We start from the raw sequence: 143378 nt of genomic DNA, 5'->3' as shown, positions 1-143378 counted from the left end.
TCTCAAACACTGGATCACCACGGAAGTCTGGGATCTACCCCTTGATTCAAGATTCATAAACAAGGAGCTTTAAATCCAGGGAGGGAGTCAGATAATGAAATAGAAAATTACCTGACTATGTGATAAGTGATGTTATTATAGTATGGTGGAGAGGGGAGCAACTGGTACAAAGGAGGCTGTGGCCAGTTCTGTCGAAGGGCCAGGTGTCAGGAAAAGTATCAAGAGGAGCTGATGCCTGAACTGAGTCCCAAAATATGGGGAGGAGTTGTCAGGCAGATAGTGAGAAAAGGCATCCCTGGCAGTGGGCACAGCATGAGCAAAATCACAAAGGGGTGAAACAGCCTGGAGTTTGAACTTAATTCCATAAGGCAGTGGGAGCCTTTGAAAGATTCTGAGCTGGGGAATGGCTTCATCAACCTTCCTTTTTTTTTTTTTCTTTTCTTTTGACCACGCCATGCAGCATGCGGAATCTTAGTTCCCCAATCAGGGATCGAACCCATGCCCCCTATAATGGAAGTAGAGTCTTAACCACTGGATTGCCAGGGAAACCCCAACCTTGCATTTTAGAATGATCACTCTGGCTGGCAGTAGTGTAAGAAACACCACGAGGGAAGAGAGACTACACAAGAGGGTCAGATGGGAAACAATTAGAGCGGCCAAAGAGCTTAAGGAACATTGCCATTTATTTATCTATTTTTGGCTCCGACTGGGTCTTTGTTGCTGCATGCGGGCTTTCTCTAGCTTCAGCGAGCAAGGGCTGCTCTCTCCTTGTGTGGGCTTCTCGTTGCGGTGGCTTCTCCTGTTGTAGAGCACAAGCTCTGGGCCTTGGGCTTCAGTAATTCCATACCAAGGTCACAGGTGCGAGGCCTTGCACCAAGGCCACAGAAGTGGAGCCCAGAACCAAGGTCACCTCTGGAATTGACTGGCCCCATTGTAACTGTTGCAAAAAGCCCCCTGATCTTTACCAGCCAGCTTCCTGACCCCACGAATAGAGAAAGTGTTAGTTGCTCAGTCGTGTCTGACTCTTTGTGACCCCACAGACTGTAGCCCACCAGGCTCCTCTGCCCATGGGATTTTCCAGGCAAGAATGCTGGAGCGGGTTGCCATGCCCTCTTCCAGGGGTCCTTCCCAACCCAGGGATTGAACCCAGGTCTCCTGCATGACAGGCAGATTCTTTACCATCTGAGCCACTACCAGAGTATTCTGACCCCATATTAGGCAAAAATGCCTACCCTGGGTGTACTCACCCTGTAGTGTCCTAACCCATCACCCAGTGCCCCCCTTCCAACAGGAATTTTCTTTGTCTTGAGGCTATAAGAATTGGCTACCAGCCCACAAAAGTGTGGCTCTGCCTTGAGCCCGCCCACTTTTCTAACAGTGTCCTGTGGACTCTCCTGGTCTGTCAGGAGGTCAGCCCAGTGAGCTTGCAGCACTCTCATTATCTCTGCTCTTTATTCTTAATAAACTCACTCCTCTCTGAAATACTGTGTCTGGAAATACTTTTCCTAGCTGCCCTCAGACTGCCACGACAGTTGCATTGTGTGGGCTCTAGAACGAGGGCTCACTAGTTGTGGTGCAGGCACTTAGCTGTCCCGTGGCATGTGGGATCTTCTGGGACCTGGGATCGAACCCATGTCCCCTGCGTGGGCAGGCGGATTCTCAACAACTAGAACAACAGGGAAGTCCTTAATCTGTTCTTTTAATCTGTTTTATTTTTATGTTGCATTTTAAGCACGCCATCATGTCACAAATTTTTCATGCAAATAATTACAATAGCTTCAGAATAATCCACCAAGTAGATGATCCTAACCATTTGCTAGTTGGTGGACTTTTGAGTTGCTTCTGTAATTTTTTCTCAATATAAAATGATCATTATGATAAACATCTTTGCACACATGGCCTTTTCTGAATTTCAGATTCATCCTTTAGAAGAGGTTTCTAGGAGTGAAATGATTAGGTCAAGGTAAAGAAGGGTCTACAACTAGAAACAATGGTGCCAGTTGTCCTCCCATTTTTGGGATATTCCATCAGCCATTAGCTCTACCTCACAACAGTAATAGAGAGCGATACTCTTTAAAAAAAAAAAAAAAGGAAGATTTTAACCTGTACTGAAACCCTTTATCAACTGAGGAACATTTTAGCTCATCCAACCTGTTTCTCTGCTGCTGTTTCTCTTTTGAACAGCAGATGGCAGGATAATCCCACAACAGGTGGTCATGACAATTTAATTGCAAGAAGAAAATTGCTTCTTTTCCCACATGTATTTCTTTCCCGAGATAAACAGCATGTAGGGCATCTGCCTCTTTATTGGAAGTAAGATATGTAAGAAGGTGGGTTTCAGCAAGGAATATAAGGTAGTCAACGTAAATTCTGAGCCTTAGGTTATTACACTCTGTGCAAAAACAAATTTCTCAGAAAGAAGCAAATGGAGGTTGAAAGCCGATTGTTAAAATTCCACATATTCTAGATTTCCCCAGTTAATAATCATAAAAAGTTTATAGCCAGAAAGTCACAGAGGCCCTTCTGTTGTAATTGTTAGAGCTTAGAGTCAGTGGGAACACCCTTCTCACCCAAGGGATTTTAAAAGCCAATCCCACCCCCTCCCCACAACCCTTTCCCCTAGCACTCATTTCCCATCTCTTCACAAAATTGCCAGGGTAATTGACTCTTAGATGAGATGAGTTTGACTTTCTACCCTGATTTTGTAACAGAAGTTCTTTTGGTGAGGTTCTTTGTTTGAAAATGCACAATAAAAATGGCTTTAGAATGACTTCAGAGGACTCTTTCTTTTTCTGGTGCCAACAACAGATTCCAAAGCAGCTATTATTCGAGGTGGGTGATAGGATCCCTTGAGACTGTTTAAGTATCGGTTTTCAAAGTGCTTAGGAACCTGAAATGTCCTGTATGGTATATTTGCAGGTGCATAATTGGCCAAGTGCTCCAGGGGTTATAAAGACTGCCTTCCTGTAGCTGGAATAGACAGATTTAGCCTCTTACTGAAACTGAAGGCTGCAATGGCGATAACAAATCTGATTCTAACTCTCCCATGTCACTGCTGCCCAAAGGTGCCTTTGTCTCCCAGGAGAAAGAGGTTGGAGGTAAGTGAATGGCCCTTCACCAGAGCCGTGTAGAAAACACTGCGAAGAAAAACTTTTGTCCTGAGAGAGCACGTTTAGGGCTATTGCCTGTGAAGCAAACTTGCTTTGTTTACAGCCAACCTGCCTGAATGCAAATACTGTGAGGTGACTGGAACTGTGGAGAGGCAAACTGCTTTAAAAGCAGGCTTTCAGTGGGAAACTTTAAGCATACAATGGCTTTTGTTTTTGTTTAGACATAATTCTCCAACCTGGCTTTTTTATTGCACTAACCGAAATAAATTTGGATAAACTTAAAGGGTTGCCTTGATGTCAGAAGAAAATGGATATTGTCTCTCCTGCACGCATTTGAATGGTCGTACATAATCCTAGCTACATCCAGATAAGAATACACCTCCTCCCATAGAAAGCTTTTCTGGAACAGAATATCACCGAGAGTGTTCACTTTGGGGCTTGATGGTCCTAGCCTGTCTTACCAAAACTTTTAAAGAGTTTGCCCGCTCCTTCACTCTTCCACTGCAGTTAATACTTAGTGTACTTAGTGGTGTTCTGAACTCCTTTTATTCCTCAAGGCTCCCTAGCATTTGATGAGACCTGTGCAGCAGGAGCTTTCATCATACCAAATCCAGGGTGGTGTTTAGTGGAGAAGGGGCCAGGAAAGGGGGTGGGGGAGAAGCCCGTGCTTTTTACTAAATCACTGGGAAACTAGTGGGCTCTTTTTCAGATTAAATATCTTTAAATATCAGGATCTCCGGTTATGAAGGCATGGGTGAAATTGCTTCTCTCAGTCAAACCTGAGGTGGAGGATGTAGGTGTCACATTCAAATCAGAGAGGTGCCTCTCAACAGGAAAGATTTAATCAGCTCTCCTTCCCAGGATCAGCTGCCAGGTTTGAACATTTACTTGTCTGTGTTCCAGGCAGGAGACACTGCTAATTATGGGAGCAATTCCCATGGATACAGAGAAGAATTGTCTGAGCTGAGGAGTCAAAGCTCAGATCAGGATGGGGCTAAGAGGAAAAAATACCCCCAACATTCTCAGGGAAATTCCAGAGTTGTCAAGGGACATGCCTCCTCAGCAAGAATGCCCCTATATCTGGCATTTGATGATTTGGAAACATCCTTTCCCTCACTTTCCTAACTCATGTGTTAAGAATCCCTTTGTTTGAGAAATGGAATTTAAAAAGTGGTTTCTTTCATTCAAACATTACGTGATAAAATTATCTGGAAAAGAAACCTGGGCTCCACCAGGAGTGATTTTCGTAAATGACCGTACCTGAAAAGAGGCAGACTTGGCCATCAGGGCAGCCAAAATGGCACAAGCATTTGGAATCTGTTGCCTTATCCTTGGCAAAGACACCACCGGATCCTTTCTGCTGTGTGTAAAGTAAGCTGTGGCAAAACTTACCTATCTTGTGATATAAAACCTAGACTCACAAGTGAGCCGAATTTATATTCTGCCCCTCTTCTTTCTCCATTATGCAGAGCACCTGCTCCTTGTCCCTCCCCCACTCCTCCAGCTGTCTGTCTGTCTCATTTGTGTCAATTAAGGATTCAATACTGCTTGATTTAATTGAATGACTTTCCCTGTATAGAATCCCAACCACAGATAGGGACCAGCTATCACTCCCATTGCCCAGAATAAAAAACTCAAAAAAGCCAAAGCATGTGTGTCTTAAAAGAGTAACGTATGTGTAATATACATGTTAAATAAATATGTCATAAAATATTTTAAAAAAGAAACAAAGAAAAGAGGAAGATACTCACTAAGCCTTGACATGAACCAGAGAAGGCAATGGGGGCAAGACTGGGCTCCTGGACACACCCAGTTATATCACTGGTAGTCTGCCAACTGGTAGTCAGCACTGCATAAACCAAGACCATTTGACACTCAATTTAGTTAAAGCTTTCAGAAATTGTTGAGTCTTGTTTTAAGTTGTGCTAGGTCTTCGTTGCTGCGCTCGAGCTTTCTTTAGTTGAGGTGAGCAGGGGCTCCTCTTTGTTGCAGGGCTGGCTTTCCCACCCCTGTGGCTCCTCTTGTTGCAAAGCCTTGACTCTAGGCTCGCTGGCTTGGTAGTTGTGGTGCATGGGCTTAGTTGCCCAGAGGAGTGTCAAATCTTCCTGGACCAGGAATCGAATCTGTGTCTCCTGCATTGGCAGGTGGATTCTTTACCACTGAGCCACTAGGGAAGTCCAGAAGCTGTTCTTAAGGCTTCGAAACCAAAGAATCAACTGGAAGAAATAAACCTCTGCTTGACTTTCTAGTTTACAAAGTGCTTTCCCATCCTCAGGAGAACAATTTTGTCTTTCTGTTCATTCAGTCATTGATCAAATAGGCTCTGTTCTTTAGTCATCTGCCTCTATTCATTGAGCCAGGCAGTGTTCTAGGAGCTGAAATCTGTGTTCTAAGAATAGAGAATAAAATCCCTGTCCTCATGGAACTTATATTTTGACGGGCGGGGGGAAGCAAACAAGAAATAAGTAAACCTACAGTCTACCTCATGGTGCTCAGGGTTATGGAGAATCAGACAGTAGGGTTAAGGGAGATGAGGCTTATTGTTTGGGTAGAGTTATCCATTTTACAAAGGGTGACAGAAAGGGCCCCCTAAGCTAAGACATAAAAAAATGGAGGACACTTTACAAACATTAGGGAGAGGAGAATTCCTGGCAGAAAGAACAGCAAACGTAAAGGTCTTGAGACAAGAGTTTCCTTGTTGAAGGAGACTAGTGTAGCTGAATAGAGTGAGCTAGGGAGAGCTTTAGGAGCTAGGCCAGGCAAGCGGGAATGCAGGGGGCAGAATTGTAGGGTCTTGGAAGTCATTGAAGACTTTTATTTGAGTGGCATGGGAAGTCACTGGAGGAATGATTTATGTTTTATGATATGACTTATGTTTTTGAAGGTTTATTCTGGCTGCTGTGCAGAAAAAAAAAAAAGATAGGAGAGCAAGGACAGAAGCCGGGAGAATAGTTTGGAGGCAGTTGCAGGAATCTAGGCGAAAAACACGGAGAAGGCAATGGCACCCTACTCCAGTATTCTTGCCTGGAAAATGCCATGGGCGGAGGAGCCTGGTAGGCTACAGTCTATGGGGTCTCGAAGAGTCGGAAACGACTGAGTGACTTCCCTTTCACTTTTCACTTTCATGCATTGGAGAAGGAAATGGCAACCCACTCCAGTGTTCTTGCTTGGAGAATCCCAGGGGCGGGGGAGCCTGGTGGGCTGCTGTCTATGGGGTCGCACGGAGTCAGACACGACTGATGTGACTTAGCAGCAGCAGCAGCAGGCAAAAAACAATGGAGTCTCAGATTAGGACAGCAGCAGCAGAGATGCTGACAAGTCGTTAGATTTTAGAGGTAAAACGTACCAGGATTTGCTGATGGCTATAAGAGGGGAGGGGTATATGAGAAATAGAGAAGGGTCAAAGATACTGTGGATATTTGGCCTGAGTTAGATAACCTGGTGGGATGAACAGAGAGACCTTGAATCATGCTGCTGCTGCTGCTAAGTCGCTTCAGTCGCTTCAGTCGTGTCCGACTCCGTGCGACTGGCAGCCCACCTGGCTCCCCTGTCCCTGGGATTCTCCAGGCAAGAATACTGGAATGGGTTGCCATTTCCTCCTCCAATGCATGAAAATGAAAAGTGAAAGTGAAGTCACTCAGTCGGGTCCGACTCTAGCAACCTCATGGACTGCAGCCTACCAGGCTCCTCCGTCCATGAGATTTTCCAGGCAAGAGTACTGGAGTGGGGTGCCATTGCCTTCTCCGCCTTGAATCATAGGTGAGACTAAATTGCAAACCACAGCTTTGGTCTAATATTGATATAATCTTGGGCAAGTCAGTGAATCTCTCTGAGCATCAGTTTCTTAATCAGTAAGAAAGTGATAATGATATAATACCTCACTCACAGGTCTATTAGGGCTTCCCCAGTGGTTCAGTGGTAAAGAATCCACCTGCAATGCAGAAGACAAGAGGAGATACCAGTTTGATCCCTGGGTCGGGAAGATCCCCTGAAGAAGGAAATGTCAACACATTCTAGTATTTTTGCCTGGAAAATCCCATGGTCAGAGGAGACTGGCAGGCTACAGCCCAAGGTTCACAAAGAGTTGGATACAACTGAAGCAATTTAGCGCCTGCGTGCATGCGTGCTCACACACACACACACACACACACACGGACAAGTCTATGGTGAAAACTGAATGGGATGTTAAAATGCTGAGAAGAGTACCTAATACAGAGATACTCCATAAATGCCAGTTGAATATGGGAGTAAATAATGTCTTTTGAAATATTATTGATCTGGGGTCTTCTCAATTCTTGTCATTAACTTATCGCCCTCCACAGGCTCCACTATATTTTGAATAAAAAAAAAAAAATCTTTCCAAAACCAAGAAGATCCATCATGATCTGGCCTCAACTACCTGTCCAACCCACCAGCCACATCGACCTTCTGTTCAGCTGCTAAGAAAACTTAACAATTTTCTGGTTTCAGAACTATCACACACTCTTCTCTCTGCCTGCAATGGCCCTCACCCAAGTGGCTGGTGCGTTCTCATCCTACAAGAAACTTACCTTCCTCAGAGCGACCTTTCCTGACCATCAACTTCAAAAAAAGGCTCCCACCATTATTCTTCCTTTCAGCGTTTGTTCTGGGACTTCCTTGGCAGTCCAGTGATTAGGACTCAGTGCTTTAACTGAGTCCTGGTTCAATCCCTGGTTGGAAACTAAGATCCTTACTTGTTGAGGGCCCCCCACCAAAAAAGAGGGTTGTCCTTTACATTCCGAAAAGTTAATCACAATTTATAATTGTTGTCACCTAATTATTGTCTGTCTCTTCTTCTAGACTGTATGTTCCATGAAAGAAGGGACCACCAAGTATATACACAGTTCCTGGTATAATCTTGGCTCATAATAGGCTCTCGATAAATGTTTGCTGGAAAGCGTGGTGACAGAAGATTCTCACTGGTATTCTGCTGCTGTTCTTTAAAAAATAAAAAGCCTCATTTTTTCTGCCTTTTGCATAGTTCTCTACTGCATTTCACTGGGAAGTGGGAACACTTTACTTTGTTGAATCAGAAAAGCCCTTGAAAACAAAACAAAGAGAAAAAAGAAAGAAAAGCCCTTGACTTTTCTTTTGTGTATACTACGCTGGGCTTAACATTTATGTACAGTACTAACACTGATTTTTTTTTTTTTTCTGTGCTCACTTCTCAAGGTTATACTCGTCTTTAGAGGCAAGTGACAAAAGAATAGACCTTAAAAAAAGGAAAAATAAAAAAGAATAGACCTAAGTTTCAGATCATCTAAGAATCCTCACTTTTATCCATCCAAAGTACTTGAATAGGCAAAGAGTGGGGAGGGAATTCCAAGGAAGGAATTCCAAGGAAGGGGAACTGTCAGCAAGAGCATGTAGCATTGCTGTTTGGAAGAAAATTAGGAAACATGCATAGTTTCTGTCTCTAAATTTTGGTAATTAGGGCAGTAATGTCAAAGATCAGATGGACTATCTAAGGTTGAATGAGCTGGCAATATTCCCTCATCTATTTTCTAAAAGAATTTGTGGAAGATAGATCTTACTTCTTCCTTAAATGTTTGATAGAATTTTCCAGTGAACCATCTGGGTCTAGAGCTTTCTTTAAGAAAGATATTTATTAACAAATTTGATTTCTTTAAGAGATATAGGGCAATTTGCATTTTCTACTTCATCTTGTGTCAATTTTAGTAAGCTGTGTTACAGGTAATATCTTGAATGCTAAACTGAATCTTATTTTCTTAATGAACTGTATTTGGGAGTCACTAAAGTTTTTTATGCAAAAGAGTAAAATTTGGGAAGTAAAAGTTTGGGGAAAAGGTCAGAGAAAGGGGAGAAACTGACAGTAGACTTGTACATAGACGTGAGAAATAAGTGACAAGGGTCCTGATTGGGTGGTTTGGGGAATAAGGGGAAAGAACCTGAGCAATAAGTGACAAGGGTCCTGATTGGGTGGTTTTGGAAATAAGGGGAAAGAACCAAATTCCAGTAATATAACCACTTCTTTATCTATCTCTTTTTGCCTGAACTGGGTATTGATAAATTTTAGAACTTAATGGAACATTGTGCTGCTTCTAGCATCTACTCTGCCCTAGATGGAAAGCATTCCTTGTACCAGAGCCCACTGTAGAAAGGTATAATGTTTCTGCTGTGATTTAGACTTCCAGCCTCTAAGACTTAGGCCTTAGGAACTGATGCCAGTTTTAAGTTTAACTTCACAACTAGCTTTTCCAATATACTGTTGTTATTTCTCTTTTTTATTTGACAGATGTGGTTTCACAGGGCATCTAGAGGTTGCTTAAATTCTGTAAGTAAGTACTATGCTGTAGCTATTTTCCTAATTTGGGAACTGAAATGGCAGCTATGATAGAGGGAAGAAACATGGGATTTAGAGTCAAAAGACCTGAGTTTTAACACTGTGGGACCTATGACAAGGCACCTAGTTTCTCTGGATCTTAGCACCCTTATGTGTATACTGAACATAATGCCAGTTTTGCACATATCACAATTTGTTCCGAGAACCAAATGAGGAACTGTTTTTCATCTTTTAAAAACAAGCAATCTATTTAATTTCGATGTCTAATTGTTTATGTGAGTAATGTTTTTTTAAGTAATTAATTAATATAAATGGGATCTCTCAGCTCAAAATTACAAAAAACTTTGTTGGTTTGTTTGGTTTTAGGATGGTCTTCCATGCCTTTAAGTGATTACGGTAGTACTGTTAAGCTTTCAGAAATTTCTTTTTTTTTTTTTTTGCTTTTCAATAGAAAATCTTCAACTAAGCCTTAGAAGACTTCACAGATGAGGACTGAATAACTTTCAAGGGGGAAGTTATTGTGCATTTAGCAAAGGCACTAGTGTTTGATCAGACTTTGCAAGACCTAACTCTTAACCTATAATCTTAGAGGTATTAAACCAGTTATTGGGAATTTTCTTTTTGCAGATATCTACATGGCTTGGAGAAGGCAATGGCAACCTACTCCAGTACTCTTGCCTGGACAATCCCATGAATGGAGGAGCCTGGTGGGCTGCAGTCCATGGAGTCGCTAAGAGTTGGACACGACTGAGCGTCTTCACTTTCACTTTTCACTTTCATGCATTGGAGAAGGAAACGGCAACCCACTCCAGTGTTCTTGCCTGGAGAATCCCAGGGACAGGGGAGCCTGGTGGGCTGCCGTCTATGGGGTCGCACAGAGTCAGACACGACTAAAGCGACTTAGCAGCAGCAGCAGCAGCACATGTCTTGCTTCCTCACTTCCTTTAGGTCTTTACTCCAGTGATATCCTCTCAGAACTTTCTTGTCCATTCAGTTTAAAATTTAAAGTTTCCCCCAGCACTTCTCATTTCCATTCTCTGCTTAATTTGTTCTCCACAGCATTCATCATTTAATGTATAACATGATTATTTATTTAGTTTATATGTTGCCCTTCACAAACCCTGTTCATGAATTTGAGCAAACTCCAGGAGATAGTGGAGGACAGAGGAGCCTGGCATGCTGCAGGCCATGGAGTCACAAAGAGTGAGACACAACTTGGCAACTGAACAACAACCTCCATGAATTTTATCTGTTTATTGTTGTATCTCGAGAAAATAGGACAGTCCTTGGGACATAATAGGCACCCAATAAATATTTGTTGGATGAATAAAAGAAGACTTCAAGGGTTTTCTCTTTTGCATTTAATAGAGTAAGAATGTGAAAAATCCAGAAGATGCTCTTTTGACAAAACAGTAATGGGACTCTGACTCAGATGCGTCTTCTAACACCATCCACAGCAGACGATCATGTCCACATTTAAACTGTTTTCAGCTCTGGGAAAAACAATTGTAAACTTCTATGGTCACTGTTTACTTTATTGAAAATTGTAGAATTCAGGAAGAAGCAGAGGGGCGCCCAGGGGGTCATCTTTCTAAGAAAATGCTCACCCAAATCTTGGGCTCTGGCAGTTTGCCTGTCAAGTAAGTTTAGGAATCATTAAGATAATCTCCTCCTCTTACTTCCAGAGGATTCCCTCTGAAATACTAGTATCCCAGGGGGATCACAGCTTAATCCTTCATCATTTAACACTTGAGTTGGATTTAGTATATGGGGTGAGGACTGAGGAGGAAGATACATTTTACCAATTTTGTAGTTGTGCCTGGAGTGTTTTTTCACATACGAAAGTCCCGTTGCCCCTAAATATTACTTTACAGATAAATACTATAGATTGTAACTGATTGAACAGAATGGGAAATGAAGATGGGAATGTTTCTAATCAGCTACAATTCCATGAATTCAATCAACCCAATCTCTATAATTGTAATTACAAAGAGATCATAAGGTGGAGAGATTTGAATTCCAAATATACCAAACTGAAGCCAGCAAAGGTAAACCAGATTCTCTGCCTCCAAACCTGTGCCCTGAGGTATACATTTGGTAGTGGGAGTGCCCATCAATTAGGTCATCGTGTGATAAAAATAACTGCATATATTGTAGTTTATACCCAGATGTTCATAGTCAAGTTGAGTGACTCCTATGTCATGTGCTGTGAGCAGTGATCTCTAACTACAGTCAAGGGCTGACTAACATACAGACTTCCGGGTCTCATTGGAGACCTAACAAAACAGAAAGTCAGGGAGGGTACAACTTGATAATTTGTGTTTGTAAATAAGCACTGATGACTATCATGGATGGCCATGTTGGGATACCAAGGAAGTAAATGATATGGGCCCTGGCTTTTGGAACTTTACAGTTTACTTGGAAAATTAGAACTGAGATAAGAAATAAGTGAATATGGTTTCATCAGAGTGGTTAACATGTGGTACTTTAAATAAACATGTGGTACTTTATATAAACGTTACCAATGTGAAGACAGAGGGGAGAAGTTAGTGGTGGGGAAGATTGAATGGGGGAAGTAAAACCTTGGTGGGCCTTGAGGTTTGAACAGGATTTAAATAAAGGGGAGAGGAGCATGTAGGAGAAATATCAGTAGGGAATTGAACAAAGGTTTTGAACTGTGGTGTTGGAGAAGACTCTAGAGAGTCCCTTGGACTGCAAAGAGATCCAATTAGTCCATTCTAAAGGAGATCAGCCCTGAGTGTTCTTTGGAAGGAATGATGCTAATGCTGAAACTCCAGTACTTCGGCCACCTCATGCGAAGAGTTGACTCATTGGAAAAGACTCTGATGCTGGGAGGGATTGGAGGCAGGAGGAAAAGGGGACGACAGAGGATGAGATGGCTGGACGGCATCACCAACTCCATGGACATGAGTTTGAGTGAACTCCAGGAGATGGTGATGGACAGGGAGGCCTGGCGTGCTGCGATTCATGGGGTCACAAAGTTGGACACGACTGAGTGACTGATCTGATCTGATCAAAGGCAGGAACATAGCAATGTGTCTTCAGAACATTGAGGCTGGCCAAATTAGGAAATGCACTATGAGGAAGAGTTAGAAATAGGGATTGATGGGTAGGTGAGATCGGATTGTAGAAAGTCTTGGATGTCAGGCAGAAGAGTTTAACTTCCCTGAGATGGAAAAACTGGGAGTAAAAATCAAACCGCCAGCTGAGCAAAATCCACTCTGAGTTGCAGAAAGGGAATGGGTTCTGGTGGATATTCCCTCTCTGCCTCTTAATTCTAAGATTCTTTCCAGCAAGGGCAAGCTTTCAGAGGAATCTGGGAAACTTGTGTCTTTCATCTCACCCAACCCTCTAATACAAATCTTTTCAATCTCTGATATAAATTTGCCTCTTCCTTTTGAAATCAGCCAGAAAGTTCCCAGGGAACCTGAAAGCCACTTTACAATTTAAAGCAATCCTTACTTCTAACGCTAGAAGCCCATCTGGGTCTGTCTGTAACCCTAAATTCTGAACATATATTGGTCTGGAAATTCCCCGTAACTCAGGAAGCATTTTACCTACCCCGAGTATGAATGTTTTGCTCCCAATTCTCCTGGTGAAAAGAGGTGTGAACTGTGATCCTATAGAAAACCATTGTGAAGATAGGAGGGCACAGGCGGTATGGTATGTACCTAAGAAGGTAAGCTTTCTTCTCCCTTTGTGTTTCTTTGCTCACTACTGAAAGAGAAGTTTCAGAAGGCAAGCCAGAGAGCCAAGCTCCTGGGTGACTGAGGATTTTCTGGTTTCAAATTAAACAGAAAACTAAATTAGCAAATTAATTGTTGGATGTGTTTTCCTGGGCCCTTCATCAGCTGCTGCAGGACCAGTAGCCAATCAAAGAAGACTTTTGGCTACTCTGAAGAGGGGGCAGGGTTCAGAATCAGGTTCTGCTAGCTACCAAGTGTCAGACATGTTAATTTTAAATTACTTTTGTACAGCTTGGTGTCAAAATGATTAAAGCATGAAGAGAAAAACAGAACCAAAGGAGAGAGAAGGAAATCATTTACCTTGTATTTGGAGCAAGGACACTTGCAATTCCATTTCAGCTGACTTTCTCCTGTAAGTTACACAAATTGTAAGTTTTATGCCCTTTAGTGACCACCTAAGATGGGACGGTTATGCAGTGGTCGTGGCTCTTCATTCCCTTTGTATAATATCACTATCTCTACATGGCAGAATCTGTATCACAGATATTAATATGGTCACACTTTTTTCCCTGCTTCCCCAATAAAATTTATTCTGTTAATATATTAGGCACTCTGTGTCAGGCATTGTCCTAACTATATTTTACATGTAATTATATAACCCTCAACAACAATGCCATGAGGTGGATGTTATTATTATTTCCATTCTACAGAGAAGAAAACTATGGCTTAGAAAGGTAAAGTCATTTGCTCTAGTTGCTCCTCTAGCAGAGGCAGAGCTGAGTTTCTAGTCCTAGTTTTGCCCTACTCCACAGCAGTCTTGTCTCCTTTCCATTTTCCCCTTTTGGTAGGAGGAAAAAGAATCTAAATAAGTCTGATTGCTAAGACAGCTTCATTGAACCTTTTAACGGTCATGTATGTTTATTTGTTTGAAGATGTAGCTGAGATGAGCCTTATTCTCCATGAAATAGCCTCATCTTTACCATACTGCTTTCCTGGGGTAAGCAAGTAACCAGCTCGCTGGTGGGCTTGTCTTTGTTTCTGTCTCCAGCTTTCCCAGTCAGTTTCATGGGCTTCATGACACATTTTGCTCAAAATGAGCCGTCTCATCGGACTCTTGCATGTGAAATTTAAGGCTGACCTAGCTGCTATTGTTTTTCAACCATCAACACAAAGCTGTACTGCTTGATTTCTCTCATCTGCCAGATTTTATTAATTTTACTTTATCCACCCTTCCTACAGTCACCCCACATTATCTTACTGCATTGACTGCAGTGTAATGCTACAATTCAATTTTAAGATCCTGGCGGTATAGAATTCACCATCCTGCTCCCTGGGTGTTACTAAATAAGTTTTAGTTGCACCAAAATCTCCTAAAGGTGCCAACTGATACCCAAGCCACCATTCAGGATAGTATTGATAATGCTAAAGAAGTGATCTATAAACACAACTCTTAAATAGTCGCCCACTGATAAATTTAGAAATCCTGGCTCTTAGAACTTCAGGGATGTTATTATCAGCTGACTTTTAGTGAGTGCTTTCACATCACTATGTGCTAAGTGTTTTTCAACAAACTACTGAAGTATGTAATATTGTTTTCCCCCTTTTTTACAGTGACCAGGTGAATGGCAGCAAGGATGAAAGGCACCTCAATACTACATGGTCCAGCCTCCACATATATTTTGAATACTTCTAGTGATGGATGTGGAGCTTGTTACATTCTAAGACAATCTATTTCATATTTGCGTGACTTCTTCCATATTCTGAGCTAGTGTGTGTCTCTAAAGCTCCTAAATCATCAGTTTTAGAATCTTAGAGCCTCTCAGGACAAGTCTTAATTCTTTTTTTCACACAATAGCTCTTCAGGTATTTCAAGATGGCTCTACCATCACTTATGAATTCTTCAACTCTTCCTACTAAGCCTGGATTTCAAGTCTCCTCACCATCTTGGTTGGTTGCTCTCTTTATTACATTCCTTTAAAAGTGAGCACGTTACCTAGATGAGGTCTAACATAGAATGAAGTGGAGCTCTCTCCTTGTTCCAGATGCTGTATTTCTATTAATCCAGCCTAAAATTGTATTTAATTCATCTGAAGCCCCACTTGCTGAAAAAAACCAACCTGACACCCCGCCACCCTTCTTTGTTCTGTACTTGATTTTCACGTTTATGCTCCTTTTCTAGTTCTCTTGTAACACATGCACACGATTCAATTCTTTTCTGCATGACCTTGATCCTCATTCTTTGCTCTGTCAGACTGATCTCTCCCTGTGCACATATGTTACATTTATTTTCTCTCAGCTTCTATCACCTTATCTCTTCCCACTTCATCTCCTGGTTTCTACCTATTTCAACATCAGAGAATCCAAATCACTTTTAACCATCTTGCTTCTTTCTGAATCTGGTGAGGTTGGATGTGTCTGTCCCGGTTAACATTTACAATGCATATGCTGACAGTTTGAGGCTAGCTTCCAGGAGAGTAATCTGATTTGGGAATGCTTTTCCTAAGCAGATCTCAACAGATTTCACTTTACTGGAGTTCCAGAGGAAAAAGCATAACCCTAGACTTGGTCATACAGGGGACATTCTGAAGACAAAAGATGGTGAATTAATGAATGATGACTTTTCATTTTATGGACAGTCAAACTGACAACCAGCTTGGGTGATGAGAAGCACAATGGAAACAGTCTGGGTTTAAAACCTAGTTCTGTAGGTTCCAGCCTGGGTTGTGCCAGTTACTTAACTTCTTTGTCTCAATTTCATCCTCTGTAAAATAATAGCAACAATTGTACCCACTTCTCATAGGCCTGCAGTAAGGAGTTAGTTCATATGAAGAGCTTAGAAGTGCCTATCTCACACATAGTAAAGGACAAATATTATTATTCCTGGAAAATAAAGGTAGAACAGAAAAGAGATTATTCCTCCTAGGTACTTAGGTTTTCTGCGTCCATCTTTACAAACCTTAATTCACTGAGCCTTAGTATTGAGGTTTTGGCTTTATAAGGAAGCAGACACTCAGAAAGAAGCTCAAGAGTCATTTGTGAATGAATGCCCTTCAATCTGGGGCTGGGGAGAAGCAGGGTAGAATTGTTATTTAAGAGAGAGTAAAGGCTAGAAGAATTATAATCTATCAGGCAGAAGATCTGGCATGCCCTCTTCCTTTTTTCCCGGTTGAAACAAACCAACCAACCTACTTTCAAAAATGAGTAAATGTAGATCTCATCAAGGGCTGTGGAGCTACAGATCTTCCAAAGAATTAAATGGTTTATAATGGTCAACTTTTTGTGTTTTTAAAATCTCTGGATTAAAAAAAAAATGAACACACGACTTCCTGCCCACCCCTCCCCCCAACCCCCCTTTTTAGTCTTGGTCATATAGCAGTTTAGCACAGAATTCTACAAAAAGTCAAAGGTTCCACAGAAAGTTACGTTTGGTCATGTTGTATGGTCTACAGTGTAGACTACACTAACAGAAGAAATTAGTTTAGTTTGTGTCAAATCATGTTAAAATACAACATTAAATAAATGCAAAGAGCCCAGAACAAAGAAAGTGATTAAGCTGGTTTAACTGCATTCAACCCACTATGCTAAATCCCCGTAGGGGGCTCTAGATAAACAACAAATTTAGTTTCTTGGCCTAAATCCTTTTCTTCAAAGAAGAAATTTTTCTTGTGAGTATCTCTGATAAATTTGTTTTCATCTTCTTCATTTCTTAGTCTCTAGGGAAGCTAGGGTGAAAAGAATCTATCTGATTGGGCTGCATTTTTGGAAGAGATGTACTGTGAAGAATGGAATAGAAAGCGATGGGTTACACAGCTAAAGAGGCGTTGGAGGAACTGAGGCATGGGTGAAGTGTGATTGTTCAGCCCCAGAAAAAGGCCAGCTAGTGACACCCGGAATAGGATTTTATCAGGCAGTGAATCAAGTAAGGCTGCGAGGGAGATAATAAGGTGTAATTATAGCAGTGCTGTTAGTGCCTGTTCATGGGGTCTGGCAGCAATTTGGTTGAACACCCCTCATTTTGAGAAATTTGTAATTTGGCAGTAAGAATTCTTGCCTTAAAATTTGGCACAAACCTTCACAGTTTAATATTGCAAAATCTGGGAAATGTTGAAATGTGGCTGCTATTCTAATTGAACTTTTTCAAGCTTTTTCGAATTGGTTTTTTTCCTGTTGGATTCAGAAACAAACGCCTCTCTTTCAAAAAGTTCACTAAGGTTTTTTTAAACCACAAACTCCTGTACGCTTACAAGCAGATGTACTGCTGTAATAAATTCTCATGACTTTAAATCTTTGTGTACATACAGAGGGGGGAAAAAGCTTTCACTTGAAAAACCCGAGTTCCTTCTGTTAGTAGCCCTTTAAAAATTCCCCACAATCAGTATTTTGTTTAATTTCCTTTGAGTCAGAGCGGTGCAACGTGGTGTTGCTCTTGGTTTTATGAACCGACTGCTTCCCCGAAGCTTATTCCCCGTTGTTTTAAAGTAGAAGGGAGGTCACCGGGCTGTAGTGAAATGTGGCCAACTCCGCCTGGGACCAAGCTGGCCCAACGGGCTTCTCTAAAGTAACTGGAAGTTTTCTGACAGGAAACCGGTCAGTTCTTATAAGCGTCGGCTCGGGTTCCCACGGCCCCGGCAGCTGCAGCTCCCCCGACGCCCCTCTCGGGGCCGGGCAGGAGCGCGGGGTGCGGGGCGCTGTGGGCGGCAGGGGGCAGCAGCGGGAACCCGTTGTTCTCCAGACAGGGGGTGGGGCGGGAAGCTGCCCCCCCACCCCGTTTCCGTGCCCCGCGCTCTCCCCTCCCCCTCTCGCGCCTTGCCTAGCCTTGCCTTCCCTCCCCTGCCCGCGGGGAGGAGGGCGGGGGTGCGGAGCCCTCCCCCGGGACAGGGGGCGTGTGCGTCCCCTCCGCTCCCCTCCCCCCGGCCGGGCTCTCCTGGCTCCCCGAGGCGGGAGTTTCCAGGAAGAGCTCAGAGCGCGGTCGCACCACCGAGCGCACGGAGACGTCAAGTAGTCCCTGAGAGCGACCTGATTCAGAGAATTCTAGCTGCCAGATGCTGTCGGGAGTTGGAACTCCGAAAAGATTGGGAACAGCCCTCTGGCCTGGGGAGCTCTGGGAAAGAGGTCGGAGGTCCCACTTTCCATTCCTGGAGAAATATGTGTAGTGGAGGCGGAACGAGTTCCGGCGGAGGGCTCGGACGCGCCGGGTGGAGTGAAGCGCCGCGCGGTCGAAGCGCTCACAGAGTTAAAGTGGGCGGGAAAACCCGGAGCGGACTCTCCCTGACACGCCTAGGACCTCCCTCCCCACTCTTCTTGGGGGAGGGGAACGAAAAAAGAAGAGGCAGAAACGTGTTCCCTTTCTCTGCTTCCTAAATGCCTAGTGAAGAAACAAGTGGCGACTCGCCACTTCGAGAAATGCGCTGCAGGACCTTCAGGTCCCGGCGGGGAGGGATCGTGTGGCTCCTCCTCCAGTAACGTCCGCACCGTCGGCGCTGGGCGCGCGGTCAGAAACCCAGGCCCGAGACCTGGAGGAGCTAGGCGCGCGCATGCGTGCGGTGGGCACGCGCTTCCCGCCCCTTTCTTGAGCGCGTTCTCTTCCCCCCTCCCCCCGCGTTCCTCAGCCGCCACCTCAGAGCTTCCCCCCGCACCCAGCCCTCTCTTTTCGGGGGAGGTGGCCCATCTTGCCCGTCGACTGACTAACCCCTTCACCCCAGCTTCGCCCCGCCTCCCCTGAGCTTCGGTACGAACTCTGCAGCTAGGGCTCAGCTTTCACATTCCCGCCTCCGCCTTCTATCTCCCCTCCCAACCCTTAAGCACTTCCTGCAAACTACCCTGTTCTTGCTCCTTTCGGCGCCGCCTCCTCCCAGCCCTAACTGGATGGCTGCGTTCATGTTGGTGGGGCTCTGGGTAGTACCTTGTATTCCTCCTGCAGGCGATGGCTGCTCCATTTTACAGATGAGGAAGTTAAAGTCCAGAGCTCCGACGAGCTGGACTCTAAAGGCTCCTTGTTGTTGTACAGTCGCTAAGTCGTGTACGACTCTCTGACCCGGTGGCCCGTAGCACGTCAGGCTGCTAAGTCGTTTAACTATCTCCGGAGTTTTCTCAAACTCCTATCCATTGAGTGGGTGACGCTCTCTAACTACCTGACAGAATGTGGTCCGGTGGAGGAGGGAATGGCAAACCACGCCAGTATTCTTGCCAGGAGACTCCCATGTACAGTATGAAAAGGCTCCTTTTGAGTTGTCCCCAAAAGCAAACACTGTAACTGGCTTTGGAAAGAGAAACCCTTGACTTGCTACAATTTAAGCAACCTTGGAAAGCCAGTCCCAGTCTTTTGGCACCCTCAATCCTTCAGGCCAAACCATCGAGCCCAGTTGGCAAACACCATAGAAACAATTTATCCCAAATCAACTATGTAGCGACCTCTAAATTAGAAAAAGAGTCAATTGGTGACTTTAGAGGTTATGTATAGGCTATTTATTCAATGTGAAGTCGTTTTTAAAAGCACTGTGTAATATTTTCTCTTAGATGTTGTAATTCTCGTATTCCTTCCCCAATTTGAGATCATGTTTTTGGTTTTGAAAACATTTTGACATAATTTGTCTCCCAGTAACAACAACAACAACAAACTTTTCCTTTTTGTTAGTATCAGTGTTAATCGCACAGTCACGTCCGACTGTTTGCAACCCCGTGGACTGTAGCCCAGGCTCCTCTAGTTCATGGGATTCTCCAGGCGAGAATACTGGAGTGCGTTCCCATTTCCTCCGCCAGGGGATCTTCCGCACCCAGGGACTGAACCTGGGTCTCCTGTATTTCAGGCAGTGTTTACCTTCTTAGACACCACAGAACCGCTTTGTTAGTATGGTTGATTATTATTCCTAAATTCCACACCTTAATCCCTAAAGTCAATTCTTCCCTGGGCTTCAGCTCCAGTTAAAAGTTATCTCCAGTAGGTGAGAGGTTTGCAAAAGACGTCATAGAGAATCTTGAGGCACTGCGTCTCTAAACTTTTTGCGTATCACAAACTTTAAAGCTGTAAGTGGAAATTAAAGGAAAAGACTTGTGTAATTTTATGTATATCAAGAGATTCATTATTTCAGATTCAAATGTTTTGAGATTCTCATTCCAAGCATTGTAAATATGGGTCTGTTTTGTTTTGTTAATTTATTTTCTTTATTGGCTATGCTGGGTCTTCCTTGCTGGTGGCTTTCTCTAGTTGCTGCATGCAGGAGCTACTCTTTGTTGACATGTGCAGACTTATTGTGGTGGCTTCTCTTGTTTCAGAGCACAGAATTTAGGTGCTTGGGCTTCAGTAGTTGCAGCACACGGGCTCAGTAGTTGTGGTGCATGAGCTAAGTTGCTCTGTGGTGTGTGGGATCTTCTTGGACTGGGGATGGAATACATGTACCCTGCATTGGCCCCCTGCATTGGCAGGCAGATTCTTGTCCATTGAGCCACCAGAAAAGTCACTGGTGGGACTTTCTTTTAAATGACTGTTTTATCACTATTTCCTTCTATTGCAAGTATTTCTAAATTACTTATTGGACTGATGTCTTCTAAGCATAATGATGGTCTGAAGAACCAGTCCAGATTGTTTCAAGGCAGTTTTTTAAGTTGACTGAATGTTGCATGATAAACTTTCTGAACATTTGTTCAGTAAATAAATGTTTTCTATGCGTAAAGCACTGTATTAGGTCTTTTGTGAGAGATAAAGTTGACAAGCTAGGGAGGGCTGTTCTTAAGAAGCAATGTAAGTGGAGATAAAATTCTCTACCATAGGCTCAAATCAGTAAAAATTCGTTGTTATTTCTAGGTTGATTTTTTTTTTTTTTAATCACTTAAGTTATATTGATTTGAGGTTTCCAAGAAATTTCCCCCATGTTCATGTGCAGTTCTCAGGTTCTGGAGAGCCAAGAAGCATTTAAATAGAAAAGATCAGGAGTGGGCAGTGATTTAATGGGAATATGAATAACGATAGTTCAATATTGAAAAATGAGATTATAGGAATGGTAGGAAAGAAAAATGCAAGTGTAAGAATATCCAGGTCTCCAGATTTTAAATTGTGAAGAAAGCTAGGAAGGCCTTAGGAATTATATGCTGTTTAATTTTGCATGAGTGTTCATAAATGTAGCTTTTATTTCAGGAAAGATAAAACAGTGTTGTACTTAAGCACATGATTATGGACACAGATTTGGTGAAGATTTTTTTAATTTTTTTTTTTGGCCTCACTATGCAGCATGCAGGATCTTAGTTCCCCAACCAAGGATCGAACCATGCTCCCTCAGTGGAAGCACAGAGTCCTAACCACTGAACCAGGGAATTCTCTGATGGGGAGTTTTAAGGAATACCAGTGGTAGAGAAGAAAAATCTAGTTTGCAGTGGAATTCAAACTTTGGAAATCAAATCCTTTTATTTAGGTTGCTGCTGCTGCTGCTGCTAAGTCGCATCAGTCGTGTCCGACTCTGTGCGACCCCATAGACGGCAGCCCACCAGGCTCCCCTGTCCCTGGGATTCTCCAGGCAAGAACACTGGAGTGGGTTGCCGTTTCCTTCTCCAATGCATGAAAGTGAAAGTGAAGTTGCTCAGTGGTGTCCGACTCTTTGCGACCCCATGGACTGCAGCCTACCAGGCTCCTCTGTCCATGGGATTTTCCAGGCAAGAGTATTTAGGTTAGACAGAGTCAAAACTCTTACCTACCCCACCGCCAAAGAAAATCAATTGCAGTTGAGATTAAACATATAACTTAAATCTAAATACTTTTAGATCAATTAAGGATGCATTGCATTTGAACTTTATTATTCAAATTTACATTTCTACAGTGATTTTATAAGCTTTAGCTTTAGTCTGCTACTCTGAATGTTTCTGCTGGACTCCTGCTTCCAGTTACTGCAACTTTGCTGTTAACGTTCTGGTTTGCGGACTGATACCTTTCATAGGGGTGGTGCTATATTATAGTGTAACTAGGTTTTCAGCTCAATTCTATTCTACTTCTAACAGATTCAGAAGTTAAATTGTAAGAACCCCAAGAACATAGTCTTTCATGAGTAAAATGAAGAAATTACACGTGAAAATGTATTCAGTTCAGTTCAGTCACTCAGTCGTGTTCTACTCTTTGTGACCCCATGAACCGCAGCACACGAGGCCTCCCTGTCCATCACCAACTCCCGAAGTCCACCCAAACCCATGTCCATTGAGTGGGTGATGCCATCCCACCATCTCATCCTCTGTAGTTCCCATTCTCTTCCTGCCCTCAATCTTTCCCAGCATCAGGGTCTTTTCCAATGAGTCAGCTCTTCACATCAGGTGGCCAAAGTATTGGAGTTTCAGCTTCAGCATCAGTCCTTCCAATGAACACCCAGGACTGATCTCCTTTAGGATGGACTGGTTGGATCTGCTTGCAGTCCAAGGGACTCTCAAGAGTCTTCTCCAACACCACAGTTCAAAAGCATCAATTCTTGGGCGCTCAGCTTTCTTTCCAGTCCAACTCTCACATCCATACATGACCAATGGAAAAACCATAGCCTTGACTAGACAGACCTTTGTTGGCAAAGTAATGTCTCTGCTTTTGAATATGCTATCTAGGTTGGTCATAACTTTCCTTCCAAGGAGTAAGCGTCTTTTCATTTCATGGCTGTAATCATCATCTGCAGTGATTCTGGAGCCCAGAAAAATAAAGTCTGACACTGTTTCCACTGTTTCCCCATCTATTTGCCATGAAGTGATGGGACCAGATGCCATGATCTTAGTTTTCTAAATGTTGAGCTTTAAGCCAACTTTTTCACTCTCCTTTTTCACTTTCATCAAGAGGCTCTTTAGTTCTTTACTTTTCATTAAATCTGGGGATAATTTTCTGAACTCTCATGTGTACTGGAGGAGGGCATGGCAACCCACTCCAGCGTTCTTTCCTGGAGAATCCCATGGACAGAGGAGCCTGGTGGGCTACAGTCCAGAGGGTCACAAAGAGTCGGACATGACTGAAGCAAGTTAGTGTGTGCGCACTCGCACACACACACACACACACGCAACTGTGCCCCATAGACATTAGAGTCAGACTGCTGTGGTTTATTCTCACTGAACTGGGAGATCAGTGGCACCATCTGATTTCCTAAGGGAAAATCACGTTGTAGACTAAAACCTATAGAAAAATTGACACAGTCATCAGCATTATCATAAAGGAATTCAGGTTTTGTTTTTCCCTTTATTGTCAACCTCTGGGTCATATAGCATACATGGATCCTCACTTGCATCCAACTTGGAAGTCATAAGGCTTCCATTTATTTAGTCATTTTATGAGCCATAGTTTGAATAGATACCTAGTAAATCTTTTTATCATCAAGCTTTCTAAAGATGATTGTTCTGGTCACTGCCTCTGACTGTTCTATTTGGGATCCTGGTAAGTCATTCCTCTTATTTGGGCTTCAGTTTCTCTATCTAGAATCTTGCTGAACCCATGACCAGCCCCAGGTCATACAGTGGGTCATTTCTTTGCCTCAGTGCTGCAGAGCTCTGGATTTTTAAAGTAATTTCTTCTTTTACTTGAAATCTGAGTCATTTAGCTTTTATACATTGATGAAAGAACTTTTACATTGAGGGATTGAAATTTTGGGCTTAAAAAATGATGTTATGTTAAGGCAAGGCCTTAGAGTGGTAGAGGAACAAAAAGACTATTCCAAGGATTCTTAACCTGGCATCCAGGATAGAATACATTGGGTCCTGAATGTGGACTGGGGAAAATCACATCTTTATTTTCACTAATTCATAATTGAAATTTAACATTTCTTTTTAGTCTGAATGAAACAAAACCACAGCAGTATTAGCAGTACTGTACTTGTGACAGTCAGTGATAGAAATCACAGGTAATTTCATAACAACACTGCAGTTGCTGCAGACATGCTGATACAGTTTGTATTCATTACTAGGAGATCTTGTTATTTAATGTGTTAATAAAGAAATACATTCATTACTGTATCATACATTTTTAAAATTTGGGGGACTTCTCTTGCAGTCTAATGGTTAAGACTTCAGACTTCCAATGGAGGGGACATGGGTTTGATCCCTGGTTGGGGAATTAAGATCCCACAAGCTACCAAAAAAGTTTTGATAATTATTCAGTATAATAGGTTTCCTCTGTAAACCTATGTAATATCCTCTATAGTTATTTTATGCATTTAAAAGCATTATTCTGAGAAAGGATCTATAGGTTTTTCCACACTGCTAAAGGAGTTCTTGGTATAATGAAAGATTAAGAACTTCTGCTTTAATCAAAAATAAATACTGTTAGTAGTAGGGTTTTTTTGTTTGTTTGTTTTTCTTTTCAACTTATTTATTTTTTAATTGAAGGATAATTGCTTTACAGAATTTTGTTGGTTTCTGCCAAACATCAAATAGTGGGTTTTAAACCATTGAATAAAATAAGAATCCATGAGTCCACACTGATATAAATAAGTAAATGAATCATTACATAAATGTAGCAAAAGTGAAAGTTTTTCTTTCAGTGGTTTGACAATGAATAAATATGAATGCTAAAACCAGTGAGTGAAAGTTTGTTGAGTAGCAGGATATTTACAAGGCAAAGTATCTTTCCATAAATTATTTAATAGTTACAAAGAAAGTGGAGGAACCTCATTAACACCACATTAGCCAAGTCATCAAACCTACATCTCTGATATTGGAACAAATTGACTGCATGTACCTCTTAATAAGCACTGAGGACACAATATCACCTCCGTGGTAATCCTGCCAAAATGCACAAACTGAATCTAATCATGAGGAAATGTCAGACAAACCCAAATTGAGGGCCATTTTACAAAATAACTGGCCTGTACTCTTCAAAAATGTCAAGGTCAGGAAACAAAAAGAAAGGCTGAGGAACTGATCCATCCAGATTAAAACAGACAAAAGAGACAAAAGAGACATGACATGTAAATGCAGTGTATGACCCTTAGATTTAATCCCAAACCTGGGAAAAAAAAATAGCCTCTACATAATGTTTTTAGGACAATTGACAAAATTGTCCATGGACTGTAAATTAGATAATAGTATTGTATTAGCATTAAATGTTCTCATTTTTATACACACGCACTGGTTACATAAGAGAATGACTTTGTTCCTAATAAATAACACACTTATGTATTTAGGGGTAAAAGTGTGTATTTCTAAGTCTCAAATGGTTTAGTAAAAAATACATGTATTTATAAGTCTATATGTAAAGAGAGAATAATACAGTAAATGGAAAAAATAGAAATAATTTAAAATTTTGGATAAAGGACTTAAGGGAGTTCCTTCTACTATACTTGAAATTTTTCTGCAAGTTTGAAATTACATTGCTTTATAACAATTGTCCCACCCTCACTTTGAAGATGAAAACTGAGATTTTGGAAGAAGACTGCTCAAGGTCACATAATAAGTTAGTGATAGAGTTAGGGCCCAACTCAGATATCCAGATGTCAGTCCTCTTTTTACACCCACTTAATTGTTTGGTATTTGTGTTGGATGACAAAGGTTGAACCACCCCTTTTTTACTTCTCTTTTTAGTTTCTTGGTTCCTTAGAGCTAGTTCCTTCTACTAGAGAACCAAAGTAACATAACTAAATGCTTCTTTCAGTTCCTTCATGATTAGGCAAGGATCAATCTGAAGTTTTTGAGCTGGGTTATCTCTCCTCTTGTAGGTTTAATATCTTTATTATTGCCAACTATTTTCTGTACATGGTAGGCTTCTTTTATGTGGTATTATTTTAATCCCCCTCCTCCATAGAGTGATGGTGTTTTATTGTTTAAACTTCTTTCCATAGGCCACTCCATTTCAAGGTCTCTTTAATATTGATGGTGGTGGTTTAGTTGCTAAGCTGTGTCTGACTCTTGCAACCCTGTAGACTGTAGTCCACCAGGCTTCTCTGTCCTTGGGCTTTTCCAGGCGAGAATACCAAAGTGGGTTGCCATTTCCTTCTCCAAGGGATCTTCCTGACTCAAGGAACCCATCTCCTGCATTGCAGGTGGATTCTTTACCAACTGAGCCACCAGGGAAGCCCTCTTTAAATCATGTGTTTTCATTTCTGTTGTTCTAAGACTCAGTTTCCTTAATTGGTGGAGAATTAAGACAATATGATGAAAAAAAGGGGAATATGTAGCATTCAGAATTATAAAATACAGAGATTAACCACAATTATAGACAGTGGGGGCCATTTACTAGTCTTACTAGTTATTGAGTAAATCAGCTTTATCAAAAAATTAAGAAATCAGATCTATCATTTTCCATGTGACTCAGTGTAAATCAGCTATTTGTCATCAGTTTGGGAATGCCTTGTCTCCAAGTGAGATAATGGAAAATATCAATTAACAAATGTCAACAATTTCATATGGCTCAACCTGATGGCAAGTGTATTATTAAGAGAGTGATGTGTTTTCCCTTCTCTTAGGGAACTGGTAGAAAAATGGAGATAGTTCATGTGGTATCTGCTCTTGAATCTTTAACTTCTCACTTACTTTTCCTACCCTGGCTGTCCCTCTGTCTTGTCACTCTCTGTGAGACTCCTGCTAGTCTTCAGGTTCCTCCAGATTTCCATCTTGGCTTATATTAGTTTCTGCCACCTGGGGTCCATCCAGCAGTTCATAGAGTTGAAATATCAGAAGCAGTTGGTTCAGTCTCCTTATACTTGAGATGAGGAAACAGAGCTAATATCATAAAGCTGATACCTCAGAAGTATCGCATGAATGCAATATCCTGACTCCCAAGTGGTCTTTCTATCTCAGTATCCATCTTCTACCACGTTCTACCTTATATTTTCTACAGCCCAATTTTTGGATGTAGGCCTGTCAATCTCTCCCTCAGTTTCTCCTCCTCTTATCTTTTTCTTAGCTCTCAATTCTTGTCAGTCACCTGGATCTTCTTTATTTCCTGGTTTTTGCCTTTTTATCATTTAAGAGAAACTTTAGCTTGTGCATTCTATCTTTCTCTTTCCATTTTTACCATTGATGAATGGTGAAAAAATAATTGTATTTTCTTGATTTTTAGTTCCTGGAGTGATACCATGGGGAGTAACTGGGACAGTTTTAAGATAATGAAAGATATCCTTTTGTATTTGTGTGTCTAATGTGTATTATTTTATACTTATGAAATATTTTGAAAGTAATTTAAGAAAAACTGTGGTTGATAATACCTGTCTTTACAATAAAAATTACCATAGCCCAATGAAACAATCAAAAGGACTTAGAATATTTTTTTTAATGAATGTGTGATGTTTTGTTAAGTTTCACAGAGTAGAGTTTGAATTGCCTTTTGATTCTGCTGAAAATGTACCCTACCTTTTTTCCTAAAATATTGAATTCTTTATTTGAAAAGACCTTTGGGAATCATGTTCAAGGAAACAGAGTAAAATATCAAGAAAAAATTATTTAGTATGAGGGAAGTAGAAGACTTTAGGGTAAGAATAAGACTTTGGGTCCTAAGAATACTGTAGCAATTTTTAAAGAGCAGAGCAGACTCAATTGCTTTCTTATAATTCATATATTTTTAAGACAGTTCAGCTAGAGACTCAGCCAATAAGTAGAAAAACTTGGGAGTTAATGTACCTTAATACTCCTGGTACCTTAAGGAGTATCTCAGGTTTTTCTCTACCTTTAAAGACTTAGTTGTAGATAAGAAGTACGCTGTGAACACATTATTTATCCAGCATCTGCATCTTACAGCTCAGAAATTTGGTTTTGTGTACTTTACCTACTTTGGGACAAATTGGCCTTCTATTGGTAGGTATGGGCTTCCCTTGTGGCTCAGCTGGTAAAGGATTCACCTGCAATGCGGGAGACCTGGATTCGATCCCTGGGTTGGGAAGATTCCCTGGAGAAGGGAATGGCTACCCACTTCAGTATTCTGGACTGGAGAATTCCATGGACTATCCATGGGGTCACAAAGAGTCAGACACGACTAAGTGACTCACTTTTCATTGATAGGTATGCCTTATGTGAGATACTGTTTCATCCTAGAGACTGGATAAGCACTGACTGTTAGATGTAAGACATCAATGGACGCTTTACTCTCTTTTGTAAAAAACATTTTTATTTATTAGTTTTTGGCTGTGCTGAGTCTGTGTTGCTGTGAGGGCTTCTCGTTGCAGTGGCTTCTCTTGTTGCAGAGCATGGGCTCTAGGACACATGGGCTTCAGTAGTTGCAGCACCGGGGCTCAGTAGTTGTGGCTCCTGGGCTCTAGAGAGTATAAGGTCAGTAGTTGTGGTGCATGAGCTTAGTTGCTCCACAGCATGTGGGATCTTCCTGGACCAGGGATTGAACCAGAGTCTCCTGTGGTGGCAGGCAGATTCTTTATCACTGAGCCACCAGGGAAGCCCTGGAAGCTTTACTCTTAGAGAGGTGGGTGTTTACATTTTCTTCCTTCTGCCTTGTAGCTTTTCTAGAAATGATCTTTGGGTTTCTTTTATTAGTTAATCTCCTACTCCCACCCCCAAGCCATCTTTTTATGTGTAAACTAGAGTACATCATGAGAAACGCTGGGCTGAAAGAAGCACAAGCTGGAATCAAGATTGCTGGGAGAAATATCAATAACCTCAGATATGCAGATGACACCACCCTTATGGCAGAAAGTACAGAGGAACTAGAGCCTCTTGATGAAAGTGAAAGAGGAGAGTGAAAAAGTTGGCTTAAAGCTCAACATTCAGAAAACTAGGATCATGGCATCTGGTCCCATCACTTCATGAGAAATAGACGGGGAAACAGTAGAAACAGTATCAGACTTTATTTTTTGGGCTCCAAAACCACTGCAGATAGTGATTGCAGCCATGTAATGAAAAGACGCTTACTCCTTGGAAGGAAAGTTATGACCAACCTAGATAGCATATTCAAAACAGAGACATTACTTTGCCATCAAAGGTCCGCCTAGTCAAGGCTATGGTTTTTCCAGTGGTCATGTGTGGATGTGAGAGTTGGACTGTGAAGAAGGCTGAGTGACGAAGAATTGATGCTTTTGAACTGTGGTGTTGGAGAAGACTCTTGAGAGTCCCTTGGACTGCAAGGAGATCCAACCAGTCCACCCTAAAGGAGATCAGTCCTGGGTGTTCATTGGAAGGACTGATGCTAAAGCTGAAACTCCAATACTTTGGTCTCCTCATGAGAAGAGTTGACTCATTGGAAAAGACTCTGATGCTGGGAGGGATTGGGGGCAGGAGGAGAAGGGGACGACAGAGGATGAGATGGCTGGATAGCATCACCGACTCGATGGACATGAGTTTGAGTAAACTCTGGGAGTTGGTGATGGACAGGGAGGCCTGGAGTGCTGTGATTCATGGGGTCTCAAAGAGTCAGACACGACTGAGCGACTGAACTGACTGACTGACTGAAGTCTTTGTTGAAAGCAATTTATGTCAAAGGTGTACAGTTTTCTTTGGAAAATAAAGATGGATATGTATCAGTGGTCTCTTCCTTTCATTGGCCTGTTATTTATATATTTGGAAAAACATAGAAGAGAAAGACCTCTTAATCTGGAGCTAAGGGAGTTACCATCGATAATTGTGAGTGAATTTTAGAGACTTAATGATTCTGTCTTAATAAAGTAACAACTCTAATTCTCTTATTTTATCCCTACAAACTTGCGGAGTTTTCTCCAACTATCAATTGTTCATATTGGATAGCCAGAACTGAAAAAATGTAGATTGATTTCAGGGTGTATTCACAATTATATAGTGAAGCTGAATGTGACACACACATTACCAAGTTTCTTATCAAATATGAAAGAGTCACTTTATCAAATATAAATCACTGTATCAAATATATTTTCAAATATAAAAGAATCATGCTTATTATTCATGCCTCTGTTCTGCAAGTATTTCCTATAAATACAGCGGCCAATACATTAAAAAGATTTCTCACTTTGGCCTTTTTTTATTAATAATTTTTTTTTTAGAAAGGCTAAAGTGAGAAAATTTTTTCTTTTATTTGTTGAATTTGCTCCAGGACTCCAGAAAAAAGGGTGTTACTGATAAACTTTAAAGTGACTCACCACTGACTACCCTTTCAGATTTCTTCTTGACTGAAGAGCTTAGTTGACGAGCTTGACTTAAAACCTACATCCATTCTACTTGGTCAGTACTTATCAATCTCTTAAAATGTGTTTCAAATGCTCTTCTCTTCATAAAAATGTCCTAATAAGATGGCCAAGATGCTCTTGTTCTTCTCATCTAGTCATCCGTTAACACACAAAACATATCAGTGTTTCCCAAGCCAGCCAATTGCTTGAGATATTAGTAGGTGTTCCAGGTGAAATACATTTAATAAACACTGTATATTATATCCCTTACTTGGAGATGATTCATGTTATGAATAATTATGAATGAATATTAAAGTCTCTGAGAACATCTTCAGTAAAAGAAATCTGCTTAATTTTGTTTAGCCCATTGTACTCTGTAAATACTTTATGACTTGCAAGTTGTAATTCAAATGTTACTTTTCACATAAAGGCTTTCATGACTCCCACAGGCAGCAGCCAGTGTATCTACCACTGAATTCACATAGCTTGAAGTTATACTATAAAAGTGCTGTAAAAATTTAGTTTCTGTTAATACTATGATGTAATCTTTGGATTGTTAGCTTAAAGCTCATTCAAACTTAATTAAGGGAATTTACTAGTTATCAACCAATAAACCAAAGTTTGGTTCTCAGTGTTGAGGCTCAGTGATGTTACTAAAGACCTAGTTTTTTTTCTATTTCTTTTTCTAAAATATTTGATTTTCCAAAGTTTCCTCTTTCATAATCTCAGTATGGATGTAGCAGTTTCTAAGAGGGCTGCATGTGCTTCCTTCATCTCTAGTGGGAAGGGGACATCTCTTACAGAAGCTCCTTCAGAATAACAAGGAAGCATCTTTCCCAGAAGCCCCAGCAAAGGTTTTTCATATCTCATCGGCCTGAATCGAGATCACTTGCCCATCACTGAACTGATCAATGTCCATGGAGATAGCATGTGCTATGCTTAAGCCAAATAGTGTCTATCCTGGTTTTGAGTGTGAAGCTTCCTTTAGTGATTATACATAAGAGAATATGGGCACTCTTTCTAAGGAGAAGGAGGAGTAAGTGCTGGGCAGTCAAAGCCAGTAAAAATCCATTAAATGATGCTTAACACATTCCATTACTTCTCTATTAAGTTATACCTAATTAGTATAATCATTCTGTATTAACTTTGTTCACACAAAAACTTGTACAGAAATGTTCATAGTATCAATATTCAAATAGCCAAAAAATAGAAAAAACCCAAGTGTCTGTTAGCTAATGAATGGATCAACAAATGTGGTATATCCATACAGTGGGATGATATTCAGAAATAAAAAAGAATGAAGTACCAGTACTTGCTATAACATGGATAAAACTTGAAAACATGCTAAGTTTAAGAAGCCAATCACAAAAGGCAACATAATGTATGGTTCCATTTATATGAAATGTCTAGAATTAGCAGAACCATAGGAACAGAAAGTAGATTAATGGCCACCAGAGACTAGAGGAAGGGGAAAAGGGAAATGGTTGTTAATAGGTGCAAGATTTCCTTTGGGGATGATGACAATGTTCTGGAATTGGTGACTGCAGCCATGAAATTAAAAGACGCTGACTCCTTGAAAGGAAAGTTATGACCAACCTAGATAGCATATTCAAAAGCAGAGACATTACTTTGCCAACAAAGGTTTGTCTAGTCAAAGCTATGGTTTTTCCTATGGTCATGTATGGATGTGAGAGTTGGACTGTGAAGAAGGCTGAGTGCTGAAGAATTGATGCTTTTGAACTGTGGTGTTGGAGAAGACTCTTGAGAGTCCCTTGGACTGCAAGGAGATCCAACCAGTCCATTCTGAAGGAGATCAGCCCTGGGATTTCTTTGAAAGGAATGAGGCTAAAGCTGAAACTCCAGTACTTTGGCCACCTCATGCGAATAGTTGACTCATTGGAAAAGACTCTGATGCTGGGAGGGATTGGGGGCAGGAAGGGAAGGGGACAACAGAGGATGAGATGGCTGAATGGCATCACTGACTCAATGGACATGAGTCTGAGTGAACTCCGGGAGTTGGTGATGGACAGGGAGGCCTGGTGTGCTGCGATTCATGGGGTCGCAAAGAGTCGGACACGACTGGGCGACTGAACTGAACTGAACTGAATTGAATGCTTGAACAACTTTGTGAATATATTCAAAAGCACCAAATTACACAGTTTACATTTAAAGTGTCAATTTTTATGGTATGTGAATTATATACATTAAAAATATGTTTTCATATATACCTTAAATTTAGGAGCTCATTTTCCTATTTGTATTTTCAATGACCACCCACTACCAATCCCAGTGTCTTACACATAGCAGGTACTCAAAAAATATTTGAATCGTGATTCAATCGCTTAGTTGCTCTGACTCCTTGTGACCCCATAGACTGTAGCACACCAGATTTCCCTGTCCTTCACCATCTCCCGGAGCTTGTTCAAACTCGTGTCCATTGAATTGGTGATGTCATCCAACCATTTTATCCTCTGTCATCCCCTCTCCTACCTTCAATCTTTCCCAGCATTAGGGTCATTTGCAATGAGTTGGCTCTTCGCATCAGGTGGCCACAGTATTGGAGGTTCAGCTTTAGCATCAGTTCTTCCAATGAATATTCAAGGTTGATTTCCTTTAGGGATTGGCTGGTTTGGTCTCTGGGGTCCAAGGGACCCTCAAGAGTCTTCTCCAACACCACAGTTTGAAAGCATCAATTCTTCGGTACTCAGCCTTCTTTATGGTCCAACTCTCACATCCATACATAACTACTAGAAAAACCATAGCTTTGACTATACAGACCTTTGTCAGCAAAGTGATGTCTCTGCTTTTTAATATGCTGTCTAGGTGTGTCATAGTTTTTCTTCCAAGGAGCAAGTGTCTTTTAATCACCATCCACAGTGATTTTGGAGCCCAAGAAAATAAAGTCGGTCACTGTTTCTGTTGTTTCCCCATCTATATGCCATGAAGTGATGGGACTGGATGCCATAATTCTAGTTTTTAGAATGTTGAGTTTTAAGCCAGCTTTTTCATTCTCCTCTTTCACCTTCATCAAGATGCTCTTTAGCTCCTCTTCACTTTCTGCCATAAGAGTGGTGTTATTTGCATATCTGAGATTATTGCTATTTCTCCTGGCAATCTAGATTCTGGCTTGTGATTCATCCAGCCTGGCATTTCATATGATGTACTCTGCATATAAGTTAAATAAGTGGGGTGACAATATACAGCCTTGACATTCTCCTTTCCCAATTTGGAACCAGTCAGTTGTTCCATGTCCGGTTCTAACTGTTGCTTCTTGACCTGCATACAGGTTTCTCAGGAGACAGGTAAGGTGGTCTGGTATTCCCATCTCTTTAAGAATTTTCCAGTTTGTTGTGATCCACACAGTAAAAGGCTTTAGGGTAGTCAATAAGGCAGAAGTAGATGTTTTTGTGGAATTTTTTGCTTTTCTATGATCCAGTGGATGTTGGTGATTTGATCTCTGGTTCCTCTGCCTTTTCTAAATTCAGCTTGTACATCTGGAAGTTCTCAGTTCATGTACTATTGAAGCCTAGCTTGGAGGATTTTGAGCATTACCTTGCTAGCATGTGAAATGAGTGCAATTGTGCAGTAGGTTGAACATTCTTTGGCATTTCCCTTCTTTGGGATTGGAATGAAAACTGACCCTGAATGAGTGGAAAACTAAATTGAAATAACTGATTTTATTTTTGTCTTTAGGCTCCAGAAAGTTGCTTAGTTCTCTCCTTAAGTTAGCAATGCAGTTAGCATGAGTGCAGATCAATAACCTCACAATGAACAAGTATATTGTATTCAAAGATTTTTCTTCACTTTTGTTGCTTTACTTTGTGATTTGTCACCTTTAACAGATACTTTTTGGTTAAATACCATTACAGAATTGAGCTGCTTAGTCCATGTTCTCTTCACTTCCACAGTATTTATTTTCCTGATTTACTTGTAAAAATTGCTTTCAATAACTTTCAGCTTTGAGAGCAGAGAGTTTAACTGGGTCACTGAATTTGTTTTGTCTGAATATGGCTTATAATATTTATATTATTTTTAAAAATTATTGCCTTGAGTTTGTTTCCTCCTCAGAGAGCTTTACTCATATTAGCACCATTCAAGTTAATCGTCTTTGTACTTGACTCCATAAAGGTGGAATGTGGAGGAACCCATATGTACAGGTGGAATTATTTCTTCAGATCATGAATCTGAAGACAGGGAATATCACAAACAAATTTATTTCCAAGGTTCTTTCTGGTTTTACTTAAACTGGCTGCTCTACCTTTTCTGTCTCATCCCCATTTATGTGATATATGGAGCCTGTTTATCTCTGCCATTTAGAAGCATTAGTTTTCATAGCTCTTTCATCTTGAGGGTTCAGTGGGGGATATCAGCCAGCAGATTTTGCTGGTTTTGAAGTAAGATTTCCAAGAAGCATTCTGAAATAACTGTCCTTCTACCTGTGAATACTGCTTTGCTTTTAAACACTGACAGACCCATGGCCAGTAAATGTCTTTTTTTTTTTTTTTCTTATTTAGCTAGAGAAGTACACTTTTATCATTTTCTCCAAATTTCTTTTTTTTTTTTTTACAAATTTCAATTCTATATAAAAATGGAAAAAATAGTACAACATCCATGCCATCATTTAAATTTATGAATTGATAACATTAATATTTTGTCTTATTTGCTAAGATGTGTATATATGTATATATCTTAAAAATATATACATCCATACCTTAAAAAATATGATTTTATGATCCTTTCAGAAGTAAGTTGCACACTGTAGACATCATGGCATTTTCTTAGTTTTATTTTATTTCTTAAGTTCATTTATTTGGCTGTGTCACATCCTAGCTGCGGCTCACAGCTCGCAGGCTCAGTAGCTGCGGCGCACAGGTTTAGTTGCCCCACAACATGTGGGATCTTAGTTTCTAGACTAAGGGGCACACCTGCAATCCCCTGCATCGGAAGGCAGATTTTTAACCACTGAACCACCAGGAAACTCGAGCATTTTTCATTTCTTTAGTTCCCTTTATTCTAGAACAATTCCCCACCCTTTTTTTTTTTTTTTTTACTTCATGACATTGCCATTTTTGGAGAGGTAAGGTCTCAATTGGATTAATCAGATTATTTCTTTATGATTAAAGTTAAACATTTTCGGCAAAAGTATTACATAAGTAGCCAGTGTTCTTTAAGAATCAGTGTGCTCAAGACGTGATCAGCACTTGCCCCAAGCCTGTTTTCCTTCCTAACTCTTCTTCCATAGCCATTAGTTCATTCACAAGCATTTACTGAAACAGCCTGGTCTACTCTGTCTTTTCTTTAGTCCTTCCCCAACTTAATTTTTTTTTCCTTCTGTATACAGAAATAAAATTATTGGAGTGGAGAAGGTTAGATTCTTGAACATAATAGACTGAAAATTCCCATGCAGACCTTAGGAAATTATATTAAAGCCATCATTTCACTAATGATTCTGAGGCCTGGAAGCCACAACTATTGAAATGAAGGCTTTCAAAAGATCAAAGAAGTGGCTCAAGTTATCAGTACCTATGGAATACCAGAAGTTTCACACTGTTATTAAATAAGCATATTTTAGGGGAAAAAAAAAACTAGTTAATCTACTTGATGATTCAATTTTTGGGTAAAATTTTATTATTTTTATTTTGTTTCTTCTTTGGTCTTGGGCTACAGATACTTTTCTAAACACAGTAGATGTCTTCTCATTAGAGTTGAAGCAACTTTTAATGATATTTTTTTCTTTCCTCCTTCCTGCTTTGTATAATTGGTCATACTTCAACCTCTCTTTTTATTCCTCCTCAAAGAGCTACTATTAGTGTTCTGTGTGTTTTCTTCCTACTCTCTTCTTCTTGGGGAATATGGTTGAATGATGAAGATGGTTTCTTGATGAAGATGAAGGTGATTGGTGCTTGAAAGCCTGTTTGGCCTCCCTGTCCTCCTTATCTTTCTTAAAAATATCTGCCAAAGATTGGTCCTTAGTTCTCAAAACATTTTGCCATTTCTCCCTTGGAGTGAAATTGGTTGCATTGGTTGATACGGGAATCCCTGAGGAATGCTCTGAATTTGTAGTAATTGCTTAGATTCCTCATTCTTTAATTTTCATAGAAGACATAGAATCCAAAGACACATAAGTGAAAAAATAATTCCTATCTTGAAGGATAGAAAAATTGCTCTGAAAAGGTTCTGCACATTACAAAGAGCATACCGACGAAGGAATGTCTGTCTTTGCACTTTTGTTTATTTTTTTTTCTTGTTTTTGAGATGAGGCAACAATCTGTTGTTCAGTCACTAAGACTCTGCAATCCCATGAATTATAGCACACCAGGCTTCCTTGTCCTTCACTATCTCCCTCAGTTTTCTCAAACTCATGTCCATCGAGTCGGTGATGCCATCCAGCCATCTCATCCTCTGTCCTCCCCTTCTCCTCCTGCCTTCAATCTCCCAGCATCAGGGTCTTTTCCAATGAGTCAGTTCTTCGCATCAGGTGGCCAAAGTATTGGAGCTTCAGTTTCAGCATATTCCAATGAATATTCATGGTTGATTTCCTTCAGGATTGACTGGTTGATCTCCTTGCTGTCCAAGGGACTGTTGAGATACTTGAAAAGAAATGGTAGTTTGTTTACTAGAATAGGAGGGGATGAAATCCTGACTAAGGGATAGCATATGAAAAAGCACAGGAATGTAACATAAGAGCATATATTTAGAGAACAGTAAATAATCCTCTTTGGAGGAAAATATCATCATTTTTTGGGGGGGTTGCTGCATAGCATGTGGAGTCTTAATTCCCCTGTGCTACACTGCTGTGCTTAGTTGATCAGTCATGTCCAACTCTTTGTGATTCCCATAGACTGTACCCCGCCAGGCTCTTCTGTCCATGGAGATTCTCCATGCAAGAGTACTGGAATGGGTTGCCATGCCCTCCTCCAGGGGATCTTCTCAACCCCAGGATTGAACTTAGGTATCCCAAATTGCAGGTGGATTCTCTACCATCTGAGCCGCCAGTTCAGTTCAGTTCAGTTCAGTCACCCAGTCATGTCCGACTCTTTGCGACCCCATGAATCGCAGCACGCCAGGCCTCTCTGTCCATCACCAACTCCTGGAGTTCACTCAGACTCACGTCCATCGAGTCAGTGATGCCATCCAACCATCTCATCCTCCGTTGTTCCCTTCTCCTCCTGCCCCCAATCCCTCCCAGCATGAGTCTTTTCCAATGAGTCAACTGTTCGCATGAGGTGGCCAAAGTACTGGAGTTTCAGCTTTAGCCTCATTCCTTCCAAAGAAATCCCAGGACTGATCTCCTTTAGGATGGACTGGTTGGATCTCCTTGCAGTCCAAGGGACTCTCAAGAGTCTTCTCCAACACCACAGTTCAAAAGCATCAATTCTTGGGCGCTCAGCTTTCTTCACAGTCCAACTCTCACATCCATACATGACAACTGGAAAAACCATAGCCTCATCTAGACGGACCTTTGTTGGCAAAGTAATATCTCTGCTTTTGAATATGCTATCTAGGTTGGACATAACTTTTCTTCCAAGGAGTAAGCGTCTTTTTTTTTTTTTTTTCCAAGGAGTAAGCGTCTTTTAATTTCATGGCTGCAGTCACCATCTGCAGTGATTTTGGAGCCCCAAAAAATAAAGTCTGACACTGTTTCCACTGTTTCCCCATCTATTTCCCATGAAGTGATGGGACCAGATGCCATGATCTTCGTTTTCTGAATGTTGAGTTTTAAGCCAACTTTTTCACTCTCTTCTTTCACCTTCATCAAGAGGTTTTTTAGTTCCTCTTCACTTTCTGCCATAAGGGTGGTGTCATCTGCATATCTGAGGTTATTGATATTTCTCCCAGCAATCTTGATTCCAGCTTGTGCTTCTTCCAACCCAGCGTTTCTCATGATGTACTCTGCATAGAAGTTAAATAAGCAGGGTGACAATATACAGCCTTGACGTACTCCTTTTCCTATTTGGAACCAGTCTGTTGTTCCATGTCCAGTTCTAACTGTTGCTTCCTGACCTACATACAAATTTCTCAAGAGGCAGGTCAGGTGGTCTGGTATTCCCATCTCTTTCATAATTTTCCACAGTTGATTGTGATCCACACAGTCAAAGGCTTTGGCATAGTCAATAAAGCAGAAATAGATGTTTTTCTGGAACTCTCTTGCTTTTTCCATGATCCAGCGGATGTTGGCAATTTGACCTCTGGTTCCTCTGCCTTTTCTAAAACCAGCTTGAACATCTGGAAGTTCATGGTTCACATATTGCTGAAGCCTGGCTTGGACAATTTTGAGCATTACTTTACTAGCATGTGCTGCTGCTGCTAAGTTGCTTCAGTCGTGTCCGACTCTGTGCGACCCCATAGACGGCAGCCCACTAGGCCCCGCCGTCCCTGGGATTCTCCAGGCAAGAACACTGGAGTGGGTTGCCATTTCCTTCTCCAATGCATGAAAGTGAAAAGTGAAAGTGAAGTTGCTCAGTCATGTCCGACTCTTAGCGACCCCATGGACTGCAGCCTACCAGGCTCCGCTGTCCGTGGGATTTTCCAGGCAAGAGTACTGGAGTGGGGTGTGAGATGAGTGCAATTGTGCGGTAGTTTGAGCATTCTTTGGCATTGCCTTTCTTTGGGATTGGAATGAAAACTGACCTTTTCCAGTCTTGTGGCCACTGCTGAGTTTTCCAAATTTGCTGGCATGTTGAGTGCAGCACTTTCACAGCATCATCTTTCAGGATTTGAAATAGCTCAACTGGAATTCCATCACCTCCACTAGCTTTGTTCAGGGAAGCCCCTTAATTCCCCTGAAGTGAAGTGAAAGTCACTCAGTCATGTCTGCCTCTTTGTGACCCTGTGGACTATACAGTCCATGGAATTCTCTAAGCCAGAATACTGGAGTGGATTGCCATTTCCTTCTCCAGGGGATCTTCCCAACTGAGGGATCGAACCTAAGTCTCTCACATTGCAGGCAGATTCTTTACCAGCTGAGCCACAAGAGAAGCCCCTTAATTCCTCTATCAGGGATTAAATCTGTGCCCCTGGCCAATGCCCCCTACAGTAGAAGCATGGCATAGAGTCCTAACCATTGAATCACCAGGGAATTCCCAATTTTTTTTTTTTTTCAAATACAGTGGCCAGCACAAAGATAACCAGGCACATGAGGAGAATAGATACTATGAGGAAGGAGAGAAATGATAGATAATAGAAACAGACCCAAAGGAACTCTGATGTTACAATCAGTGGGCAGACACTATAAAACAACTCTGTTTACTATGTTCTAGGAGATAACAAGTTATACTTGAACAATTTGGCAGAGAACTAGAAACTATAAAAAGTGACATTAGCAGATTTGTAAATGAACAAAGTAGAAACTCTAGACTAAGACATGGTGAGCACTTAAATTTGTAGGATCAGAGAGATTCAAGTCTGGTGACCTTGATGGTCCTGTAAGTCCAAGAAGACATACAGAGAGAAAGAGAGAAGAGAAAGCATGTGACCCCAGGGAAACAAAGATGCATGGAGAGAAAGCTACCTGACTATTTTCCAATTTGACCTCTTCCCACTACAACTGATGCCACAATAAGTATCTTTGTACACATAGGTACTGGCATTTTTATGTACTGGCATTTTTATTTCTATAAAAAAAGATCCCATATACTGTGTTAAAAGGATATATTACATTTTAAAAGATCCTGCCACATTACTTTCCCAACTTGTTATTTCCCCCAGCAATGTATGAGAGTTCTCATCTCCCCATATTCTTTCCAGTACTGAATGCTATCAATGTTTTGATATATTACCAATCTGAAGAGTTAAAAATAGTATATTAAAAGTCTATTTTTTTTGTTTTTATAGTTGGTTTTTTTTTTTTTTTGCTTCGCCATGCAGCATGTGAGATCTGAGTTTTATGGACTTCCAGGAAAGTCAATAAAAGTCTATTTTCCATAAAGAAAAACATGACCAATGGAATAGAATAGAGTCCAGAAATAAATCTTTGCATAGATGTTCAAACAGTTTTCAATAAGGATGTCAAGATCTTTCAATGGAGAAAATGGTCTTTTCAACAAAGAGTTTTGGGGAAACTGGATACCCTTGTGCAACAGACTCTTACCTAATAACATATACAAAAATTAACTTAAAATGGATCAAAGACCTAAATGAAAGAACTAAAACTATAAAACTCTCAGGAGAAAAAAGTAGAGGAAAAATTTCATGTCACTGGATTTGGCAACAATATTTTGGATATGACAAGAAAGGGGAGAAAAGGGAACTCTCTTACGCTGTTAATGGGAATGTAAATTGATACAGCCACTATGGAGAATGGTATGGAGATTTCTTTAAAAACTAAGAATAAAGCTGCTATATGACCCAGCAATCCCACTACTGGGCATATACCCTGAGAAAACCACAATTCTAGAAGACACATGTACCACAATGTTCATTGTAGCACTATTTACAAGAGCCAGAACATGGAAGCAACCTAGATGTCCATAGACAGATGAATGGATAAAGAAGTTGTGGTACATATATACAGTGGAATATTGCTCAGCCATTAAAAGGAATGAATTTGAGTCCGTTCTAGTGAGGTGGATGAACCTAGACCCTGTTATACAGAGTGAATTAAGTCAGAAAGAGAGAAACAAATATTGTATATTAATACACATATATATGACTATGCCAAAGCCTTTGACTGTGTGGATCACAATAAACTGTGGAAAATTCTGAAAGAGATGGGAATACCAGACCACCTGATCTGCCTCTTGAGAAATTTGTATGCAGGTCAGGAAGCAACAGTTAGAACTGGACATGGAACAACAGACTGGTTCCAAATAGGAAAAGGAGTAAGTACATCAAGGCTGTATATTGTCACCCTGCTTATTCAACTTACATGCAGAGTACATCATGAGAAACAACGGGCTGGAAGAAGCACAAGCTGGAATCAAGATTGCCGGGAGAAATATCAATAACCTCAGATATGCAGATGACACCACCCTTATGGCAGAAAGTGAAGAGGAACTAAAAAGCCTCTGGATGAAAGTGAAAGAGGAGAGTGAAAAAGTTGGCTTAAAACTCAACATTCAGAAAACGAAGATCATGGCATCTGGTCCCATCACTTCATGGGAAATAGATAGGGAAACAGTGGAAACAGTGTCAGACTTTATTTTTGGGGGTTCCAAAATCACTGCAGATGGTGATTGCAGCCATGAAATGAAAAGACGCTTACTCCTTGAAAGGAAAGTTATGACCAACCTAGATAGCATATTTAAAACAGAGACATTACTTTGCCAACAAAGGTCCGTCTAGTCAAGGCTATGGTTTTTCCAGTGGTCATGTCTGGATCTGAGAGTTGGACTGTGAAGAAAGCTGAGTGCCCAAGAATTGATGCTTTTGAACTGTGGTGTTGGAGAAGACTCTTGAGAGTCCCTTGGACTGCAAGGAGATCGAACTAGTCCATCCTAAAGGAGATCAGTCCTGGGTGTTCATTGGAAGGACTGATGCTGAAGCTGAAATTCCAATACATTGGCCACCTGATGCAAAGAGTTGACTCATTGGAAAAGACTCTGATGCTGGGAGGGATTGGGGGCAGGAGGAGAAGGGGACGACAGAGGATGAGATGGCTGGATGGCATCACCGACTCAATGGACATGAGTTTGAACTCCAGGAGTTGGTGATGGACAGGGAGGCCTGGCGTGCTGTGATTCATGGGGTTGCAAAGAGTCGGACATGGCTGAGCGACTAAACTGAACTGACATATATATATATGGAATCTAGAAAGAGTACTGATGAGCCTATTTGTAGGGCAGCAGTAGAGTCATAGACAGATAGAACAGACTTGACACAGCAGGGGAGGGAAAGGACAGGACAAATTGAGAAAGCACATGACCAAATATAAAATAGATAGCCAGTGGGAATTTGCTGTATGACACAGGGAGCTGCTCAGTGTGGTCAAAATAATAATCATAATACTTTTAAAAAATAAATCTATTTTGTTTTTCTCTGACTATAAGTTGACCATCTTCTGTTTTTTGTTGTTTTGTTTTTTTAACATTTGCATTTTATCTTTAATAAACCGCCTGTTCTTATTTTTTGACCAGTTTTTTCCTGTTTATCACTTTGTTATTAATTCATAGGAGTTATTTTTACATTAATAATATTAACCTTCTGTCCAAGGGGATTTTCCTTACATTTTATTTAGTTTGTGGTGTCTTTGGTATTCAAAAATCTCACAAAATGGTACCGTGGCCCCACTACCATCATACGGTGAATTTAGTATGGTGGGGCTTCCCTCATAGCTCAGTTGGTAAAGAATCTGCCTGCAATGCAAGAGACCCAGGTTTGATTCCTAGTTCGGGAAGATCCCCTGGAGAAGGAAATGGCAACCCACTCCAGTATTCTTGCCTAGAGAATCCCCATAGACAGAGGAGCCTGGCGAGCTACAGTCCATGGGATCGCAAGAGTCAGACACGACTTAGCAACTAACCCACCACCACCACAGTGTGGTGGGAGGTGGGGAAAGCAGTTCACAGAAAATGTAATGCTGGCTGGAAAACTTAATGGGTGTCTACTGTATGAAACGTTATAAAGATATGGCCTTTCTAGCAAACAACTGCAAGGAAATGACAGAAGGCACTGGATATGGGTGCTGTTATTTACCTCAGTCATGGTTTACTTGTTACCATTCACCATAATTTCCCCTAATTGTTTATTTATTCAACAAACGTTTATTAAGCAGCTATAATGTACCAAGCTCTGTATTTTATAACAGAATACAAAAATAACTAAGATGTGGGTCCTACTTTTGAGAGGCTCATGCTGTATTTGGGGAGGTAGAAATGTTAAATTATCAGTAGTTGCAAAAAAATGTTAAATTACCATGAGCATCACACTAGAAAGATGATCATGCCTCAGGCTAAGAAGCTGTAGACAGAAGAAGTGAATGGGAGACTTCACTGGTGGTCCAGTGGTTAAGAATCTGCCTTGTAATGCAGGCACCGTGGGTTCAGTCCCTGGTCTGGGAAGATCCCACATGCTGTGGGGTAAAGCCTGTGCACCTCAGCTAGACAGTTCACGTGGCCAACAAAAGATCCCACGTGACTCAAAGGAGATTCCTTGTGACGAAAAGTGAGCAAGTGGATCTGTGTTACATTTTCAAGGTAAAACTGAAAGAACTTATTGATCATTGGATATAGGTGTCAGGAAAAGAGGGATCAGAGATGATCCTAGGTTTTGGGCCTGAATAATTGTGAATAATATCCAGAAGAGTCTTCATATGTGTGTGTGTGTGTGTGTGTGTGTGTGTATTTATTATGTTTGGCTGCGCTGGGGTCTTTGTTGCTGTGTGCAGGCTTTCTCCACTTGTTGAGAGTGGGGGCCACTCTCTAGTTGGGGTGCTTGGACTTTTGTTGCAGTGGCTTCTTTTGTTTCGGAGCATAGGCTGTATGGCACATGGGCTTAGTTGCCCCATGGCATGTGGAAGGATCCCAGACCTGGGATCGAACCAGTGTCCCCTGCATTGCAAGGCAGATTCTTAACCACTGGGCCACCAGGGAAGCCCCAAGAAGAGTCTTTTACTGAGTTGGAGGAGACTGAAGTAGATAGAGGTTTTAGGGAGAAGTTAAGAGTTCTTTTTTTGGCCACGCCAGGAACTTGAAGATGGAACCTGGCCCAGCAGTGAAAGCACCAACTCTGACCACTGGACCAGCAGGGAAGTCCCAAGAGTTCTATTTTAGATATGTTAAATCTGAGATGTCTGCTAGACATCCAGTGAATTTTCAAGTGTATATTTACTATATGAACTGGAAGGTTGGGGAGACAGGCAAGACTGGATTATAAATCAAGTGGTGAATGGTAGTATTTTAAGCTATCAGACTGATAGCTATCAGACTGATAGGGCAGAGTGTGGGTAGAGTAGAAAAGAGCCAAAGAGAGAGCCAATCTTTAGAAATTACATGGAGGATCCAACCAAGATGATTGAGGCGTGGCCATGGAGGCAAGAAGAAAACTAGGAGAATGAAGTGTCCTAGAAGTCAACAAAAGAAATTACTTCAAGCAGGGAGTAATCAACAGTGTTGAACAGTGTTGAGAGGCTAAGATGAAGGTAGAGAATGCAGGTTATAATGACCTGAACAAGGCAGCTTCAGTAGAATGGTGGGGATAAAACCTAGGTTTGAATGGATTGGAGAGAAAATAAAGATGAGAAAGTAAAGATAGCAAATAGACAAACCCTTTGAGTGGTTCTGTAAAGAATTAGGATAGCTGGGAGGGGAGGTAGGTCAGGGAAAACTTTGGAAAAAACTTAAAAAAAAAAAAAGAAACAACTTTTGAATAGGTTGCACTAGGTACAAAATTATAAAGACACAAAAGGGTGAACAGTGAAAAGTCTCACTCCCACACCTTGTCCCCAGCACAGCCTTTCCCTTCCTCATTCCAATGTTTCCATTCTCTTTGGAATCCTTCTGGAGATATTCTGTGTTTGTACAAGCAAATATACATATCTTCTTCCACTTTCCCTCCTTTTAAACAAGTTCACAAATGGTAGCTCATTCTACACACAGTTTCTGTCTCTTGCTTTTCTATTTCTCAGCATATCTTGGAGATCGTTCCATTTAGGTGTACAAAAAGGTCTTCCACTTACTTTGCTTGTGGTTGCATTGTGTTGTTATACCATAATTTATTTATTCAACCCCCTAGTGATTCCTGTTGATGAATATTTAGATTGCTTTTAATCTTTTGCTATTACAAAACTGCAATGAATAATTTTATATATAAGTCTTTTCACATGTGTGGCAATATATCTATAGGGTAAAATTATTTAGAGGAATTGTTGAGTCAAAGGATAAGTACATTTGTGAGTTTGATAGATGTGGTTCCAAAAGACTTCAATATAATTTGTATCAGTATCTCTACCACCAGCAATGATAAGAGTATTTGTTTCCCTATATCATGTTATTAATTTTTTTTATGTTTGCCAATCTAGTTAATGAAACATGGTTTCTTAGTGTATTTTAAATTTTCATTTATTTCTTTTAAGTGAGGTTGAATATATTCTCAAAAATTTTAAAGCTATTTGTATTTCTTTTTCCTTGAATTGTCTCTTCTTATCCTTTTTATCTTTTTTTAATCCTTCTAAAGGATTATTGGTCTTATTAATTTGTTGGAGCTCTGAATATATTAGGCACATTAGCCTTCTCTTTGTGATATGAACTGCAAATATGTCTTTTCAATTTATGTTGATTTTTCTCTGAAGAAATTTTTTTTTACACAGCTGAATTTTTCTGAGTTTTGTGTCATACTTTGAAAACCATCCCCACCCCCAGAGTTTTTGTTTGTTTTGTTTTAATTTCCCAGGAGAGTTTTTTAAGTATGGGGAAGGAAATTCTAGAGCGTGTTCACATGATTTCAATAGAAAGGTAGAAATTGATAATGCAGGAGAGATTAAGGAAAATTTCAGGAGCAAAGTCTATAACTAGGCTAAAGGAAATGTGAAACAAAGCCTAAATGGGACAGTTGGTCTTTAATAAGAACAGGACGCTCCTGAGAATATGGGTGCTAACGCAGATATAGGTTGGTGGATTTGGTGGTGAGAGGATGAGAAAGTTCTTATCTGGATGCCATATTTTCCCAGTGGCATAAAGGCAAATTTATTAGGTAGGAGCAGAGCAGAAAAGGATGTTAGGGCTTGAGGGCAGTTGAATATTTAGAAGGTTCAGAGGCCTTACTGGATTAGATGTTCTAGTTCATGTTCATTTTCCCCACCTTGGAACAAAAAGATAATTTATTTAAAAATTTTGTTGGTATAATGATTCAATCTGATGGAATGACTTTGTTTCTCTTTGTAACCTTTACATTTGGAGAATGCTTCATATAATTACATTAGTATAATTAACTTGGCACCAATGTGTTACACGTGGGTTCCTAGCGGTGTGGGCTTGTCTTCAAGAGGTGTTTGGGCTCATTCTTTGGACAACAACTGAAAACTCTTCACAAATAATTCATTTTCTATACTTACCACACAGCTGCTAAAAGCTTAACAACTTGGGCTTGAGTTATTTGCCTTGTTTTGTTCACTTGGCATATGTCCCTAAAGAGATCATTTGATTGGGTTGATTTGCCATTACTCAGTACTGAGTTGTGCGTTTTTGTTTTTTGTTTTTAGTTCTACCTCTGTTTATTGGAGAAGGAAATGGCAACACACTCCAGTATTCTTGCCTGGAGAATCCCAGGGATGGAGGAGCCTGGTGGGCTGCCATCTATGGGGTCGCACAGAGTTGGACACAACTGAAGTGACTTAGCAGCAGCAGCAGCACATCTATTTATTGCTATCAACCCATCTCCCTCCTCCCAGCTCACACTTGCATGCTCAGTCGTGTGACCCCATAGACTGCAGCCCACTAGGCTCTTCTGTCCATGGGATTTCCCAAGCAAGAATACTGGAGAGGGTTGCCGCTCCCTTCTCCAGTGAATTCTGCTTTTGAACGCTAAGCTACTGCTACTGCCTCAGTGGCAGTTGACTAGCCTGTATATAGCTGCCTTGGACTTGTGTCTTGGCCTCTGGTTAATCAGTTGTGATAGCAGAGTATATTTCATTCAAAACAGATTGTATGAGTCATATCATTTGAGCAGGAAAGAACAGTTTGGATCATTTTGCTTAGAAAGGGTCCAAGGACCTGGCAAGCCCAAATGGCTGCATGGACTCCTTCAGCCCTCCCAATAAATTGTTCAGATCCTTTGTTTCAGTAATTAATTCTACAAGGAATCTAACTTAAGAAAATAATCCTTAGCAGGCAGTATAGCAAAATGGTTAAGAGTCAGATAAACTTAGAATTGGATCCCGAACAGTGATGAGTAAGTATCTCCTAGAGTTTTATTTCTGTGGCTCTCATCACCACTGTGCAATTAAAAAACGAAAGAACCTGGGACTTCCCTGGTAGCCCAGTGAGTAAGAGTCTGCCTGCCAATGCAGAGGACATGGGTTCGGTCCCTGGACTGGGAAGATTCCACATCTCGCAGAAGGACTAAGCCCATGTGCTACCACTATTGAACACGAGCTCTAGAGTCAGCAAATCACCACTGCTGAAACTATGCTCCGCAGCTACTGAAGCCTACACGCTCTAGGGCCCGTGCTCCACGACGAGAGAAGCCACCACAATGAGAAGCCTGAGCACTGCAGCTAGAGAGTCGTCTCTGCACCCTGCAACTAGAGGAAAGCCTGTGCGCAGCAACGAAGACCTAGCACAGTCAAAAACAAATAAATAAGTAATTTAAAAAACAAACAGAAAACCCAAAAAACCCTACCACATCTCCATGGGGATGTAATTCACATACCGTAAAATTCACTCATTTAAAGTGTAAAATTTAATGATTTTAAGATATTCACAGACTTGAGCAACAAGAAGCACTTTCTCATCTTCCACAAAACAACCCCTAGTCCATTAATCACTCCCATCCAATAAAACCCTATACAATCACTAATCTTTTTGTCTTTATGGACTTGTCTATTCTGGACGTTTCATATAGAGGAATTATGCTACGTGATCTTTTTTGACTGGATTCTCTCATTTAACACAATGTTTTGAAGTTCATCCAGGTTGTAGCATACACCAGTACTTGAGTCCTTTGAATTGTTCAATTATAATTCCATTGCTGGAATATACCACTTTCATTGATCCACTTATCAGTTGATGAACATTTTCAAATTGTTTCCACTTTTTGGCTATTATGAATAATCCTGCTGTGAACATCCATGTACATCATCTTATGATATAAGTATTTGTGTGGATATATACTTTTGTTTCTCTTGGATATATCTTTGGAAGTGAAATTGCTAAGCCATAGGGTAATCCTATGTTTGGCTTTTTGAAGAATTGCCAAACTGTTTTCCAAAATTCTGAACCATTTTGTATTCCTGCCCGCAATATATGAGGGTTCCAATTTCTTAAACCCTCACCAACACTTGTAAATATTTGTCTTTTATATTATAGGCATGTTAGTGGGTGCGAAGTGGTATCTCATTGTGGTTTTGATTTGCATTTCTCTAATGGCTAACGATTCTTGAGTACCTTTTTATGTTTTTTTAAAGAAATTTTATATATTTTTAAAATTTATTTATTTTTTAATCGATGGATAATTGCTTTACAGAATTTTTCTGTTTTCTGTCAAACCTCAACATGAATCAGCCATAGGTAATTTTATTTTCTTTTATTTTATACATTTACTTATTTACTGGCTGCATGGCACAGCATGTAGGATCCCCAACCAGGGATCAAACCAACGTCCCCTGCATTGAAAGTGCAGAGCTTTAACCACTGAGCCATCAGGGAAGTCCCACCTTTTTACATTCTTACTGACCATTTACATATCTTCCTGGGAGAAATGACTATTCAAGTCCTTTGTCCATTTGGAAAAAATGGGCTTTTTTTTTTACTATTGAGTTATAAAGCTTTTAAAAATAGATATTCTGGATACAAGTCTCTTATCAGATTTATAAAAAATTTTCTCCCATATGGTAGGTTGTCTTTTTGTTTTCTTGATGGTATCATTTGCAGCTAAAGGTTTTTAATTGTGATATAGTCCGATTTATCTGTTTTTTTTTTTTTTTTGCTGTTTGTCTTCTCAATATTTTGAATCCTCTCCTCTCAGTCTCTCTTGCTGCTGCTGCTGCTGCTGCTAAGTCGCTTCAGTCGTGTCCGACTCTGTGCAACCCCATAGACGGCAGCCCACCAGGCTCCCCTGTCCCTGGGATTCTCCAGGCAAGAACACTGGAGTGGGTTGCCATCTCTTTCTCCATGCATGAAAGTGAAAAGTGAAAGGGAAGTCGCTCAGTCGTGTTTGACTCTTAGTGACCCATGGACTGCAGCCCACCAGGCTCCTCCGTCCATGGGATTCTCCAGGCAAGAGTACTGGAGTGGGGTGCCATTGCCTTCTCCGCAGTCTCTCTTGAACCTACTCCAAAACCAGGCTTTTGCCCTTACCACTCCACCAAAATTGCTCTTGGTCAGGCCACCTGTGACCTCCATGTTGTTAATCCAACAGTCAAAACTCAGCCTTCATTCTTGATGACAAAGCTCTTGCCTCCTCCTTCTTGAAATATCTATGTTTTATCCACTAGACTTCCAGGTCACTACACTGTCTTGGTTTTCTCCTACCGCACTCACTGACTGCTCCTTTCAGTCTAGGATTCAGACCTTGGCTTCTGTATTTTTACTCTATTGGTGATTTCATCCAGGCTGATGGCTTCAAATATCATCTATATGCTGACAACTCCTTGACTGGTATCTTTGTCCCAAACTCTCTGCCTAAAACATTCTTCCCCCAGGGGGCTCAGTTCGGTGCTCTGTGATGATCTAGAGGGGTCATCTGATGGGGGAGAAGGTGGCAGGGAGGCTCAAGAGGGAAGGGATACATGTACGCATATAGATGATTCACTCTGGTGCACAGCAGAAATTAACACAACATTGTGAAGCAATTATGTGCTGTGCTGTGCTTAGTCGCTTCAGTCCGGCTCTTTGCAATCCTACAAACTGTAGCCCACCAGGCTCCTCTGTCCATGGAATTCTCCAGGCAAGAATACTGGAGTGGGTTGCCATGCCCTCCTTCAGGAGATCTTCCCAACCCAGGGATCGAACTCAGTCTCCCCCATTGCAGGCAGATTCTTTACTGTCTGAGCCACCAGGGAGGTCCAAGAATACTCAAGTGGGTAGCTATCCCTTCTCCAGGAGATTTTGCTGACCCAGGAATTGAACCTGCATTGCAGGTGGACTCTTTACCAGCTGAGCTACCAGGGAAGCCCGAAGCAATTATACTCCTATTTAAAAACAAAACATCCTTCCCCCAGATATACACATTACTGATAACCTGCAATGGACTGAATTGTGTTGTCCCCCGACCCGTATTTATATGTTGAAGCTTTAGCCCCCAGTATACTATTTGGAGATAGGGCCTTAATGAAGGTAATTAAGGTTGAATGAGGTCATAAAGGTGGAACCCGATATAACAGTTAATGTCCACATGAGAAGAGATACCTGAGCACAGCCTCCCTCCCTCTCTCTCTCCTCCCCTCTCTGTCTCCGTGTGCACACAGAACAAGAAGGCTACCTTCCACAGGCCAGGAAGAGCTCTCCTCAGAACTGAACCATGCTAACTCCCTGATCTCTGATTTCCAGCCTCCAGAACTCGAAAAAAATGAATGTCTATTGTTTAAGCCACCCAACCTATGGTGTTTTTTTATGGCAGCCTGAATTGATTAACACACACCACTTTCTCCAGGTTTTTGCTCAGATGTTGCTTTCTCAGTGAGGCGTTTCCTCACCATTCTGTTTAAAGTTACAATCCCATCTAACCCCAGCTATCTTTCCCTCTTTCCTGCTTTATTTTTCTCCAATGAATCATTTGGCATATTATACCTATACTTTAATTATTTTTTATTGTCTAGCTCCCATCACTAAAATGTCAGTTTTTAACAGTAGAGACTTTTGTCCATTTTGTTCACCCCTATTTCCTTAATACTGAAACTAGGGCTAGGCAAATCATAGGCTTTTAAAAAATAAATGAATGTTAAAAAAAGATACAAGTCAAGACACTTAAAAAAATGAAATAAAATCTTTTCTATCACCAAAATTAATGTGTAGTAAAATAAATACCTGATGAATGACCAAAGAGGGGAAATATGGATGAATGATTGCCATCATAGTTTGAGAATATATAATGAAATTCAGTATATTAAATAGGGATAACATCAAATTGGCTACTTCTGTGAAAATTAGCATTCAGGCCTTCATGGTTATGTCTTCAGAACTGTTAATTAACAGCTTCATCAGTTAATAAAAGTCCTTCCCTCATGACCCTTGCAAGCCAGAGTTGGAGCTGAGATGGTGTTTACACCAACACTGTATAAACATAGCCGTCTCCTAGAACATTGCACTTTTATATTTCATTAAACACCAAGTGTACATTGGTGGCTTTGTTGGGAGATCCTCTTCAAAGCTGTGTGATCCATTGCTGGCATTACTGTGCCCTCCTGTTTTTTTTACTAAATATCCAAATGAAAGTGTTTGAATATGGGAGTACCAGCTTAAATGTTATCTTTGTTTTGTTTTGTTTTCCTTTAGTCAAGATATCTGTGTTTCATGTCGGTCATTAGACTTTGGCAATATAAGATAGATTTGTTTTTGCTATTGCTTTATGGCAATTCTTTGTATATGGGATGAGAAGGTCATCAACAGTTAGAAAGATCACCAGTGAAAGACATGACCTCATTTTGATGATGGAACTCCGCATGGATGCATTAGTATGAATACATTATACTAGTAGTCATTGCAGTAGGAACTGTAAGTAACAGAAAAAAAGTAACTGATTCAACTCTCAGTCATTCCTAAATCAATGGATACCCTGGCTAACTTCATTAGAGTGTATACTTATTACATAATTTGTACAAGCAGCTTTGGTTGCAGTCAGATAGATCGTGTTTGATACCTTCTAGTATAACATGGTACTTTATTTACATTTTTAAATTAACTTTTATTGGAACTCAGTTGTTTTACAATGTTGCATTAGTTTCTGTTGTACAGCAAAGTGAATCAGCAATAGGTATCTCCTTCTTTTGGATTATATAACATATATCTCCTCTTTTTTGGATTTCCTTCCCATTTAGGTCATTATAGAGCATCAGTTAGAGTTCCCTGTGCTACACAGTAAATTCTCATTAGTTATCTATTTTATACATAATAGTGTACACATGTCAACTCCATTCTCCCAAATCATGGTGGCCCCTCCCCCGCTCTATATCTTTACGTTCATTCTCTACATCTGTGTCTCTACTTCTGCTTTGCAAAAAAGTTAATCTATATCATTTTTCTAGATTCCACATATAAGTGACATTATACAGTATTTAACATGATACTTTAGATGTATTGTTTTCCCTGAGAATGACTTTAACAGTTCTATTATAAATTTCCACAGTGCTGCTACTGCTAAGTTGCTTCAGTCGTGTCCGACTCTGTGTGACCCCATAGACGGCAGCCCACCAGGCTCCCCTGTTCCTGGGATTCTCCAGGCAAGGACACTGGAATGGGTTGCCATTTCCTTCTCCAATGCATGAAAGTGAAAATTCAAAGTGAAGTCGTTCAGTCGTGTCTGACTCCTAGCAACCCCATGGACAGGAGCCCACCAGGCTCCTCCATCCATGGGATTTTCCAGGCAAGAATACTGGAGTGGGTTGCCATTGCCTTCTCTGAAATTTCCACAGTAAGATAAAATAAAAATTTGTTCAAAAAGAATCTGCTGACTTGTTGACATCATAATAATGGTATTTGTACCCATAGCCCTCTGAGTATTAAATAAATACCATACAGTTTCAGGTATTTTGCTCTGGGTTTTACTATTCTATGTATCATGTATCACCCAACTCCTCTGTTATCACTTCGACTTTCTAATGTTTTGAATGACAGTCTCTCTCAAGGGGGCCCTTAAGTATTTATTTACTTATGGCTGCACTGGGTCTCGTTGCTGTGCACGGGTTTTCTCTAGTTGCAGTGATTGAGGGCTACTCTTTGTTGTGGCATGTGGGCCTGTCATTGCAGTGGCTTCTCCTGTTGCAGAGCACAAACTTTAGAGCTCCCAAGCTTTGGTAGTTGTGAATGGAGTCTTCCCGGACCAGGGACCGAACTGGTGTCCCCTGCTTTGGCAGGTGGATTCTGAACCACTGGACCACAGGCAAGACCCAAGGGAGCCCTTCTAATTATAGAATCTGTGCCTTGCATTCTTGGGTTTGCTGGTTCAGTATGAACATGAAGTGACTAGTCTATGGATCTACTTGTCTCATGGAATGTATATTTCCTGTGTTCTCCATCTGCCAAATTGGACCAGAAGATGCTACTATCCTTCCTCTTGTTTATTGTCTTTCTGAGTAGAACCTCTTGTTTAAATTTGGTTTGATCAATGGGCATTATTAGAAGGGTTTTTTTAGAAGGGTTTTTTTTTTTAATTCAGTATAACTGATGATTCCATAGCAAAGAAAAGAATCCTCCAAACTGCAGAGAATGAGATAGCATACCTTCAAGTCTTGAATAATAAGTATCATGAGAAGTCCATCTTTAGTCATTCTGCAGATTGATCACTTCTCTTAATTTGTCACTCACTAGCATTTACTGATGGCACCCCACTCCAGTACTCTTGCCTGGAAAATCCCATGGACGGAGGAGCCTGGTAGGCTGCAGTCCATGGGGTCGCTAAGAGTCAGACACGACTGAGCAACTTCACTTTCATGCATTGGAGAAGGAAATGGCAACCCACTCTTGCCTGGAGAATCCCAGGGACGGGGGAGCCTGGTGGGCTTCTGTTTATGGGGTCGCACAGAGTCAGACACGACTGAAGCGACTTAGCAGCAGCAGCAGCAGCATTTACTGAACACCTTTGTGGTGGCTACTTGTAAATGCTGGAATGCCGAGTCAATAAGCTAAGATCCTTGTCCTCATGGAGCTCACAGAGTGCCAACTATTACTGTGTGTGATAATGCTATAATAGAGGCACACATATGTTTTAATATTATGTGAAAAATGATTTAGGGAATGACATCACTATAATATTTTTAGAGATATAAAATGTTGGGAAGAAATCATTCTTGGGTTTAGGATTCTTCATTTTGTTTGTTATTAGATATTTACTAAAACAGAGGAGCCTGGTAGGCTGCAGTCCATGGGGTCGCTAGGAATCAGACACGACTGAGTGACTTCACTTTCACTTTTCACTTTCATGCATTGGAGAAGGAAATGGCAACCCACTCCAGTGTTCTCGCCTGGAGAATCCCAGGGACAGGGGAGCCTGGTGGGCTGCCGTCTATGGGGTCGCACAGAGTCGGACACGACTGAAGCGACTTAGCAGCAGCAGCAGCAAAACATATTTTAATGCCTTTTTAATGCTAGGAGTTGTCCTTGAAGAAAAATTAGATGTGGTTTCTGCCTCCATTGAAGGAGATAGACAGACATTAAACAAATAGAGAATTCAAAACTAAGAAGAGAAGTTCAAGGTGTCTTGCAAAACTATAGGGAATTTAGATAGAAGGAAAGCCACTAAGTCTATTGTATGTTATCTATTGCTATATAACAAATAATTTCCAAAATTAGAAACTTCAGACAAAAATTAACATTTATTATTCCATAGAATTTATATGGATGAGGAGTTCAGGAGTGTCTGAGTAGTGTGGCTCTGAGACTGTCATGAGTTTATAGGCAACATGTCAGAACTGCAGTCATCTGAGACTTAACTGAGGCAAAAAGAGCCAATTCTAAGATGGCTCGTTCAGCTGGTTGTTGGCAGGAGGCCTCAGTTCTTTGCCTCATGGATTACTTTATAGAGTTGCTCGTCTCCAAGACATAGCCATTAGTATTTTTTTCTGGGAAGAGTGATCCAGGAGAGAGTAACGCAGAAGCCACAAGTCTCTTCTGACTTGCCTCAGAAATCCTGTACCTTTATTTCCACACTATCCTACTGGTTCCAGAGGTCATCTCTGTCAGCATGGGAGGGGGCATGGCAATCGGGAGGTAAGACTATTAAAGAGCATCATGGAGGCTGACTGCCACCTGTATGAATCTCCAAATGCAAGCTTGCTGAAATCAGACTTTCAGAAGAACCCCATGCAACCATTTCATAAACAGCCTCTGTTTGTTTTACTCGAGTAAGGTCTTATTCAACTGCATATCAGTAGAGGACTCGCATGACCCTGCTCCCTACCTTCCCTGGTGGGTAAAGATTCTGCCTGCAATGCGGGAGACCCGGGTTTGATCCCTGAGTGAGGAAGATCCCCTGGAGAAGGAAATGGCAACCCACTCCAGTATTCTTGCCTAGGAAATCCCATGGACAGAGGACCCTGGTGGGCTACAGTCCATGGGGTCGCAAAGAGTTGAACACGACTAAGCAACTAACACACACCTCTTCCTGCCTTTCTGCCCCACTATCTTCCAGAAATGTTTATAGAGTACCTACAATCACTAGAAGCTGTTTTGCACAGTTCAGAAAGATGTAAAGACAGAATATTTACTCTCAAGATACTCATGTTCTAGTGGAAATAAACTCACAGTACAAATGTGATAATGGAAGCATGAACAATTAGGTTGAAAAATAAATATCTGAGTCAGGACTTCCCTAGTGGTCCAGTGGTTAGGACACCATGCTCTCCCAGTGCAGGGGACCCGGGTTCAATCCCTGGTCAAGAAACTATATCCATCATGTCACAACTAAGACCTGATGCAGCCAAATAAAAAATAAATGTTAAAAGAAAATGTATCTGAGTAGAATAGAGGTCAACAAACCATGGGCTTAATTTAGTCTATTGGCTTTTTCTGTAAGTAAAATTTTGTTGCAATACAACCCTTCCCATTTGTCTATTGTTTATGGTTGCTCTTGCACTGCAATAGTAGGATTGTTTCATTGGGACAGAGACCTTATATAGCTCTCTCTTTTCCCTTGGCCTGTAAAACCTAAAATATTTACTATCTGATTCTTTATAGAAAATATTTGCCAACCCTAAGTTAGAGAAATTAGAGGCTGCTTCCTAAGGAGGTGATATTTGAGATGAGGCTTGGGGGAGCCACAGGAGTCCTTCTGCTGAAGGGAGCAGCATGAAATAAGTTATGAAAGGATATTTCCTAATACATTGGAGAGGAGTCTTTATTAGAGCAAGACCACACTAGCTTAACCCCCGTCTCAATCACTGCAGCTTCCGACCATAGGAACGGAAGGAACGAGACACTGACAGGGAAACACGAGGCCCAGCACCAAGGTGGCACCATAGCTCACAGCCTCACATGTCCTTCGTCCTCCTCATGTACAGGCGTGAAGCAAAGCTTCTAACAGTGAATCGTAGGCCTCTCTTTACTTTCAGTTAAACTGAGTTTTGATCACACTGAGTTTTGGCCCAACTTAGATGGAATAGAGGGGTCTGAAGAAAGGAGAACTCCTAGAATCCAAATCCTGTTGACCACAATGAAGATGAGATGTTTCACATCTCCTAGGTAGAAAGACAGTAGGTATACAGAAGGCAAAGAAGTGAAGAAGTGAAGTCGCTCAGTCGTGTCCGACTCTTTTCGACCCCATGGACTGTAGCCTACCAGGCTCCTCTGTCCATGGGATTTTCCAGGCAAGAATACTGGAGTGGGTTGCCATTTCCTTCTCCAGGGGGATCTTCCTGAACCAGGGATCAAATCCGGGTCTCCCGCATTGTAGTCAGAAGCTTTACTGTCTGAGCCACAAAGGAAGCCTCTGTAGAAGGCAAAGTAACAGACAAAACTATACATCTGAAAATCTTAAGGCAAAAAAAAAAGTCATAGGACTTCCCTGGTGGTCCCATAGTTAAGAATCCTCCTGCCAGTGAGGAAACATGAGTTTGATCCCTGGTCAGTTTGATCCCTAAGATCCCACATGGCACAGGGCAACTAAGCCCATGAGCCACAATTAGGCCTCTGCACGCCCTAGAGTCTGTGCTCTGCCAAAGAGAGTCACCACCGTGAGAAACCCTCACACTGCAACTAGAGAGTATCCCCGATTGCCACAACTAGAGAAAACGTGACATAGATATAAATATATCTAGATATAAATATATAGACAACTAATTAAAGCAGAAACAGAAAGTGGAAGAAAGACCAAGAATTGAGACACACTAGAATTGGTGTTTATCACAATTAGAGGGAAAAAAGGAAGAAAAGATAAAGAATTAAACACTTTAAAAGTTGCTGTAAATATTAAATAAGAACTCAGAAAACACAGTTCTCACCGTCATTCATTCATTAGAGGGCTACGCCACTGTCTGAACAAAGCTTGTAAGTGGCACTTATGATTCAAATCATCCCAGGCCATCGCAGAAGACCTTGTCTCTTTTAAGGAAGGGTAACCCCTCTGTATATCTTTCAATAACAGGTGTTTTAGAAAATTGCCTAAGATTTCCTCTTACTGAACTATGCCTGTGCTCGTTCGCACCAGTCTCAATGCTATACTATCTTAATTCAACTTTGCCTTTGCACTCTGGATGGGGTGTTCACACCCCTTGTTGCTGCTCAGTTGCTCAGTCATGTCCAACTCCTTGAGACCCCATGGACTGCAGCATGCTAGGCTTCCCTGTCCTTCTCCATCTCCCAGAGTTTGCTCAAATTCATGTCCACTGAGTCAGGATGTTCATATCCCTGATTGCCTAGTGTTTGGCCATTTAGCTTTCATCAGATGGCTTTAGATTTGCTCTTCTGGAACCCAATCCTAGCCTTTAAGCCAGTTGGCCTTTGGCCCTAGCTGGGCTAGTCCAAGGCACTCCTGACCCCTCCCTCAGAGGGAGAGTCTAGCAACTGGGAAGAACCACTTCTACTTTATCTTCTAATGATAACTGCCAATTACAAACACAGGTTTGTTACATTTATTACCAGTAGGTCCATGGGCAAGTTGGTCTCAATTATACTGCTGAAAACATGCTGAACATTCTTTTATTACCTCTCAGCAATAGTAGAAGGAAGACAACTTGACTTAATAGAAAGCATGCAGACTTTGAGAGTAGCTTTCTAGGTCTGGGTACCAGAGACAGGGAGATGGGCAACCCCAGTCTTTAAGACTCCTCATTTATCCAGGGGCACCCAGACTCCCTCACCCTCTTCTCCCTCAACATACAGGACTTGAAGGGTCCCTTACCCATTCCAGTCTGACCTCCACCATTCCAGAGCAAGCTGGACCAGATGTGCCTGTGAGTGAGTTCTGACCATGCAACTGAGGTGATATCCTTAAGAGAGGGCAAAGCAACAATAGGAAAGGAACCCATCTCTGACTGACCAGGGACAGCAAAGCTGCCTGCTGTTCAGCATCTTCCAGACTGCTATTTGAGAAATAAACTCTGTTTTCTGTTTTTTAAAAAGAAAAAAGAATGTAGACTCTTGATTTAGGGTGGAATTTGAATATTAGCTCTTACATTTAATACTCCTGTGAACTGATTAAATCCCTTTAATGTCTATTAGCTTCATAAGTGTAGAGTAAGATTGTTATATACTTCACAGCACTGTTCCAAGTAAAGAAACTAGGTCTACCTGGCATATAGTGGACAATCAGTTTTAAATAATAGCCATTACATTTCTAAAATTGAATACATTGGTTTTAAATTAAAATTACAACTTGGGTCTTTTTCCTGTCTCTCTCTCTCTCTCTCACACACACACATAAAAATCCAAAACCAAAACTGTGTTTAGAGCATTCCCTGTGATCTATAAGAAGATCAGGTTTCTAAGTTACTGAGGTTTTCTGTATGCCCATATTGGAGGGACTAACAGTTTGAAATCAGAAGAACTGAAAAGAAAAGAAATAAAGAAGAACTTTTGATGGGAAAAAGCATATCTGGCTGAATTGTGTTAACAGAAAAGTACTAAGGTAATTCAGTTTTCAACGAAGGTAATTTATCCAACAATTTAGGGCATCTGTAGGGAAACTGAGGATACAGGAGCTAGTGAAAAGGAACATTGAACTGCCTTTAAAAAGCCAATACAACTCACTTCCAGGAAAAACTCTCAGATTAACCTATTTGCTCCTACTTTACACACAATGCTAATAAACATAGTTATCTGGTTTCCTAGGACACAGATTAGGAAAAGGACTGCCAAAGCCAGGCGCCTAGGAAGTAGCAAGAGGTACTATCTAACAATTTAACAAAGGAAGGCGGAGAAGCCAGAAAGAAAATTATTAGAAGTACATCAAAGAACACAAAGACACACCAGCCTTGGGTCACTTGGGGTAGAGCAAAGAGCCTGGTGTTTTTTAATATTTCCCAAGACGGCTCAGTGGTAAAGAATCCACCTGCCAATACAGAAGAAGCAAGAGATGCGGGTTTGACCAGTGGGGGAGGAGGAAATGGCAACCCTCTCCAGTATTCTTGCCTGGAGAATTCCACCCAGAGGAGCCTGGTGGGCTGCTTTCCATGGGGCTACAAAGAGTCGGACCCAACTGAGCACAGTAGCACAAGATGCTTTACTTCGAACTCTACTTCTTAATGCTAATGTTGACCATGAGAAGAGCTTGGAGTGTATTTGCTGTGTGTTTCAAGAAGGCAAGCATCTATTTTATTTAAAATAATATTTTATTAAAGGCAGATTTTTTAACATCTTGTACTGAAAAGGATTCATTTAGTTAATTAAGTTATTTAGAAAACTAATTCAGAATTTTCACATTCTCTAAAGGTGTTGGATAAATGAAGCTTTTCTAAATTGTAACAGCAGGGCTCCCTATTGGCTTGGTGGTAAAGAATCTGCCTGCCAATGCAGGAGACACAGCTTTGATCCCTCATCTGGAAAGATTCCACATGCCTTGGAGTGACTAAGTCCATACACCACAACTACTGAACCTGTTCTCTTTGGAGCCCGAGAGCCACAACTACGGAGCCCACGAGCCGCAACTGCTGAAGCCCGTGCGCCCTAGAGCCCATGCTCTGCAACAAGAGACGCCACCACGATGAGAAGCCCACTCATCACACTAGACAGTGGTGCCCACCACAGCTAGAGAAAAGCCTGCACAGCAATGAAGACCCAGCCAAATATAAATAAATTTAAAAAAATTTTAACTGTTTAAAAAAATACATTGTAATAGCAAAGTCAGAGTAAATACACATCTGTTTACATTGACAGGTCTTCTAAATGTGTCTTTAAATCTGGTTGGTTGCTTTGACCGCCCCCCCCAACCCACCACCCCAAGCAAGAGAGAATAAATAATGCATTCCTTTACAAGCTGACTAACAGTAAAAGTGTAACAAGTTCCCATTGGTATGCCCAGCCCTGTAGAAGAGAAAAAGAGTAGAAAATAGGAAAGTTATGAGACACCAAGTTCTGAGTTCCCGAGGATTAAAGGATGATCATACAAACAAACCCACAATGTAAATTATTTGTACTGCTAAATAACATGAATCTATACAAATTAGCAAAGATTATATACAAGAACAATTTCTAAGCCTAATGTGGTTTAGTTGCTAATTTGTGTCCGACTCTTGCGACCCCATGGACTGTAGCCTACCAGACTCTTTTGTTCATGGGATTTTCCAGACAAGAATACTGGAGTGGAATACTGGAATGGTTGCCATTTCCTCCAGAGGATCTTCCCAATCCAGGGATCAAACCTGAGTGTCCTGCATTGCAGGCAATTTCTTTACCAACTGAGCCACCAGGGAAGCCCTCTAAACCTAATAAGCTATTGCTTAAGAACACAGTAATATTATGAAGTCCATTACTGCTCTTGTTCTCACCCTCTGAGATACCTCTGTGGCTCTTAGGGTTGTTATTCAAGGCTCAAAAGGAGGTTGAAAGCAGAAGGTTCTGCAAGGCTACCAGCCAGGAACTCATGAGTATATCTGCTTTTCTTCCTTGCTGTCCAAGACCTCAGGGTCTTTCTTTCCTGCTTCACTCAGGAAGAGCAGGACTCTTCAAGACACAGTGAGGGAATCACCCAAGCACATGGCAGGTCGGTCAGGGCTGCAGTCTGTTACCTGTCCTCCCTTCCCACCCACTCCAGGGCAAAACCCGATGAGAGCTGGTACCTTGTGTGCCTTGTGTACAGCACTGGGCTGGCATGTAGTACTATCCAAGCATTTCCTGAATGAACATGATAGAGTGGCAAAGAGACCTTGAGGTACCTGAAGCCTTCTTTTGGAAAGCTTTTCCCAGGAATAAGGGCATGACCTGGGGATGTATAGGCTATTCAGGGAGTACTAAGCAATATACAAAATCTGTAATGGAACTGTACACCCCCAAATGAACTCAGACAAGTTTCCAAACCCAGGAAAAGGCAGCTAGGGAAAATGCTTTTGTTATCATGCTAGTTTTTCTTTGGGACTGATCATTTACGTTTCATAACAAAAATTTGGCTTTGGGCAGCTTCATTCATTAAAGAAGAACATCTTGATTTTGGAGAACAGAAAACCGTTTCCTTGTTTTGCTGTTCAGTAGGGCAGAATGTTTAGACTGGCTGTCTTTTTTATAGAAGTAACTTAGCATACCCAAATGTCTATGTACACAACTGTTATGCTGCTGGAAGTGACAAGAGAAAACAATCCAGGTAGAAATGAACAGGAAAAGACGTTTAGGTTCCCTATTCTGTGGAGAGTAACGTAGGGAAATGAAAGTGAATTGAGGAGAGGAAGAGAAATGGGAGCTGAAGAAACAGCCAAGAATCAGGAAGAGAGATTGCAAAACATGCCCCCTTTAGCCTGAAGTGCATCTGCATTTGCTTCTTTCTCTGGCTTTTGGCTGTTTGGAGGTGCCAGGCATGCATGGCCACACAGCACACCCTCGACCTCTCCTGGTCACACTCTGTCATGAGTCACACCCTTGAGTGCTGAGCAAAAAGCAAAGAGCTGGGCTCTCGGGGAGGAAGACAGTGCCTGCCCCAGTGTCCACTACTTCAAGGAATGGGCATAAGGTGGCAGCACTGGTAGTGCCTGCAGGTGCTGTGGAGAGAAACTTGGCCTAGGGCCAGCTGTACTTGAGCTGCTTAGTCCCAGCGAAAAGATGGAAAAGGAGAACTCTGCAAAAGGCCTCCTTAGTAGGGTAGTTAGCGATGGAAGGAAAAAGCCTTCTTTTAGAGGAGCGGTGGCACCCAGGAGCTCCCCTGGAAGGAATGGGGGAGAAGGTCACATTGCTTGACACCCACACATCTGTTAAAAGAACAACTGCCACTTCAGAGGAAGGAGCAAGACGGATCGATGAACAACATGGACGGACCTTGCAAACATGGGAAGAGAAACAAGCCAATCACGAAAGACCTATATTGTACAACTTCACCTATATGAAATGTCCAACATAGACAAATCTACAGAGACAGAAGGTAGATTAGTGGTTACCTAGGACCTGAGGCTGGGGGCAAAGAGAATGGTGCTGGTGATTTAGTCACTAAGTCGTGTCTGACTCTTGTGACCCCATGGACTATAGCCTGCCAGGCTCCTCTGTCCCAGGCAAGAATACTGGAGTAGGTTGCCGTTTCCTTCTCCAGGGGATCTTTCCAACCCAGGGGTCTACCCTGGGTCTCCTGCATTGCAGGTGGTCTCTGGTATTGCAGGCGGACAAAGAGGGGGTGACCGCTAAAGGGTATGGGATTTCTTCTTAGGGTGATGAAATGTTCTAAAATTGATTGTGGTGATGGTTGTGCAACTTTGAATAAGCTAAAAGCCATTGAATTGTGTGCTTCAATGGATGAACTGTAATGAATCCTCAATAAAGCTGTTACTAAAAAAAAAAAGAAGAAGACTATTTAGTTAAAAACCAGAGAGGAAATCTGAGTGCATTTTTAACCATTCTCTCCCTCCCTGGTCTTTGAATACGGAAGACTTCAGTAGGGATGAGAGAAATTCCTTTACCTGGAATACCCCATCTCTAAGCCAGTGCCTCTTAAACTTTAATTTGCATACAAATCACGTGGGGATCTTGTCAAATTGCAGATTCTGTTTCAGAAGGTCTGAAGTGGAGCCCAAGACTGTGTATTTCTAAGAAGCTCCTAGGTATCCAAAAGCTGCTGACTTGGAATTATACTTTAAATTCTTGTTGTTGTTTAGTCACTAAGTCCTTTGTAAGTCACCATTTCCTTTTCCAGGGCATCTTCCCAATCCAGGGATCAACCCCCATCTCCTGCTGGCAGGTGGATTCTTTACCACTGAGCCACCAGGGAAGCCCCACACTTTGAATAGAGAGACTCTTAGAGACTTAATGAAATTATATTTACTCTTTGGGATCAGTGGTATGTCTGCTCTGTATGAAGTTAAAATGCCAGGTAAATTTTTTATTTTGACCTTATTTTTACTTGTTAGAGGCAAAATATATATATGATGCTTCTAACAACAATTAATACAGGTATGTTGAATAAAGTACATTACCAACATTATGGGGTTTATTATCTTTTTCTTTATGGGCTTTCCTGGTGGCTCAGTGGTAAAGAACCCACTTGCCAATGCAGGAGACACAGGGGAGACCCAGGTTTGATCCCTGGATCAGGAAGATCCCCTGGAGAAGGAAATGGCAACCCACTCCAATATTCTTGCCTGGGAAATCCCATGGACAAAGGATCCTGGCGGGCTACAGTCCATGAGTTGCAAAGAGTTGGACACAACTTAGCAAGTGACCACAAGCATGATCTGTTTTTCATTGATAAGTTCAGGATTTGGAATTTGTAAGAGAGCTGGGTTTGAATCCTGGCTCTATCATTTACCAATGTCATGGCCTTGGACTATCTGTGTTTCAGTTTCTTTGTTTATAGAATGGAAATACTAATACCTATCTCAGCGGATTTTTGTGAGTCACTCTTGAGATAACCACTATTATTGTCATCAAAGCTGTGTGAGGCGAGATCTACCCCACTTTCCTTTTCACATCTACATACTCTGTATTTTCTTTTATATCTCCTAAATCTTGAAATTTTAGTTGTGTGGGAGATGCTTCTCTAGGATTATTTTTCTTTATCTGCTTGAAGAAGGTGTTGTTTAGAACTCTAGTAAAACCCATATGGAAAATAATTTTTAATACATAGATGTGTGCTTTCTTTTTTGTATGGGGGAGATTATTGGTTCTGATATTAAGAGATTCAAAGTAAAAGTTCAGGATATTTAATTTAATAAGGAATTTTGGTCTCCCCATTTCTCAAGTGCAAAGCTGAAATAATTCAACCACAATGGCTTTTGTTTTTGGTGAAAGGAATTTTCAAGCTGTTACTCAATTTCACTTTAGGGGTTCTATTGTTTTCCTTTTCCTTTACAGGTACAGCAGGCAAGTTCTTCTAATGTCTGGTCCTCAGGGAAGCCTATAGAGAGAGGCAATTCGGAAAACCCTGTTTTAGAGCAGAGCTGCTCCTTAGTAGCTCCCTATGGAAGAGGGATTCCTGCAAATGACATGACATCACAACTTGGGCTAGAATGAGGACTGCTTCTCCCTCTTGCAGTACTCTGATTTGGGCGGTCCATGGACTACAGTATTAGGTGAGCGCCCGGGTGCCTTGTTCTCCCACGTTATACTTGGGCTACTATCTGAATGTTGGTAGTAGGAGGCTGCCTAGTGAATTTGCTTCCTTTTGTTTTTATATTCTTTTGACTTTTAGGCTGACTTTATTTCCTTGATTTTCCTGGTTTTTGGAAGAATATGTAGCAGATACTAATTGTCACTGGGAAGTTCCCAGTATGCAGCATTAGTGAATTCATTTCTTAGTGATAAATCATTCTTTTTTTTTTGTAAATTTAGCCTCTTGCCGACACCTACTATCACTGTGTACTCAGCATTACCTATATGAAGACCTAAGCAGTATGGAGACTTAAAAATATGTTTCCTTCTCTGTTTTTTCAATTATAGAAGACTCTAATGGTGTCAGCTGGTAAATGTTTAGAGTTTAAGATAAACAGCACTCTAACTTTTGTAAATACTGTAATAGAAAACTGGTTTTGGAGATGTCAAAAACAAATTAAAAATTTTGTTTTATGGAGAATTATGTTGAAAACATAGTTTCAAATTTGGAGAAGGAAACAAGGGGTTCTGCCTCTTCAGTGCAGCTTTGAATATTTAGGATTTCTTCTGTTAACTGTTCTGCTTTATGTCACTGTTGCATGAGGGGCTCAGAAAGGCTGAACTAGAAACACCAGCCCCCTGGAAGGGACAGTCACGTGTTCATGGAGTGAGGAAGTGCTAGCTGCTGGCTGGGGATTTCCCAGGTCACTAATTTTGAAAAACCCCCTAAACATTGATCTTAATGACCAAATTCTTCTCTTCAATAGCAAGGATCAAAAGGTTGGAAGTCTGCATCCTGTTTCCTCATCTAGCACCAGGGTTCTGGTGAAGAGTTACCCTGGGGTGGACTCTAAGTCGACCTGTTCTTTCCTTTCTCATCTGGCCAATTAAGGACATTATTTGGTTTGGTGCATCTTAGCCATTCATTTTGGTGGACAGTTGTTTCTCTTGTTAAAGGCCAAAGACCAGTCTAAACCCAGAGTCAGCCAAATTGGTAAAACAAAAATATCTCATAAGTCCACATACCTGCCTTAGGAGGACTGGACTCCAATCTATACAGGAATCACAGGCATAAGTGCTGTGACGTCCAGGAGCCTGAGCGCTGAGTGTAGCCAGTATGGCATAGACTGCGCCTTGTGGACATTTCTGTGCCATTTAGTCCAAGTACAATTACCCATTGTGAGAGCCTATGCGACACTGAAACAAAAAGACAGGAGAGGAGGCGCAGGAGAGAAATTATCTCAATTCTCTTCTCCTCTGGGAGAAAAATGACTAAAATATAACCTGAGTGTAAGAGCATTAGTAATATTAATATCTTTGATAATTAGGCCAGTGATCTCAAAGTACTTTTAAAATCCACTATTTTCTTTGTATTCATCAAAGTCTCTTTAAGGTCCCACAGAATGGGAATTGCCATGTCTTAAGTTTTTCCCTGTTTGTCTTGATTCATCAACGTTCTTGCAAAATGAGGGATTTTGCTCTGAGTGTTAGAAACTCATAAATTTTGAAGGAAAAAGGTATATACTGTTTTGGAGGTATATAGTATCTTTCCTGTTAGAGATCATCCTACACTGTATTTATGGGATGTACAAAAGTAGTGTATATTACAGTGTTGTACATCACAGCAGGGTAACTGTCAGAGAACCTTCCACTTACTGTAAACTGAATGAGAGGATTGGCATCCAAAATCAAAAAGTGGAAACTTCCAGACTGGTTTCAAAGCATCACAGTGAAAAGACAGTCATTTGACTCATGGAAAACCTGTGCTCTGATGCTTCAGAGTGTACATAGTCCACATGATTAGATTTTGTGAGTCTGAAATCTTGATCATTGCTGTCTATAAATGGATACAGCCTTTTGGAAATCTGACTTAGAATGAAAGTCTGGACCTTTATCTCCAATGATGAGATACTTTCAAACTGTAGGTAGGCTCTTTGCCTTGAATATTAGGTGGTTTGTTCTCCTTTAACTTTTTGTCTTCCCTTTCCACCCTCAATCACTCCTAAGAATTACACTTCTAAGAGAGTTTTTGTTGTCTTTGTAGTACCTCATTCCTGTAAATTCCTTCTTATCCATGTTTTTGTTCTGTTTCAAGAAGTTTGGGAAATGGCAGTGTAGAATGTGTTTGATATAACTCTAGTCCTGATCAGGATTTGTGTATATATATGTTTATACAGGGAAAGACTAGGTTAGATAGTACAGTGTATACAATAGTGAAGCATTTACTAAATTAATATCCAATTAGCAGATCACTCACAGGCCATTAAAAAGTGATGTCAGTGAACAGTTATGGCTCAACATGATTGCTTCTGTTTGCTATTGCATTTAGTCCTGGCACCATTGCTACGGCAGGGCTCTCCTCTGAATTTTATTGCTGGACTTTAGAAATGTCTACTGCCAACAATAGCATAAGTAAGTATTCTAGGAGACAGTTAAAGCAAGGAACAAGTTACTTAGTGTGGTTTTATATTGATATTATTAGCAATAATAATAGTCATAATTTCTAGTTGAAAAAATAAAATGCTTACAGGAATTTGGAGCCTAAATAGAAGACCCATTTGGGTGGAAATTGGGTCAGAACAGCACATGCAACTCAAGGATTGCTGAAGAAGGGCAAGCACGTAGAGTGAAGTTGCTTCATCATGAAAGGTGAATATTCATTGCAGAGACTGTGTGTCCTTGGTGAAGTTTATACAATGGTTTCTACCTAAACTCTCTGTAATAGTTACCACTTGTGCTCATAATGGATTACTAAAAATTTCAGTAGCCAATTAGGTTGTGACCTCCTTAGCTCTAAGCTTCTTCCTAGAAAATATCTTTCTTTAAAAAATAATTGTATTTATTTACTTATTTATTTTTGGTTGCGCTGGGTCTTCATTGCTGCACATGGACTTTCTCTAGTTGTGACAAGCAGGGGCTACCCTTTGTTGCGGTGCGCGAGCTTCTCATCTCGGTGGCTTTTCTTGTGGCCGAGCACAGGCTCCAGGCCCAGAGGCTTTAGTGGTTGCAGAACATGGGCTCAGTCATTGCGGTACATGGGCTTAGTCACTCTGCGGCTTGTGGAATATTCACGGACTTGCATTGGCAGGTGGATTCTTATCCACTGTACCACTAGGGAAGTCCTAGAGAATGTCTTAGGAAGGTTATGTAGTATCTCAGTTCTCCTATGTTTTCATCTTGAAAACACTGGCTGCTAGTCGTAAAAAACCAGAGTACATGCGAGTTGACTAGAATCCTTTTCTAAGAAGTTACGTTGGGCTTCCAACTTTAGCTGGGCTAAAGCAGAACAACATCAGTCATGAAGTCCCAAGTTTTGTAGAACGGACTGCCATATTTTCAGGTAACTGTGATCGCCTGGGGAAAAAAATACTTAAATGAGCTCTTGGACTTTGTTCTGAGGTCAAAAGTGACCTCACATTAAAAAATGGGTATTTTATACCATGATCTTGGTGTTTGGAGCAAAAATCGTACCTAATGTTGTGTGATATAATGTATTCTTTTGCTTGAACATAGTTTGTGGATGGATTCTATTAAACAAAATACATTGTGGTGGATAGGAACGTGCGTGAGTGTGTGACGTGCTTGAGTGTGTGTGTGTGTGTATGTCTGTGTTTCAGTTTTTAAATGGCCTTTTGGGTAGGCTTGATGCAGTGTGTTAGGTTGTTTTACTTTTGTCTCCTGTTCTCTCTACAGCAAGACTGGAAGAACAACACACTTATACCCCAGCCAATTGGAACCAACCTACTCGTCTCCACCCCCAGCCCCTCTGTAGATTCCTTTCAATGTTGTTAAATTTCAGGGCAGAAAGTGATAATTTGGAAAAGTGCCAAAACTGACTGTAATTTTTCCTGGCAGCTTTCCCCTGGTGTCACTGGTAAGTTCTGCATTTCACTGGAGTACCACACCACTGCTACTACAATATCCCACAGCAGACTCTCTCAATTGGTCCACTTTCATCTTCAGAAGAAGCCATTTTTTCAGTAGGGATAGATGGATTTACACTCTCTTAAAGCTAGTCGGAATGCTTTCCCTTAAGGGCCATTCACTTCCTGCCTTTTGCCTTGTAAGTTTCTTTGGCTTTTCCTTGATGCTTACATAAAAAGCCTGGGATGATCATGCTGGAGTATTCTCTTGAGGTGGCTGAGTTGCACACTTGCTGCTTTAGCCTCCCTTCATGTTTCAAAGGACTGTATGCCATGCCTCCTTCCATTCTGTCCGTGCTCATTGGGGTTTTCTTTTACTTTCCACCTCTCTTCTACAGATTTGTGTTGGAGCAAAAGACTCCATTCCAGATCCATTCCAGAGTTGCTATGAAAAACTTCCCCACTGACTTTTTTTTCTCCTATCTCAGTAAAATGGCAGTGTAAGAAAGCTCTGTGCAATCAGGGTTGAAATAAATACCCACCTAGAATATTTGATTTTCTTTCTGATATTCTTCTCCATTCTCAACTTTCAAAAATTTCCCTTACAATCATTTTACATGTGTGAAATGTTCTAGACTGGTTTTTAAAGAATAAAGCAGAACAAAAGCAGCCTGTATTGGTTTAATATGGGAAGTCAAAGAAAACAGACTTTTCCTGTTCCTGAGCAATACCTTCAGTATTAAAACTGGTGACCTTATCTTTCTTTGGTAGTGTTGTGAGTGTGTTGTTAGTGTTTAGTTCTCCAAATCTAAAAACAGCTTTGTGTAATAAGTGCTAAATACAAAATTGTCCTGTGTCTTCTGATGAACTATAAAGTGGCTTTCAAACTTCTTTGTAAGTAGATTTTTCATATATGCACTGTTTCTGTGTCAGTTGGTGAATACAAACCTTCAAGGAGGCTCAGTAGGAATTCCCAAATTCTTGATATGCTCAGTGGTTTTATAAAACTCCAGTCTGCAATGGTTTGTCTTAAAATAGTATTAATACTTTTATACTATCTTCTGCAAAAGAATCATCAGCAAGCTCACCAATGAGACAGGTAGATAAGGAGAATGCATATATTAGTGTGAGATAATTGATGCCTTTCTCCTCTTGTTAGATTGACTCTGAGTCCTTGCTTTGTTTGAAATCTACCACAATCCAGATCAGCCTGGACCTTTATCTTATTTTACATTTCAGTTTTGGGGTAGGTGATGGTGAGGCTAATTCTTTTTTATAGTGGTACAAAAAAAGTAAGTTGACTTATACCTAAGGTTTTTTTTTTGCAGGGCTCCTGGTGAAAAAAAAAGGCTCATTCAGAAATTAACATTTCTCCAAATGTGTTCTTTCTTTTTGTGAAAGATAAATTCCTTCAAGTTGTTTATTTTAAAACTTTACAATGAATGGCAAAAGGATCGGGACAAGCAGTTGTTGAGCCACCACCATGCTTGATACCTCTGGACTTGCTCCTTTGGAATTCTAGGTGCTGGGCAAGCGCAATTTTACCAGGGTCTGTTGAGAGCGCCACTCGGACTCCGTTCCATTTTTCTTGGTGGCGATCCAGTTCGTATCTTACAGCTCCCGCCTGGAAGCCGGCAATATAATGAATTGCCTTGACTCTTGCTTCAATCCACTTTCCTCGCTTAATATGCAGCCCAAAGTTTTGCAGCTCGCTGTCAGATGGTAGTGCTAGACTTTCACACTGCTCCCAAAGCCTCCGCTGGGGCTGTTTCAGAACACGGAGTTACAAACTTTAAGAAACAGACAGCTCCAGACGGAAATCCACGCCAGGCTTTGAGCTCTGCTTCTGGCTTCCGTCAACTGACATAGTTGCCCTTTTGCTCAAACTCGCAGCTCCAGTTCTCACTCGGGAGAGCTCTGTTGGGTGTCTGCTTGCTTCGCCGCGGCGGAGACGCGTGCAGGGCCACCACCCGGCGCTCCATCCGATTTCCCCGCGTCTTAGTTCAGAACCTAGACAAACCCTCACTTGGGTCCCTGGACTTAAACGTTTTCCTTCAAAAAAAAAAAAAAAAGTGTAGAAAAGAGGGAGCCGGGCCCGATCTTTTGTTTATTGAATTTTGTATTTCGGACACTTAGGGGAAGCAAATAGCCAGAAAGAAAAGGCGGTCCACCTTGCAAACGCTTCCATCTCTTAGCAAACCCTCTAGGCCTGGGTTCCACATTTTGCAGTTGACTGCGTGGATTTTAATAGGTTGCTCCCTTACTCTCAGGCCCAATCCATGCACACCGTGCAGCCAGATTAAATGAGAGCACATCCTCTGCCATTTTCAGTCGGTTTGTCCTGGCAGCCCTGCCCCCCTTCCTTGGCTGCAGCAGCCGCGGGAGTTAATGCTGCGCGCAGGAAACTCCGCCTGATTCTCCGGGCGGGAGATCCAGTCCATGTTTGCCGAGTGCCGTGCGGTCGGGGACGGCGATAAGAACTCTCTCGTGAGGGAGCCAGCGAGACTTTAGTCCGGTTTCCATGTCAACGATTCAGTCCATATTTGCCATCAGGCTGTTGGTGGCACTGGAGCTTTCGTGCGGGGAGCGCTGTCCTAGTCCTAGTTCTCCAGTCTGCGCCGGGATTCCTGAGCTGCCAGGGTGTGGGGTTAAAAGGCAGGGACCGTGGGGGAGAAAACTCCACCAACGGGAGGACCCACAGTCCCAAACCCGGGTCTTGTAGCTCGGGCCAGCCACGTGCCCAGCTCCTCCCCTCCCCCCCTTTCCCGCTGCCATTGCCCCTAGGGAAAGCTAATGGGCCAGTTTCTAAGAAAGTTCCCGTCCACTCGGCTGTCCCTGGGACAGTGATGTGGGCTCTAGAGGTAGCCGTGGAAGAGGATCCTAAAGGATTTGAAATTAAAAAAAAAAAAAAAAAAGGTGGGAAAGGAGAAATCCTACATTACCTCCTTCAACCCAAGTGGATAGATTTTTGTGCACTTTATTGCTAGATAAAGATGGTGGCTGTTTTCAAAACAGCATGCCCACGTGTCAGAAAGGGATTTTGGCATTTTCCAAATTTCACAACCATTGAAGAAGGGGGATGAGGGCTTTCTCTGGAGACAAATTCATTCTGGCTTCCAGATTTTCACTGGGCTCCAGGTTTCTCCTTACACTCCAGCTCTGAGGGAAATGGCAGGGTAATTGCATGTAAAAAATTCTTCATTTGTGTGCAGGACTCAGGACTGTTTGCCAGCTCAGAGGCAGTTGATTAAATAGCCAAGCTCCATTTCTGAGGCAGCCTATAATTTGGTTTCTAGGACCTGATGCACCAGGAGAGTTGTTGCCCCTGAGGACTGTGAATGAAAGGAGGGCACTGGTCCATTCCAGTCAGTCAGATCCTGGTAGGATGGTTTGGTTCTTGGCTTGAGGGGAAGAAAACACCACTCTTAATAGTCATAAGAAGTTTGTGCCTTTTTAGTGTAAGATATTAGGTTTTCTGGGGGGTTAAGAATGAGTTCAGGTTTGGGGAATTATTCAGTGACCAGTGAGTGGTACAGCCAAAAAACTCCAGGGGCCTGCAGAATCTGGAAATTCTAAGGTAATAGTTCTGTGGCCTGAAGTGTCTATTTACAGCATTTAAGGGGGGATGAAGCCTTGGTGTCTAATGCCTAGCTGACCTAGCATCTCTCAAGGCAGCCCTGGGCTTGGTGAGGAGCTGGTATCCCCTCTGGCCTGTGTAGCCTGTCATGTCAGAGCATTCTAAGTCAGTCAGAGGACAAGGCTGCTGCTGAGATGTGGTGGAGCCTGTGAATCTAGAATTTTCTGTGTATACCTCCAGTTCACTCAGCATCTCTTAGAATGTAACAGTAAACTTTAATGATTCTTTACAATGAAGGACAGAAAAACAAATTTAGGTTGCATCTGTTTTCTGAGTGAGGTGTTAGACTGCACCTTTTCTCTCTTTTTAAGGAGAAAATGGTTCCCTCTATTTGGTCATCCCTCTTAGGCAGTGGTTCCTTTGAACACTCAGGTTCCACCAGTCCCTGGAGTCTCTTCTGTGGTCTGTTACAGTCTTACAGGTACTGTCTTTGGAGACTGGGACCCTTGGTCATTGTGGGCAAAGGTGGGGCTTGTGTCTTCCTGCGAGAAGGCTGTCATATGTCCCCAAAATATCTTCAGGGGTGACCATTTTATATCAGTTGAGATGACCAGCTTTGATCTCAAACCCATTCTGATGTTCTGATCCCACTGTTGTATGTAGCACCACTTTTCTTTTTATTACTATTATTTCTAATGCCAAGTAGGTAGACAGGGGCAGCACTGGGGACTCTACTACTTTTTAAAGTCACCCTCCACTGCCCTCGTCTTTGTAAGTGATAGGCTAAGCGATAGGACAGTACCCTACGCTGTCTTATAACTGTAAAATGGGGATAATGGACTTCATACTCCTTATAAATAATAGGCCGGTCCCCTACGCTGTCTTATGACTCTGTAAAATGGGGATCAGGGACTTCATGCCCCCCAGGGCCTGTGAGGACCAGCTAATGAGGGCAGAGAGTGGGAAAACGGAAAGTCTGAAACAATGATCTGTCATTCCATGCAGCTTGCAAAGAGGATACAACGTAAAGCTCAGCTGGGTCTTTGGAGCAGGTCTGCAAAAAGCTTTGAAGAAGGAAAAGTGCCGCGGAGATGCTAAGTAGCGGCCAAGAGACCAGGCCCGCTGCCAGGGGGGGTCAGGCCTGGGCCGAGGCGGCCGCGGTCTCGGGCTCAGGCCAATTTTGCAGCCGCGAGTAAAGTTCACGCTGCCCGCGGCGCGGAGGGGACCGACCTGGATAGGGAGGCCAGGAGGGAGGCGGCGCGCAGGCTCCGGAGAGGCGCGAGCTCCGGGCCGGGTTTTCCCCGAAGCCTTCGGCGGCGGCGCTGCCGAGCGAGAGCGGCAGAGCGCCTGCCGCCGCCGCCGCCGCCGCCGCGGCTGGTTCTCTCCCCTCCTCCTTTGTGAGGGGAAGGGAGCGAGTCCATTCCACGGCCTGCGCCCCGCTCCGCGCTCCGTTCCGGGTTTGCCAGGCGGCCGCGACGGCTCTGGGTAAAATGGCAGTGCTGAGCCTCGTGTCGGAGTGAGGGGGACTCGGAGGAGAGTGGGGCGCTCTAGCCGCTCAGTCCGGCCGCCCGCCCGCTCGCCCGCCCGCCGCCGCGCAGTAGCCTCGGCCCGGCGCCGCGGCCGGGGAGGGGAGGCAGGGCGCCCGGCCCGGCCCACGCTCCGACTCTGCCTGCCGGCGCCCGGGCTGCTGCCGCGCGCCCTCCAGCCCGCCCGTCCCGGGTCCCCCTCCCCCCGCTCCCTCCCTCCCCGCCCCCTCCCCCTCGCCTCCCTCCCTCCCCTCCCTCCCTCCCTCCCTCCTTTCTCCGGCAGCAGAAAGCGGAGAGTCACAGCGGGGCCAGGCCCTGGGGAGCGGAGCCTCCACCGCCCCCCTCATTCCCAGGCAAGGGCTTGGGGGGGAATGAGCCGGGAGAGCCGGGTCCCGAGCTTACAGAGCCGGGAGCAGCTGAGCCGCCGGCGCCTCGGCCGCCGCCGCCGCCTCCTCCTCCTCCGCCGCCGCCGCCAGCCCGGAGCCTGAGCCGGCGGGGCGGGGGGGAGAGGAGCGAGCGAGCGAGCGCAGCGCAAAAGCCGCGGAGCCCCGCGAGGCCCGCCCGGGCGGGTGGGGAGGGAAGCCCGAGGGGACTCGGCCCCGGGGCGGGGTGGGGTGGGAGGGGGGTGAGAGAAGACGAAGACAGGGCCGGGTCTCTCCGCGGACGAGACAGCGGGGATCATGGCCGCGCAGGTCGCCCCCGCCGCCGCCAGCAGCCTGGGCAACCCGCCGCCGCCGCCGCCCTCGGAGCTGAAGAAAGCGGAGCAGCAGCAGCAGCAGCAGCGGGAGGAGGCGGGGGGCGAGGCGGCGGCGGCGGAGCGCGGGGAAATGAAGGCAGCCGCCGGGCAGGAAAGCGAGGGCCCCGCCGTGGGGCCGCCGCAGCCACTGGGAAAGGAGCTGCAGGACGGGGCCGAGAGCAATGGGGGTGGCGGCGGCGGCGGAGCCGGCGGGCCCGGCGCGGAGCCGGACCTGAAGAACTCGAACGGGAACGCGGGCCCTAGGCCCGCCCTGAACAATAACCTCACGGAGCCGCCCGGCGGCGGTGGCGGCGGCAGCAGCGACGGGGTGGGGGCGCCTCCTCACTCAGCCGCGGCCGCCTTGCCGCCCCCAGCCTACGGCTTCGGGCAACCCTACGGCCGGAGCCCGTCTGCCGTCGCCGCCGCCGCGGCCGCCGTCTTCCACCAACAACATGGCGGACAACAAAGCCCTGGCCTGGCAGCGCTGCAGAGCGGCGGCGGCGGCGGGGGCCTGGAGCCCTACGCGGGGCCCCAGCAGAACTCGCACGACCACGGCTTCCCCAACCACCAGTACAACTCCTACTACCCCAACCGCAGCGCCTACCCCCCGCCCCCCCAGGCCTACGCGCTGAGCTCCCCGAGAGGTGGCACTCCGGGCTCCGGCGCGGCGGCGGCGGCCGCCGGCTCCAAGCCGCCTCCCTCTTCCAGCGCCTCCGCCTCCTCGTCGTCTTCGTCCTTCGCTCAGCAGCGCTTCGGGGCCATGGGGGGAGGCGGCCCCTCAGCGGCCGCAGGGGGAACCCCCCAGCCCACCGCCACCCCCACCCTCAACCAACTGCTCACGTCGCCCAGCTCGGCCCGTGGCTACCAGGGCTACCCCGGGGGCGACTACGGCGGCGGGCCCCAGGACGGGGGCGCCGGCAAGGGCCCGGCGGACATGGCCTCACAGTGCTGGGGGGCTGCTGCTGCTGCGGCGGCGGCGGCCGCGGCCGCCTCGGGAGGGGCCCAACAAAGGAGCCACCACGCGCCCATGAGCCCTGGGAGCAGCGGCGGCGGGGGGCAGCTCGCCCGGACCCCGCAGGTAACACGGCTGAGTGGGGTGGGGGGGCCTGTGGCGATTGGGGTGGGGGGTCCTGGGAGTGGGTGGCGGCGGCGGGGAGCGGGCCACGGCCGTGGGCTACCCCCAGTCTGGGGCCCCCACTGCTGGGGAGCTGCCATTGTCTCGCTCTTTCTCTCTTAAAATGGCTGCCCGTCTGCCTTCCTCTCTTTCCCTCCTTCAGCCTTTGTGTGGGGCTTTCCTTGAGGTGTCTGCTCCCCTCCTCCTCCTCCCCGGGTCCCTTCCAGCTCCGGGGGGTCTTCAGAGGGGTGCGGAGCCGGGTGTGCGGGAAAAGGGCCCGGCCCGGGGTGAGGGGGTGTTGGGGGCTCAGGTTAGGGGTGTAGGCAGCCCTCGGAGGTCGGGAGTTGAGTGAACAGTTCTCTGCTCACCTGCCGCTCCTCTCTGCCCTCCCTACCTTCCTCTAGGCCGGTCCCCATCTGTGCTTTCAAGGAGGGGGCCCCTCGGGCTCGGGGGGACCTCGAGGGAGGGCAGGGGCCTGCTTGGGAGCAGCTAGAGGCCGGCTTCGGTTCACCCTGGGCAGCCCGGGTCGTCTCCTGTCTTAGTCTCCGTCGGCCCAGTGGCCTGGGCTTCTCCCTGGAAGTGCTGGTAAACAGCTGAGTGATTGGAGTAGTAAGTGCAGATTGCTTTGGTTTGGGATTTGAATTATGGAGGTAAAATCCTTCTGTCAAAGCCAGGAGACAGTTGGTCTTAGGTTGACATCCTATCTGTGATCTGATTGGCTCCCCATCTCCTGCTCTTGGCCATTTATAATTGCCTCTGATGTAATGGTACAACAATCCTGATGAGCTCATAAACTTTTACACTCTGCTTTTCTGCCAGTGATAACCCAAACCATCGCTGCCACTATCTGCCTTTTATTCCAGAGCTGAAATTGGCTGTGACCTTGAGGAGGGAGGTTTAAGCAGCAATACTGTATCAGCAGGAGCAGAGCCCCAGACAGGCTGCCCTTGTTACATTGTGCCCGGAACAAAAGAGGAGGCAGTGGCATTTTGCTTGTACCTTGGATTTATTTTGCTTGTTATGTTTTATGCAGCCTGAAATAGATTCTGTGTTGTCCGAACAGTAGCTGAGTTTTTCTCTACAATGGGTTTGCTGTTTGTTTTGGTTTTGTGACTTTCCTGATGGTATAAATGACTTCTTTGATGGCTCTGAAGATGCGTTTGTCTTGAGTAATTTTGACCCTGTTCGCTTTGCAGAATTGAAATTATTTTACTGAGCTTTTTATTGAGTGGCAAATGTGGGATCTTTATCAGAGGGGGTAAGAGAAAACTGAGAACTGGAGGCTTTCTGAGAGAGAATTTCACATTTAAGTGTTCTAAGGAAGGCTGGCGTCATTCTTTGTTTACATGTTGAATCTTGTTAACACTTTTCTTTTGTTAATTAAACTTTGGGAGAGCAACTCAATTTAAAGGGAAGGACATCTTTCATGATCTTGAGAGGTACCGTTTCTTAAAGGCTTGGTTTGGTGAAATTTATCATTTGTTCCTGGAATATAAAAAAACCAAGTTTTCTATTTTGTCATCGTTTTACAGCTTTGAAATACAGGTCAGTTTTTTTCTCTGCATTTTAAGTTCCATTTATTTCTGTCTTCCAAGATAATAAAAATATGACCTACAATGATACTTAAGATTTGCTTAGAAATTACAACTTTTAGGTATGTTTCTGTGCATTCTGCTTTATTTTGCTCTTCCTTCTTCATCGTGTTCTGTCTTCAATGCTTTGGTCAGGAATATTGGGTGTTCTATGGAGTCATCTTTTCAAAGCAGGGGAAAAGGCTTGATCCTTTTTCATGTCTGTCCCTCTCTCAGCAGTACCCAGTTGTACCTTTGTCCTGTGAGATTTTATTCACATTTTGTTCACTTAGGTGGCCTAATTATATATATATACCTTCCCCGTTCTAGAGCTGCTTTTCCACTGTTACTTGGAGCTGGGATTTTTTTAAAGTAGTTGTGTCAGATAGCAGGTTTAGAGGTCTATGCCTTGACTCCATGTCTTCCATGATGTCCTATATCTGGGCAAGAAATAGGGAAATTTTAAATTGGATTCCTAGTGTCTGGAGGATAAATTTTGTTTTAGAACATCCTCTTGTCTCTGGGTAATTCTATATCTCTTTATATCTCTTTCCTCTCATTTCCCCCTTTATTTGTGGAGGAGGGGGAAAGAGGGCTGAGAAATTTACTTTTCTTAAATCATTGGAGAAAAAATTTGGGGTAAGTCAAGGCTCATTTAAAAACAAAAATTAATTTGAATTCTTTAAGTTTGGGGATATTCAGGCAAATTTTTTTTTTTTAAATAACGTTTACCGTATAGCATTTTCTGCTTTTCAGTCATTAAATATTTGAGCATTCTGTATGTACTTGGTACTATGTTCTATGCGGGGTAAAAGGTCGGAAAATAGATACAATCCTTGTCTGTGCTGCCTTTGGGCAACTTTTCTGACTCCCTTTTAACATTACCAGGCTTAGCACCTCACACAACATAGATTCCTGTTGGATTTCAGTTCATTTGCCTATTCTCCTGAGACCCACAGCCATGGGCTGGAGAGCATTCACTCTTAGGAGAGACAGTGCAACTTCCAGTTTTGTAGGTTGCTTCAGATATGTCATCTAGATGAAGGTTGTAGGTGGATAGATTTCATACTGAATTCCTTTTTGCTACTTAAGGATAAATTTCTTGTCAGACCATGATGGCCTATTCTTAACATTCTTAAATAATAAGATATTGCTCTGTTCTTTTCTTTCCCTCAGTCTTGAATTAACAGTTTTTTGTAGATACTTGATTAACACATCTAAGATAGTAATGCTCTCCTTTGACTCTGCCTTTTTGAAAGAAAGATTAGATAAGTGTGTGTATTGTGGCTGTGTCTTTTCACAGGAGCTGGAAAGATCCCAGCAAACAGACATTTCCTTTAAGCCTTTCCATAAGTAAAATTGTATCTCAAAGAGTTGTATCCTGCTAGTAATGAAATACTTTTCAGTCACCAATGTGACTGAACCTCACTTAAAGCTTTTTACTTCGGATGCTTTTAGCTATAGTACCTTGAGAGTAGTACCAGCTCATCAAAGTAAAAAAAATCCAATAGAATATGTAGTCCAGGATCAAAGTGAATTTGATTGTAGAAGCTTGGTTGTTAGTTCCTGCTATGGAAATATCAAACGGTACTTCCGACTCCTGGGAAACAAACACAGGAATCCTAGGCTTATTATGGGAATGCCTACTGGCAGAAATTCTGGGCTGGCTGAAACACAGGACTCTTGGAGTTCTCTCAAGTAGGAGGGATCAGGGTAACCACATTGAGACAGCACTTAGTTGTAAGGGCTTCATGTGTCTCTGCTCTCCACGAGAGAACTGGGGGTAATGGAGTGGGGTTGATGGTGAGAGAAGAGAGAAAGCCGTCAGGACCAAAGCTGGCTTCTTTGTTATGGGCCCTGTGGGGACTTTTTAAGGTTCCTTCCTTTGTGTGTGACACAGAGTTACCATGACAAGTGGCACCTGCTGTAACAAGATGTCCTGGATTGCATTAAACATTCATATGTTAGATTGACTCCTGTAGTGTGTGACGTCTCTAGCAAGCCTTTTACAAAGTTAGTGAACCTTTTTTGAAATGTGGAAATCAGCTAACAAAGTAATGGTCAGGGGCTTTTCCCATCCCCGTCCCTCAAAAGGTGGTATTGATTGGCTACAAATCCCAAAATTCTAGAAGGATCTGAAGCATGCAAATACGGTATTCAGAATAAATTGGCACTGAACAGTTCTTTGCTGCCTGTGAGCTGGAGTGATACCTTGATCTCTGATATGGAGTCCTAGATTCCCTTTGCTTTTCTCTTGAGTTTTTTCCTGGTTAGATTGGTCATTATCGTTACTGTTGTGCATCGAGTTGCGTGTGGCGCAGTAGTGAGGGGTGACGAGCACAGGAGTTGGGAAGAGAAGCTTTGGCTCCATATGTAGCCCTGGATTAAGCTGTGTGACTTTGGACAGGGCATTTGCCTTCTCTGGTTCATTTTCTCTTCATCGGACTGCATGACCTTCTTCTCTGATGCTGTGTATCTGTCTGTGCTTCCATACCTGGCTTGTTAGGAGGGCAGCCTCTTCCTGTACCTTTTTCGATAGGGATCCAGAGACCATCTTTCTTCCCCTGGGCTCATGGAACTCGAGGCTGTTTTCTCTTGAGGATTTACAGAATCAGGCTCTAAATAGTTGGGTACCACTGTGTCTGTGGCCCTTCGCAGAACCCTACCAGACTCCTTTGCTTTGAGACTGTTAATCTGTTTGTCATTAGTCATTCCACCTGGCTTGTGGTATTAAAACACTAAGTAGTAATTGAAAAAATTAGGCAGACTTCATTAAAGCAAGACTTGAAAAATAGTTCCTTCAAAATCTCCACAAGACGATTTTGGAGGTAGATTAGGAATGGAGTGAGGAGTGGATGTTCATAAATTGAATGTTAACACCGTATCTTTTCTGGGGCAGGATAGGAAGGTGGGGAGAGGCAGCATTAAGCTCTCCAGCTTCTTCTGGTGTTTGGGCAGGTCTAGGTCTGGTTTGGGCAGTTGGTTGTAATCTGAGTGCCTGAACTTGCCCTGTAAGTTTTGCTGAGAGAGGAGTAAAAGTTCCTGAGACTGGAACAGGAACAGGAAAAGCTCAAGTGTTTCAGGGTCAGCTTTGTAGGTGTACTGCTTTCTCATAGCCCTGGTTTTGCTGTTGTCGTTGTTGTTTTTAAACCAGGTGGTGTGGTTTGCAATTGGTCCTGGAAATGCTGTTCTCTCAGGTGTTCTCCAGTGCCCCTGAATTTCCGGTCTTTCTCCTCTTGGTTTAGCAGTTAAAAAGTGTAATTTAGGCATCTTAGAGGGGTGCTAGAAGGAAGCTTCCCTTTATGAATGAGGGAAAGGTGTTTGATAATTCTCTGCTTGACACAGCAGCTTCTTCTCTCGGAAGGAACCAAATGTTTCAGAGCTTTGTGTAAATACTTGCTGAGCTGTCAATATGTACCCAGGAGGTTTCTGTAGTAAGATGTAAACGGCTCTATAGAATGTTTGACAGGCAAATTAATAAACAGTTTTCAAGCAAAGATAATGCTAGTTTCTTTTCACGTGGTGAAATAAAATAACATTGAAGAAAAAGACCTGGGGATAGAGAAGAGAGAGTGATGTGGGGGTGGAGGTGAGGGCAGGGAGCATGGAGATAAGAGATGATCTAAAAGAGTTTGAAGTGAAAAGATGATGCCATGGAAGAGAAGCCTCCTGGCTCCGTGCTAAGTTCAGGACACGTGGAGCCCTGTTTAAAATCGATTGCAGTTCAGAGTGAAAATAAACAAGTTTGGAAAGAAGGACCTAAGTTTCAGTCAGTGAATTAAGTGTGCTTCTTAAACTTTGTTTATGAGACTGTGAGTTTTAAATTTAAAGCCTTGTTCTTTCAGAAAGGTTTTGTAGTTTGGTGAGATGTTTTTAGGGCTGGGGTTTGCATTTTTAGAATACTATAAAGAGAAAAAAAGATACTACAACTTAGGTGTTGTCTGTCCCAAGCCTCTGTTGTGCTTTGGCTCTCAGGATTATAAGCCCACTCCAAGGGCTGTGTTTATTTATGTAGTTTTTACTGGACTCCTATGCATCACTTATTTATATATGAAAATTAATGCCCCAGGTTTCAGTACAGTGTTTGGGGACTCAACAAATCTTGCCTGAAGGGTTATGTGGGTAGATTCAATTTTTGTTTTTAAAATTGCCATTTTAGGATTAAACACGTTTCTGGGTTGTTTTAGTGAAACATCCTTTTTATGGAGGAGGAAGTATTTTAGAATTGTCTGAACTGTCTTCTGATCGTAATCTCCCTTGGTGGTCTTGTGAGATGACTGGATTTACTTTCTCAAAGTCCCTTTTCAAACGTAATCCACTGGCTCTGACACCAGTTTTCTTCTCAAGAAGTGTTTTTTAGACCAGATTCCTGGAAGTGCCTTTTTGACCCAACATAGTATCGATAGTAGGGAGTATGAATGTAATTATGGCTCTGACCATAATTTTTAGTTAGGTTCAGCTCACTTACCAAAGACTATCAGCTTGTTTTAAAACAAGATACAAAAACTTGGGTTGACACTGACATTGGTTATCCAGGCTTTTCCCAGTATGGTGGTAGGGAGGGTCTTAGAACTTCAGGTTTGTTGCTAAGAGCCTGATTTCTAGCTCAGGGAGGTCTGGAGTTTCAGATGAGAGTGGGAAGTAGCTCTGTCTGAACATATCTACTAGATACTAGGGAGGGACTTGAGAGATAGAGGCAATATCTGCTTCAGAGGAATTTAGTTTTCTTGGGAAGCATGCTTATGTGCACACATTTGGAAAACTTGCAGAGCAAGGTTTTATAAATGGATATAGACCAAACTAAGTGTATGGCCTGAAGGAATCTGGGAATAAGGAGCAATGAGATTTGGGCAGGGTAAACCTGGGACAGCTTTTCAGAGGCAGTGATTTATGAAGTTAAATGTCCAAAAAAGGGAAAGTTAAATTACTAATTTGCTTTTTCATAGTGCTACTCTGAGTTTCACGGGCTTTACAGAATCCAAATTACACATCCATCCCCAGACCTGTAGTTGTCTCATTCTGGTGACTTTGGGGATTTGGACTGTAACCAATTCCATGAAAGAGAGTGGTTTCAGGGTCTTAGTGGTTCCTGTGGTTACATGGGGCCTTTAGTACAACCTGCCAAGTTCTTGGCCAGTTCAGGGCCTCTTTTGTAGTAATTTTGGGTTTGGAAGGTTGTGTCACCTTCAGAGTTGTGTGCCCTGGATGCTTCAGTGTCCGTGGTTCAACTTTGGTTAGAGAACCTGAGTTTTTTCTTTTTTGGCAGAGGTAATTGACCTTTCTTAAAACAGGAGCCATGAGGTACCTGTCCAGATCTTAGACTGCTGCTGTTTTTGAAGATTTGGGAGCCATGCTCAAGCTGAGTTGCTTGGATCAGACCTTATATTGAGGGTTGTTGGACGGGTAAACCTGCATATACGCAGTTTGCCCATCTGTTCACAGAAATGGCCTTCAATATTGTTTTTGACTAGGTTGGCTATGGCCAAGAAGCTCCTAAATGCTGCAAACACATGCTTATTCCTTATAGGAGCCTCTTTAATGTAGTAATTTTGGTTTCTCTTTACCTGCTGGTCCATGTGTGATTGGATCACAAGCAATTTTTGGCACTTCTCAAAGGGCTCTAAGTAGATGCTTAACAGCTAAAGGTGCATGGAGGATCCAGTGCCAGGTTACTACAGGGCTTCCACCTGGAGGAGGAGGGTGGGTTATGCTGTTCCCATGTAAAGTTGTATGGAGTCTTGAATACAGATTCTAGTTTGGAAATATCTCTTTCACCACCTTTTCCTGGCCGTTCTGGCATTTTGCAAAAATGAGTTTCCAGCAACTTGGAAATGGGCACAGTGGTTCAGCAGCAAGTTTGTAGGGGCTGAGATGAACTTCTCAGTCAATCTAGGTTTTAGAAGAATCCAAGTTAGGGTGAATATTGGCTTAACTGTCCTGAGTATTCCTCCTTGAACTCACTCTTCCCCCTGTTTAAATGGATGGCATTAGTGAATTTGAAGGGACATCTGAGTGAACTTTTGTTTATTTTTGTTAGTCATTTGTGCATACTAGAAGATGGTCTTGGGACAGGTTGAATCTTTATTTCCCAGTGGCGTCTGCATTTTCTAAGGGTGGACTGCAGTGGGAGGAAGTCTGATGCCAAGAATGCATTCCAACATGCAGCCAAGTAGGAAATTTGATCCCTGAAATGTTGACTTAGTGTTGGTTATGGTACATATTAGAAATCACTCAGTAATCCAGGACAGATTTTTGTCGCCCTCCAGGAAGTTAATGTTGATATGAAATACTAAGGGGCTTTTGGGCACTGGGCTATGTGCTCTTCAGGCCCAGAGTTGCTGCTTGAATATGAAGAGGAAATGTGCCATGTGCTTCCCCCTTGCCTTTTTTGCATTTGGGCTTCCTTATGGCTTCATTGCTTCTGGGTTCCCAAGTCTGCAGTGTTAGATATTAGACTTCCTCTTCCCTTGGCACTGGCGCATTCATGATTTTTTTGTGGCTCTTCACCAGCAGCCAAGAATTTTGTATGCGTTTCCCTCTTAAACTTGTTAGCTTTCAGCTTGCTTGTTTATAGACATCTCTGTTAAAAGGAACTCCCCCTTCAAGATCTAGCAGCAGCATGACAGCAGCAGGGGAGATGAGGGACTGGTGTGATGTCAGTCGTTTGAAAACCCATTTGCTGTGTGCTTAGTGTTTTTTATTTTGCCTCCTGTTTTCCTTGAGGTCACAACTTGCATGAGTGCATCTGGATCCAGCTGTTTATTCTCAACTGACTGGTGCCTGGTGTACTTTGACTTTAAGAAGAGTGTGAGTTCAGCCACGTGGTAGAGGATTAAAGGCTACCTCGTGCTGGGTGCTTCCTTTTAGAGGAAACAGATATGTCTTTGGGCTCTTCTTGCCCAGTGATTTCCCCTGTCTCTTGGGTAGACCTTATTACTGCTTTCTGCTGTTCTTAAAGAAGTCACCTGAGCAGAAATGCTGGAAATAGGTTACTGTTTGTTACTGCATCTTCTCTGGTGAATACAGATGGCATTCTCTCTTGCATTTTGGACAAGATTCTGTTCTGGCCACAAAGTGATGGAGTTTCATGAGCATTAGCCTGCCTTTTGTTTCTAGACTTCTAACTTTTTTACTTGTTTAGGAGTCTGGGCTGCCAAAGTTATAAAAGATTTGGGGATCACTTCAGTAGTTAATGTGTCCACAATTTTGTCCTGGGCCAGGGATAGACCAGGGACCTCACTGAGTTCCGTGTTTTCTACTGATGGCATGTCAGAGGTGACTATTACTGACAACTGCCATGTCTTTGAGTACTTACTGTGTGCCAAGCACTATGCTTGTGTGTCTCCATGAATTTCTTCATTTAATCTTCAAAACCCTGAAAGGCGGGTTCTACTGTTACTCCTCCCACTTTACAGACGAGAAAGTAGAGTAAGAATGAGAAATTTGCCCTAGGGCAAAAAAAACTAGTAAAAGGTAGAGTTCAGATTTGAATCTAGGTTTGTCTGATTCTCCAGAACTATGTAACATTATAAAATACTAAGTTTGCTTATCCAAAGTAAATTATTCAAGCACTGGAGCTTGTTGGGACATTATTTTTGCAATAGTCTAGAACTGTTACATGGGGTGAAAGACTGAAAAGCCTTTAGTTACAGTTGACATTATGCCAAGATTTCTGTCCCATCCATCTCTTCCATTTAGATTTTTATTTAGGTTTCTGATGAATGGCTGTATGATACCAGTGGTAAGAATTGGCAGCATTTGGTCCTGAGGCCCTGTTCTCTTTGACAGTGGGGGTGGAGGTAGGATTCAGACTCAAAGATAGAAACCTTCACTTTGATCTAAGTGAATATAACTTGCATTATGAAAATGTTTGCCGAGTGATTTTACTTTCTAGAACTTGGGGCACTCACTGGAGAGATGAGGATTTTTGTCTTAATTTTCCACTTCAAGAGAGTGAACACATAAAGGTTAAGTGCCTCGCGGTTTCATGTTAGAGTCAGTTCTGAAATTGAGGTTTAAAGTTCCCTTAGGCTGTGTGACTTTATGCAGGTCACTTAACTTCTCTGAATCTGTATCCTCAACTGTGTAAGGAGGAAAACTACCTGCCTTGCAACTGTAGTCAATGTTAAATAACATATATGAAAGTATTATTTTTTTTTTTTGAAAGTATTATTTTTTATCAACTGAAATTTGAACACAACTCCTAGTTGGTAGAGGCCTCTGCTTGAGAAGGGGATAGAATTGAGTGCTTAAACACAGCATTGGTCTTTGCTAAATTAAAAGCTGCCCTGTAGTATTTAGCTACATCTGAGTTGTATTAATGCTAAAACAACAAAACCCCAACAAGTTTTGTTAAGCATCTGTTCTAGTTTGATAGGTACATTAGTACAGTGGTTCTCAGTGTCATCCCTAACCGTCCGTCATCACCCAGCACTACCTGGGTCCTGTTTCGAAGTGCAAAGACTCATCCAGACCTGCTGAATCTGAAGCTGTGACAGTGTGTTTCAGTGAGACCTCCAGGCCACTGTAGTGCATACTCAAGCTTGAGAACTGGATTTATGCTCATCTAGGCTACAGAGTATATCTGAATTACCTGAGGGGCTTCTTCCAAATTGTACCAAAGGCTAAAATGTTCCAGATGTATCTGCCCCTCACATTGTGTTCAAAGTGTGTTATTAGTTAGAGAAAAGTTTAAAAGTGCTTGGAGTTGGGGGAGAAAAAAGGAAATACTTTTTTTTTTTTTAAGAAAATACTTTTGATATACATAGTATATTTTCTACTATGCAGTAAGGACACACTCTGTTTATAGGACCTAGGGACTCCCTGCCTTCCATTTCTTTCTCTTCTAGCTCTTTGGTGGCATAGCGTGAGGATAATCTGAACCTGTGGTCTGGTTGGTTGATGAAGGTGGAAAAGCTCATTTTAGGATGGTGACCTATGGTGGTCTCCAAGTATGACCAGTTAAGAAAACTGATTCTTGAAAACGCTGCTCAGAGGCTAGTATGGGAGCCTTAATTAAATGCTACGATAACCTTTCAGCTTGTTGATGGCCAGCCGATCTGAGAATCTGGTGGTCCCTGAGTAGATCATTCTTAATAACTTCCCTCTATCTCTCATTCCGGCCCCTTGTCCCAGTGGCCATCTTGAGTTTTGTTGTTTTTCCTTTCCTTGTGTCACTTGTTGTCAAGTCCTAGTAAATAAACCCTCTAAGAAGACTCCTGACAAGTTACCAAGTGGATGAGGTCTCTTTGAGTAATGGACATTTGAGCCACAACCTGTCCCTCGTTGTATGTCTTAAGGATTGTGCTTGGCACAGAAATGGTCAGATAATAAACATTAATAATGGAAAGACCAAGTGGAGAACCAGTGTTTAGTTCATGTGGGCTTTCTGAAAACCCTATGTGGTTTCTGAATCCTTCCCATTAAAAATAAGTTTCCTGTACCAGACCACTTTTCCCTCCTGCCTGAGTAGGGAAACTGTGATCGCTGTGACCCGGCTGCGATGAAGGCAGAGGCTTCCAGGAGGCAGTATGTTGACAGTTTGATCTGTGAGTTGGTATTTGTATGTACAGATGAATACTCTGGCAGGGAGTCATGTGCTCCGTGTGTGTTTCTGTATTCTAGACTCACTGTATCATCCCTCTGCCATTTAGCTTTATTTTCTCTCTGTTCTTGCTTTCTTGCTTTTTCATTCTCTCCTTTGGTGTCTAACTCTGTTAGTAGAATGCAGAGCACATTGGGAGACATCAGTAACTTTAACACATCAGAGCTGGTAAAACGTCTTACAAGAACTGGAGAGGCAGTTTGTACCACTTTCAGGACAACATCGTTTCAGTGAAGATTCCTGGTGTCTGCTCACCTCTGTTGGAATGGCCTGGCTAACTGGAGGCAGGACGTGCCTTTGTCTAATTAACTAATAAACCAGAGTTCCCTAGGTGATCTCTGCCTGTTCTCCTTTCCCACTTTATTTCCTTTGGTCTAGGGATTGTTTCTCAGCCCTCAGTCTGTTTTGGGGGTTCTGTTGGTCTAGGACAGATTTGTAACATTCTTGTTTTTCTTTCTAGTCTGTGATTTCGATCTTCTGCTTTCCCAGTGCAGCTTTGAATTGGCTTCTTTAAAACCCCTACATAAAACCTCAAGTGACCAATATGTGGTCTCATTATGGTATTTTGGGTTAAAATAAAATGAGATTGAGATAGCTGTGTTCACCCACCCAGACATATTTACCAAAGGGAAATTCTGTGTGCCTTGAATAAGACAGTCTCAAAAGAGTCTGTGAGCCAAAACAGACTTGGGGGTGGGGGTATGGATAAATATTAGCTAGATTTCCATAGCTTAGCATGCCAAGTAGCCATCCCAATTTGATTATACTGGCCAGAGATAGCAAGAAAGACAGCTGGTATCTTTGGTCTGTTCTCATGTATTTCTGGTATAAATGATGAAGCTAGGCTCTTTACACATTTGTGTGGACAGTGGTATGGAGGAGGTTGGTACCCAGGTACTTTGGGAGCTCTGAAGAGAGAATTGGAGAATCTATAGGAAGGACTCTGGTTTTTCATTTGGGGAACTAATGACCTTTAAAAAGCCTGATTTGGAAGCATCTCAGAGTATTCTTGCCTGGAGAATCCCAGGGACTGGGGAGCCTCGTGGGCTGCAGTCCAAGGGGTCGATGAGAGTCGGACATGACCAAGTGACTTCCTACTTTCACTTTCCACTTTTCATGCATTGGAGAAGGAAATGGCAACCCACTCCAGCGTTCTTGCCTGGAGAATCCCAGGGACGGGGGAGCCTGGTGGGCTGCCGTCTATGGGGTCGCACAGAGTCGGACACAACTGAAGCGACTTAGCAGCAGCAGCAGCAGCAGGGAATGAAATGGCTGGATGGCATCACCGATGTAATGGACATGAACTTGGGCAAACTTCGGGAGATGGTGAGGGACAGGGAGGCCTGGCGTGCTGCAGTCCATGGGGTCGCAAAGAGTCAGACACGACTGGGTGACTGAACAACAGCATAATCTTAGTAAGGTTGGCTGTTCCCTCAGCCAGTCTTTAATTTATTTTATTGTACCTGTTGTAGTCCCAGTGGACGTAGGGGGACCAAGGGAAAGGCTGGCATTTTTGGAGAGTGGTCCAAGGCAGCCCTAGGAATTAATGAAATAGTGATATGGCTGCCTTTTCTCAGTATCTTTATCAAAAACATAGTACTTGGTTGGATTGATGACAGTCAAAGCATGATGACATACAGAATCCCCTGCTGCATGTAAGTCATGTTCCTACAGCTAAGTGATGTATCACAGATATCTGTTTTAGTAAAGAAGAAAAAACTGGCAGAATGTAGAACTGTGTACTCAGAGAAGTTTAGGATCTTTTTATATAACCCATGCCAGATCAGTCCAACTTTGGAGATAAAAGGAATAGAGGGTAGGGAGGGGGCAAGAGAGCTTTTTAAAAGAGAAGGCAAGAAGGCCTTAATGTTTTTTGGTTAAGAACAGTTTTTGCCTTTTTTTCTTTGTTTCTGAGCAGTTACCCGCAGAGCAATTTAATACATGGAAGAAAGAGTAGTATTTTAGAAACCAGGTCAAAAGAACTAGGTGTGATTTAGAAGTGTTGTCCTTACTGAAAAGTTGATAGGTACTCTCCTGGGTAAAGCTCCGTTTGTAAGGTTATGTGACCCTTGTCTCTCCAGGTATCCCTTAAGTGTACCGTATCAATTCATGATGAATGACAAATAGGTAGGGAAGAAAATGTCTTAAAAAACTGCCCCTCTTGTTTGGGCTTGTGGTCCATCCACACTAAGGTCCTTTCCTGAGTAGAAGTACCAAATGATGGCTTGCAGGAGGAAATATATTTTTTCTGATGTCAACTCATAACACTTAGTGTGGGTAGCAAAATCTGTACATTAAGTTTTTAATTATTAAGCATGTACTGGGGATACAGTATTACCACTCTGTCTTCCTTGTATATCATCAAGATTTCTTAGGCTTTGATCATGCTTCATTTCTCAAGAATTTTCAGGATAAGAACTTTTTTTTTAGCTGATTTAATTGTCCAGTCCTGTTACTGAAATTGTCTCATTTAAAGCATACAATAGTTGGGACTTGCCAGTGTAAGAAGTCTTGTGGCAAAACTTTTTTTGAAAAACCTGTATCTACCTGCCATTCAGCACTTGCTTACAGTAATGCAGCAAATATTTAATGAGCTTCTACAGTGCATCAGGCACCAGGATTCTAATGCCATGGAGTACTTTCTAGTAGGGAAAGATGTATATATATAAATAACCACAAATAACTGTATAATTGTGATTAACACACTGGGAAAGTACCACCTTCAATAAATTATCTTCCAACTATTTCATAAAGTAAATATTTAATTTATGATTATCTTGGCTAGTGGGTGACTTTGTACTTGGGATGAGTACCAGTCAGTTCTGATTCCCTTTCCCTCCATTGCTCCCGAGTCAAGCGTTACAGGAAATTCTCCGTCTCAGGTTCAGCTTGTAATGGGCCGGAGTCCATTGTTTCTGAGGCTCTTCTTTGTGTGGCAGTGCATTGCAGGACAGTTGGCATCCTGCTCTCCAGGTAACAAACGCCAGTAATGCCACAGAACTGCTGTGATAACCAAAGAGGCACTTTCATACATTTGTTTCCAAACGCTGCTCAGGGGCTCCTGTTGTCCTGGTTGAAAACTGTTGGACTTTACTGTCAGGATTCTTGGAAGGAGCTATTGAGAAATTCCTTTGGAAGAACACACTGAAAGTAGGTGGAGCTTGAGAATTGGACTGGTCAACGCTTTTGGTGTCTGGCTTGTGTGCTTTTGTTTTTTAAGTAGGTATTTTGAAACCACTTTCAGCTCCATTCTGCTTTTTCTCCTGTTGAGGGTGTAGAGAAGGAAGTAATTTGTTAACTTCTAGTTGACCACTTTGGGTTTCTGGTCTTGAGTGTGTGGGACTGGACCTTAACTATTCTGGTTTCTAAGCTTTATTGCTAGAAATTTGGGATTTGTGTAGATGATAATAGCTAAAGTTAAGTTTTGGAGGATACAGCTATCATTTAAACACAGATACATGCTTTATATTCTAGCCTTGTAGCTTATATATTCTAGTCTAGGGTATAGACATTAAACAAGATAAATAAGTAAACTTTAGCATATAGTATGCTTAGTGATATGTGCTCAGAAGCAAAGTTAATCAGGGGTCAGCTGCGAGAAGTGTGCTGGATTGAAATTTTAAATAGGTGCACCAGGGGAGGTCAGTTTGAAGTGATATTTTACGTGAGAGAGCTGTGCTAATACCTGGAAGGAGAAAGAGTATTCCAAGTGGAGAGATGAGTGAGTGCAAAGACTCTGAGGCTGGAGCATGTCCAGGTGGTTTAAAGAACAGTGTCTTGTGTTGTTTTGTTTTAATAACTTATTTCATTCAACCCTGAGGGTGCTATTACTGTCATCTCTATTCTGTTGATATAGAAACTGAAGGACAGAGACGTTGGAGGCAGAGCTCTTAGGATTGACCTAATGTTTAGCCAAAGCATTTCCTCTCAACATGAATGCTGGTAGGAATTGCCAGACCTACAGAATCCCACTTTCTCTTTCACAGTCTCCTTTCTTTTCCTCTTAAAGTGGGTAAGTGTGTTTTACATACAGGTGTCTTATGTTCCTTCCCAGAGCTTATGTTCTACTCTAGGGTATAGACAGTGAACAAGATAAATAAGTAAAGCTTGTAGTAATTGTTAGTAATAGTTGCTTAGGTGGACAAGACAGTCAGGGATTGAGTATTAACAATTTGGGGAAATCTTAGCTTTGAGAGTGCTGCTTACTTGGGAATCTGAGTTCCATTCCAGGTTTTGCTCGATTGGCCGGGCACTGCCCTCTTCAGACCATTGTTTGGCTAAGGAAAACCGAACGTGTATCTGAGTTCTCGAGGTGCTCTGCGCTGGAGATGGAGGCAATTTGGAAGGAGGCCATGGAGCCCAAATGCTTCCAGACTGGACCTGAGAATCGCCTGAAGAGATTCCTGGCCCCATCCCAGAGCTGCTGATTCAGAATCTGGAGGGCAGGATTCTAGTATGCAGCTGGGGAGGTTAAGGTGCGACCTGGCTAGCACCTGCCCCTCTCCCAGCTGGTCAGAGAGCTGGGGTGGAAACCCAGTCGTTCTCTGTCTGGTGTACTCTTCTCACCACGTTGTACTGCTGCCTCACTCTTCAGATTAAAAAGTTGTAAAGAAGGGGATGTTTAATTTTATCAAATGGCATTTCATTCTTGTTTAGTTACTGTCTTGGGGCCTTGTGTGCCTACATGCTCAGTCGTGTCTGACTCTTTGTGACTCTATGGATTGTAGCCCACCAGGCTGTTCTCTCCATGGGATTTTCCAGGCGACGACACTGGAGGGGGTTGCTATTCCTCCCGGGGATCTTCCCAACCCAACCCAGGGATCAGACGTGTAACTCCTGTGTCTCTTGCATTGGAGGTGGATTCTTTACCACTGAGCCGTCAGGGAAGTCTTGTCTTGGGGCCTCACTGTTTTATATATTTTATCCCTGTTTTAATAGTACCTTTCTCAAGAGGGTGTGTGTCTTTCTTAGAGGTTTTTGTAATTCATTGGAAATTGGGAGAATTTGGTTTGCTAAGTTTGGTGTTTCAAAAAAGTGATCATTTTTGGAAGACCACTTTACTTTCTCTGTGAAAGGTGGCTAATGAAAGTGCTCTGAATGAGAAGAACTTTATCATTTGTTGGGGAATTTATTACTTTGATGCTCTAGCTGCTTTATTTGAAGACCCTTTCAGGAACCAACGAAGAAATAAAGATTTATCAGCCACCTGGTTGTGGTTTTTCTGTCATATGCCTCTTTTGGATGGACAGCTGTGAGGTGGTTATTACAGTTGGCTCTCATGATCTGAAGATTCAATGACTTTCCCGCTCTGGTCTCTCTTTTCTGCCTTGAGTGAGGTTGTTTCTTTTAATCCCCTGATCTTCTGGTTTGGAAGGATGGAGCACAACAGCCTAAATACCTCTGAGCCTGGACAAGCCAAGCCTCGTGTCACTTTCGAGACAGTGTGGGTTGGAAGGTCGCTGAGTCTGTCGTCTGGTTGCAGCCCCTCCTAGGGGTTCCTTGAGGTTGATGCTTCAGGTGATGTCTTTGAAATGCGCTCTTACTTAAGGCTGCAAAGAGGAATGTGCCCTCATCTTCAGGAATCACTTCCGGTAAACAGAATGGGGGTAGGTAGAACTTTTCATTGACTTTGGATTTTTTATTTATATTGTGAACATGTACAGAACTTTGAAAGAATTTTTTTTTTTAAACTGTCTCTTTGGAGTGGTAGTTGTAAACTAGTGGTTGGTAATTCCTCTCACACCACAGGCGTATGACCAGTTTGTTGAGAACTTGAATGAACTAGAACTAAACTGAAAGAATTTTCACTCTCTTGTGAAGTAGAAAAATGGGGTGTGATTCTCAGGTTATGAATGATAAGACATATAGGCTAAGTGGGTTGATTTCCTGGGTTAGGTATGGGTAGATTTGATGAGAGATTTTTATTATCAATTTAGATTCAGGAAATCATCAGTGAATGCTGCTGGTGAGACCAGATAGGAAGTAAAGAATCTCTTACTGCCCTGGGTCACATTATCGGTGGGGAAATGACTGCTTAACTGCAAGACAAAACGAAAAGGAAGGAATCTCATTGTTGGAGGCAGGATCTGGGATAGAACTAAATAAGCAGGTTTCTGGGCAGTTTCTCCGTGATTGGGGTTGGGCTCCTAGACCAGTCTTCAAAGCCTTGAAGTGTGCTGGAGGAGTGAGAAAAGACTGAATGAGGATACAGATGTCTGTATGGCTGGGGAGGGGAGCACAACGAGAATGATTTATGCTGGTCAACACGTGTATCTCGGGGTGCAAAGGGTGGTTCTGTTTATGGAAGTCTGCTCAGTCCTTCCTTAGATCTGAGTGGGGCCATGTGGAGCTTGTGGGGAAGCCGAGAGACCTTAACTTTTTCTACTTGTCCCTGCCTGGAATGCTGCTCAGTAGGGGAGGGTCCCACCCGGGAACTGGATCAACAGCTGCGGCCCGTCCCTATAATCACAGGAAGCTGAGGCCGGGTGCCTTTGTATGGGAGCTCCGCAGCCAGACAATAGTTTGTGCTGGCGGGGCCATGTGGCGCGTCACGTGACCTGGGGCTGTTTTCTGCCGGGGTCCTTACCCATCTGTTCTCTCGGCTCTTTCTGGGTTATCAGGCGCCAGTCCAAGTCCTCCCAGGCAGCCAGCTTCATGGCCAGAGATTACGAGCACTAACCTTCCTGGCAGGGGCGGTATGGCTTCGCGTTTATGCAGATTAGCCATGTGTTTCTCACTTCAAGGCGTTCCACAGGAAAAGCCTTTTCCTGTGTTTGGCTCTCAGTGGGCGGTTCCCAGCTTACTGTACTGGGACTCAGCAAGCAGCAGGCGTGCACGAGAGGGATCACAGTACACTGGCCCCCTCCCATTCCACCTCCAGTGCTACGTCACCACAACACAACCACTCGCGCTCTCATACTGTTGGTGTCATTCATTCGGTGCCAAGATTGCTTTAAAAAATTCCCTTGGCCCCAGTTCAAACAGGAGTACAGCTGGGATGTGTTAGATTTTAGGCAGTCTGCCCTCAATTTGAGATGAGTTATAAATAGCAGTGCCGACTTCCTTAACTACCGCTCTCTGAGGTAAAATGCAGGTTAATTACTGTGGGAATCAATTAGGGGGTTCTTTCGGTTAAAGAGCCAGGGATGCTTTTTTTTATTGTTATTATTAAAAGTCATACAACAGATCTGGCCAGGAATAAATTTGAAAGCACAAGGAGTAAGAAATGATATTCTAGGTTTCTGCCGGCCCCAACTAGTTGGCATTTAGGGTGACAGGTCGAGTGGCAGTCAAGACTTCTGCTTGCTGATGGACGCATTTTGTGGCAGCCCCCGGCCCATCCCTCTCTGATCACGTTCTTGCTGGTCCTTGGGTACTAAATCTGGCTCCTTTGGTTTGCTGCCTGGTCACTTCCTTTCTGCATCTTCGGATTGGGACTGAAACCTGGAGCTTTTCTGAGTGGAGCTTTTATTTCAAGAAAATTAAGAAGTTTCTCTTTCCTTTTGCCCCTGCCATGTGGTACGGTGTGTTTTGATGAATTGTATATCGCTTGGTAGTTGGGTCCTTGGTCATGCCCTCTCTACTCCCTTCTGAATCAGTCGTGATCACAAGAGAATTTGGAAGTCAAGTGTGTTATATCTCAGCAACCCCTTAGGTTGTTATGGCTTCCCTTGGTGCAGTAAGAAGTTGTAAGGGATTCCGTTAGCCCTCTGATCTGGTGGGGCTTTTAATTCCATTTGCTTAGAGCAGGGGGACTCTATGCAAGTGGTGAGTCTGTAAGTGGTTTGTTCTGAATATATTCAAAGGGTCTAGCCTGCCAGGCATGCCTTTCCTTTTGATGCCCCTAAACAGCATCTTTTGATGCACTTCATTTGGCAGGCAGTTTGTAACACGTCCAGTGATCTGGAAAGAGATAAATGGTGAATGGAGATGGGGGTTTTCTTATGGCTCTTTTCCTCTGTTTTATTTTTATTTTTATGAATGCAGGAGAGTATATAGCAGGGGGCCCCGACTTCCCTGATCAAGGGGGCAGTATTTTCCTCTCAATTATGTGTCTTTGTGGCAGAGCCTTTGCTTTTGAAGTGTAATCACAGTAATCTACCCCCGTGGTTTCCCATTGAAAGGATTTCCTCTCCGTCTCTCCCAGAGTGGAACCTGTGGCTCTTTGGTATTTCCCATCCTCTGCCTCTTCCTGGGTGCCTGCAGACTGCTGATACTGGTTTTTCTGTCTTGCATGTAGTAGGGATTTTTTCTGGCCTGCAATTGCTACTTTCCAATAAAACTGATTAGTGAAGATTTAAGGCCCCCTTCTCTGTTACAAAAGATTGGAAGATGACATTTCATCTATAACTGCAAGTCACAAATCTTTAACAATGGTTTTAAATGTCAGAGGTGTGAGTTCAGTCTCTGCCCACCTCCCCTCCTCATGTGAGCAGATATTTAACTTTCACATGAGACCAGAGTAATCTGATTGAACTGAATACATTTTAGTTTGCTAAGCTGCATATTCTGTTGAAGGGAGGGGGTCAGAAATCTCATGTCCAGGAAAGGGAAATGTCTTCATTTCATTTTTTTTTAAGAGTAAGAATTTCTTTAACTTGCATTTATTTTTAGTCTGCAAGGAATTTCTTAATGGAAGAATCCTTGAACCCTTTATTAACTAGCCCCTACATTAGTAGCTGTCCTTAATTGGGAGTGCAGTCCCCCTGATGTGAGAGAGAGAGGAAAAAGTAAGTTGCCTTTAGCCTTTTTGTTTGTGGACGCCTGTGTAGTTTGATGGCCTCTCTGGTTATAGGGTGGCACCCAAGATTGTCCTCAGAAATGTGCTCATTCTCTTGACTGCTTGTTCTCCCCCCCCTGCTTTTTCAGTGCCATCCCCATTTTCTTCTGCCCTCAGAGTTGTAACCTGGTTTAGGGTTTAGCAGTGCCCCTGGCCCTTTGACTCGATGGTTAAATCTAGGCGTTCCACCCATGGCATCCTCTACCACTTCCTAAAGACAGCCTGGCACATTGAAGTTCCTGAACCCTAGTTCTGCAGATGGGGTCTTGGGGGGACTTTCAAGATAAAATACTTGGTCTCTGACTTCCAAGAACTTAGTCTTGAGAGGTGCCGCCGGTTAGCTGGACAACTAAGTGCTGCAGCCTGTGCTTCTGATTTTACAGCAGAACCTTTAGAAATGTGAAAGAGCAGGATGTGCTAAAGAATTGGGAAGTGGCTTCATGTTTAAGGGTTGAGTTTCTGCTGGTGGAAGCCATTGTGGGCAGGAGGGCGGGGCAGGGTACAGTTTCGTGGAGCTGAACAGTGGAAAGTTTGGCATGAGGAGCCTGAAAAATGCAAAGAAGTGGAGCACACTGTGGCGGACTTTAGAGCCAGGCAGAAGCACTATTTATCATTACTGATAATAGCTACTATTCATCAGGTGTTTTAAGTACCAGGCACTGTGTGAAGTGTGTTATGTGCGTTTTAGATAAAGAACTGATGTATTCAGGGTCAGACAGTGATAGAGTTAGGATTTGTACGCAAGTCTATCGATTTACTATGTTCTTTGCTCTTTCCGTTTGATACTGTACATGATGTAGTAGGTAGGAAGATTGGAGCTGTTGTTGAGCAGGGAGAGGTGCAAATGATTTGTGAGTGTTGTTCTAGAACTGTGCAGTCCGATATGATAGCCACCAGCTACATGTGGTTATTTGAATTTAATTAAAAGTAAATAAAAATAATTCAGTTCCTCAGTCACTCTAGGCATATTTGAAGTACTTAATAGTTATATAACACAGAAAATTTTATTGGGCATGCTTCTCTAGATCACTGGTTCTCAGCTAGTAATATACATTAGAACTGGGGAATTTCCTGGCGGTCCAGTGATGAGGACTTGGCACTTTCACTGCTGTGGCCTGGGTCCAATCCCTGGCTAAGGAACTAAGACTAAGGTCACTCGAGCTGTGCATCTCAGCGTGCGTGTGCAGTCCAGTGTGCACACACTGGAATCATCCAGGGATCTTGGGGTTTGAGGGGAGGGAGCCCAAGGCTTTCTGGACCCACTAAGTTGAAATCTTTAGGGAGAGGCCCAGGCATTTGTGAAGCTTCCCAGAAAACTCCAATCTGTAGCCCTGGTTAATAGCTGCTGCTCTAGAAGCTCCGTAGTAACCATGGTAGTGACTGCCCCTTGTGTGCTGGGGAGACCTAGACTGACAGAGCTGCCCAGAGTGGGCTGGTCTCTGTTCAGCACATGTAGTCTCTTCACCTGGGGGCCGCATGGAAAGCAGCTGCAGTCTAGGATAAATGAGAATCTCGTCATCTGCAGCGTGTTGTGGCTATTAAGCCCCTGAGCTCCTTGTAAGAGAGAACGGTGATATTTTGGCTCCATTGCCAGGTGTGTCTGGGGAAGATCACATGATATTTATTACTCACTGGTGCAGTTGTTGAATTTGAACTTCCCAAAAGAATGCATGGAGCTCCAAAATAATGATCGGAAATGTTGTTGGAGCTTCTGATACCAAGGCTGGACTGGGCAAAATTGTTCAGTTATGGTTGTTGGAAAGAGCACTTTAATAATACTGATAATGTAATAGTGATTTGGGGCGTGGTTTACTATGATTCTTATAATAGTTTAGAAACTTGGAGAGTATTCTCATGATCCGTGTTACCTTTAAGGCTGAGATTTGAGAGAGCTTTGCTTCCACTTTTTCTGTTGATATTTAGAGGAATAGTCTCTGTGGCTTTTTAATCTTAGCCATTTTCTTCAAGACAGCTCAACTTCCTCTAACATAAAACACTTAGATGTAGTATGCCACCAAAAAAAAAAAGGGATATGTACAGAGAACCAATTACTTGAGTGCCCCCCTCCCCTTATTTTGGAGGGTTTTTGTTTTTGTTTTTAAGGCTAAAGTAATATATGAATTAGAGAGTAATAGAACCAGAAGGGACCCTTGGTGTAATCTCGGTCAGTGGTTCTAAAGTGTGGTAGTCCCTGGACCAGCAACATCAGCGTCACCTGAGCGCTCTCATAAATGCATATCCTAGGCCCAGCCCCAAACTCCAAATCAGACTCAGGGAGTAGGTTCCAGCAGCGTGCGTTTTAACCAGTCCTCCAGGTGATTCTGAAGTATTCTAAAGTTTGAGAGCCTCTGAATTCCTTAATTTGAAGTTACTGATATTCAGGTCATGGTATTAATATCTGCTCCCCACCCCCAATTTAAGATTCAGCTTTCAAGTTTTATGTCACGTCCAGGCCTGCTCTGCAGCCAGGGTGTACCTAGTTAAGTGCTTGGAGACACTCCCTCCTCACTTTCTCACCACCAGTAGATATGGGTGAGTGTCTTGGGGAGGGGAAAATGTGCCGGGGCTCTGTTCTATGCAGCTCCAGTAAGATAAAAGTTAGGTCAGAAAATGAATGAGTTGATTGATCATATTGTACCGTAAAGAGCTGAAAGTTATGTCTGTAGCCAAATACCTATGAATTGGACTCTCGTTATCGGTACCTCTGTGTCTTGCTCTTTAAAGAGACGTAAGTTCTACCCACCTTGCCACTCTCAAGGAGGTGAACTTTTCAGTTGAGTTGTACAAGGCTCTTAAGTAAATTCATGGTCACAATTCCCTCAACAACGGTAACTTAGCTGTGTTACCCATTTGGAAGAAAGCATAAATTTAAGTGCTTGTGCCATAGTACAAATGGGCTACTGATATGCAAGGAAATAAGATTTCACTATTTAAAGAATAAAAATATCTAGATGCTTGTATATTTAAATTCCCAACCACAGTGTTGAAGCATCAGTTTTGGTATTACTGAACAAGATCATGGGAGAGTATAGTGACACCAACCCCTCCCAACTACAGGGCCTATGTTCTTGTTTTCTGTACCATAGAGTCCATGTGTTCATTGCTCCACACCTGGCCTGTTCCTTGGGTCTCAAGTAGTACCACAGTTATAAAGTAGAATATAGCTTATAAGATGCTTTCATAAACGGGTGGTGTTTCTCTTTTACATATGACAAAATCCAGTTCTGAAGAAGGTTAAATGACTTGTCCAAGGGTTACTGGGTATATACCATTACTTTTTCATAGTAACTGTTTTCCTCTGTGGCACACAGACTTGTATGCCTAGGTTGTGTTCATACTGGCAAGAGGCCATCAAAGCTTCAGGTTAATGAAATGCTCTTTATTTTGTAGCCATCCAGTCCAATGGATCAGATGGGCAAGATGAGACCTCAGCCATATGGCGGGACTAACCCATACTCGCAACAACAGGGACCTCCATCAGGACCGCAGCAAGGACATGGGTACCCAGGGCAGCCATATGGGTCCCAGACCCCACAGCGGTACCCGATGACCATGCAGGGCCGAGCGCAGAGTACCATGGGCGGCCTCTCTTATGCACAGCAGGTAGATGGTGACTCCAATGACCTTAATCCTTCTTGTTGTCCAAGATCTGGTCTTGAGCTGTAGGATCAGAAGGTGTCTTTGGCTTCTAAACCCCTTGAAAGGAGCATAGGCCAGCCGACTCAATTTCAGTGTGCTTACATACAAGGCCGAGGTTGCGGTCATCATAGCATGTATACTTGAAGGAAAACTGCTCCCTGGCCACTGGCTATACATAACTGTCTTCTTTGACCTGGCTGGCCTGCTTGTATCCACTGAGTGGTTATCTCTGAAGGAGGTTTAAAGAAAGAAAAAGGCAGTAGCTGAACACCAATCCACTGCTACCAAGGAAAACCACTCATACCATGTGTCCTGGGGAGGGAAGTGTTAGTTGCTCAGTTGTGTCCAACTCTTTGCAACCCCATGGACTGTGGCCCACCAGGCTCCTCTGTCCATGGAATTCTCCACGCGAGAATACAAAGTGGGTTGCTGTTTTCCTCTCCAGGGGCTCTTCCTGACCCAGGGAGCTCAGGTCTCCGGCATTGCAGGCAGATTCTTTACCATCTGAGCCATCAGGGAAGCCCGAGGAGAGAAGAGGCCTTTTGTATTTCTCAAGGCCTTCAACATATATAGCTGTCTGGTTTACAGTGAATACGTAGAAGGGACTGGGAGTAGCGGGCAAAGGGAAGATTGAACAGTAAAGGTGCCAATGGTGCCATTACAGACGCTAAGATTTTACTCGTCTCCTTTTGTCTGAGCATCCGCACCATCATCTTTTTATCGCCACTCTTTTTTGTTTGTTTTGATAGCATTTTCTATCATTTATATATGCGTGATACTCATATTGAAAATGGTGTGAGGAATAGAATATTGAACCTAACTTTACTTCTAAGACTGTGACGCAAAGTATGCCCTTAAATATAATTGCCTTTCCTCCCCAACCCGCACTGAGAAAATAGAGGATATTTGGGGTGAATTTTATTGGTCTTTTTTCTTTCCTAGTTGGCCAAATGTATCCCTTGTGCCTAGAATAGTGCCTGGTACAAGTAAACAAGTAGGCTCTCAGATACTTTATGAATAAAGACAAAGTGAAAAAGAGAACCAGAGTAGTTTAGTCATTGGCATACCATCTAGACTACGAAACCCTAGGTTTTCAGTTGACTGAGCCAGTGACTTTTCATTGTGGCTAGGATATAGATTCCTGGCGCTTATAAAAAGTCTAGGCCATGATAAAAAAGAGTAGTCTCATTGGTGAAGACAGCTGTTCTTGAACTCTTGTAAGTTGCCCAAATTTTTATTAAACAGTGTAAATTTTCCATGGATGAATGTCGTCCATCTGTAAACAAACCAACCTAGTAACCCAGCTTGGCTGACCCTCCTGGCTCAGTTTAACAGGGTTGGTAGAAAAACCCTGGGCCTTCCAAGTGTGAGGCTTGGCTTGCCTGCTTTCAGTACCCATTTTCAGGGCATAGCTTCTAACAGAATACCTCACGTTTCTTCATTCAGAAGTGTCAGTGCTAAAAGTGTCCTTTCCTTTTACAGATTCCTCCTTATGGACAGCAAGGCCCCAGCGGGTATGGTCAGCAGGGCCAGACTCCATATTACAACCAGCAAAGTCCTCACCCCCAGCAACAGCAGCCACCCTACTCCCAGCAGCCACCATCCCAGACCCCCCATGCCCAACCTTCGTATCAGCAGCAGCCTCAGTCTCAGCCACCGCAGCTCCAGTCCTCTCAACCTCCGTACTCCCAGCAGCCGTCCCAGCCTCCCCATCAGCCGTCCCCGACTCCATACCCCTCCCAGCAGTCCAGCACCCAGCAGCACCCCCAGAGCCAGCCCCCCTACTCACAGCCGCAGGCACAGTCTCCTTACCAGCAGCAGCAACCTCAGCAGCCAGCATCCTCGACGCTTTCCCAGCAGGCTGCGTACCCTCAGCCCCAGTCTCAGCAGTCACAGCAAACTGCCTACTCCCAGCAGCGCTTCCCTCCACCGCAGGTAAGATGCGCCCTCCCTCCACGTGACCGCAGACTTTGGGGGTTGGTGTCATGAGAACTTTGCCACATGAATTGGTTCTCTAACTGAACTAGCTGCATAAAAATTTGTAGCTCTCTTTATTAATAGGGCAGTGGAAAGTTGCATAGACAGACAAGAAAAAAAGATAATGGACTAGTTTTTATTTTTTTTTTAAACTGAGCATTGAGAACTTGAGCATCCAAGTGAGTTTGGTCTTTTTTAAAACAGTCACTTTGGGAGACTGTACTGTACTTCCATGCAATTGCCATTCTGTTCTGCTATTGCTCAAAATATTTTGGACCCCTTCATTTGAAATTGCTATCAGGGCTGATATAACATTCTTTAGAATATTCTTAGTGGTGAAAGTGAAGGTAAGCTCCGTAATGTCCAAGTCTTTGCTATCCCATGGACTGTAGCCTGCCAGGCTCCTCTGTCCATGGAATTCTCCAGGCAAGAAAACTGGAGTGGGTAGCCATTCCCTTCTCCAGGAGATCTTCCCAACCCAGGGATTGAATCTAGGTCTCCTGACATTGCAGGCAGATTCTTTACCAGGGAAGCCCGTTCTCAGTTGTAGCAAATACTTTTATTTGAGAGTGGATTTTGGGAAATAGCTAAAATTCATTTGTAGCCATGTCTCTGAACAAGTTAGGTGATAAAGTCTGAAAAGAACAATTTGGGCTTTATTCTCTAAAGAACAAAAAGAGGAGAAATGCCTGAATGATGACAAGTCCACTAGAGATTTTGTGCATTGGAGGCATTGTTGGAGTCTCATCCCAGGCCAGTGCCTTTAAAGGAAGCAGTACTCATTTTAATACAGAGGTTCTATTATGAGTTTTTTGTTGGTGTTTTGAAATCGGTTGGTCTCTTTCCTTGATAGATAAAATTTGTAGTTAGCTAGATTTGAACCTTTGTTCCAAAGAACAGTTTTCTTCTGTTGGTGATGATAAATGGTCAACAGTGCCATCTGAGAGTCTTATGTCCACTGTTGACATTCTTAAGAGCCACAGTTTGTATTTTTCTGCCTTTGAATAGTATTGTGTGCGAGTGGTCAGTCTCTCAAACGCAGTTTCCCCCTGTGTGATAGAGTCCCATAGCCCTTTTCACCATGAAGCACGCTGGCCTGGTTTATCAATAACCAGGCTCTCACAGCTTTTGTTTCTCTTGTTTTAGGAGTTATCTCAAGATTCATTTGGGTCTCAGGCATCCTCAGCCCCCTCAATGACCTCCAGTAAGGGAGGGCAAGAAGATATGAACCTGAGTCTTCAGTCAAGACCTTCAAGCTTGCCTGTGAGTATTTCTGCCACCCTCTAAAAGCTGATGGGGGCAGAGAGAAAAGCAAGGAAGACCAGTTTCTGATTGGATGTTTTGGTAGTATTGAGCTAAATGAATGATGAACTATTCCTTAAATTCAAGCTCAGAATTCTGAATAGGCATTTGTGGACTGACTTTATAGAATGTCCTTTTTGGTTGCCTGCCTAGGGAAGAATATATTTGTGATCTCTGTTCAGAGATCTAAACATTGTTTAAATGGGTTTTTTTTTGTTGTTGTTTGTTTTAAATCTTGGGCTCTTAGGCATAGACGCAACTGAGGGACAGAGAAGATGGAAATGATAGAAGCACTGTCTGCTTTCCATCAAAGCTGAGAAAAAGTTCAGTGTTTTTTGCTTTTTTCTATATCTTACTTTTGAAAGCTAAATTTTTAGGTATTTGTCTTAACTTTTAGCTAGGAGGTAGAATCTGGAGTGCGTTCAGCATGGATTGTCACGTTTGAGCATGGAGGAGTAAAAGCAGATTTTCTAGTTGTTTTATGTGAATAGATGCTTTTGTCTAGTAGAGTTTTTGGTGCCAGATGCTTGATGCAGTGTTTATAGAATGGACAGACAGTATCCTGAAAAAGACAGTATGGTCTGCTGATGAAGAGCTTGGGCTCTAGAGCCCTGGATCTGCATTTTGACTCTGCCACTAACTGTAACCTTGAGCAAGTCACTTAATCTGTCCATGCCTTAGCTTTTGCATCTGTAAAATGAAACTAAAAGTACCCACTTCATAGAGGTTAATATTAGTATAAAGAGAGCGTTGGTGCTTGTTAGGCCTTCATAAACATTGGCTGTAATGACCATCATCTTCAAGGAACTATACTCAATACTCAAAGGCAGGTAACACCAACTATTTAATAGTAGGCTGGTCCTGGGAGCATTTTCCCTTGGTCTTAGCTCTGTTACTACATGTCGGCAAGTCCCTCAGGCTGGGCACAGGAATAAAATGGACTGTCCTGAGAAGACTGTAGGTAGCAAACCTTTCCTTAACAAATCTGGCTTCAGTTAGGAGATGGAAATTCAGCCGCAGGTAAGAATAAGATTCTTGTGAAATTTTTATTCTACTTGGATTTGAAGCTTGTCTCTTCCATTATTCTGACTTGTAAGAAAATGGTTTTCTGGATCTTTAAGGTAGGAGATGGGAACTCACTTTATCATGAAGGCCCCATGGCTTCCCCTGAAGATCTCTAAGCCGTAACCTTAGTAGGACAAGGTCTGTGGAGTCCCTCAGCACCTGTAATTCCGGCATTCCAGGCCAGGATGAATCGCTATTGTCAGCTAGGCCTTCGGAGACTGTTGACTATTTCAGCTGAGGGGTTGAGGGAGGAAGTGTCTGAATAAGGCAATCACTCTTGTTCCCTTCTCATTAACGTCTGTTGCAATCCTGTTTTGCATCCTAAACTTCACTGGAATGTGCTTTTTAACCTGATTCAGTCAGAACTGTGTAACCACTCCCTCATCACCTATCCGGGTGAGGTACTACTGTAGCAAGAACCCAAATCGGTAGATTTCTGCCCATGCTGTAAGTTGTGCCTCATCAGAAAGTTTCTGCTTGTTTCTGGTGACATTTTGGTTGAACTGCATTTGGTAGTTTTAGTCCTGAGAAACCTAGCATACAAACACATTGTCTGTTAAAGCTTGAGAGCCTTATGCTGTTGAATACAAGAGCTTGATATGACCTACTGAAGTGAAGACACCAGTAGCCTGTAGCCTCTTGGACCCAGGAGAGAGCTGTTCCTGGGTAGCCCATCCCAAGGAGCGTTCCCAGGTTCAGGCTTCTGCCCTGGGTTCATCCAAACAGGTCATTTGTTCTGTAGTAGTAGAAGCTCCATGTGGGAGGCAAACTGGCCGGGTTATTGGCATCTTGTTTGTTGAATTGCTTTTTATCCCTCTGCTACTTAGACAAAGAAACAAACGGTGGTTTATTCTTTGAAATTTTTTCTGGTTTGATGCCAGATTTGCCTAGCCAGGCTGGGGAAATAGTCACATCTGAAGAAAGGAGAAGGCGGGATTCCCTGCAAGGAGCCCGCTCCTTTCTTAAGCAGCTGTGTTAAGGGGGCCCTAGGTTCACCAGTGTATCCCTCCACTCAGCACGTGTTTGTGTTTGGCTACAGAGCAGATGCTCTGCTGACTGGAGGGCAGCCCCTTCAGTTTTTCATATCCCTCTTCCCACTCAGGCACCCTTTCAGCTTAGCCCTAAAGGCATTATGATTGTGACCCTTGATTTAAAGACTCAGTATGGTTTCTGATCCTGATTATTACAAAAATTAGATTTTGAGGGGTTTTTGCTGAGCTATTAACGCCAGACCATTTAGTTACTGTTATCCTGATTATGTTATTCCTCTATTTAAAACCTCTCAATTTTTTTTGATTAAGAATAAAATCCAAAATCCACCCCGCCTCCCCACCTCTTTCTGATTTAGTAAGTCTGGAGTGAGACCTGAGAATTTGCATTTCTAACAAATTTTGGATGCTGCTAGACCAAGAATGGCACTCTCAGAACCTTTGTGTGTGTACTTAGTCACTCAGTGGTGTCTGACACTTTGCAACCCCCCTGGACTGTAGCCCACCAGGCTCCTCTGTCTATGGGGGTTCTCCAAGCAAGAATACTGGAGTGGGTTGCCTTGCCCTCCTCCAAGGGATCTTCCCAACCCAGGGATCGAACCCAGGTCTCCTGCATTGCAGGTGGATTCTTTACTGTCTGAGCCACCAGGGAAGCCCCTAAGAACCTCTGCTTCATCCTTTTTTTTGCTTTCTGCCTTCTCTCAGTTTCTGTGGGGCCCCATGCCTTTTCCACTTCCAGCTCTTGCGTACAGTCTTCCCTTTGCCTAAGGTACTTTTCCTTCTGACTTTTTCTGTTTATATTTCAGACTACATCTTCAGAATCATTTCCTCAGAAAACCCCTTAAGCTTCAAAATTCAGCTTAAATAATTTCCATGTTGCCTTCACTGACTAAAGGCATTTTTTATTTTTACTTTTTTAAAAGCCTGCAATATTTAAGATGTATGAAAAGGTATAAAGAATAATTAGGTGCCTGAGCCAAACCTTGCTGCCACAGGTAAAAGCACCTTATATAATCCATTGTGATCACTTCCCCATCCTGTGCCCAGAGAAGCATCATGCTGGATCTGAGGGTTTTTTGCTCCGTGTTGCTAGAGCATTTTGCTAATACCTCTGGGTTGTTGGGTCTTTCCCACTAGATAGAAATCTCCTGGAGGGCAGGCATTGTCTTAGTGACCTCTGTACCCCAAACCGTGTCTCACCATACCCAAGACCAGTAGTTCTCTACCTTGCCTGCATGTTAGAATTACCTGGGGGAACAAATGATTTTTAAAACCCATGGCCAGGGTTCACAGAATTCTGGTTTGTTTGGCGCGGGGTACGGCTTGGGCGTTGGCCTGCGAGAAGCTGTGCGGGTGCTTCTGGTTGGCAGCCCTGGTAGACATCCTCTCAAGTCCACACTGTGTCGGGTTCCTCGACTACAGCAGACCGGCTCAGCACCATGCTTCTCGTCAGTGCTCATCTCAAGGGTAATTTCTGTTACTTACTTCAAGCTCACTGAGGGTCAGACTTGCTCTGTCTTGCTCATTGCTGTTATAGAGCTTGTCATATAATAGTTCCAACTCATCGAATAGGTACACCTGAGCAGATTCATTGCTCATCCAAAAAGTGTATGACTGACAGGGTACGACTTGACCATATTACCAAATTGTTGTTTTCCCTGCTAGTGCAAGACAGTCATCACAGACTGTTATGGGACCGCCCAAACTTCATTTTAGAGGATGAATTAATTTATTTGTGCTTCCTGACAGTGGCCTTAGGAAGAAGTGGGGTTAGAATTTGTCATCATCTTGTGAAATAGTCTCACTTCACCCCATGTTAAGAAGGTTCCTGGGACTTCCCTGCTGTAGTCCAGGGTCTAGAATCCACACTTCCATTGCAGGGGGCACAGGTTCAGTCGCTGGTCAGGAAAACATAAGATCCCACATGCCACACAGTGCGGCTCCCGGCCCGCCCAAAAAAAAAAAAATGTTCTTGTAAGGGGTAGGTGAGCAAATCTCATGGTGTTTCATTAAGTCTTTAGTTTTCTTTATTTAGGGGCGAAATCTGTAAGGGACTCATCTGAAAATTGGTTTCTGACTTTTGATTATAGTCATTTCTGAGAATGACTTGGAATAGTTGCGTCTTGAAAAGCTTCTGTTTAAGTGATTCATTCAAGTGTATGTGGTTTCCTTAAGAGTAATGATGGCTTCCCGAGTTTTTCTTACTGAGGCACATTTGTAAATTTACATGTTAGTCTTGCAAGTGTACCTGGAATAGAGTTTCCATTTAGTGGTGCAAAATGGATATAGGATTAAAAGCTTTGATCTGGGGAAGTTAGCTATATCACTGCTTCTCAAACTTAGGCATGCATTAGGAATCATCTGGAGATTAATTAAAACACAGATTACTGACATCCAGCCAGAGATTCTGATTCAGTAGTTGTGGGGTAGAACCCAAGAATTTGCATTTCTAGCAAACTCTCGAGTGGTGCTGTAGCTCTTAAGACCATACTTGAATGAATAGCAGTGAGCTTTGGTGGTCCTTTAAAAAGGGAAGAAAAAACTACTGGGCTGGGAAGCCACAATGGCAACGTGAGTAATAGTGGTGACTTACGCTGTAGTTTGACTCTTGATCTGAAGGGAAGACTGGGTTGAAAATGGGTGAAGGAAGAGAGACCTGGGAGAGACCCGACTGACCCGACTGCCTGCAGCTGGGACCCCTGCAGTTTATTCCTGTGTTAGGGCACCTCTTGCGTTGCCAGCTCCACCCTGGGGACTCTTTGCTCTCTGGCACTCATCACTGGATCCCTTGTCCTTCCTCATTGCCTTTCTGTTGGGCTCCCATTATCTCTTACCTGGTGTTTGTTTGTTGCAGAGTCCTGAGCTGTTTCTTTTCTTTCCAAGTCCATCTTCAACATAATCACCAGGGTGGTTATCTTAAAAAAATCAAACTTCACAAGTTACACTACCTCTGACTACTTGATTCCTATAGGTCTAAGCCCAAGTGTGACATACAGATTCCTTTGTGATCTGGAGGATTGAGGATATTTCAGAAAGAAAAGTAGGTAAACTGCCTGTCTCTGGAGTAAATTCTGGCGCCCCATTTGCTCTGGTTGTTGTATAGAAGGCCTAGACGCATCAGGGAAGGGTTGAACTCCTATGACTTACGAGGTAACCTGAACTCTTAAGTGGGTGATTCTGACTACGATATGGTTGTAACCCTCAGGGATCCTCCTCTGTTTCATTGGTAAAATAGAAGAATGTGTGCCTGAATGTTACAGTGAGTGCTATCAGGGTTTGGTGAAATCAGTGATCCATTTATGTCTAAAGAGTAGAGTGGGAGGGAGATTTATGAGGGAGGGAACGTGTGTACACCTGCGGTTAATTCATGCTGATGTATGAAAGAAACCAATATTGTAAAGTAATCATCAATCAATTAAAAATAAGCATAAGAAAATAAAGTTGTAGAGGGGACATCACGGCAGAAATTCAATTAGAATGAACTAGATACGGGTGTCTTGGGTGGGGTGGAAAGGAAAAGTGCTGGGCTGAGGCTCGGTGGGGGTGGGGTGCAGTGTGGATGACTTCTGGGGGGCTGGTCAGGATCAGGCTTCCTGAGGTGGGCAGGAACAGGAAGGAAAGCTAGATCACAGGGGCTGGAGCCCTGGTACGATAAGTAAGCCACTTGGATCTGATCTCATAGGCCTGCAGATACGTAATTAGGGCAATAACATGATGAAGCTAATGTTTTAACAAAAATGATCCACTGGTGTGTAGTATGGTTTGGAAAGGTGGTAGTCTGCAAGCAAGGGGATGAGTTAAACTATTGAAATAATTCTAGCGTTCAGTGGAGTTCTGCTCTTCAGCCTCATTTACGTAGCTACCTAGTCTTAGTTGTGAGGCGCTCAGGAAAGAATCTATAGAACTGGGAACAAGTGGATTCTACTGGCTGGAAAATATAACAATCTTGATATACCAGGTTTGGGGAGGGTGGGGCTCTCATTGACAAAAATAGAAGGTTAATAGGGAAACTCACCTTTGAGGAGAAGTTAAGTTCCATACAATGAGATGTCTAAAAATGGATGCTTCATTACTAGTTGGAATTTAGGAGGCTGAAACTCAGGTAAGAGCTGAGTCTGGATAGAGTTTGAGAGTTATCTGCATAGTGGTTAATAGTTAACCTCCCCGGCCATGCAGCATGGAGCGAGGAGTCAGATGGCGTGCTGGACTGTGCTTGGGTCACTGAGTAGAAGTGCCCAGCACATAACTGGAAAGGTTGGAGGGGGCCCAGGGTTGTGTCATATTTCTGGAAGCCAAGGAAAGGGACAAAGATGGTCTGCATCTAATGTATTGTCAAGGAATGTAAAGTTGAATTTGTCATGAAGCAGTTTATTGGGATCCTTCTAAGTTAGGGAGAGGCCCTGATTTCTGAAGCTGGAGGGAAGGAAATGAGTAAGGGAAGGGTGTAAAGGTGAAGAGGACTCTTGAAAGGCATGTTGGGAGGAGTCAGCTGAATCGGCCCAAATTCCTCAGCTTCATCTCAAGATTCTTATGTGTATAAAGCAGATAGGGTACAAAATAGTGAAGTCGCTGCTGGAGTGTGCAGTTCAGTCACTCAGTCATGTCTGACTCTGCGACCCCATGGACTGCAGCACGCCAGGCTTCCCTGTCCATCACCGACTCCTGGAGCTTGCTCAAACTCATATCCATCGGGTCGGTGATGCCATCCAACCGTCTCATCCTCTGTCATCCCCTTCTCCTCTTGCCTTTAGTATTTCCCAGTATCAGGGTCTTTTCCAGTGAGTCATTTCTTCGCATCAGGTGGCCAAAGGATTGGAGCTTCAGCTACAGCATCTGTCTTTCCAATGAATATTCAGGACTGATTTCCTTTAGGATTGACTAGTTTGATCTCCTCGCAGTCCAGGGGACTCTCAAGAGTCTTCTCCGACACCACATCAAGAGCCTCTTGATGAAAGTGAAAGAGAGTGAAATTGCTGGCTTAAAACTCAACATTCAGAAAACTAAGATCATGCCATCCGGTCCCATCACTTCATGGCAAATAGATGGGGAAACAATGGAAACAGTGAGAGATTTTATTTCTTGGGCTCCAAAACCACTGCAGATGGTGACTGCAGCCATGAAATTAAAAGACACTTGCTCCTTGGAAGAAAAGCTATGACAAACTTAGCATAATAAAAAGCAGAGATACTACTTTATTGACAAAGGTCCATATAGTCAAAGCTATGGTTTTTCCAGTAGTCATGTGTGGATATGAGAGTTGGACCATAAAGAAAGCTGAGTGCTGAAGAATTGATGCTTTTGAGCTGTGGTGTTAGAGAAGATTCTTGAGAGTCCCTTGGACAGCCAGAGTGTTAGGAAGATATAAACAGGCACATCCTCCAGGAATTAACAAGAGAAGGGAATCAAGGGCACTGGGTTAGCTTAAAAGGGACACTATATCCTTGCCTGAAAAAGTCTTAGAGGCTGCTATTGAAGATCTAGACCATACTTGCTTGCACTGGTTGGACAGGAGTGAAAGTTGTTGATACCAGGAGTGAAGTAAGTAGAAATAGGATTTTTAATGTCTGTTAAATTATCGAAAGGTGTTCTTTTATAGCTTGAGTTTCCAAGCCCTCCTTTATATTTCTACTTAACAACAGGGTACCTATTCACACTCAAGCTTTACTACTGTGATGTTCTCGTATCATGAGAGCTTGGGTTATAGTGATCTGGAATGAGAAAATGGAAAGGAACTCTTATAGAATCTGAATCTTAAAGGACAGGTGTGAGGCCAGGAAAGGATCTTCAGCCATAGTGAATCCTCCTGGAAGAGCAGGAATTGAAATGTACTAAGTTTAATAATCACTTCTATTTTACATAGGAAACTAAGGGTTGGAGTTAGAATTTGAATTCAGTTTTCTCTGATAATTTAGATGAAATATTTCCTTTAGCATCCCGCCCAGCAAAGGAAAGGCATGGACAATCTAATTCTCTTTTAATATTTAGCCAAAAGTCTCAACCCTTTGTCATTTATCATTTACTAGATTTTTTTTTTTTTCATTTACTAGATTTGTCGTAAAAGGAGGAGTGTAAATGGACATCCATTTCCCTTTCTTCCCCCAAACCCTCCCTGTGATGGAAGCATAGATGAGTTGTGAACTGAAGGGGCAGGGAGGAAGTGGAAGAGGGAAGGTGGTTAAATCTATAGGTCAGGCCTGCTGAAGGAGTTCACCAAGCAGGGCATCAGCTCCAACAATGAAAAGTTGACAAGAATGGTTCTTTGGTTCCCTAGTATTGTATGGGAGCAAGCTCTGTTCTGTGCCTTTTTTCTTAAACAGTGTTCTGATTAATGGTGAAACTTTAATCAGTCAGATCCTTGTTTCTGAGGAAAATGTGGTCCATTATCAAGCAGCACAGACATTACCTGGGGGCTTGTGAGAAATGCAGATTCTTGGGCCCTACACCAGCTTTATTGGTTCATGTGTCTTATGGTTCTGGAGCAAGGAAGAGTTAGACCCTGAAAGCTGAGTAAAATTTGTAAGTGAAATACCTTGCCAGAAGCTGTGCGTGTGTGTGTGTGTGTGTGTGTGTGTGTGTGCGTGCGTGCGCACACATGCAAGCATGCTCAATCTTGTCCAGCTTTTTGTGACCCCATGGACTGTAGCCCACCGGTCTCCTCTAATAAATGTTACCACGTCTAGTAAACTAGTTGTTTTGTGTGTGCTCTGGGAGCCCTGGCTCCCTGTACCTACAGCCCAGAACCTATTATGGGGCCATCCGCCACTCCCAGCATGCCTCACAGCCTCATCTCTGGCCACTCGGGGGCGCCTTGAAGCTCCTCACAGCTCCCGGTCCTCACAGAGCTGTTGTCCTTTGGCTTAAGGTGTGTGTCATCTCTATTACTCTTCCCCCACCACCTTTTTTTTTTTTTTTTTTTTTAAATGTCCAACAAAGTTCTACTTTGGCTTCAAAACCTAGCTGTGAAATACCTTCTCTGGGACTTCTTCCCATTTTCTTCATGTTGGTGTAGCATTATGCTGGTGCTTCTGCTTGAGCATTCAGACCTGTGTCTAATACCTGTGTTAGGCAAATCTTAGTAAACCTTTGTTGACCTGCCTGAGCTTGGGGACCTGCTTTTCATTGTCTAGGTTTATTGGTGAGGGGTAGGAGAGGTGACAGAAATTCTCTAAAAGCTTAATAAACTGGAATGTTTGAAGGATTTAAGTTTTACACTATGTTCCCTTTTGTTACATTTCATGGTAAGAGGAGGCAGGACCAACAGTCTTTGCCTAGGTTTTTGATGGCTTATTTTTTTTAAGGGATAACTGAAATGTCACTAGCAATTTTGGTACCCAGAGAAGCTGAGCCATTCTGAGGTCGGTGACCTGTTTTCTTTATATCTGACTGTGTATCTGTGCTCGGTCCCCTTGAATTGTAACCCAGGTGCTCTTACAAAGTCTCAAAAAGGAAATCCCCACCCGCTCTGTCACATCTGCCCAGAGTGCTCAGAGCAGCATGTACCCTGTGCAGGTAGCCATCCCTTCTCTAGAGTGCCTGTGCTCTGGCAGACCAGCCAATCTGCTTCTCCATCTTAGTCACGCTGCTCCGACCCTGACACTGCCTGGTGCCTGCCGGAGCCGGTGCTGCTTGCAGCAGATTACTGTATGCTTGTTCCTGGGCCCGTTTCCTGTTTCTATTCTAGTTGCTGGTGGCTCAGCTCTGCTTCCTGCCTGTGTGTCTCACACAGATTCCTCTTGCTGGAACCTTTTGTTTTCTTCAGAAAACTTCATTCTGAAAACTAACCGAGCCTCACCTCTAGTGTGATGGCTCCTGGGCTTAGTTAACATTGCTGACGACTGGTGGGAAATACCCCGTCCCACCAAGCATGCCACTTGAATTTGACCTTGTTTTTTCAGTTTGTCCCCACTCCTGCTACAGGAAGCTGGTGGTTTGTTACTTCAACCAGAAATTGGTATAAGAAGATAAACTAGGATCTTGTATGGGCCAAACGTGTCTTTGGTCATTAGCTGTGCAGGGCTGTGCCCTGGTTCTTTACCCCCTGGATTATGTAAACATATTTCCTGCTTCTGAGGAAGACAGTTGGTGCCCTCTCTAGCCCAAGCCCAGAGAATACTTATTTGGGGTTGGGCAGGTAATGCTACCCTCAGCAGAGTAAAAGCTTGCAGAGAATATAGGGATGGAAAGGAAAGCATGTGCTGACTCAGCCTTCCATCTTCTGTGAGCCATTCAGCTCCCCCCCCCAGAGCTTAGAGTGGGAGGGAGAAAGTACAGGAAGATGGTAAAAAGGGAAGAAGTGAAGGAAGTTGTCCTGGACAAATGTATTTTAAAGTTCTAGGCTTCCCCATCTTGCCCATTTTTCCTCAGAAGATTCTGACTTAGGGAATATGCTTTGTGAATAATTTCTTTCATCTTCACAACTACACTTCGTGTCGTCTGACAAAATTATGTCAGAGACAGTGGTTTCTACACTGAACCTAGGCCATACTAAACCCTAGGTAGTTTAATAGAGAAGGGTTTAATATAGCAAATAGGGCTTGAAGATTGGTCGAAGGATTGAGGGAGCGTGCCTCTGGGCTTGTCCTCTGGGAATCGGGATCTAGACCTAGATTTGACCCACCAAGGGAACTTCCTCTTGGGAGCCACTATCAGCTTGCGTGCTCTTCGTCTGCTATCTAGGGATTGGTAAGCTGGAATCAAGCAGCAGCAGCTGCAGCCACCAGAACTAGCGCCCAGTTAACTGGAAGATGAAACCAAAATGCTCCTGTAGAAACAAGGGAAGGAGACAGAAGTATGGCCACTGCCATACTTTGATCTAATCTTGAGTCTGATTCTAATTAGCAGAACCTAAATTGTAGCCAAAAGCATCTGCAGGGGGATTCTGGGAAATGTAGTTTTTAGCTTTTTAACCTCTGCAGTTAGGAAAAGAGCAGAGTGGAGGCAGCATGAGCTACTCCACAGAATATTCACCACACTAACACAAACACCATCGTCCCCTTTCACCCCACACTTTACATATACGAGAACCTAAGGCCCAGAAAGGGTATAGGAGTTGCCCAAGGTCATTCAGTAACTGAGAACATGGGGTTCCCTGACTTCTAGCCCATTGCTTTTACTATTAGGACCAACTCCTATAAAGGATCTGCAAAAAGCTTTAAGAGAAGGAAGAATGCCATATTAAAAAGACAGACTTTGTCTTCCATGTATTCTTCTCTTTGGAGAGAGGAAAGGAGGTGGGATGGAGAGGTGTGAGATTGAAACTTCTAGGCAAAGGTAATGATACTATAGCTTCTGGGTTTGGGTCTGCTCCCCAGGAAGATGTAGGAAGCATTTATTCTGGAAGGAAGAAACCTCAAAAGCTCGAATTTCTTGAATTTCCCGAGTCAACATATGGATGAACTCAGTTGCCTTGGTGATAGTGGCTTTCCTCCATCTTTATCTCCTCTTCCCCTTCTCTCCTGTTGGTGCTTTTACAACCTTCTGCAAAGCCGTTTGGGAGACGACCTCAGTGAGGTACCTACCCTGGTTCTGCCATTGTCCTCCTTCAAGAAGACCAACCAGAATCCAAAAGCTAGCCCCTAGGTGTGGGACTGCCAAGCTGTGTCTTGTCTTTCTGGGGAAGAGGGTGAGAAGCAGCAGAGGGTGAGGGGTATCTTGGGGTTTTTGAACAAAGTTTGCCTAGCAATGCTGTCTTTACAGAAACCAGTAGGGCCCCCTGCAGCAGAGTGAGAATCTGGGCCCAGAGGGGAGGGCCCATAGGTGTGGAGCTATGTTAACATACCTGATAAATCTAGCACAGAATCAGCTCTGTTGTCTTTTTCTCATATTTCTAAGATATTTGGTGTTCTACCTGAAAGCTGTGATGAAACTGGTATGTGATCTAGGGCTGTCCCTCTGGGGGCCACTGCTTGATCTCTTGTTCTGTCTACCTCGGTAGCCAGAACCTATTCCTCCTCCACACCTGCTGTCAGCATGGAATTGTCTGGTATTGTGACGTAATCTCTGATTGCCCTGAGGTGGAGCTCACCTCCACACTGTTAGCTTGCTTGCCATTTGACTTTTCCCAAGGGGGCTAAGAAACCTCGCCTTGTTGCAGGTGGGAACTGGGCATTGGAGGCGTAAGCTGACAGCTTATCTGTCCCTTCCAGCTTTGATGTGGGAAGAACACTGAATGTTGTTTACCGAGATGCGAGAAGGTGATCTCCTGATGGTTGGGGGAAAGGTAGGAGAGAAGTCGAGTTCCAGTAGTCCGAGGACCTGTGCGCAGAGGCACTGCTGTCACGAGTGCGCGTCGTTCCTCTTCCCCCTGCTTCGTCTTCTACCTTTAGGACTTGACCGTGTCTTTCCCTATATATAGAGTTGGTGTTTTTGGTTTTAAAGGCCTTCAGGGTTGATGGCTGTCTTTTCTGGTTTAAGAGTCTATCCATTTCCCACTCAGATTTGTTTGTTCCACTTCTTCCTTCTAAATTTTTGGATTTTATCTAGACCTGTAGGTCATGGTAAGGAAGACCACTGGAGATACACATTTAGAGCTTTAAATATCAAACCAAGGAGGCCATCCAGCCCCCCAGACCTCGGTCTGCACTGTGTTCAGCGCAGTGCCAAGCTCACCTTCCCCGCCGGTGCACATCGCATCCTCCTTGTTTTCTGGTTGCTATATTTCTGAGGAGCAGCCAAAGGAGGTGGAAGCTTAAGGCAGTACCCCTCCCCCTTACACTTCTCAGACCCAGAATTCTACTGTGTTTTCTGTGTTATTTTCCTGCCCCCCTTTTCCTAGTCTGCTTGCTCAAGTTCAAGGATCCAAGCTGATGACCATGAAGGAACATGGTCTGTGTGGTTGGCCTTCCTGATGGAATGCAGGACTTGGAGAAAGTAGGGAGTTCTTCACTTCTTTGCCTTCTCTAGCTTTACAGTGCTCTTTTCCTGCTGGGATTAGAATAGCCCTTTTCCATAAATATGCACCGGTCTTGACTGCTCTAACTCAGACCCAGCTCTGCCCTAGTTTCTTTTTTTTTTTTTTTTTCAAATTTGAGTCTTAGCTAGTGACCCTTAGAACACGCTGTACATTTTTGGCCAGGAGGTGGTTTTTGACTAGAGAAGACATTCTCTGTCTTGGCCTAAGTGAGAAACCCTGGTAGGGGGAGGGGTGTGTGTCAGAAGACTGCTCAGGTAGTAACATGGGTATCATACGGACCTGGTGGGGTCTGTGACAAACCAGAAAGCAGGGTTTCAATCCATCAGCGCTCTCTGGGAGTTCTAGCATCTGTTGTTTTCACAAGTTGGGAACCTGGATTTTTTTCTGTAGAACGTCTGCATCTTTAGAAAGATCTCTGTGGGGATGTTGGGCAGTGGATTAAAAGGCTCTCTGGGGTCTGTGGGTTGGCCCAGGCAGCGTCTTGTGGGTTGCCCATGTAGCTTTGGTTCCCTTGAACTGGTGTTTATGATTTTTCTGGGGGTGGGGATGTGTGTGGGGAGCACCATCTCTCTGTTGCCAGCTAACATTGTGTTTGGTGTTTGTTTGACTGGTTTGGGGAGGGGCCAGTGCAGGGAGATGAGCAGAAGCGCTCAATGTGATTCAGCCTCCAGCTGAGCAGATCTGTGGGAGCAGAGTATAAACCCCTGGAAAATCAATGGCAGCTGCAATGGCTGAGCTGCTGTCTGAAGGGGTGCCCACTGTAGGAATGCCAGCAGCCCAGCACTCTTTCTTCTCCCCTCTTTTCACCTCAGCGGCGCCCTCAACCTTCACTCAAAGGGTCAGACCTACCTCAAGAGATTCTGCTGAGGTGGATTAGGACAGTGGGTTCTTGTATTTTTGTAATTAGATGGAAATTTCTCCAGGGACACAGAGACCTGCCTCCCAACAGCCTCCTCTCCAGACATTCCTCCCTTTAGTACAATTCTGTCAAGAGTTCTTACCAGGCGGCCGAGGTCCTTTCAGCATCACACTTCTCAGTTTTAGTCGGGAAAGTCAGTTCCCTTGATGACAACACCCGAGTCCCTCCTTCAACTGTGGAGGTCTAGAGTGAAGGTACAGTGTTGGGGTGAGGGAAGGACTGTTAAAGAAGAGAGAGAGACTAATAGAGATTGGATCTAAAGAGGATGCTTTTGAGTAATATTTATCAAGCATTTTATCTTTTGTGGGCCTGGCATTAGTAGTAACATTGGAGGCTCTCACCCCACGGGCTAGTGAGGAGAGGGGCAGATTGAGCATAGTGCCACCAGTCCTGAACTTTGGCTCTGGGGGATCTTGAAGGGACTCGGCTTTGTCTGTGGAGGGAGGGGGGATCAGGGAAGTTATACTGTGGTTGTGGAGGCTTTGCCCCCACGAAGCTGTTCTTGTCTTTGAAGTTCCCAAGGCAGAAAACAACTCTAGTCTGTAGTCGCTGCACTGGTGGTGCAACTTCACACAACTGGTCTTCCCACCCGATTCTCACTGATGGCTGGGAAATGGGCTGCCCGGTGCTGTTAAGGCGCGTTCTGTTGCCCCATTGTTGGGCACGGCTGTGGGCAGGGGGTTGGACCTTGCTTGGCTCATGCCCCTGGAAAGGAGCTTTCCCATGTTGTAGTTTGGGGCTGCTCAGCAAGACCCAATTGTCCTGCAGTTTGGAAGGGTGGTCACAGGGCCGGGTGAGGAAAAAAGTGTGGGGCTTTGAAGTTATCTGAGATGAGGCCACCTGGAGGCCAGGAATGTGTTGACTTCTCTCTCTGAGCCCCACCTTTGTGCCTGATAGTAGGGTTAGGGCACAGGAGCACAGGCTGAGATCACATAGCTACTTTCATGGGACTTCTGCTTATCTCCCCGGATTCTGAGTCATTCTCTTCCCCGCTCCATCCATTAAGTACCCTTCTGAGGACCCAGAGGTGAGGAAAAGTACTATACCCTTTAGTTTAGAAAAAGTAGGCTTAAATCAAGAAAGTTACAGGTGAAAGGGCTGACTTGAAATAACCATGAAAGAAAGTTTAGTAAGGAAGAGTGGCTAGGAAAGAGAGGGACACACAGCATGGTAGACTTGGGGAGCTGAATTGTCTGGTTTTGCTCTTTTCTTCTGCAAAGAACTAAGTGATGCCGAGTGAGGTTAGCCTCTTAGAGTCATGTAGCTAACCACCCAGCATGTCTGGAGACAAGCTGTTGCCTCGTGTTGTGTGGAGCATGGAGCCCAGCCATTGATGTTGGCAAGCTCCCACCTTATGGTGGGAAGAGTGCAGGCTTTGGAGTCAGAAATATGGGTTTAAACCCAGTTCTCCTGTTTAACAGTTTTCTGTCCTTGGGCAAGTCATTTAACTTCTGAGCTTCTTGCTTCTTTGCTAAAATGGGCATGATCCCTACCCCAGAAAATGATGCGAGAATGAAGTGTGAGACAGCCAGGTACCCTTGGGTTGAACACCTGAGAGTTATGTATTCATGTCAGTTCTAAGTCCCTTCAAGAGGAAGATATGAAGGATCTTGCTTTACTCCTCTTTCTAACATTCTTTGAATTTGGAGATTTGGTCTCCCAGAGCTTTCTTTATGAAATTCAACATGTACATGTATGGGATCTCTTCTTGGAGGTGGGTGGGCCCTGAAAAGCGTCCTGGAGACAAGAAGAGTCTGACCTTTTCTCTACTGTGCATTCCCCACCAGGCAGTCAGAAGGTACCAGAAAGAAATTATTCATTGTCCACAGAGTAATAACCTGTAGAAAAAGGGAAGAGGGAGTTTGGTGAGGGTTTGTTTTTTTTTTTTTTTGGAAACTTGGGGTAGGGGGTAAGAAATAAGAGTTCTCTGAGCCTTTCCCAGAGCGGTTTCTGCTTTTCCACAGTGCATGTAGTCCAGGCAGGATGATGGTCCCAAACTGTAGGATAGTGCCAGTCTCCTTGTCTTTTCTTTCTTCTTCCTTGAAGTGTGAAAGTCACTCAGTTGTGCCCGACTCTTTGTGACCCCATGGGCTATACAGTCCATGGAATTCTTCAGGCCAGAATACTGGAGTGGGTAGCCCTTCCCTTCTCCAGGGGATCTTCCCAACCCAGGGATCGAACCCTGGTCTCCTGCATTGCAGGCGATTCTTTACCCGTTGAGCCACACGGGAAGCCCGTTTCTTCCTTAGTGCCTGCTTAAACCCTGACTGGGGAGTAAGAGGCAGCCTCTTCTGTGTGTTGATTCGTTCCTGGCATTTCAGCCAGCACTGCTCTCTAGGGAGGGTTGGCATTTAATCTCTTGGACGAAGACCCCTCATTGGAACAAGTCTGGGTGGGTCAGATCACCCATCTTTCTATTTAGCAAAGACTGAAGGAAAGAAAGAGAATCATTGTACTGAATATTTGGGGCGGGGGAGGTGTTTGATAGAGGTAGTCTCTTCTTCCTCTGATCCTTGACATATAAATGTTGCTTTAAAGAAGGCTTTATGAAAAATCAGGCCTCCCCAAAACTTATTTGTCTTAAGTCATTCCTAAAGTTTGTCTTTTCCTTGAAGTTTGTCAAAACTGTTGCCTCCTTTCCTACCACCTGCCTTTCATCAAAGGTTAGGTTTCCCAGCCTCTTCTGTGTTCTTCAGGGTTTCCTCCCATTCTCCAGCCTGGGAGCAGCCTCCCTCCGTGGCCGTGGGCCCGTTAGGCTAGGCTGACAGAGTGCTAGTGCAGATTTGGTCTCTTCGGTCTGTGCATTTGGACTTTTTTCATCCGGGACTTGTCATTCAAGTGAGTATGGCTGAGTTGTGAAGTTCCTACCACATTCACATGCACCCCATGCTTGCGCACATACACATTTACTACAAGTGTGTGTGTAGTATTTACCTGGGGTGGATGGTTTCCCTGCCAGTAGTCAGCACAGCTTGGCAAAAGCTCTTCACAAGTGAAGAATATGAGAACTCCATCTGGGGGGTTAACAAAAGCTCCATTTCTCAAGGATTCAGCCAAATTTCTGAGAAAACCCTGAACTGAACATTGCCATGAAACTTCCTTATTGATGTTGTTTAATCTGCTCAGCAAAATGAACTGATGTCATCCTTGTGAGTCTCTGTTGGGAGATTGTTTAACCCCCTTCTGTAACCCTGATCTGGTATCTTTCTGCTTGAAAATGTACTCAGTCAGGCAGCCGATTCATGTTAGAACTCGCAGGTCTTCCTGCGAGAGCACTAGCAAACCCCCGCCCCACACCCCCAATGAGGTATGGCCTGTGTGATTTTCGGGCATGGTTTTGTTGTGGTGTGAAAAGAAGGTGTTAGCTGCTGAGTTCTGTTTGTCAGCAGAGCCTGACAAACCCATGCTGGCACTCGCTGGGGCTGGGCAACCAATCACAGCTGGAACGCTTATCGTCATGGAATCCCTATGGGCTTCCTCTATCAGGTCATATCCCAAAATAACATTGGGCAGTATTTCAAGTGAAGAAACGAAGGCTTTCGGGGCTGTAGCCAGCCTGGAGTGTGAGATTCTGTGTGAAATAGTTGGACCTGCTCCAGCGCTTTTGATCTGCATGGTAGATGAGCAATAAAATGCATGAAACACGTTGGAAACACGTGAGGAAATTCTCCCTGGCCCTGCTGCTTCCTTGGAACTGGCAGGGCACTGAGTGGGCTGATCCTCACCTCCTGTCTCTCAGCAGGATTGTGCTTGGAGGAAAGCAGAGCTGGGAAAAGAGATCTTTCCACTTACAGGGCATTGCTGTAGTTCTTTTCAGCAGTCCTCCTGGAAGGCACCTGTTGGGTGGACTTGGGAGAACTGAGACCCAGAGTCCTGAAATGCTAAAAGGTGGCCCAGCAGAAGGAGCGAACAGGGGCTTGGATTGTTTGGACTTTGTGTGCTAAGTGTTGTAGAAAGTCGAACTCGTTAGGCACATTGAGGTCTGACTCAACAACCAGACATCCAGCTCTTTGTAGAACAAAAGACCTGAAAAACTGGCTTTTTGTAGGGTAGAAAGCAGAGGTGTGTCCTGTGCAATAAAAGGACATGGAGTTTAGAGCAGTGTCCATGTAGATGGAGCGGGGAGCCCTCTTTTGGAGTCTTCCGCCTTTACCTCTCCCTCTCATTTCCCAATAAAAACTTTTCCTGTGATTAGCTGCTGGAGCTGATGGGTGTGTCTTACATCTTATACTGCCGCGTGTTGTTGTGTTGTGTCTCTTATTCCAGGGTACTGCTGCTGGTATTGCATTTTCCATATGGCCCTGACCATGTGGTGCCAGTAGAGTTTCTTGCAAATGCCCCAGGGGCATCACAGACTCAGATTTGTCCAGTCATCTTGTCGTTTTAAGTGATAGAACTGAAGCCTAGCTTGTTGCTAGCTTGCCCGAGGTCACAACTGATAAGTACCAAGAGCTTTAGTCTCCTAACTCAAGGTTGTGATGCTTTTTCCTCAGTCTTTATGGTATCACAGCATAATGGAGAGAGAACACAGGCTTTGGGGTTCAGCAGATCTGGGTTCAAAGTCTTAATTTCTGTCATTTACTTGGTGGGTGGCTTGGGCATGTCTCCTGGAGAATCAACTTACTCCTTTTTAACATATTAGTGGTACTAGTATCTACAGCTGAGAATTGTGGATAATTAAGGAACTCCATAGCGTGGCTCAGGTGGTAAAGAATCTGCCTGCAATGCAGGAGAGACCCGAGTTTGATCCCTGGATGGGGAAGATTCCCTGGAGAAGGGAATGGCCGCCCACTCCAGTATTCTTGCCTGGAGAATTCCATGGACAGAGGAGCCTGGTGGGCTACGGTCCATGGCGTCACAAAGAGTCAGAGTCAGACATGACTGAGTGACTAACACTTCCACTTCCATAAAATGTCTGAAGCATCATAGATGCTCAAATGATCATTAATATTCATATAAATGCTCAGTTCTTTCCTGTGCTAACATTCTAGGTTTGTTTGTTTTTTTTTTTTCAATTTATTTATCTTGGTTGCACTGGGTCTTTGTTACTATGCGGGGGCTTTCTCTAGTTGCGGTGTGCAGGCTTCTCATTGCAGTGACTTCTCTTGCTGCAGAGCACGGGCTCTAGCGTGTGGGCTCAGTAGCTGTGGTGCTGGGGCTTAGTTGCTCTGCAGCATGTGGAATCTTCCTGGACCAGGGATTGAACCCGTGTCCCCTGCATCAGCAGGTGGATTCTTATCCCTCTGCCACCAGGGGAGTCCAACATTCTGATTCTTAAAAATTTCTTTTTTTAATCAACCCCTCCCCCGACCACTTGCCATCTGATGACAACGGTAGTTTTGAGGGACTGGCCTCATACCAATCAAATGAGAGAGATAAGAAGATTAATGCTGATTCTTTCCCTACTATTATTCTCTGCCCAGGCATTCCAGTCCACGTGGGCTGCTGTTGACAAGTGGTTTATTTAGTACTTTTTCTCCAGAGGAGCCTCAGGGCACTTTACCAAAACTGACAGCTCTCCTCAGAGTGCCTCTGTGAAGGAAGCCACCACGTTGCCAGCACAGGCCTCCAGGCCCCTGGGATCCCTCAGCTGCACTAGGACACTCACCTGTGTGTCTCTGGAGAGCCTGATTTATAACACACTCTAACTGAAGGAGCATTTGCAGGCTTTACTCTGACCTTGTAGCAGTGGTCGGTGAGCTGGTAGGGTTTTTTCCTTTTATTTTTGTTTATTGAGATACAATTGACTTACAACATAATACTCATTTCAGGTGTATAATGTAATGATTCAGTATATGCATGTGTTGCAAAATGAGTACTGCAAGTCTAGTTAACGTCATCCCTAAAGTTTACAGGGCTTCCTGGTGGCTCAGACGGTGAAGAGTCTGCCTGTAGCGCAGGAGACCCAGGTTCGATCCATGGGTTGGGAAGATCCTCTGGAGAAGGGAATGGCTACTCATTCCTGTATTCTTGCCTGGAAAAGCCATGGACCGAAGAGCCTGAAGAGCTGTAGTCCATGGGATCGCAAAGAGTCGGACACCACTGAGTGACTAACATATAGTTGCAGAATTTTTTTTCTTGTGATGAGAACTTTTGAAAGATGTCAGATATACAGTTTTATTAACTCTAGTCACCGTGCTGTACATCACACCCCCTTGGCTTATTTATTTTATAACTGGAAGTTTGTACTGTTGACTCCCTTCTCATTTCTCCTTCCCCCTCTGACAGCCAACCAACGTGAGCTGGCTTTGTTTATTTTAGATTCCACATGTAAGTAATATCGTATGGTACTTACTTTCTCTGACTTGCTTCACTCAGCATAATGCCCCTCAGGTCCGTCCGTGTTGTCACAGATGGCAAGGTTTCGTTCTTCTTTATGACTGAGTATTCTTGTGTGTGTACACACCACATTTCCTTTATTTATTCATCTGTCATTGGGGTTAGGTTGCTTTCCTGCTTTGGCTGTTGGAAATAATTTTTCCATGTTGCAGTGAACATGGTAGTATGTGTATCTTTTCAAGTGATTGCTTTGGTTTACTTAGGATAAATATCCAGAAGTGAAATAGCTGGATCACTTGGTAGTCCTTTTTTTTTTTCCTCATTTTTTGAGGAACCTTCATACTGTTTTCCGTAGTGGCTGTACCAGTTTATATTCCCACCAACAGTGCCCAAGGGTTCCCTTTTTTCCACATCCTTGCCAAAATGGGTTTCTTTATTTTTGTCAATAGCCATCCTAATAGACATGAGGCTCGTTATGGTTTGAATTCCTTTTCCCTGATAATTAGTGTTGTTGAACATCCTTTATTTTTTTCCCCCTCCTCAGTTCCTCAGAAGGTGTCCAAGGATATATACCAAATGGAATAGGGTGCCTCTATTGAAAGCAGCCAAACGAGAACAGAGGGGGACTTTGAGTTTATGTGTACTATCTGAGCTATTTTTACCATGAAACTGTTCATGTTTTACTTGTTTAATTAAAGACAGAAATGTTTAAAATAATTTTTCAAGGCCACTGGAAGAGTTCTTGTCTTATGGCTGGACCGTTGATTCTTGTTCTGTTCCAAAATATGTTGATTTCTTTTTCCTCTAAGCAAGTAGCTCTTATTACTAGAAGCTGGTGGTTTGGTAAAGAATGGAGACAGTAGGAAGGAATGCGAGGGAAGCTCATGGTCCCTAAAACAGAGCATTGGGCTGTGGTTTCTGTTATAGACCAGGGCTTAACAAGTGGCTTTCGAGGCCTTTTCTGGCCGACACAGTTGGCTCCTCTTGTCATCTTGCTGCCACTTTGGGTTTACCCTTCTTGGTTCAGAAGCCAGGTGTCCTGGGACAGCTTAGCCCTCAACGTGGAAGGAATCCTCTGTTGGGATGAACCCAAGGCTCTTTAGAACTCCAGATGCTTTAGTCCTTTGAAAAGAAAGAGGCCCTTTGGTGTTACCTAGAGGAGGGCTTCTTAAGTTCTCGTCCATGCTGGGACTAATTCTAATTGCATTTTTAAAGCATGCTATGGTGTACTGGGTCTGCTTCTTATAGAAAAGCTAGCATTTTCTGAAATCTCAGCTCACCCTGAGAGCTGAACACAGACAAATGTACACCTACCTGCCTGCCTTGCCTTCAAGGCGAGCTTTGTTCCCACAAAACTCAGCAGAAATACTCCCAACCTAGTAAAGTAACCAACTGGTTTGCAAAAGGTCCAGCCAACCTGGACACTTGGGGAGAGCGTAAGAGGTACTCTTGATCTCCAGTGTTATTGTCTGACTCTAGGGTCAGAATCTCCTCCAACTCAACTTTCCAAGGTGAGCTTGTTGTGGGAATAGGAATAGACTCAAATCAGGCCATTTTGGATTTTTTTCCTCTTCAGATGTGTCTCTTTAAGAGAACTCTTTTCTTAACCATTTGAGCCTTAGGGTTTTCCCAGACCTGAGCCTGTTCCCAAAGCTTTCATCCTTTCTTCAAAGTGTAGTTAGTTCCCAGCTTGAAGTTAATGTATGATGTTGAGCCTGTGGTGTTGCCAGAGAGTGAAATTGGGGCTGGGGTAGGGTGGGGATGCATTTTCTGGGGTGAATATCTTCCTTTTTTTTCCTTTCTTTTTTGGCTGGGCCACATGGCATGCAGGATCTTGGTTCCCTGACCAGGGATCAAACCCATGCCCCCTTCTGTGGAAGTGTGGAATCTTAACCACTGAACTGCTGGGGAAGTCCCTCTTTTTTTTTCTTTTTCAGAGTATTTTTTCATATTGAGGTCCTAAGTGCTAACCTTGGGGTTTACTGATGGAGCGTGAACTTTTTTTTAAGAGTGAAAAGTGAACTCTTTACAGTTTAATTCAAGACACAATCCCTAAGCACAACCCCCAAATAAACACCAAGTTCTCATTGAAACATAAAACTAAAAAAAAAAAAAAAACTTGGTTTGTTCAGTTGGCAAACATTTGTTCATCCCTGTTATTGGCCAGGTGTTAGGAATGTAGTCCCAGGCCTTCTTGGCAGTTAAGGAATTGTCTGTGTAATATATCCCTTTCTTACCTCCTACCCCTTATGTTTTAAAGTATGGCAACTTGGAGTGAGTTCTTGGTAAATGTAGGTTATAATAATCTGATGCAGAGGGGATCTGTGAATGTTGCCCAAACTTGTTAACATTTTCTTATAGCTCCTGGTGCCATGCTGGCAGTGTTGTAAGTTTCCCCGTTGGAAGAGAACTAAAGGCTCACTGACAGAGCTGCTCTCTTTTGACTATAGAAGTTGGGGCTGGGAAAGAAGATGAAAGTACTCAATCTGCTTCTGGTAGATAGACCAGGGGTCAGCAAACAATAGCTTGTGGGCTAGCTACTTGTTTTTATAAATAATATTTTGTTAGGGCACAATCACATCCATTTGTTTACGAATTGTCTGTGACTACTTTTGTACTCTGATGGCCTGAGTTGAACAGTTGTGACACAGACTGTATGGGCTGCAGAGTCTAAACTATTCTGTATCTAGCCCTTAATAGAGTGTTTGCTGTATACTGTAAGCTCTAGTATCACGAGTACATAAATGTGTGCCCTGTATTTACTTTGGGCTGTTTAAGGAAAATGTTAATCCTGTAGTAGGATTGTTGAACAAAGAATCTTTCTACCTCAAAATTGCTAATCCATATCCTTGTGTATATGTTCCAGGATCTGTCTGGTTCAATAGATGATCTCCCCATGGGGACAGAAGGAGCTCTGAGCCCTGGAGTGAGCACATCAGGGATTTCCAGCAGCCAAGGGGAGCAGAGTAATCCAGCTCAGTCTCCCTTCTCTCCCCATACCTCCCCTCACCTGCCTGGCATCCGAGGCCCCTCCCCGTCCCCGGTTGGCTCTCCTGCCAGTGTTGCTCAGTCTCGCTCAGGACCACTCTCGCCTGCTGCAGTGCCAGGTACTATCAAGTACTGACCTCTGGGGAAAGGGAAAGAGGACTGCTGTGACCCCCGCACACCCCCACCTCCTCCCCCGCATGATATTAGGGAGTCCCGGCCTTCCACTGGCTGAGAGATTCCCTTCAGCATTTGAAGAAAGGAGATGGGAGCCCCTTTGCTGGATCCTCCAGTGTATGTGATCCTGGGAGGTTCTTGGCCTTCCCAGAAGCCATTTCCACTTCGAACTTAACCTGCTGACTAGGTTTTCCAGGTGTAGCCATGACTGGCTTACTTCTTTCTCTCTCTGGAGCAGGCAACCAGATGCCACCTCGGCCACCCAGTGGCCAGTCGGACAGCATCATGCATCCTTCTATGAACCAATCAAGCATTGCCCAAGATCGAGGTGAGAGCCTGGGCTTCAAGGGAGAGGGGTGGAGGGCAGAGGCAGACCTTTGGTTCATTATCTCTGCAACAGCTTTTGGAGAACTATATGACCATGAAGCTTAGGACAATCTCAGCAGCAGATTGTGAAATTAGGATGGGCTTGGCCATCTTGGTGGCTCCAGAATTATATCTCCCCACAGCCATTTTTATTGGTCATGTGTTTTGATGGATTACCCCTCCATTGTGCCTAATTTGGTCAGCAAATACTAAATACTCAGCATCAAATCTTTACCCTGTAAATCCTACAGCGTTTATCAGGGATTTGGGGCAGGGGTCTTTGCTTTTTTTTTTTTCCCTCAAACCTCCATTTAGTAGAAACAGTTGGTATGCCCTGGGTTAATGACTATGTCACTTTTGAGGGTGCCTAAAAGAGCACATAATTATACAACAGATAAGAGACTTCATGTAAGTATTTGCTAAAGAAAATGTAGATGGTGAAGTCCTAGGATAAGGGAGAGTATTCGTTCCCATGGTACTGAGATAATAACTATGTGGACACTACCCACAAATAGGTTACATGCAGAGGAACCCCCAGATGCCCCAGTACAGTTCCCCCCAGCCCGGGTCAGCCTTATCTCCACGTCAGCCTTCCGGAGGACAGATGCACACAGGCATGGGCTCCTACCAGCAGAACTCCATGGGGAGCTATGGTCCCCAGGGGAGTCAGTACGGCCCACAGGGTGAGTATACTACCCAGGCAGGAGTACATGGGGGTGAGGCTAGAAAAGAGTTCCTTGTTTGATAGGTTGCTATCTGGGTTATAAGAGTAGAACTATGTTTGCCTTAAATCCACCCAGGCCAGGTCTTAAAGTAGAGCAGGACTGCCATCATGGGAAAGTCCTTGAATCTCTCTGAGCCTCTGTTTCATCTGTAAAATGAGGATAAGGTAATTTAGCCCAAGACAGAGCACAAACACTTAGTAAGTGGTAATTATTGGTTATTAATTTTTATTTTTTAGTAAATTAGTCCCAATAGAATAGATATTTGCTCAAAATCAGCCCTAGATGGATCTCAAGCTGAATTTCTTAGAGCATGGAAGATGAGTGTGTAGAAAGGGAAGAATCTGGGAGGTGAAGGACCTGGCTTAGCAGCATAGCCAGCCTTGCCTGCCAGCCAGCCTTGCCCCGTGCTGTGCTGTCTTTAAGATGAGGGGCAACTGAGGCCTGGCTTTATACATTCCTGCCACACCCTCCTTAAACTTTTTTTTTTTAATGGACTATGAGGTTTTGTTGTTTTTTTAAAGAGACCATGAAATTGGTCTCTTTCCAGACCAAATATTGAATGATTCCCATTGTTTATGTCTTTAGAGTTTAAGAGTTGAGCATTATTAATGAGTTGCCAGTGAGTCACTAACCAAGTCTCTGTATCTTCTCTCCTTCCCCTCTCAGGAGGCTACCCCAGGCAGCCAAACTATAATGCCTTGCCCAATGCTAACTACCCCAGTGCAGGCATGGCTGGAAGCATGAACCCTATGGGTGCTGGAGGTCAGATGCATGGGCAACCTGGCATCCCACCTTATGGCACACTCCCTCCCGGGAGGATGAGTCACGCCTCCATGGGCAACCGGCCTTATGGCCCTAACATGGCCAATATGCCACCTCAGGTTGGGTCAGGGATGTGTCCCCCTCCCGGGGGCATGAACCGGAAAACTCAAGAAACTGCTGTTGCCATGCATGTTGCTGCCAACTCTATCCAAAACAGGTAAGGCCTGGGAAGTGAAGGGGGACAGTAGCAGTGCAAGGAGAGCATTTCATCTAATTGGGAAGCGAGCATTTAATCTAATTGCAGAGTCGTTTAGGTCGTTGAGATACTTCTGGACCTAAACCATGTTATCTTGGTAAATAGGCATTTTATTGAGAGCGCTTTAGAAAACCAGGTTTCTTTACAGTGAAAAAGACAGCAGAAGTGCTGACTTGTAAGCATCTCAGATTGGTATCAGACATCATATGTAAAGAAATTTATAAAGTATACGTTACTTTGATTAGTAAAATAGGTTTTCAGAATTTATTTCTTCTGCCAATCCAGCTTCTTGGTTTCCAAAAATACTTTTGAACGATGCACATGATTTGCGCCTGCGGTGTGGGAAATGGAGGATGGTGAGGTTGTGGTCTGCCGTCTCGCTTACTCTTCTGTGTGCTCCTTTGTATTTGACTCTGGTGCGAAAGTGCAGAAGGCTTGTGTGATTTGGTTTATGACTTCAACATTCATCTCTTCCTTGGCCACTGGCTTCAGTGACTATGATTCTGCTGTTTCTGAAGACTGTCTGTGTATCCCATTGTTGATGCTGACAGTTCTTAACAGTGATTCTTAACTGGGATGCTGGTGAACAAAGGTAGAATAGGGTAACTGAATAAAGAGAGGTGGATTTGATAGTACTTTAGGATGATAGAAACACAAAGTTTGCAGTAGGCCCATCAAGGAAGAATACAAAGGGGTGTTCCTGGCGGCCTAGTGGTTGGGATTCTGGCTTTCTCTGCTGTGGCTCAAGTTTAATACCTGGTCAGGGAACTGCGATCCCACAAGTTGTGCAGTGTGGCCAAAAAATAAATAAAACTAAGATTTTTTTTTTTTTTTTTTTGAGGTGTAGTTTAAAATACACAGACCCTCCAGGTGCTATGCTGTGAGTTTGGTTGGGGTGACATGACAGAGTAGTAAAACTGAGTATTTAATCTAGGCCTTTTGCCATAGTGAGGGCCCCTAAATGGAAACACAGCTTGACTTTGGAGATGCCTTAAAGGGAAGTAGTATTTAAGAGACACAGTAAGACTCCATTCTTCAAGGAGTGCATCCTTTAAAACTGAGCGATGATTTCCTTTGGGGAGCTTAAACCCTCTTAGAACTTTTGTGGGTGGTAGAAAATAAGAATATCTGTGTGCATGGTTGTAGTTTGTGGGGCCCATAAGACTTTCCCTTGTAAGCCTAACTAGATGATCTCGGCTCACACAGCCCTGTTTATCCCTAATTTGAAAGCTTAGTGTCTCTAACTCTTGTCTCTCACACTCTGCATCTTCTTCCTTAGACCACCCGGCTACCCCAATATGAATCAAGGGGGCATAATGGGAACTGGACCTCCCTATGGACAGGGGATTAATAGTATGGCTGGCATGATCAACCCTCAGGGACCCCCATATCCCATGGGTGGAACCATGGCCAACAATTCAGCAGGTAAGTCATAGGCATCACCCCAGGGATTTCTTCCAGAACGGTCTTTATGTCACAAACCCATCGGACTTTTCTCTTCTTTTGTAGGAATGGCAGCCAGTCCAGAGATGATGGGTCTTGGGGATGTCAAGTTAACTCCAGCCTCCAAAATGAACAACAAGGCAGATGGGACACCCAAGACGGAATCTAAATCCAAGGTAATGGCTTATATCTTGACTCCTCAACTTTCTGTCCCATCCTTTCAGTGATAGGAAGGAAAAAGAAGAAAGGGTGATTAGACTCCAGCCTTTTATATGACACCGACTAGATAATCTTGGCAAAGGGTGTTGTTACCTCTTCTTAACCATGAAGAGTCCCAGGATAATCGTTCATTGAATTAGGTATGAGTTAGCCCAAGGGGTCCTAATGTAAATAACATAGTGTTCTCATGTCTGTCTGATACGGAGGAAATGCCAGACTGGCAGAGTAGAATTCTCTACGCTGTACTCTCTGAAACTGTGACCCCTGTCCTTATGCACTGATAGATGACGTATGTCATGGGTGACTGGTTGTTGTCTTCCTGGACCTTCCTGGACTCAGAACAGCAGGAATGGTTGGTACCCTATGTTCCATAAAGGGGGAGAAGAGGCAGGTGGGCTTTGGGTCCTTGACCTCTCTCAGGTTGGTCCTGGGTCTGCTCTCTGTTGGGCTGTGTGGCATTCTGGGGACCTGCTCAGTATCTGAGTCATTTAAAATATTTCTGCCCTTCGTCATACCTCATTTTCCCTACCTTATAAAGTAGGGGAAATAACAATCCTAGCTGCCACCTCTTGTGGACGTTCACCTCTGGCTTCCAGACCCTTTTAGTCATCCTCATGTCTTGGATAGTCATCCAAAGCCATTCAAGCAGAACCCTTCCTTTCTTAAGAGGAGGAAAAGTTCCTTTTCATTTTAGTCTATCGTCTCAAGGTCATATTTTTGAGTTTTCTTGATTTCTCTGAAACGTCTGTAAAAGTGTGTCCAGGCTCCTGGGTAGTGGTGTGGGTGTATTAGTGACATTGATGTCAGGTGGACAAGGGTTTGACTCTCAGTCCTGCTACTGAAACACTAGGAGATCTTAGGCATGGCCTCCTTGGTGCCTGCTGCCTTACCTTTTAAGAGAAGGATAATTGTAATACCTGTTGCATAAAGGCCTCTGGCACAGCACTCAATACCTAATGTATAGGCAGGGTTAGCTTGCTTTCTTTACAGGAAGGTCTAGCTCCCTTTTGGTTTTTGTGAAGGCAGGGCAGATGTTAGTGACCACCCCAGAGTGAGAAGCTTTACTACTGCCCTAATCAAGGGGCTTCTGAGACCCCTAGCATAGGCTTTGAATCTGACCAGTTCCTATGAATCTTGACCTGCCCCTTCCAGAAATCCAGTTCTTCTACTACAACCAATGAGAAGATCACCAAGTTGTATGAGCTGGGTGGTGAGCCTGAGAGGAAGATGTGGGTGGACCGTTATCTGGCCTTCACGGAGGAGAAGGCCATGGGCATGACAAATCTGCCTGCTGTGGGTAGGAAACCTCTGGACCTGTACCGCCTCTATGTGTCTGTGAAGGAAATTGGTGGATTGACTCAGGTGAGTGCCTGGCACTTGGCTCCCCCTGTGGTTTCAACAAGCCTTTCTGTAGGTACTCAGTGGCCTCACTGGTGCCATGCCTCCCACAGGCACATCACCCTCCCCTGCTCTCTGAGTCACATACTGACAGGCCAGGGAGCCCAGGCCTTCCAGAAGACAAGGCCACGGGAGGAGGCTGAGATCTCCATGGGTAGCGTGAAGTATTAGCATTAATTTACATGTGCCCAGAGTCCCCCTGAGTTGCAAAACAGGGCAAGTCTATGAGCATTCTGATTCCATGGCAGGCAGTTTGGAGTATGAGACAAGGGCAAGATTCAGAGAGGGTTCTGGTTTTGAATTCTTTCTTAGCCACTTACAACCTAAGTGACCTTAATCAAGAGGTGTAACCACTCTGAGCCTTCGTTTTTCTTATTTGTAATGTAGGGACAGTGTGTATCCTGCTAGACTGTTGAAAGCTAGGGATAATCAAACAAAACTTGGAGCAAGATTTCTGCCACATAAATTCGTCTCCAGGATGGTACAAGGGAAGCCAGAATAGTTGCTGATCCTTTCATTCTAGAAAGCTTCCCAGTGGAGATGGGACTTCAGGAGCTATTAAGTAGAAATAGTTTATGAAGGAAGAAGTAGGTGGGAAATTGTGTTTAGTTACTCTGTATGCGAGACTTAAATGAATGGATTAATCTCCACTGGAAACCCAAACTGAACACCACCCTGAGCCTTGCGCCTGCCCTGATAGCTTAAATCTTTATTTTATACTCAGCCCAGGAGTCAAACAGGTGAGGCAATCGTGGCAGACAGTCCATCATGCCTTGCAAACTTTCTTCCTATGTATGTTCTGTAGTCATCATACCAGGAGCTTGCTATTGGATCTGAATGTGCAGCTGAGCTCAGGGGGATGCATAGTGGGAAGGGGTGGACTCCAAATCTTCTAAATCAGAAGAGGAAAACAGCTGTCACCAGCAGAAGAGAAAATGATTGGAATGAAGCCAACCAACAGTCAGTTATGAATTCCTTCTCCCTCAGGCTTTATTCCCCTCCCTCACAAAAGGAAAACAAAATAAAACAAGACACGTGCACACTGCCACATAACCAGCGTGGGAAGCAGAGCCCAGCAGGCTTCTGCGGTGACCTGGGTTCACTGCTGCCATTCTCCCTGGTGTTGAGTTCTCATAGTCAGGGCACTCCTACCTGTAGAGAAAAGGGGCATTGGGTTAGGTTTGGCATACTTTTTAATTGCATGGGCTTCTGGATTCACCGGGCCTAAAATGAGGTATAGGGAGAATCCCAAAGCCCAGGGGTCTGTCTTCCAGTTTCCAAAAGCTTGCCAGCCTTTTAGATGCTGTGATGTGATTGAACTCTAAAGACAGTTCAGAGAAGATAGAGTGCTGTTATGAGTTAGTTTGTGAAGGCTCCAAGAAGGCAAAAGATGAGTCCTGAGCTCTCTGAAGGATTAACAGGGTCTGGGTCAAGTGAGGAGCTGTTCCAGTTGACTGGCCCTGATGGCATGAAGATGGGAAAGGGTCTGGAATATACCCTACCAATGCCACCTCCAGCCTTCCAAGTCTCAGCTCAGACATTGCCTGCTCTAGGAAGTGTTCCTGGTCATTTCCCCTCCATCTAAACTATTCCTTTCTTTGCTTCCTTATCACTCTTGTCTCTGGTGTCACAGGTACCAGATCAGCAGGTGTCAAAACATTTTGAATTCCCTGTGGATTGGGACTGGAAAGTTGGTGTTTGTAGCCCTTGAGAGACAGGCTTATCACGTGGTGGACGAATAAACATAAGAATACCTCAAGGGGAATTCCCTGGTGGTCCAGTGGTTAGACGCTGCCACTGCAGGGACACGGGATCATGCCCTGGTCGGGGAGCTAAGATCCTGCATGTTGTGCAGCGCAGTCAAAAAACAATTACGTGAAGAAGGAATCCTGCCTGGCTAAAGCAGACAGACTAATTGTAGGGATGGGAGACAGTGTATTCTGAAGCTGAGGAAAGGAAGCAGAGCTCTAGACTGATCCCTGGGAAGGTAAAAATGAAGTCATGGGGCCTGAAGCATCTCCTGGGTAGTCAGGACAGTGACTGCTGAGGGCGAGGGGCTTGCAGTCATACGTCACTGAGATGCGGGAGCAGGGACACAGAATGTCAAATTTGTAAGAAGCCCCACACTGAGAAGAAAAAAAAAATCAGATATGAAAACCCCCAGTTTGACAAAGTAAGTCAGGCAGGGTGGTTGTTGATATTGCCACACATCTCCATTTTATAAAATGTTAGTTTTTATCAGCGCATGTAAAATATGATTTGGATCTGATGGTGCTTTGCACATCGTTTTTCAACAGTACACTTGTGTAACGCAAAGCACATACCTTCTGAATTCTGATCTCTCTGACTAATAGTGATGTAAAATTCGCCCTATTTTGAATAAGCGCTGTCTGACAGTTGCAGTGATCTGTGGATAAAACCTGCTGAGGGTAGAGGGAAGCCATGGATTTAATGTTGGCTGTGTACTATCCACCAAGCAAGGATAACTTCTGTGGTTAACTGAGAATTGTGGTTTCACAAGATGAGTACCTGGTCGGTTGCCTGATGGGGTTCGGGGTATGTGGGCAGGAAGGCCAGATGGAAGATGCACCCCGACTCTTCTGGTTGGTTGTACAGGTCAACAAGAACAAGAAGTGGCGGGAACTTGCGACCAACCTCAATGTCGGCACCTCAAGCAGTGCTGCCAGCTCCTTGAAAAAGCAGTACATCCAGTGTCTCTATGCCTTTGAGTGCAAGATCGAACGGGGAGAAGACCCTCCCCCAGACATCTTTGCAGCTGCTGATTCCAAGAAGTCCCAGCCCAAGATCCAGCCTCCCTCGCCTGGTAAGGATGGGGTGAGCAGCCTCACCAAGGCTCACCCTGCAGGGGTAGCAGTCCAGGGCCTAGGCTCCTCATTCACCAGTGGCTGCCACCAGGGATGTGTACTCTGTCCTGTCCTACCACTGAGCATAACAGGTTGGCAGACTGAAGAGCGGGCGGTGGCGACTCCCTTGGGAGGTAGTTTGCAGCAACCCTTAAGTTTAAATTTTCATTGTGCACCTGGCGCCTTGCCAAATGTTTGTAAACTAGTGAGTGGGAGGGACACTGAACAAGTCGGGAAATCTGACAAATAGCAGTGAGGCAGGCCATCTGGGAGCCTTGGCCCACTGATGTCAGCGCCTTAAGAATGCTGCTCAGACTAGAGCCCTGAATTCCCCAGGGAGCTGAGATGGCAGTGAATGGGAAGGAGGGCGTGGGGCGGGAATATGAATGGAGTACTCCGCAGGGAGCGCCTCTGCCCACCCTCCTTTCTGAGAGGAGGATGGGGCCTGGACAGGCATGTCGAGGGAGGAAGGCCAGGGCTCCTAGAAGGTGGGTGTGAACACATGTGCCCTGGGGTTGACCTCCGAGGGTGTAAGCAGTGCCTGAGATGACTCATCAGCTGGGGAGGCCAAAGCCGCGGGGTATCTGCTGCTGAGAATGGTAACTAATGGAAGCGTTAATTACTGGTACTGTGCTCATCGGCTTCGGGGAACATTCGAACTGCTGGTGACACTGGGTTAGATGCTTGAGAATAGGAGTTCCTAGGTTCCTACAGTGCTCTGCAGGTTTGGGGTAAGAGGGGACCTCACCACCCAGCTTTCCAGGGCCCCTTACTGGGAGCTTGTGTACCAGCATTACAAGGTATAATAGGTTAGACAGGGTCCTTGGGGAAGTAAAGAAAAAGAGTTGGGAATCTTGACAGAGACTCACGTCATCACCAGCATGCTAATGGTCTCCAAACGTGAACAGCAGCGAGAAGCGATGGAGCCCTCAAATTCCCTTCTTTATTACTGGCCTTGCAGATCTGCTGAGAAGGGTGATTTAGGTTTTAAAGAACCCTAGTTCTAGCCTTTTTAGTGTTCCTCTTCAAAGAGATCCTAGGGCATGTGTGTGTTTCTGTGAGAGTTTTCCTGCTCATCCTGTATCACTGTCCACAGCGGGATCAGGGTCAATGCAGGGGCCACAGACACCTCAGTCAACCAGCAGCTCCATGGCAGAAGGAGGAGACCTGAAGCCACCGACTCCAGCATCCACGCCGCACAGCCAGATCCCCCCCTTGCCAGGCATGAGGTAAGGCCAGGAGCAGGGTCAGGCTGTGTAACCCAGGGTATGTCCCTGCTCTGTCCAACCAGTGACTCCCATGTGCCTTGTGTTATTGGAGGAATTGCTTTATTTAGGGTCTAATTGGCTCCCTTCACTCTTGAGTAGGAGCAATTCAGTTGGGATCCAGGATGCCTTTCCTGATGGAAGTGACCCCACATTCCAGAAGCGGAATTCCATGACTCCAAACCCTGGGTACCAGCCCAGTATGAATACCTCCGACATGATGGGGCGCGTGTCCTATGAGCCAAATAAGGATCCTTACGGCAGCATGAGGAAAGGTGACTGACTGCTGTTGGCCTTCTGTCGTTGAGGGCAGGGCCAGAGTATGGGGGCGTTGGAGTGGCTTAAGGTTCTTGTTGCTCGTCACGCCATCCCCTTCATCCTCCTTTCTTGTCGTCTTCTCCCTGGGTCACGCATCATCCTTTACAAGTACGTGTTCTTTGCTAGTTGGGGCCTTTCTAGATCTCTGTTTCAAACCGGTCAGGAAAACGGAACAAACCTGAGCTCTGAAGAGGGTCTGGGTTTTGGGGGCAGGCGAGGCAGAGGTTACTCGGCCCGCTGACCCACCAGTTTACTCACTGCCTTCCCTTTTGCTCTCAGCTCCGGGGAGCGATCCCTTCATGTCCTCAGGTCAGGGCCCCAATGGCGGGATGGGGGACCCCTACAGTCGAGCTGCCGGCCCTGGGCTGGGAAATGTGGCAATGGGACCGCGACAGCACTATCCCTATGGAGGTCCTTATGACAGAGTGAGGTAAGCATGTCCCCCTACCCCCACCCCGTCCCACCCCAACACCCCACAGCTATCATGGACTCAACCTGCTCTTCCGATTTTGTTTAGGACGGAGCCTGGCATAGGACCCGAGGGAAACATGGGCACTGGGGCCCCACAGCCGAATCTCATGCCTTCCAACCCAGACTCGGGGATGTATTCTCCCAGCCGTTACCCGCCACAGCAGCAGCAGCAGCAGCAACGGTGAGTAAAGCCTGGTCGCCGTGCTGCTGTGACTCAGGCTTCCCCACTCCCACCCTGACCGTCCGCTTCTCTCCTGCCCGCAGACATGATTCCTATGGCAATCAGTTCTCCGCTCAAGGCACCCCTTCCGGCAGCCCCTTCCCCAGCCAGCAGACCACAATGTATCAGCAGCAGCAGCAGGTGAGGAGGGCAGTGGATGGGCTGGCCTACAGGTTCCCCCCAAGAGCCTTGTCAGCAGGCTGAGTTGAGAAGTCCCTTTAGATTCCTTGGCGTTCTTCTCCCACCCTGACAGCCAGTTTTGTGTGAAGAGCCAAGCTTTCAGTCTCTTCTTCCCTGTTTGGGGTCCAGGCCCATCTCCAGTGCTCCATGAGGGTTAGGGTATTTTGTATTTTGATTTTTGAACCTTTCTACATTTTTCTGCTTAGAGCAAGGGAGAGCCAGAGGGAATAGAGAATGATTCTTGCTTTCAGAAGGAGCTTCAAAAGATAACTCGTAAAGGTGACTCCTTTGTTCCCGTGGAGTCTGTGTCCCCTCTCCTAGAGGGGCAGAAGTAAGCCCAGCACGTGTCTGGTGTTGCATCTTGGCAGCTGTGGTCTTGCGTCCCCGGATGCAGAGTGTTAACTTTCTCTCTGCTTCTGTCCCCGTCTTAGAATTACAAGCGGCCGATGGATGGCACCTACGGCCCTCCTGCCAAGCGGCACGAAGGGGAGATGTACAGCGTGCCGTACAGTGCGGGGCAGGGGCAGCCCCAGCAGCAGCAGCTGCCCCCCGCCCAGCCCCCACCTGCCAACCAGCAGCAAGCTGCTCAGCCTCCCCCTCAGCAGGACGTGTACAACCAGTACGGCAACGCCTATCCTGCCACTGCCGCCGCTGCTACTGAGCGCCGACCAGCAGGCGGCCCCCAGAACCAGTTTCCATTCCAGTTTGGCCGGGACCGTGTCTCAGCACCCCCTGGCTCCAATGCCCAGCAGAACATGCCACCACAGATGATGGGCGGCCCCATACAGGCATCGGCTGAGGTTGCCCAGCAAGGCACCATGTGGCAGGGGCGCAATGACATGACCTACAACTACGCCAACAGGCAGAGCACGGGCTCGGCCCCGCAAGGCCCCACCTATCATGGCGTGAACCGAACAGATGAAATGCTGCACACGGATCAGAGGGCCAACCATGAAGGCCCGTGGCCTTCCCATGGCACACGCCAGCCCCCGTATGGTCCTTCTGCCCCCGTGCCCCCCATGACAAGGCCCCCTCCAGCCAACTACCAGCCCCCACCAAGCATGCAGAATCACATTCCTCAGGTATCCAGCCCCGCTCCCCTGCCCCGGCCAATGGAGAACCGCACCTCTCCGAGCAAGTCTCCATTCCTGCACTCTGGGATGAAGATGCAGAAGGCAGGGCCCCCAGTACCCGCCTCGCACATAGCGCCTGCTCCTGTGCAGCCCCCTCTGATTCGGCGGGACATCACCTTCCCACCTGGCTCTGTTGAAGCCACACAGCCTGTGTTGAAGCAGCGGAGGCGGCTCACAATGAAAGACATTGGTAAGGAGACCTCCTTGATTGGGTTGCTTAATCTGCCTCTTTACATCTGGTTCAGTGTTCTCTCTCCATCCTGATGTTCTGGATGAGTTAAAATCTGGTCCAGTGTTGACTAAAATAGAGCCAAAGAACTTTGAGTAAGGAAGAAATCAGCCGATGTCAGGCTTTACTAAAGGAATTGCCACGCAGTGATGTCCTAAGCGAGCCTAGAAGCCATGAGGGGCAGATGGGAAGTGCCTCTCACCATGTGTTCTCCTCAGAGTAGCCTGACTAATGAGCCAGCTCTGGGGTGGGGGGCCTCCTGCCAACCTGGGCGTGGTGGATGGACGACGTGGAGGTTTATTTCAGGAACCCCGGAGGCATGGCGGGTAATGATGTCCCTCAAGTCTGGGCTGCTGGCAGAGAGCACGTGGGCATTAGACACCATTAACATCCTGCTGTACGATGACAACAGCATCATGACTTTCAACCTCAGTCAGGTGAGTCTAGGTGCTGGGGGAACACCGGGAGGGCCTGGGATCTTCTTAAAGTAGATGGTGCTAAGTGACCAGGGAATTCTACCCTCCCTGGCCAGCATGGTCTCCTTTATTTCACTTGTTGTCTTGATACCTTCTATGCCAATACTTTGCCCCTTGTCATAGGCCTGATAATTTGTGTTAGTTGATCAGGACTGACTTTAAAGGGAATTTGGGAGAAACTTCTTGGTATTGGTAAGAAGGGCAGATTCTGCTGATGCCAATGAGGACACCATATTTTCTAGACCGAAAAGAACCCGGGGTCTCTATCCATGAACCTGTGGTCTCTGTCCCTGAGCAGAGCAGTTTCTTTATTTTCCCTTTCTTTCTTCACCCTTGCTGAATAGATGAAGTCTTTATTGACAACCATTTTTCCTAAGATGTAGAATGGAAAGTGTGAAGAAGTGTACATTGTGGGGCAGTGGGGGAGGTTAACACAGAGGTGGCTTTCCAAATTCCAAAACTTCTCTGCAGAGACATGTAGCTGGGAGTTTTCTCAGCTAGGAAGAGGTTCTTCTGCACCACCCTACTCTGTCTTTTGATCATCCTCAGTACCTCCTAGCTCATCTGTCAAGGAACTGACTAGCGGGGCAATGCTATTAATAGTTCCATTTACTGTGCCCTCACTTCGTGCTAGGTCCTTTGTGTTTTCTTTTGTGTCGTCCTCACTGTAGCCATCTGAGCAGATGTGGCCGCTTAGAGATGAGTAAATAGGCTGAGAGTCTTATTTTTGCCCAGGTTCACACAGCTGTTAGCAGTCTTTCTGAATCCAAAGCCTGCTTCCCATGAGAAAGAAAGGAACAAATATTGATTGAGCAATTTCCATAAGCCAGGCACTTGACATATTCCGTTTAAACCTCAGAACAACGCTATGAAATTTAGGAATTTGCCTCATTTTCAGTGGAAAGATAGGAAAGCTGCAGCTCAGAATTTTCAGTTACACAGATAGTTCCTGGACAAGCCAGAATTCAAACCTGGATCCTTTTTTAAGTCTAAAGCCCTGTTTTTTCCTTTCAGTTATACTCTTCAGCCAGAGATTAATCTTACTGGATTAATGTTTTCTGCTAGGGGTAGGAAATAGCCTGCACAGGATCTAAGCTGGAAAGTTGTACCAGCTTGGAGCAGTGTTCAGAGAGCACAAGCCTCATCCCATTTACTGTGTTAGGTGATGCATAGAGGCCCAGCCTCCTGGGAAGTTGGGGAGGTTGGGGAAGAGTAGACGAACATCTCTCCAGCCTGCCTTGTATTGGAAGGCATCATCCCAGCATGCCTAGCCTTGGGCTCCATTGGCACTGGAATGTAGAGTGTCCTCCTAGAGGGACAATGGCAGTGACCCAATAGGTAGGAAACTGGGCCTGGTGAAGAAAAGCAGAAGTTGGTTGAGAAAGGTGAGGTGGAGAGGTGGGTGGCCCTGGTAGGTAAGGTACAGAGTTGCTGGTCAGCGTGTCCATCTGCAGACGCAGGCTTCTGTGAAGACTGGGCTGAAGGAAGAACTTTGTGCTGGGCAGAGGAGAATTTAATGACTTGCTTTGTGAACAGCCTTTGGGAAAGAAGAACCCTGACTCTCCCAGTGATACAGATGTGTGATCTGGAAGGGAAGAGGGGAGGTTAAATAGAAGACTTTGGCAGGCCTCTCAAGTCAAGGATTCTCTTCTTAGCCACTTTTCTCCCTTAATTTAGTTCCTGTTCTTTCTCTTTTAGCTCCCAGGGTTGCTCGAACTCCTTGTGGAATATTTTCGACGTTGCCTGATTGAGATCTTTGGCATTTTAAAGGAGTATGAGGTGGGTGACCCAGGACAGAGAACACTATTGGACCCTGGGAGATTCAGCAAAGCGTCTAGTCCAGCCCCTGTGGAAGGGGAGGAGGAGGAAGACCTTCTAGGTCCCAAACTAGAGGAGGAAGAAGAGGAGGAAGTAATTGAAAATGATGAGGAGATGGCCTTTTCGGGCAAGGACAAAGCAGCCTCAGAGAATAGTGAGGAGAAACTGATTAGTAAGTTTGACAAGCTTCCAGTAAAGATCGTGCAGAAGAATGACCCGTTTGTGGTGGACTGCTCAGATAAGCTTGGGCGCGTGCAGGAGTTTGACAGCGGCCTGCTGCACTGGCGGATTGGTGGGGGCGACACCACTGAGCATATCCAGACCCACTTTGAGAGCAAGACAGAGCTGCTGCCTTCCCAGCCTCATGTGCCCTGCCCCCCAGTCCCTCGGAAGTATGTCACAGCAGTAGAGGGCACACCAGGGACAGCAGAGCAGGAGGGCCCCCCGCCTGATGGCCCTCCAGAAAAACGGATCACGGCCACTATGGACGACATGTTGTCCACGAGGTCTAGCACACTGACCGAGGAGGGCGCTAAGAGTGTAGAGGCCACCAAGGAAAGCAGCAAGTTCCCATTCGGCATCAGCCCAGCGCAGAGCCATCGGAACATCAAGATCCTAGAGGATGAACCCCACAGTAAAGATGAGACCCCACTGTGTACCCTTCTGGACTGGCAGGATTCCCTTGCCAAACGCTGCATCTGTGTCTCCAACACCATCCGAAGCCTGTCATTTGTGCCAGGCAACGACTTTGAGATGTCCAAACACCCGGGGCTGCTGCTGATCCTGGGCAAGCTGATCCTTCTGCACCACAAGCACCCAGAACGGAAGCAGGCACCACTAACTTACGAGAAGGAGGAGGAGCAGGACCAAGGGGTGAGCTGCAACAAAGTGGAGTGGTGGTGGGACTGCTTGGAGATGCTTCGGGAAAACACCTTGGTCACGCTCGCCAACATCTCGGGGCAGCTGGACCTCTCCCCGTACCCCGAGAGCATTTGCCTGCCTGTCCTGGACGGACTCCTACACTGGGCAGTCTGCCCTTCAGCTGAGGCCCAGGACCCCTTCTCCACCCTGGGCCCCAACGCCGTCCTCTCCCCACAGAGACTGGTCTTGGAAACCCTCAGCAAACTCAGCATCCAGGACAACAATGTGGACCTGATCCTGGCCACGCCCCCCTTCAGCCGCCTGGAGAAGTTGTATAGCACCATGGTGCGCTTCCTCAGTGACCGAAAGAACCCAGTGTGCCGGGAGATGGCTGTAGTACTGCTGGCCAACCTGGCACAGGGCGACAGCCTGGCAGCCCGTGCCATCGCAGTACAGAAGGGCAGCATCGGCAACCTCCTGGGCTTCCTGGAGGACAGCCTTGCTGCCACACAGTTCCAGCAGAGCCAGGCCAGCCTGCTCCACATGCAGAACCCGCCCTTTGAGCCAACCAGTGTGGACATGATGCGACGGGCTGCCCGTGCGCTGCTGGCCCTGGCCAAGGTGGACGAGAACCACTCAGAGTTCACGCTGTATGAGTCACGGCTGTTGGACATCTCGGTATCACCGCTGATGAACTCACTGGTTTCACAAGTCATTTGTGATGTACTGTTTTTGATTGGCCAGTCATGACAGCCGTGGGACACCTCCCTCCCCGTGTGTGTGTGCGTGTGTGGAGAACTTAGAAACTGACTGTTGCCCTTTATTTATGCAAAACCACCTCAGAATCCAGTTTACCCTGTGCTGTCCAGCTTCTCCCCGGGAAAAGAAGTCTCCCCTATTTCCTCTTTCCTCCCCCTTCTCACCCCTTCTTCACCCTCACCTTTCTAGTCCCTGTCCTCACTTTACTCCCCTCAGGACCCTGCCCTATTTGAAAAGACAAAGCTCTGCCTACATAGAAGACTTTTTTTATTTTAACCAAAGTTACTGTCGTTTACAGTGAGTTTGGGGAAAAAAAATAAAATAAAAATGGCTTTCCCGGTCCTTGCATCAAGGGGATGCCACATTTCATAACTGTTTTTAATGGTTAAAAAAAAAAAAAAAAGGAAAAAAAAGTACAAAAAAAAACCCTGAAGGACAAAAAAGGTGACTGCTGAACTGTGTGTGGTTTATTGTTGTACATTCACAATCTTGCAGGAACCGAGAAGTTCGCAGTTGTGGACAGACCCTGTTCACTGGAGAGGCCTGTGCAGTAGAGTGTAGACCCTTTCATGTACTGTACTGTACACCTGATACTGTAAACATACTGTAATAATAATGTCTCACATGGAAACAAGAGAAAACGCTGGGTCAGCAGCAAGCTGTAGTTTTTAAAAATGTTTTTAGTTAAACGTTGAGGAGAAAAAAAAAAAAAGGCTTTTCCCCCAAAGTATCATGTGTGAACCTACAACACCCTGACCTCTTTCTCTCCTCCTTGATTGTATGAATAACCCTGAGATCACCTCTTAGAACTGGTTTTAACCTTTAGCTGCAGCGGCTGCGCTGCCACGTGTGTATATATATGACGTTGTACATTGCACATACCCTTGGATCCCCACAGTTTGGTCCCCCTCCCAGGTACCCCTTTATAGTATGACGAGTTAACGAGTTGGTGACCTGCACAAAGCGAGACACAGCTATTTAATCTCTTGCCAGACATCGCCCCTCTTGGTGCGATGCTGTACAGGTCTCTGTAAAAAGTCCTTGCTGTCTCAGCAGCCAATCAACTTATAGTTTATTTTTTTCTGGGTTTTTGTTTTTGTTTTTGTTTTCTTTCTAATCGAGGTGTGAAAAAGTTCTAGGTTCAGTTGAAGTTCCTGATGAAGAAACACAATTGAGATTTTTTCAGTGATAAAATCTGCATATTTGTATTTCAAACAATGTAGCTAAAACTTGATGTAAATTCCTCCTTTTTTCCTTTTTTGGCTTAATGAATATCATTTATTCAGTATGAAATCTTTATACTATATGTTCCACGTGTTAAGAATAAATGTACATTAAATCTTGGTAAGACGTTTGTGAGGCTTTTTATTTTCAAACTGTTTAAAATCTTGACCTTTTGGGGGCTTGGGGGAATTCATCTTGTTCTTGCAAATCTCCCTTGGTATGTATGCTCTCTCCCTAAATGGTGACATCCTGGCCCCTGTCATTTCTGTACCATATTCCACTTGACCTTCCACAGTGTAAGTCTGAATTTAAGAAAGCTCTGTAGCCTACTAGGCTGCTCTGTCCACAGGATTTCCCAGGCAAGAATACTGGAGTGGGTTGCCATTTCCTTTTCCAGTGGATCTTCCCGACCTGGGAAATCAAACCTGCGTCTCCTGCATTGGCAGGCGGATTCTTTACCACTGAACCACCAGAGAGACTCAAAAATCTTATTAGCCTCTTGAAATAAAGTGGGTTTAAGTAGCCAAAGAAAGTAATGATACCCCAGAAAAAGAAACCTTTTGAAAATAGTTGGCAAAGAGAGTATCTCTGTGTTTTTTCTTTAGGAATATTTCCCCAGACCAGCTCTATCCCCTGATTCCAGATTAGAACATTCACCTGTCCTCTTGACATCTCTGCTTGGAAGTTCAGTCTGAACATGCCTAAAAAGCCCTCTAGAAGCCTCTTCCTCTAGAAGCCTCAGGAAATGGCAACTCCATCGCTTGGCCAAAGACATCCTTGACTCCTTTCATGTCCACGTCCAGTCTGTTGGTACTCTTCAAAAAATAATCCTCCGTCCAGCTACCATCTCTGTAGTTCAAGTAGCCATCGTGTCTTTCTTAAACTTTTAAAATATCCTCCAAACTGGCCTCCCTGCTTCTGCTTTGCCTGGTGTTTGAACCTATTCTCAACATAGCAACCAGAATGCTCCCATTAAAATCTGAGATCAAAATCTTCCAGTGCTTCAGCCTTACTCTGAATAAAAGTCCAGATCCTTATAATGATCTACCTGGCCCTCAGTTATCTAGCTTGCTGTTACCTTTTTGGTTTCCTCTTCTCTCTTCCCCATTGCACATTCCACCATAGAGAGCTGTTTCCACCTTGAGACCTTTGCACTCACTGTTCCCTCTGTCTAGAATACTGTTTTGCCAGATAACTGCATAGCTAAAGTCCTCATCTCTTTCGGGTCTTTGCTCAAATATCATCTCAGTGAGTCTTT

At 43.9% G+C, this 143378-nt stretch overlaps 1 protein-coding gene and 2 long non-coding RNA genes across 7 annotated transcripts; 1 reads left to right on the top strand and 2 right to left on the bottom strand.

Annotated features, from left to right (window-relative positions):
• Positions 1-9931: 9931 nt before the first annotated feature.
• LOC133232530 (uncharacterized) lies at positions 9932-19669 on the bottom strand. The gene is made up of 3 exons (XR_009731395.1): positions 19045-19669; positions 13503-13552; positions 9932-10928 (listed from the first exon to the last, which is right to left on the bottom strand). It is a non-coding gene; the product is annotated as an uncharacterized LOC133232530 (long non-coding RNA).
• A 54035-nt stretch (positions 19670-73704) lies between these two features.
• On the top strand, positions 73705-142244 carry ARID1A (AT-rich interaction domain 1A). Of its 5 annotated transcripts, none has more exons than XM_061392045.1 (20): positions 73705-74899; positions 98280-98492; positions 100011-100463; positions 101652-101768; positions 124838-125078; positions 125372-125461; positions 126015-126182; positions 126891-127203; positions 128522-128667; positions 128752-128861; positions 130057-130266; positions 132919-133126; positions 134263-134395; positions 134534-134706; positions 135029-135179; positions 135267-135401; positions 135485-135581; positions 136052-136943; positions 137289-137419; positions 139157-142244. In XM_061392045.1, the coding sequence occupies exons 1-20, from the start codon at positions 73766-73768 to the stop codon at positions 140885-140887; spliced, it is 6846 nt and encodes a 2281-aa protein (XP_061248029.1). In that variant the 5' UTR covers positions 73705-73765; the 3' UTR covers positions 140888-142244. The 5 variants fall into 5 exon arrangements, with proteins under 5 accessions (XP_061248029.1, XP_061248019.1, XP_061248047.1 ...); XM_061392035.1 differs by having other exon boundaries at positions 134531-134706; XM_061392074.1 differs by lacking the exon at positions 73705-74899 and adding an exon at positions 75254-91716 and having other exon boundaries at positions 134531-134706.
• On the bottom strand, positions 105866-113849 carry LOC133232637 (uncharacterized). Its single transcript, XR_009731413.1, has 3 exons — positions 113640-113849; positions 106696-106776; positions 105866-106109 (listed from the first exon to the last, which is right to left on the bottom strand). It is a non-coding gene; the product is annotated as an uncharacterized LOC133232637 (long non-coding RNA).
• Positions 142245-143378: the final 1134 nt, after the last annotated feature.

Source organism: Bos javanicus, chromosome 2 (assembly GCF_032452875.1).
Source record: "Bos javanicus breed banteng chromosome 2, ARS-OSU_banteng_1.0, whole genome shotgun sequence".
Lineage (NCBI taxonomy): Eukaryota > Metazoa > Chordata > Mammalia > Artiodactyla > Bovidae > Bos > Bos javanicus.
The sequence above is the reverse complement of the archived record's forward strand: the minus strand, read 5'-3'. Positions and strand labels throughout refer to the sequence as shown.

Excerpts from the sequence above, each read along its gene's own strand:
- ARID1A (XM_061392035.1), top strand. The coding sequence starts at position 73,766 with ATGGCCGCGCAGGTCGCCCCCGCCGCCGCCAGCAGCCTGGGCAACCCG. Across the intron at positions 128,668-128,751 it reads CATGGCCAACAATTCAGCAG|GAATGGCAGCCAGTCCAGAG; the intron begins GTAAGTCATAGG and ends CTTCTTTTGTAG. Across the intron at positions 135,180-135,266 it reads GGTCCTTATGACAGAGTGAG|GACGGAGCCTGGCATAGGAC; the intron begins GTAAGCATGTCC and ends GATTTTGTTTAG.